Here is a 144179-nt window from a genome sequence, read left to right as displayed (position 1 = left end):
GGCCGAGCATTATCGTGAAACAGAAACCATTGGCAAGAATCACACAGGTCCTAACCCGCTCCGTTAAAATTTACCCTACAGCTTTTTTTGCTGATATGAAGCATGTCTGATAGTTGCTGCGTGGTTAAACGTCTATCACCTCTCACCAGTGCACGAACGTTCTCCACATTGTCATTCCTTGACGTTGAAGGGCGTCCTGATCTTGGTTCATCCTCGACACTTTCACGTCCACCTTTGAAACGATTGTACCACTCATACACCTGGGTTCTTCACAATGCTGCATCGCTGTACACTGCCCGTATCATCTGTAACATTTCGGTAAGGGATCTACCCAATTTATAACAAAACTTTATGATGTAATGTTGTTCCATATTGGTGCGCGTATTTTGTACGCCGCCTGCACACGAGCTGCATCTGACGCACGCTTTCTCCGATACCGACTGCCTGTAACAGGTTGAAACATGCACTGGCTGGAAGTTTAGATATAGCTCTTTGCAGTGTTGCCAGAATACGGTACCTTTTTATTTGGTTTGGTTCTTTTTTTTTTGACAGTTCGGTTTCTTTATGGGCGGACCTTGTATATAAAAAATATACTCTGATGTACGCGAAACAGAACTATATTTTCAGATGCTGGCCAACTACCGTCTCGTGCAGGTCCACTCTGAAAGTAGGTGAATGACTTACTTACACAGAAAAACCTTGATGTAAAAATAAAGGAAACTACATTAGCACTAACTTCCTCGTCCCCCTTTGCTTCAGTAGTTTAAAACACCAAACAACTATTCTGTTGTAATTTATGAAAAAAATCAAGCTTTCATTCTAAAAGAGAAAAAATATTTTTTATTATGTTTTAGGTCATCAACTCCCCAGTCCTAGTCATTACACAGTGGCTGATTCGGTGCTAAAGGTATTTTCTACTGTTACGGCGGGCGCGCTACATGCTGGCAAGAGAAGTGGGGAACGGGGAATAGCAGCAGACCAACCAGACAACAGCGGTGGCGCCGAGAGCTACGACGTCGAGTGAAGGAAGTTCTGCCCACGCCTCGTTCTACAGGCTGCTGCGTTTCTTGTCGCACTGGATTGGTCGCTTCCCGGCTCTAAACTTCCCCTGGCAGCATGTAGAGCGCCCGCCGTAAGACTGGAAAAGAACTGCACAGTTTAGGGCTAGAGTTTTATACGTCCTGGTGCCATAGCGTGTTACTATCATAAAAAATAGCTTAGCTAACAGAAACATTGTTTGTTATAATATATGTAAGATTAGAATTACAGGACACATCCTATTTATGTTCTTTGTTGGATATCAAGTTCTGGATCAGTTCTAAATATGTATTAGATATCCAGAATTGGATGTATTTTGGATATCAAGTTTTGGACAAGATCTGGATATCTTTTGGATATCCAGAATTGGATGTGTTTTGGATATCCCGTTTTGGAAAGGATGTGGATATGTTTTGGATATGCAGAATTGGATGTGTTTTGGATATCCAGTTTTGGACAAGATCTGGCGACGTATTGGATATTCGGAATTGGACAATGTTTCTGACAGCCAGTTCTACAAATGTTTAGGCTGTGTATTAGATATCAAGAATTGGTCAAGTTTCAGATGTCCTGTTCTCTATATCCTATAGACGTCCAATGGTTATCCAGAAGAATTGGATATCCAGAAATGGATATCTAATAGACATCCAGTGGATATCCATGGATATGATCTGGATATTGTGGATATCCAATGGATATCCCTGGGAGATTGGTGCTGTATGGGATATTATATTTGTATTTTTTATATAAAAATGAAAAAGCCTCCCCGATGGCGCAGTGGTAACTTAAGGGGAACCGGGTTCGATACCCGGTGAAGGCACATTGTAGGTGCAGTCCCGATTAGCTTACCTGTGCATAATTTGGACTTAAAACAACAACTAAAGAAAACGGAATGGTAACAATTGAGTAAAGATTACTTGTAAACAATTTTTATATAAAAAAATTGGAACATTAATCCTTCATACTATAGTGTTATTTTGAACGCTACTTTATAATCTGTATTGTTTAAGGCAGTATATTCTTTAAAATAAAATATTCCTACTCACACATGAGGGGTAGAATTATACATATTGTTAACTGAGCCTGCACATGTAATCAACTCACGCCATATACGTGGTGAATTTACAATATTGACACACTTCCGGAAAACAAGCAATAACTTTAAAAATTTTAGGAGCATGGTGAAATAAAAATTCATGCTGGTGTAGGAGACTACTGGTTTTGCCCGTAGCATTTAGTCAATGATAGATCTTAATTTTTAAGAGCTGCAAAAATGTAAACGTAAAAATATGATCATCTCACACCAGTTTCCCTACGCCATTTGTGGATGGTTCAGTAACATTTTGTTGCATAACATGAAAGCAAGACCCTAGCAACAAAAAATACTGTCATTATCGAATTCAGCACTACAAATTTAAAAAAGAACAGTTATGTTCGAATTTTGAAGAAAAAAATATTGGGTAAAATTTCAGGAGGGGTCCGTACCTGGTGAGACAACGCCTTGCTCCACCATTGCTTATAATATTAATACTAGTTGTTATTATTAATATTGCAGTCTTGCAGGACAACAATGCTCTGGCGTGTGGACCTACAGCCAGTATAATCCTCTGTAGGGCTGTGTGTGTGTTGTCCTGCGTTTTGTCCAGATACAGGGTGGGCACAAAGTCGCTTTCCCCAATAAATACAATCATACTAATTTTTGGGAAAACGACTATGTGCCCACCCTGTATGTGCTGAGTGCCTCTTTACAGCCTCTGCTTTTAACTAGGTATGGATAATTTTGTTCTCAAAAGACAGGCGTTGATTTTAGCTACGGTAAGGGGCTGGACTCTGTGTAGTTTGAGGAGGCAAATAGCCTAAGCGTTGACGCGCCACAATTTTAATCTCAAACAATCAATCATTATTATTATTATTTTTGAATTTTTGAATTTATGTTTAAAATTTTGGGTGCGTCAGCACTAAGTATATTTTGCACCCGTCACACTATACATCATTTCCTTAATAGATGGCTCTGTTTAGATGTTGGTAAAATATTGGTTTTCTACAATCCAAATCATCCAATTTTGAAATATAAATGCACAAAAATAGTAGGTATTTATTCCATCTTTTAACTTTACAAGACACTTTGGATTAAAGTTGTAAACTTTGATTACGTAAGTTCCATTTTCAAAATCCCTCGTAAAAATTTATTTTACAAAATGTTTAAAATTCCATGTTATACTAATTTGGTGGGTTTAATGAACTCAATGACGTGGAGAAAAGTCTTGATCTAGGGGAAAATGAATGTCGTGATCAGAATTCAAAATACTTCCAGAATCACCTATTGGTTTGTAAACAACCGAAATTTTCCTTGTTTAAATATATTTTGTTGCGTTCTGTAATAGGTGTACTGGAATGACGCACATGAGAATTTTGATTGTGAAATTGTGAAAAATTCTGACGATATGGGGAAAAAATGGATGTCATTTCAGTGATCAGCACTCAAAATAGAATCACTTATTGATTTGGAAACAACCTAATTTTCCCTTGCTTAAATTTCATTTGTTGTGTTAGGTAATAGATGTAATGTAATAGCGAATATGATAATTTTGATTGTGAAATTGTGAAAATTCCTGACGTAATTGGAAAAAATGGATGTCATGTGCGTGATGAGCCATCAAATTATTTCCAGAATGACCTATTGATTTGAAATTATCCGAATTATTTTCCCAAAATGCAGAGCTGTGAATCAATCCGTATGGAGAGCGTTCAGCCTGGGTTTCATTCACCTCGCTTGTCGGGAGATCAATAAAGAAGTTTCCGGGTTGTCAACAACTTAGAGAACACGCTTTAGGGACAACTTCATCACTTCGCATCCCATATACATCATGGGCTGATTCACTGCAACGTGTGGGCCGCTTCATTTTACCTGCCTTTGTCCCCATAGTGCGGCCTGCCTTTATGGGGAACTCCTGCTGGCAGCAGTTTACCAGAGTCGACACCCCATAGAGCAAGGGACATGAATGATGCCAGCTTCTGGTGCCCTGTCCCTCGGAAGGCAGTCACAGCACCTGCCAACAACTTTAACCTCCTGCTGTTGCTACTGGAGCCAAAGATATTTTGCCCTTTCCCCCCTAGAGTGTTGGCTGTAATGAAGTGTCTTCAGCATACATATGCATGCATGTTCGTTGGGATTACCGTCGATTAACTGGTCATTAGATGCAAAGGCACATTCACTAATTAGTCAACTTACTTTTCGAACACTTTTACTAGAACCGCTCGTCGACTACATTTTCAGTTACACTCTGTTCCACATATATCTGGAGCAGGCGAACGAAAACTAGTCTCTGCGCAACTATAGAGGAACCACAAGGAAAGAAACCTCATCGTGCTGGCGGGTGGGGGAAAGGACAGGGGGGAGGAGCTTTTCAGCGCGGCCACGTCAGTGTTGCCAGACCTATTGATTTCTCGGTAGAATTCCTTAATAAACTATTGATATGGAACCTCCGACGGCCTGCTCAAAAACACGTTTCCTGCTCATCTTACTTGAACATGGAGGGGAGAGGTAGAGTGGATTAGGGGGGCAAAAGCTTTGTTAAATGTTCAGTCGGTAAAGAAAAACCTCATTCCATCTCACTGTTTTATTGTATTTATTGTATATATATATATATATATATATATATATATATATATATATATATATATATACGCCTAAAATTAGACTAAGGGATTTTTCGATTGTTCCTGACTCTATTTACGCCCCTGTTTTGTACCCGCCAATACAATAAAACAGTATATATATATATATATATATATATGTGTGTATATATTAAATGCAGCAAGATAGAAACAGCATAACTGACGCATAAAGCATGTGAGTGTTAATAACTAGAAATTTGCTAGAGAACGAAGCGGCATAGTTCAATTACAAAGGAAATAATGCACCCCCTCCCCCGTAGTTGCTTGCAACTTTTATGGGCTTGAAAATACTTAGTTTTCTATCCTTAATATACTATTCTATACTTAAATATATAATTTTCTAAAGAATTATATAGCGGCATGGACGTCCAGAACGAAGTGCTAGGATGGTCGCCACCCTACTCCCCTTCTGGAAAATGAATTTTGACATGAAAGTACTTATAATTTCAGACGTATGAGTTGATTTCAGTCACAGTAATTTACATCCATTTTTATAATAGGGATGTAGGTACGTGATAATTTCAAACTCAAGTGGTGTTTTCTGAGAGGGCAACATTATTACGGGGTAATATGCCTCGTTTACCCGCCTGATAAAAATACATTGTTTCCCCCTCGCTGGAAGAAATCTGCGGACGTCCCCTTGCCCCCCCCCCCCCCCCAGTGTGCACGCCTATGCGCCCCTCCGCCCCCGAGAACGTAGTTCACCCGCTACTATTAGATCATCGGATTTTGTAGCAGATCCTCTGGTTTCCCAAGGAACAATCTCCCGATTTTTTCAAGTCTGACCTGGCAACACTGCTCCGAGCACTGAGAACTGCAGGGAAGGTGCGTGAACGCTTTGGACTGAAGGTTTTTTTTCCTTGTGGTCGAACTATAGTGAAAGTAGTGACGCCAGACGGCTCCACCATTGAACACGTGAGAGCAACGGGATTGCGTGGAGGGGGAAAGCGCTTGCAGTCACCAGCCGTCGCAGCAGCGTGTACTGCTTCGATCTGCACCCCTTTTCTTCCGCTATGCGCGGCCTTGCTCCAGAGATACTTGGGACAGGGTATAATATCAGCCTATTGAGTCTACGGCTAATAGTCCCATTGAACGATTATTAATTGCTTCATTCTTCTATTAATATTAGTGGAAATTTAATTGTTTGATTCAATGACTCACATTAACCCTAGGTTACCCGTGTACTAGTGTTAATAAAAATTACTCTACTATTTGTTTTAAAATGGATTTCACTCGAGGAGTTTTCTTCCAATATAGATGTGAAAATATTCGACTTAACCTTGTACAAATATTAGTTCAAATGTGCTCGAATGATAAATGTCGAAGTAAGGAACCAATAGTTTTTACACGCCTTAATTAAAATGCTGTTCTTGAAGCAAATCGTGAAGTACCCCTTGGCACTGTGTAACTGGATGCCTGGTTGAGAAGGAAGCTGTATAGATACAAAAAAAAAATAGTGTTATGCACGCACGAGGTAGCACTGAGCATTGCATGCATAATTATTATCTTCCAGCACGCACACAAAATAAACTTGGATAATCAAAACAACTTTTTTTGTGGCGTTCGAAAAGAAAGCTTCGTTTTGACAACAAGCACATTATTTATCCACTATATAAGAACAGTGTAGTTACTACGAGACCTGACAACTAAAGTAGCAAACTATTTTCACTGTTCTTCTAGAAAGTACGTGCACGCTAGTCACTATTAAACGAGGTAACCATTCAGTTCTAAATCACGCAGAAACAAATGAAAGCATTAACAGTGAGGTAACCATTCAGTTCTAAATCACACAGAAGCAAATGAAAGCATTAACACTGAGGTAACGATTCAGTTCTAAATCACACAGAAGCAAATGAAAGCATTAACACTGAGGTAACGATTCAGTTCTAAATCACACAGAAGCAAATGAAAGCATTAACACTGAGGTAACGATTCAGTTCTAAATCAAACAGAAGCAAATGAAAGCATTAACACTAAGATAACGATTCAGTTCTAAATCACGCAGAAACAAATGAAAGCATTAACACTGAGGTAACGATTCAGTTGTAAATCATACAGAAGCAAATGAAAACATTAACACTGAGGTAACGATTCAGTTCTAAATCACACAGAAGCAAATGAAAGCATTAACACTGAGATAACGATTCAGTTCTAAATCAAACAGAAGCAAATGAAAGCATTAACACTAAGATAACGATTCAGTTCTAAATCACGCAGAAACAAATGAAAGCATTAACACTGAGGTAACGATTCAGTTCTAAATCACACAGAAGCAAATGAAAGCATTAACACTGAGGTAACGATTCAGTTCTAAATCACACAGAAGCAAATGAAAGCATTAACACTGAGGTAACGATTCAGTTCTAAATCAAACAGAAGCAAACGAAAGCATTAACACTAAGATAACGATTCAGTTCTAAATCACGCAGAAACAAATGAAAGCATTAACACTGAGGTAAGGATTCAGTTCTAAATCACACAGAAGCAAATGAAAGCATTAACACTGAGGTAACGATTCAGTTCTAAATCACACAGAAGCAAATGAAAGCATTAACACTGAGGTAACGATTCAGTTCTAAATCACACAGAAGCAAATGAAAACATTAACACTGAGATGAAGATTCAGTTCTAAATTACGCAGAAGCAAATGAAAGCATTAACACTGAGGTAACGATTCAGTTCTAAATAACACAGAAGCAAATGAAAGCATTAACACTGGGATAACGATTCAGTTCTAAATCTCGCAGAAGCAAATGAAAGCATTAACACTGAGGTAACGATTCAGTTCTAAATCAAACAGAAGAAAATGAAAGCATTAACACTGAGATAACGATTCAGTTCTAAATCTCGCAGAAGCAAATTAAAGCATTAGCACTGAGGTAACGATTCAGTTCTAAATCACACACTAGCAAATGAAAGCATTAACACTGAGGTAACGATTCAGTTCTAAATCACACAGAAGCAAATGAAAGCATTAACTCTGAGAAAACGATTCAGTTCTAAATTACGCAGAAGCAAATGAAAGCATTAACATTGAGGTAACTATTCAGTTCTAAATCTCGCAGAAGCAAATGAAAAAATTAACACTGAGGTAACGATTCAGTTTTAAATAACACAGAAGCAAATGAAAGCATTAACACTGGGATAAAGATTCATTTCTAAACCTCGCAGAAGCAAATGAAAGCATTAACATTGAGGTAACGATTCAGTTCTAAATCAAACAGAAGAAAATGAAAGCATTAACACTGAGATAACGATTCAGTTCTAAATCACACAGAAGCAAATGAAAGCATTGACACTGAGATAACGATTCAGTTCTAAATCTCGCAGAAGCAAATTAAAGCATTAACACTGAGATAACGATTCAGTTCTAAATCTCGCAGAAGCAAATGAAAGCATTAACACTGAGGTAACGATTCAGTTCTAAATAACACAGAAGCAAATGAAAGCATTAACACTGAGATAACGATTCAATTCTAAATCTCGCAGAAGAAAATGAAAGTTTTCACACTGAGATAACGATTCAGTTCTAAATCACACAGAAGCAAATGAAAGCATTAACACTGAGGTAACGATTCAGTTCTAAATCTCGCAGAAGCAAATGAAAGCATTAACACTGAGGTAAGGATTCAGTTCCAAATTACGCAGAAGCAAATGAAATCATTAACACTGAGGTAACGATTCAGTTCTAAATCACACAGACGAAAAGGAAAGCATTAACACTGAGGTAACGATTCAGTTCTAAATTACGCAGAAGCTAATAAAATCATTAACACTGAGATAACGATTCAGTTCTATATCACACACAAGCAAATGAAAGCATTAACACTGAGATAACGATTCAGTTCTAAATCACGGAGAAGCAAATGAAAGCATTAACACTGAGATAACAATTCAGTTCTAAATCACACACAAGAAAATGAAAGCATTGACACTGAGATAACGATTCAGTTCTAAATCACACAAAAGCAAATGAAAGCATTAACACTGAGATAACGATTAAGTTCTAAATCACACAAAAGCAAATGAAAGCATTAACACTGAGGTAACGATTCAGTTCTAAATCACACAGACGAAAAGGAAAGCATTAACACCGAGGTAACGATTCAGTTCTAAATTACACACAAGCAAATGCAAGCATTAACACTGAGATAACGATTCAGTTCTAAATCACAAAGAAGCAAATGAAAGCATTAACAGTGAGGTAACGATTCAGTCTAAATCACTCAGAAGAAAATGAAAGCATTAACACTGAGATAACGATTCACTTCTAAATCACACAGAAGCAAATGAAAGCATTAACACTGAGATAACGATTCAGTTCTAAATCACCCAGAAGGAAATGAAAGCATTAACAGTCAGGTAACGATTCAGTTCTAAATCACGCAGAAACAAATGAAAGCATTAACAGTGAGGTAACGATTCAGTTCTAAATCACTCATAAGAAAATGAAAGCATTAACACTGAGATAACGATTCACTTCTAAATCACACAGAAGCAAATGAAAGCATTAACACTGAGATAACGATTCAGTTCTAAATCACCCAGAAGGAAATGAAAGCATTAACAGTGAGGTAAACGATTCAGTTCTAAATCACCCAGAAGCAAATTAAAGCATTGACAGTGAGGTAACAATTTAGTTCTAAATTAGACACAAGCAAATGAAAGCATTAACAGTGAGGTAACGATTCAGTTCTACATCACTCATAAGAAAATGAAAGCATTAACACTCAGATAACGATTCACTTCTAAATCACACAGAAGCAAATGAAAGCATTAACAGTGAGGTAACGATTCACTTCTAAATCACACAGAAGCAAATGAAAGCATTAACACTGAGGTAACGATTCAGTTCTAAATCACACAGAAGCAAATGAAAGCATTGACACTGCTATTCATTTTTAAAACTGGCAGAATGAAATGATAACATTCACACTGAAGTAGAGTGTACATCCTAGATGTAAGTAGCGCATAGCTGTTTCTGTACGTGAGTTTTTTAAAAAATCTTAAGTGCTGGAAGCATTGGAATTTTATAATTTGTTAATGAAGAAAAGTCCTCTTTTTAAATGTACAAATGTAGTTAGACACTATTTTAACATGAAAAAATAGCTGGACGTAATCTCTGTGACAGCACCACTCGTAGGATGCTGGAATTGACGGTTGGTCCTATTGTATCATATAACTTTTGTGAGGATTCTGTAAACGGTAATGTTGAATCAACACAACTGGCTTCACTTTCGTGTTGAATGGAATATATTAGTGACGTCATTGAGCAAGATTGAGTCCAACCATTGTAGTCACGTGTTTTTGGCCTATTCTATAACATTGACGGGGTAGCTTTAACGATTGTGACAACAGTTATGAAATAAAATCGTGATGTGTATCTTACATCTGTGTAAAGATGAAACTGGAGTAAGAAATCGAATATAGGGAATGCTCCTACTGGATTCCTATCTGGAACCGCAGCACTCCCATCGTTCCTATCAGCAGCGTCACTCTTGTTGGCTACGAGTTGAGTTCGGTTAAGCTTCGGCTGCATTCGGAAGCAAGCTGAATTTTTTTTAAAAAATGCTTGGTTTCCTTATCCCAGTTATTCATTACCTTTTATTCTTTAAGGTATGTGTAATATATCGATGTATTCTCCGAAATCTCATCATTACAAGGATGTACGATAACACTGGTCAACAAATTTTAACTTTTTTTTTTTGGGACATAAATGAAAATTCACTTTTCCTTATCAATCCATGATGCTGAACACGAAACTGACAATGAAAATGCCACTCGACTTCCGGTTTAAGAATTATACGAGGTATTGTCGAAAAGTCGTGTTTCCCAATGTTGTAACGTAGTGGAATGACGTATGCTTGCTGTGCATGTGACTTTTACTCTATAACTGTATTATATGAACAGTACAAAACATGGGTACATTTCCATTTGCCTTTTCCAAGTAAATTCATGAATCAAAGTTTTTACATTAATCACAAAATAAATATTTTCTACTATGCTACTGTATGGTTTGTTCTTTACTACTTACGTGGCATTAAATCCGCTTCCTCTTTGCTTCCCTCTTGTAGTGAAGTTCAGGATCATCCCCGGTTACTGTCCAGCAATAGTCGGCAAGCATTCCTGTACTCCATTTCCCTTGGTATCTTTTCTCCATTACAGATATTTGTTGGTGGAAACGCTCACCGTGTTCATCGCTTACCTCCCCACAACTTTTCGGGAAGAAATTGAGATGAGAGTAGAAAATGCAATTTAAGGGACATATTGCAATCCATTTTTTGATAGGATGAAACCAAATTATTTACAAGTTTTTCATAGTCTTCAGCACGTTTGTTTCCCAAGAAATTGTTTGAGACTACTCCGAAAGAACTCCATGCACCTTTCTCAACATCACTTAGCAGGTGTTCGAAGATCTCGTCCTGGTGAAGTTGACGAATTTGAGGGCCCACAAAAATTCCTTCCTTGATCTTCTGTTCACTGATTTTTGGAAATTTGTTAAGTAGATATTTGAATGCCAAAGAGTTTCGATCCAACTTTTTGCAAAGTTTTTGATCAGTCCAAGCTTTATATGAAGTGCAGGAAGTATAATATTTTCAGATTCAACGATAGGTTCATTTTGTACATTCATATTTCCAGTTTCCATACTTTGACGTAATGGCCAATCCTTTTTAATGAAATGAGAAGCTCTGTCTCTGCTATTCCATTCGCAGAGGAAACAGCAATATTTGGTATAGCCTTGTTGGAGTCCAGTTAAAATATCAATGACTTTCAAATCTGCACATATTTTCCATTTGTAGTTGTTGTATTTAATTGATTGAAGGAGGAATTTTAGGCTATCATACGATTATTTCTTTTGCACAGAGTAACCAATAGGGATTGACGGCAATTGATTGCTGTTATGAAGCAGTACAGCATTTAGACTTAATACCGATGCATCTATGAACAACCGCCACTCCTCCCAGATGTGCTTAATGCCCATAGCTCCCGATAAACCATTAATATCACTGCAGTATATCTGATCTCCTTCGGTAGAAAAGTATTCTTCCAACTTTTTCTGACGGCTACAATAAAATGACACCTTCACATTACTAGCCAGAAAATTCCATTGTTGAAGTCTGGAGGCTAATAGCTCTGCCTTGGCTTTTGAAAGTTCAAGATCTCTCACTAAATCATTCATTTCACTCTGGCTAACCTTGTGCTGTTCTGTAAGTTTAACATCACCTGCAAAGTTTGGATTTGTAGATGTGGAAGGTTGTGGATCGTACGGTTCGTCTTGTGAGTCTACGGAATAGGATTCAGGGGGTGTTGGAACAAGTAGTTCAGTACTATGTGCCACAGGACGAGTAGCAGAACAAATCTTTGGAAATACAATTGTCTTCTTTTTAGTATTGGACATACGTTGTATTGGTGGGACCATACAAAAATAACAATCGTCTGTATGATTAGTGGGCTCCAACCAAATCATGGGAATAGCAAATGGCATCGATGGTCTTCTGTGATTCAACCAGTCCAGCAGATTCGTGTAGCAGGTCTTACAGCAGAAATGTGGAGCCCAAGTCTTATCTTCATCTCCGAATTTGCAGTATTTACCGAAATACAAATTGTAGGCTGTTCTTGCAGCAGGGGTAATATTTCTCCGCTGTCCAGAAAACACAATTTGACCACAAACATAACAAAAATTGTTAGCATTGTTAATGCATTTACGTGGCATTTTTTACCAATCACTCAGAAATATTTAAATTATAAAATAATTAAATGCCAACCTTGCCATAAACGAACCACGTAATACGCAAATACGATCTTCGATAAATGCACACACACAACCTAGTTTTATAAAGCCACAATCATGTCTGCACAAATGGACACCTCACAAAACAATGAATAAAGATATTTTGTGGCTGTTCTTGAACATTTTCCCCTTTCCTTACTTATTTATTTATTTATTTATTTGAGAAAATTTCAGATACAGCACAGGTGGCCATTTTACACTGAAATTGTCAACAATGAGAAAGCAATAATTATAATAAGCATAAAAATAAAAAATAAAATAAAATAAATAAATAAAAATAAATAAGAAATAATTAAGAGTAACAAAACAACATAAAAGTGAATAGCAAATGAACAAAAAAATAAGTAAGAGATGGCACTATGTGATATTAATTACAAGTATTTCTTCTGATAGAAGACCGAAAGGCAAACTCGGAGGAAAATATATCAATACTTGAGGGGAGATCATTGTATTGTGCTGCAAGTCTATAAAAGAGAGATCTTTTTTGAATTTCTAGTCTAGGTTTTTTAGTATAAAATAACCTTGTATTGCGAGTTGTGCGCATAGGTACTCTAAAGTGGAATTCCTCAAGGAGTGTGTTGCAGCGGATTTTGCCATTCACAATTTTGTATAAGTAACTGAAATCATTCTGCAAACGTCGCTGATAAGCAGTTTGTAAGTTTAGAAAAGACAAGAGATGCGGAGATGAAAAATTGCGTAATGACTAATGAGGGAACCCTGTGACGGACTATAGCTAGGAAGAAGTGAAAGACTGAATCGAATCTGGAGAGGTGAGTGGGACATGCCATGGACCAGACGGGAGAGCAGTATTCTATTATTGGGGAGATGAATGATTTGAAGTACAAAGTGAGGGCTGAGATGTCACTAATTTCAGTGAAACGGTAGAGTAAACCTAAGAGACGCATGGCCTTTTTTGTGGTGCATAAAATATGTTCCTCAAATGTGAGCTTTTGGTCGAAAACAATGCCTAGGTCCTTGTGAGAGGATACTGCTTTGATGTTATTGCCAGAGATGGAGTAAGATGACTTTAACAGATTCTTCTTGAGAGAGATAGTGAGAGTAGTACACTTGTCAGGATGTAATGTAAGGCCCCATGTCAGGCACCAGGAAGTAAAAGTTGCTATGTCATTCTGAAGAAGATGAGTATCGTCGGAAGTGGAGATTTCCCTGAAAATTTTACAGTCATCTGCGAAAAGAAGGTAATTGCTAGAGGGAGCTGTGAGATGGTCGGCAAGGTCATCGACGAATAATATAAACAAGAGAGGTCCTAGAACACTACCCTGTGGAACTCCAGAGAGGACAGGAAGAAAGTTAGAAACAGTTCCAGGAAGAACAACACGTTGTTGGCTGTAGTCTGTGAGAAGGGTGAGAAATTTGCCATGAATGTTGAATCTATTGCATAATTTGTGAATCAGAAGACGATGACTAACAGTATCAAAGGCTTTGGCCAGATCAAAGTATATTACATCTAATTGTGAATTATTTGAAATGCATTCCATAGCATGTGAGAGTAAAACAGACAGGTTTGTAAGACAGGAGCTACCAGGAAGAAAACCATGTTGCTTAGAGCTTAAGTACGGAGAAACAAATTTGTACAGTCTGTCTTTGATTACTTTTTCACAGATGATGGACAGAGGAGAGAGTAAGGAGATTGGTCTGTAAGATGAAACAAAATTTTTGTTACCACTTTTGTGAATCGGTGTGATGTTAGCTTGTTTCCAAGCGTGAGGAAAGATGCCTTCCGAAAAAGAATTCAAGAGAATGGAGAGGGGATAGCACAGGGATTGCACAAATAAACAAAGATAAGATAAGAAAAACTCAACATTTAACAGCTATGGAATACCATATAATAGGAAATTCTTCAAATCAACAATGCCCTGTAACTCAATTATAATTAGTCAATTACAATTTTTAACGACAGTTTCGCATTTAGGGGACCAATGTGGACTAGAAATTGTATATATCACTCATGTCGCATTTTGGCTGTTGACCAGTGTAATCATCATAATTTTGTTTCATTATAGCAGTCACAACCAATAAAACTACTACTTGAGATAAAGAAGCCAATGATATAGAATAGGCCAAAACCACGTGATATCTTTTTTGGACTCAGTTGTCTTCTGTTGACGTCACGTATTGTGGTCCATTGCATAGGTGTAACTTGGCGGGGGCAAGGGGGGCACTTGCCTCCAAAAAGTTTTAGTTTGATTGAATGTGTTAAGTTAATAGTACCTTTGTTAACCTCCTGGGACCTGTGGAACAAAATAATTAGGAGTAATATTTGTGATTTTGCAAATATCACAGTTACATCATATTATTTATTTATTTAGTTTGGAAAACTTCGAGCCTGCCCCCCCCCCCCCCCCCAAATGTTGAGCTCCAAATTCGATTCTGCCACCTCAAAATTACTACCCGTTACGTCCATGGTCCATTGTTTATATTGTGTATCGTCATGTGACTATCCCTACTCGTGGTGGGAAGGATGCTTCTTACGGACTTCTTCCTTCCTGAGCAGTTATGGGATTAATATGTAGATTGGTTTATATTAGTACCATTATGTTGTAAGATATATGAATTGTGAGTCGTAGTTAATCCAATGTTATATTATTATACATATATACTTGGTTATTCATTGAAGATTAGTACCTATGATTGATTTTGTAATAATCAATGGTAATTTATTGTGAATGTTAAAATAATTAATGGAAATAATATGACATGTTGTCCGAACATCCATATTGTACCCTATTCTGATCATTATAAATGAATTACGAGTTCCTCAATATTAATTATTTGACCATTTTGAATGTAATAAATAGTAATACTGCGACTAGTTTGGCTATTATGCTTAAGTATTGAAACAAAAAGGGCCTGTTAGTCTAAACTACGCATGGGCCTTCTGTTATATCCAGTAGCTATCTGTGTTTTAAAGATGGTTACGTGTTCCGAGTTAACACTTGCACATGTAACTCAACTATCTCTGTGCCAATCACAAACCAGAAGGTTCATTACTGAATCAGCACAAGCCTTCCTTTTTGTCTCTAACATGTCCCTGCGAACTTTCTTCACGATCGGAACAGTCTCCTTCCACATTGACAGATCAAGTCTAACAGGAGCGTATAATCCAGGCTATCTGCGAAGCCTGAAGCCTAGAAAGTAAAACAGTGAAGAAAAATCTATTAGAAACTGTGTGAATTAACCTGACTTCAAGAAGAAGATAATGGCGACTCTGAAGTTTACAACCTGAATTCTTAGGAGTTGGCAACCTGAATTCTCAGGAGTTGGCAACCTGAATTCTTAGGAGTTGGCAACCTGAATTCTTAGGAATTGGAAACCTGAATTCTTAGGAGTTGGCAACCGGAATTCTTAGAAGTTGGCAACCTGAATTCTTAGAAGTTGACAACCTGAATTCTTAGAAGTTGGCAACCTGAATTCTTGGAGTTGACAACCTGGATTATTAGGAGTTGGTAACCTGAATTATTAGGAATTGGAAACCTGAATTATTAGAAGTTGAAAAACTGAATTCTTAAGATTTGGCAACCTGAATTCTTAGAAGTTGGCAACCTGAATTCTTAGGAGTTGGCAACCTGAATTCTTAGAAGTTGGCAACCTGAATTCTTAGGAGTTGGCAACCGGAATTCTTAGAAGTTGGCAACCGGAATTCTTAGAAGTTGGCAACCTGAATTCTTAGAAGTTGGCAACCTGAATTCTTAGAAGTTGGCAACCTGGATTATTAGGAGTTGGTAACCTGAATTATTAGGAATTGGAAACCTGAATTATTAGAAGTTGAAAAACTGAATTCTTAAGATTTGGCAACCTGAATTCTTAAGATTTGGCAACCTGAATTCTTAGGAGTTGGCAACCTGAATTCTTAGGAGTTGGCAACCTGAAATCTTAGGAGTTGGCAACCTGAATTACTAGGAGTTGACAACCTGAATTATTAGGAGTTGACAACCTGAATTATTAGGAGTTAACAACCTGAATTCTTAGGAGTTGGCAACCTGAATTCTTAGGAGTTGACAACCTGAATTCTTAGGAGTTGGCAACCTGAAGTCTTAGGAATTGGAAACCTGAATTCTTAGAAGTTGGCAACCTGAATTCTTAGAAGTTGGCAACCTGAATTCTTAGAAGTTGGCAACCTGAATTCTCAGGAGTTGGCAACCTGAATGCTTAGGAGTTGGCAACCTGAAATCTTAGGAGTTGGCAACCTGAATTACTAGGAGTTGACAACCTGAATTATTAGGAGTTGACAACCTGAATTCTTAGGAGTTGACAACCTGAATTCTTAGGAGTTGGCAACCTGAATTCTTAGGAATTGGAAACCTGAATTCTTAGAAGTTGGCAACCTGAATTCTTAGAAGTTGGCAACCTGAATTCTTAGAAGTTGGCAACCTGAATTCTCAGGAGTTGGCAACCTGAATTCTTAGGAATTGGAAACCTGAAATCTTAGAAGTTGGCAACTTGAATTTTTAGAAGTTGGCAACCTGAATTTCTAGAAGTTGGCAACCTACTACCGTTGAGATGGCAACGTGGCTTCCTTGAAGACGTCAAGAATGAGCCTAATCGTCTCCCCTCCTCCATTGTCAAGGACCAGGTGTCATAGTGAGGTAGTCCAGATCTTAGACCCATCATCCGCCACTGAGGTGTAATTGTGTAGTGGTACCACAAATATACTATAATACTAATACGTTTGTCTGTGGTGGTACTTTCGTTGAAAACCAGGGAAGTGTATTTTCATTTATTTACCCCCTTCGTTCTGTTACTTCGCCCCCGTCCCTGCTGAAGGGAACAAGGAACAGTTTCCCTTTCCAGTCGGACGCAAGGATCTGAAACTCCTCCACTCCCACTGATCTTTCCCTGCGGCGAGGTGGGGAAAGAGAGGTCTGTGTCCTGGATAGTCGTAGAAGGAGGAGAAAACTTAGCATTACGCTTATGGGAGCATTACTTTACTTGTTCTCTTGGGAATATCAAACTTCCGATGGTGTAGAAAAACACATGAACGGGAACAGGACAGGTTGAAGATTGTGTTTATGTTATAAAAAAAAAAAGTCGAAACCTCCATTGATTAGTTGTAACTTGAAGTTGTTTGTCCGTAAGGAATACATGAGAGTCTTCATCATATTTTTTGCAGATAGTATCTAGTATAATAACCAACTTTAAAAATCCGCTTCCACTTGCACCATGTAAAGTCTCTAAAATCTAGTGAAGGGAGAGAGAGATTTGAAAATTTCATCGCATTTTGAATGCGTAACATAGGGAAGGTCTACTTTTCGTCAGCCATTCTGAAATGAGGGACTCCTCTTCAAACGAAGAATAGAAGACCAATAATCCTAAACACCTCAGTTGTTGTCAAAATATATAGCTCCCCTGTTCCATCCCTTTCTCTCCCCTCCTGAAGACAAAAATTATATTAGGGAAGATACCTAAAATGTAGAAATCTGTCTCGACTGAACCGAGGTGCATTTTCTAAAAATCCAGACGAGGACGAGACAGATCGAGAATTAGTGCTCGAGACTCTTGGTCTCGTTTGAGACTTTAATGTTTGGAAAAAAATCTGAACCAAATGTATTTTACTATGCGACTTCTTCAGATATATCGAGTTTTTTTTTTTTTTGGTTCGAGTCCACTTTTTTCACATATAGGTTAATCGGGACTAGACCTACAGTTTAAAGTGGGATCGGAATCACTATGCGCCTCCACCGGTCATCGAACCCGGGATCCCTTGATTACAAAGAATCAGATATAGTACTGTATATAGCTAATATCTACAAACCCATGCATTGTTTAGAATAATTGCAAAGTCAATACATTTGTGTCAAGCAGTGGCGTAGCAACATATCGCGAGGCCTGGGCGAGATTAAAATGCGAGGCCCCCGTCCGTTCTTTAAATTTGAAATCCTCAGGTGAATCAATACAAAATCTTCAGAAATACGTCAGCAAATTAAATTACTGATGAAGCTGATATTTAATAATTTCACTCACCCTAAAAATGTATTTCCCTGTTTTCTGGGAGCTGAAATCTGAAGCTGTGGGAAGGAGGGAAGAACTGCTTATATTTTTCACCACACTTGCTTTCTGGCAGTTAGAGGTGCCTTATTGTTATCATATTAAAATCGGGAGTGAAAGGTCGAGTGAAGTAAGGAAGGACAAGACAAATTGTTTTTTATTCGAGAAAAGAATAAACGGGTAAAAATGTCCAAGCAAGTTATGGTGAAATTTTGCATAAATGTTTCACATGAGAAATATGACAATTTTTACTTTTTTCGGGCCCCTTTAGGCTTAGGTCCCGTCCGTCTGTATATTACGCCCCTGATTTGACATATTATGACGTTTTTAAGTAGAATTTAAAGCCAGATAAAAACAGAACATTTTAATTTCATTTCCTACAAAAATTAACCCTTCACTTCTATTTAATACATTTTTGTATCAACCCCATGGGAGGCCCCTTTTGGCGCCAGGCCCCGGGCGGTCGCCCACTTCGCCCACCCCTTGCTACGCTAGTGGTGTCAAATGTAACCTTTCTGGAATGGTTGCATATAATCATGATGAAAATCCGTTTTTGGAAAGTTTCAAACGGGGTTAGAAAAGTTATTTGCAACAATGACTTCTTTACACTTCCAAAACTTGTGCAGTGACAACGTTGTGTAACACTACATATTTCAGAACTGGCTAAATTGGTTTACTACGCCTTTCTGTCACTTTTGGATAATCGCGGCGAGAATGAGTGATGGTATGATGAAATTGGTGGACACTCACAAATAATACCCACGCCTGGATTCGAACCCGGGACCACTAGTGACGTACTAACCACTCCGCCACGGAGGTCGGCTTCAAGGCTCTAGACGAGACTTGCCCTTCAAGACCGAGACGAGCACAAGACGGATATTTATAAATCGAGACGAGACCAAAGCAATTACAGGCTTCAGTGATGTTTCCGCAATGTGTGTAACCTGTCCAGCAGCTGTTCTTCAGAAAAAGGTTTCCGCTTTCGTGATACACCCCCTTTCCTCTTTCTCTTCTGCAGGGCCTAAACCGCTCATACCTTTCTTTCTCACTTTTCGAAACACTTGCGTAAGCCTCACGTCCAGTCATCCTTGATGCCGACCTCTGACCTCAAACAAAATCCCTGAAACATGGCTCCACCCTCTCGCACCGTGTCTGGCTACAAATAAGCCAGAGAGCCACATTCCTTCGAACATTGCTGTGTGATGTCAAAACAGTCGACAACAACTGGAGGCATGTTTTCTACCCTGATTTCTTATCTAGTTTCCCCCTCTCAATCTGAATGCAAAAAAAAATCTTGCTTTTGAAGACTCTTTCATAAACGAGCAATCGTTGCTATTCTTACAAAACTCATTTTGCTGACGCTTTGAAATTTTGAAGTGGTCTCCTGTGATGGAGTGTCCTCCTAGAAAGAGGGATAAGTATTGACAAGCTTTGATTTCCGAGGAAGAAGTGAAAACTTGGGCGACATCATGTGAGCTAAAATTTGAAGCATGAAAAGAGAATTTGCACACCGATGTGAATACAAAGTGCTTTTACCTATTTTAATATAAAGCTGAATAGCATGCACAGCTAACTCAGAATTAATGCCTTCATTTGCGTGATTTAGAACTGAATCGTTTTCTCAGTGTTAATGCTTTAATTTGCTTATCCGTGATTTAGAACTGAATCGTTATCTCAGTGTTAATGCTTTCATTATCTTCTGCGTGATTTAGAACTGAATCGTTATCTCAGTGTTAATGCTTTCATTTGCTTCTGCGTGATTTAGAACTGAATCGTTATCTCAGTGTTAATGCTTTCATTTGTTTCTGCGTGATTTAGAACTGAATCGTTATCTCAGTGTTAATGCTTTCATTTTCTTCTGCATGATTTAGAACTGAATCTTTACCCCAGTGTTAATGCTTTCATTTGCCTCTGCGTGATTTAGAACTGAATCGTTATCTAAGTGTTAATGCTTTCATTTGCTTGTGTGTGATTTAGAACTGAATCTTTACCTCAATGTCAATTCTTTCATTTGCTTCTGCGTGATTTAGAACTGAATCGTTACCTCAGTGTTAATTCTTTCATTTGCTTCTGCGTATTTAGAAATGAATTGATATCTCGTTGTTAATGATTTTATTTGTTCAAACTATTCCTAAGCGTAACATTTAGCAATCAGTGGCGGCTATTTGGGGGGACCGAGTGGGACTCTTGAACCCCCCTTCCCAGTTTTTGCCACTTTTGTGCCCACATTATGCTAGATATTACCTTCAACAGAAAGTAAACTGCTCTCCTCACCACCCCACCCACTTTGTAACCCAGTCGCCGTCACTGATTAAAATCGTTCAATCGTTTTGGATTTGCTCAGGTGTTCCGTGTTCGAATCCTAGCCTGGGCATGTATGTTGATGAGTGTCCATTCATCAATTTCATCATATCATCAATCATCCCCGTGTTCGCAAATTATCCAAAAGTGGCACAAAAAGCGAAGTAAAATAAAGGAAATGAATCAATCAATAGATTAGCTCTGTATAACTAGGGCCACCAGGTTGGCTGTTCATAGATTGGCGCACGGTGAACGTATTGAGTTCCATCGTCACTTCTGTGCATATAGTGGACAAGACAATACTTCTATAAATTAATCAATAGTCGCTTCTTAATGTTTCAGCTTCGTGCGCTAAGTCTCACTACCACGTCGTATTCAAATAGCTGTTATTGTCTTCTGGCTATTTCGGCAAAATACCGTCGTCTTTCCTAACTCTTGGGTTAATAGTAACGATGAGAATATATTATGAACTGTTATTTAACGGCGCTTTTGAGAATGATTGATAATATGATGAAATGTATGGGGTACTCACAAGGAACACCCATACTCAAGTCAGGATTTCAACCCGTGACCCCTGGTGTTGTAGTGCGCTGTGCTAACCACTTCGCCAATGATGTCTGCAAATGAACGATACAGAGACAATGATACATCTACGCCTCAACAGGATTCGAACTTGGGATTTCTGGATTCTCGACATATTACGCTAACCACTCCGCCACGTAAGTCTGCCATATCCGTAGGTCCGGTTACACACATACACTTTAAAAATAATTAGAACCGGTAAAAATAACGTTACCACAGAAACAAAATCGTAAATATGCTACTGCATCATAACTATATGGAATTGAGATAGTAAGAATTGCAGTGAAACCCTGAAGCATATATGCAGATTTACAAGAGCTTCACATGCTACCGAATCCATTGTTTTCACCATTCGAAACTGCTATAAATATTCCGCCTCCGCAGTAACACTGGAGCAAAAAAGTATGCCTTTCTTCAGTGCTTGAAACTCCGTGAGGCACCACCTACCAGTGTTGCCACAATCCGAGAGCTCAATTTTCCCTTCGATGGTGCGAAATTTCCCTTTATTGTCTAATTTTTCCCTCAGTAACCATACCATCAATACGCGCACTCAGGGAATTTGCTAAGGCGGCAACAGGGGGCTGTGCATCAAACACTCTGGAACAGCAGGAGTCAAGCACCAGAAGACTATGCATCAAGCAAGGGAGTGTGCAGCAATATATTTATTTATTGTATTTATTTATTTATTGAACACAAGAGGCGAATACCTAATTACAGTGTTCTTCATAATTGAGTATTAACTACGACAGAAATATAGATTTACAAAAATTGCGGTCATGCTTACATTATTCACATTTATTCTTCCATACTTTGAACAGCTTTTTTGAAAGTCTCAATAGGCATGTGAAATATATCTAATTTTGGTTCCCTTTCGGAACATCTGTTGTACAGTTCACACATCCTCCTGATAGGTGATTTATTTATAATGTTTGATCTTCTGTTACTATACACTGTCCCAGCTAACTGTGGAGCAGGGCCGAGCAAAGCGACAGAGGAGGAGGGAAATCGAGTGGTGAAAGCGCAGCGTTGCCATCCGTACGGTCCTGACTGTACATGTACGGACGTAGGTCCAGACCTTAGTCCGGACGCTAAATTTACTGCTTGTAAAAATTTACACTTGCTATTTTATCCCTAATATTTACCTAAGAAATTCTTAAACCAAGCGAACGGACCTGGAGACAAAAATACGGTGAGTTTGCGGTATTGCTTTTAAAAGTTTGCAACACTTCCAGAGCGAAGCAGAGAAATCGGGTAACTCCCGTCTCGCATTACACAATCCCGTTTCTCTCACTGTTCATTGGTGGAGCCGTCTCGCGTCACTACTTGCGCAGAAACTTGTTCTCGTTCGCCTGGTCTACAGTTAGCTGGTACAGGGTATATACAGTAAAAGAGGACCCCTTTGAATCGTCTCTTGGAGATAGGACCACGTATGTGTATTTGTTCTAGTACATGTTGCACTTGAATATTATTGTTAATGCTTTTGTATAAGAAACAGAGCAATTGCATCTTCCTTCTTTTGCTGAGAGAAGGCAGGTTGTGGTGTTTACAGAGGGAAGTGTATGATTCATATTGGGGATATATGCCTTGCAACATCCTCTGTCGTCGACGTAGGCACGCACCTTTGCTCGGCGAACGACAACATTTCGTAATGTGCATAAATTTACCCATAATGCTAACTGTATCTTCAGTGGAGAGATGAGACTCCATAGTTCTCAGGGATCGGGTGTTAAAAGATCTTCTCCAAAGATTTCGGATGAAATGGGACCAATAGCTTTTACCTCAACAGAACAACAGGTGATGAAAGTTTATAGTTCCAGTTTATTTCCTTAACAAAATAATAATATATATACACGTTTTAAAAACAAAACTACCCAGGGTTAACAATAATAAGTACCTTGAGAAGCTTACTCATTAATCTTACTAAAATTATCCTATACATATTTACAAATAGGGATACGGAAAAAACACATTTCTTACTTCAACCGGTTTCTTACAAAGCAACCTATATACTTTCCCATTATTAGGTGAGATCAAGCCGAAACTAAATATTATAAGGGCCTTTTATCTCTTTCGCCAGACGGTGGAGTTTAACTTCTCTATGGTGCTTGGACGAGAGTGGGATTCCTCTATGGTGCTTGGACCATAGCCTTAGCGGAGGGCACCTTCTCTCCTTTAGGTGTTTGGTCTCTCGCAGTAGCGGAGCACACCTTCTCTCGCCCGCAGGCGGAGTCTAACTAACTTGCCAGCCAAGCTTTCGCCCTTATATACGGTCGGCGATGCTAGCGTAAGCGAAAATATTGAACTACCTATATTAACATTAAATAGTTACAAAAGTTGATTAAACGTAGAGGTGGATCCGTCTTTACTTGTGACGATCCGAGTTCGTTACAATCTTGAACTAATAATATTTACATTCAACAATTACAAAAGTTGATCATAGAAGCTAACAAACTTAGAGGTGGATCCGTCTTTACTTGTGACGATCCGGGGTCGTTACAGCCTGTTTCTTTATAAGTGGCGTAAAGGTAAAGGTAAAAAGGTAAAGTGTTCCCCTGTGCTTAGCACCACGCCATGAAGGCGTATAGGGGGTGTGGGGGTAACGCCCCACACTTTCTTGATCCGGTCGTAAGTGGGGGTGATGTGATCAGCACCACGCCCCTGACCGCCTTTACCCCCCAGGGTTTCCCCCAGGTACCCATGTTATTCGACGCTGGGTGGGCGCCGGGGTCGCTTCCATCGTTAGAAAAGTTCCCGGATTTGAACCGGCCGGGGATCGAACCCAGGACCTTTAGCATGGTAGTCAGACGCGTTACCGACTGAGTCACCGCGGCCAAGTACCAAGTGGCGTACCTTACGAATTTAGACTGTAGCATTTCTATTTTATGCGTGTACCTCATGTCCTGAGAAGCCAATATTTCGCTGCATATTCTACTTTGTTTCGGACTAAGGCGTTTAATATTATTTTCATGATATCTTTGTTCATAAACTCTTTACTTATTCTAATTGCGTACCCTAGGTTTCTGAATGAAACATCAGACAGCAGAATGTGTAGCAATCGAAGATTGTGCAACAATACAGTAGTAGACAGCGAGACTAAAGAGGTCAACAGGAGACTTGTTGCAACACAAACGTAAGCAGCAACTAGAGACATTTCAACAACATGAGACTGCTGGATCCAATATTGACTCTTATCAATTTGGAATTGAGTGTGGGCTATCAAGTTATACGCCCGAATATTAAGTCTTGTTTTAGAGACACCCAAATACCAACCTATTCCACGTAGTACACCATGGACAGCATTGTTGAACACTAACGAGGCTCTGGCGACTGTAGTGGGACCTGTGTTTTATGTTGTTCATTTTTGTTCGTGATTGTCTTCTCATCAATTTCATTGCATCACCATCATCATCCTCAGTAGCGTAACTAACATACCTTGAGCACCCGCAACTTTCAGTTGTGCGCCCCTACTCGTTAAAAAAACAAAGAAACTTTATCTTCTAAAATATTAATTCACGCATATATTTATATTTGAATATATATAAGATTGACACATTGCATTATCAATATATGCGAACAAGCATAAAGCTAGAAACAAGTCATTACATTTGAAATGTGGTATAAATATGGGAGGTTAATAATCTTTACATTACATGCTGAAAGTATCCTCCCCCTTCCTGAAGGCACAGCTGGACACATCGTTACATGTTTCTGGTCATTCGTTCGAGTAAGCTGTTGTCACTGCTGGTTATATCCTCGAGGACGTGTAGCGTACACTTTTCCATTAATTTAAGATGCCTCCACAGGAAGAGGTCGGGGGTGTTAAGTCAGGTAATATCGGTGGCCATAAGTTTCGGAAATTTAGGAAATTATCCGGTCCTCAAGGACACTTTGGATCAGCACCAAGGACTCATTTGGTGCATGGCACGTCGAGCCATCCTGTTGAAAATGCCTTGACATAGCTCTATGTCATTCTATTGCTCAAGAAACACCATGAAAATTCGTAGCGTGTGTACTGAATTTTCACAGCAACTGAGACAATATGGTTACGAAAGCTACCAAATTCTTCACAGCTGCATACTCTGTTGAGAATGTATGAATCTCCCAAGTGTGCCGCGTGATATGAGACTAACACGGTGCATTACGGTGTGTTCCTATTGAAATAAAACGTGAATGACATGTGATAATTTTGTATGAATCACCCTGTATAATATGAAAATACATACATGTAATTTGAATAAATGTAAAAACTGGTACGAGGGTCACTATTTATATTTTGAGCCTAACAATGAAAAAACAGGAATTTGGCATTGAAAACTGCTTTATTGTTTTTCGAAGTATTCTCCTTTATGGTTAATACACTTTTGCATTCGTTCGAACCATTTGTCAAAGCAGTTTTTCCAATCTTCTTGAGACACCTCCATAATATGGGTTTTGAACACATCAACGGCGTCTTCCGCCGACGAAAATCGTTGTCCACGCAATTTATTCTTCACATTCGGGAACAAGAAGAAGTCATTGGGTGCCAAATCAGGACTGTACGGCGGATGATCCATCAATTCGATTTTTTGACTGTTCATAAAGTCGGTTGTTAGACGAGATGTGTGACAGCTGGCATTGTCTTGATGAAGAATGGTCTGACGGCGTTTGTTTGTTTTCCGTATTTGACCGAAGACCTCTGGCAAACAAATTGTTGTGTACCATTCAGAGTTGACCGTTCTACTTTCCTCTAAAGGCACAGTTGCCACATGACCAGCTTTCCCGAAAAAACAGGCGACCATTTGTTTCGATGTGCTTCGAGTGCGAACAGCTTTTGTTGGATTGGGTTCATCTTGAAACACCCATACAGTCGACTGCTGTTTACGTTCCGGCTCATATGCATATATCCATGATTCGTCACCTGTTAGAATCTTATATACGTCTTTTGAAGCACCACGATTGTATTTATTGAGCATTTGTTTGCACCAATTGACGCGAGCGTCTTTTTGAGTTTTTGTCAAATTGTGTGGGATCCAACGAGAACATACCTTTCTCACAGCTAAATGATCATGTAATATTTTATATATGCTGGTGGAACTAATGCCTATGGTTGCCTCAATCTCACAGTATGTCACGTGACGATCTTGCAGTATTAGGTTTTGCACAGCATCAATGTTTTCTTGAACAACAACTGATTTTGGACGACCTTCGCGAATCTCGTCGGTGAGCGAATGGCGGCCACGATTAAATTCGTTATACCAGCGTTTCACAGTGGCAAAGGATGGGGCTTCATCGCCAAATGTGGAAGTAAGTTGATCGATGCACTCTTGTCTTGATAATCCACGTCGAAAATCGTAAAAAATCATCGCACGAAAATGTTCGAGTTAATTCCATTTTATTGTTGTCACGCAATCTCCAAGGCAACATAAACAACACAAATCAAGCTATTGACAAAACATTTGAAGTACGTTATGGTCAATAATGCCAGACGATTCCGTGCAAACGTCAAATCGCGCCTAACTTCAATCACTGTTGCCAAGGCTCAAAATATAAATAGTGACCCTCGTACGACAGGTTAAGACAACCATGCATCATTAAAGTGTTTATCGAACCTATGGGCAAGCAACCAGCACGGTCACACACTAAACAGCGTCTAAAATAAGATGAGTCACAAAACATTTTTTTTTCTGTCCGGTTATAGTGCTAGCGTAATAATAATAATCGTAAGTGAAAGATCTGTAACTCACCGGGTCTTTCGGAAAAGGTATTTCTGGTGTACTTGGCTTGGATGATAAAATTGAAGCTGTATAAACTCTTCTGCTAGTATACCTCATTCTGTAAATACAAACCAATATCGGTCTTCACAAGCATTTCTCTCTCTCTGCCTCGGTTTTTAAGTAGGGATGGCCAGATCCGAATCCTGGCGGATCCGAAATCCGGACCCGGTTGGTTTCCGATCATTGGGATCCGGATCCTAAAATTTTTTGGATCTGGATCCGTTCTTTCATCCTACATGAGCGCTTCTTTGGAAAGTAAGAATGTGTTTATAACATATTGTTACCTGCATATATACATATACCTATATATAATATACATACATAGATACATACATACATATATATATATATATATATATATATATATATATATATATATATATATATATATAGATAGATAGATAGATAGATAGATAGATATATATATAGTGTGTGTGTGCCCGCATGCGCGATTTGTAATTAATACACTTACGTCTTACACTTTGTAATTATATAACAGTGCATATATTATAATATTTTACTTTAATTTATAAAACTGTAACTGTAGAACAATTGTATAATTTTCGTATAACATTTCTATCTTGTTAAATGTGTTAAAGGTTTCATCCTGGAATGGAATGTTTCACATTTATGTGTGTTTTCATTTCCAATACATTCGAATGAATACATATTCGTTTCAATGGCATTTACAAAATCACCTCTGACATTTTATGTTAAACAAGTAAGATTATTTTTGTGCACGAGTGTGTTAGTCGATGCGTAGCAAAGTATTTTAGGAACAACACTTGAAAAACAAATCTTGTAGGACTAACTAATGAAAAATTTCTTTGTAATCGAAGATCGTAATACCTTTTAAGGTGTGGTAATATTATAATGTGATTGAGATACGAAACTCTCGGATCGGAATCCGGATCCGGATTTTCGGATCCTGGTCCAGATCTGGAACTTTCGGATCCGGATCCGTTTGGCTATCCCTATTTTTAAGTCGGCTTGGGTGCTAAGGGGTGAGGAGAGAGAAAAGTACAGTAAGAGTTGCCAGCGCATTTCTTCACTGTCGTCTACCCTTCCAATGAAGGTTTTCTTCTAATCTGATAATTTACTTTCTGCTTTTCTACTGATTAACATTTTCTGTTTGAAGTTGTAGGGGCATAAAAATACCCCCCACCCCGCACTGCGGGGGTTCTATTTACGCCACTGATCACCCTCATCTTCGAAATTAGCCAAAAGTGACAGAAATGCGAAGTAAAACAAATCATATATATCAATCAATCCCTTTGGTTAACTTATGCTGGCTAGAATTGAAAGGGCGAGGGGATTCACGTTTCAATAAGCTTGAACCTATTTTGTGAATTCTATATCTTAAATTCCCTAAATTCCCTAAAATGTATCTTCTTAGTCTAAAATTTTACTTGAATTGCGCTACCCCGTGAAAAAATTCCCTGCAAGTGGAAACACTGTTTCTTGCCATTCCCTCCCAATCCACCTTTTCTAAGGAGCGCGGGAAGTGGTCTCATTGGATATGCATGCCTTCAGCTTAATCTCCAACCAGTCGCAAGCTCGTCTGCGCCTCTTCATCAGCCCGCAGTGTTACCAACCATGGCATTATTGTGCTAAATTTGGTATAATTTTAAGTGACAAACTTTCCCTAGATCTTCACTTAATTGTTCTACATTCTCCTCTTCTTTCTTGCTTCCCTTTGGTTGGTTGACTTTAATTGACGTCATCATTTGGTTAACCGCGAAAAGACAAGGAAGTGGGAGGATGACCATGCAACTTTCATTCAAGGTAACATCGCATCGACTGAAGTTACTAGCTGTTTGCAGCAGCGCGCACTGATTTGTTACTACCAGTCGCTTCCTTCCCTTCTCTACAGTCATGCGCAGCGCTGCTCCACAGTCACTGGTCGCAGTATAGGGCTCCAGTCCTTCACAATTCCGGACATTTGTGAAGATGATGTAAGCAGCACCACACTCCTGCCGCCTGTACCCCATCTGTACTCCCTAAACGCCTTACCGACTTAGCCACCGCGTCTCTATTAACAACAAGGAAGGGGTCCCGGGTTCGAATCCCGGCCTCGGCATGGATGTTTGTGAGTGTCCATTCATCAATTTCATCATTTCATTACTCATCCCCATCTTCGTAAATTAGCCAAAAGTGGCATTAAAAGCGAAGTAAAATAAAGCAAATATAGCAATCAACAAGAGCAGTGTATTTAATTCCTCTCAAAAAGAGATTGTTTATTGACTTGGTTTATTTTACTTCACTTTTCTGAACTTTTGGCTAATCGCGAAGATGAGGATGAGTGATGATATGATGCCGAGGCCGGGATTCGAACTCGGGATCCCTGGCGTCGGTAGTATAAAAAGAAGGTGAATTCCTTTGTAAATACTCGTATACATCTGAATCCGGCAATGTTTGGCATCTCCCCCTCCCCCAAAAGAAGAGTTTATTTAATTCACAAGCAATTTAGTAACCTTATAGTAATTTCGTTTCGAAAGTAGCAATATTTCTTCTTGGAGGGTTGGCAACTCTGTCAGTCCGGTGCAGGAAAGGCTTCGCGTGCTCAGGTTAACTTTGGTGGCAGCCACGGAAGGGGGGGAGGGGGAGATGCTGCGAAGGGGTTACACAAGAAAGAAGAAGAAGTCGTTCCAAGGAAATAGAAGCGAGGAAGGAATGGAACACGACTGCCCCGCGGAACACACAATCTTCAGACAGCGGGTCGGACAGTCGGCTGCCGTCTTCGAAACACGCAAAGCGGAGAACACACGAATTCTAGAAGAGGAGGGGGGAGTCAAGTGCATAACACGCACGCCGGCACACGCCCCAGGGGTGTGCTGTTGAGTGGGTGGGATAAGATTCTTCGGGAGGTCATTGTTAGCTCTGGAAGTTTTTTAAAGGGGAGGAGGAGAATGTGTTAACCCCGTGCGCTTTTTTCTTCCATGGCACGACGTGTGGTTAAACGTGGCACCGCGGAAGGAACTGGCATGGTACTATTTAATTTCATGTCCAGGATTCAGTGGCGTATGTTGAGCCTAAGACCTAGACTAGCTCACTATGACAACTGGTCCTAGGCTATGGAGCAAGGGAGAAGACTAGGCTCATTCTTGACGTCTTCAAGGAAGCCACGTTGCCATCCCAATGGTAGTCAGGTTGCAAACTTATAAAAATTCAGGTTGCCAACTCTTAAGAATTCAGGTTGCCAACTCTTAAAAATTCAGGTTGCCAACTCTTAAGAATTCAGGTTGCCAACTCTTAAGAATTGAGGTTGCCAACTCTTAAGAATTCGTGTTGCCATCTCTGAAGAATTCAGGTTGCCAACTCTTAAGAATTCAGGTTGCCAACTCCTAAGAATTCAGGTTGCCAACATCAGAATCGCCATTATCTTCTTATTGGAAATTAGGTTTATTCAGAGTTTCTAATCAATTTTTCTTCTCTGTTTTACTTTCTAGACTTCAGGCTTCGCAGATAGCCAAGCTAGCCTACAATATACGCTCCTAGTGCGGACACCAAACTACCGAAGTAGACAATTCGGTGTTGCACCGTGTAACCAACTAGACGTGTGAGTGCAGAGTCAAAAAGTGCAGCGAACAAGGGAGGCTACAGTATTATGGAACATACACTAAATCTAAAAAAATTAAAATGGAGTACCGTGTCACTGTTTCGATAATTGACTTGTACAGATTATATAAGCAATTGTAAAGATAAGGAGTTACTATATAACGACAATATACTTTGTTACTAGACTTCCGATATCCTTCTGTATTTATTCATTTCAACAAAATTGCACGGTTGTTGTTCACGCATGCGCACTCAGAGAACTAAATGCATCATATTGATTGTTGCACCATAATTTATCGATTCATGCACTAAAGTGTGTTTTGTAGCTTCTTCGAAGAATCAGATTCACATTTGATGCATTTTGGTGAAAGAAACACCAAAGTGCATAATTTGATTCAAGTGAGGATTTATTTCAGTCGAGATGCACTTCAATGCATCAGCTGAGGCGTTTTGATGCACCAGCATGCATCTTTTTTGATGATACACTTAAACGTTTAGTTTGAGCTACAGACTTTATGTAGCTCAGACCAAACCTTTAAGTGCATCATCCAAGAAGATGTAGGAAGATACATCAAGGAGCATCACTGATGCATTAAAGTGCATCTAGACTGAAAGAAATCCTCACTTGAATCAAATTATGCACTTTGGTATTTCTCTCACGACATACAAAAATGCACCCAAATGCATCAAATGTGAATCTTATTATTTGAAGAAGCCATAAAACACACTTTAGTGCATCAATGGATGCATTATGGTGCATCAATCGATATGATGCATTTAGTTCTCTGTGTGGGCGCTGTGAATGCTTGTTTGTATAGACTGAAGGGGAATGTTTAGCTTCCGCCTGAAATCTAGCTAAGGGAAATGTCAGACTTATGCAACACGCGACACATTCCGCTTGGGATGAGCCAATCAGCAGCAACGCTTCACACTGTCGCGGCATGACGTTCCGCACAAGCCTGTTGCTGAAATTCTCAAGCGATACGTGTCGCCTGTCGCTTCGGTGTGAAATCTCTCTCAGACGTTCACACACAGAAGAGCTAGTTCTTGTGTAACACTTCTATATAGCTTGAATCAACAGATTATACACAGTATCTCAATCTGAGAATTTGTGTTGAAAACTGTATAAAATAGTCCAGTGCAAGCAAATGCCATGGGGAATTGTGTGAATACAGTGGCTGCGAATGAAGAGTCAAGGATATCTTATATATAAGGTTTAGTATAGTGCGGGCAAATGTGGCAAAAATGTGGGGGCAACTGCTCCCCTTCATCGCCGCCACTGTGTGGATAGTTCCCCTCCATTCAATCGTAAATTCCATGGGAATCATCTGACAGACTAAATATTCTTTCATTCTTCTCTGCATTAAACATTTTCCATCCATTGACGATAGATGTCTCTTGAGGAGTTTATATTTTGTGATTCGGAACCTTTCCCGCTGTTCAAATATTGAAATAAACTGAAGTACTTGAAAATATTGAAGAAAATATTATCTTTTGTTTTTATAAAGGAGTATCAAAACATCAATTATTTACTTTCAGAGAAATGTCGAATGTTTTGTATGTTTCAACATAACATATGGCTATATGTTCAATTTTAGGAGCGAATGTGCTCGTAATACTTAGGGATATGAACATTCATCGTAGTTTGCATCTGCGCATAAAATATAGGTAATGGTCATTTAACGTTTTTCTACCTATCTAGGCAAATTGTGACAATGAGGCAGGCCCGTAGCCAGGATTTTATTTCGGGAGGGGCTCATCACATGATCAGCACAGGCGTCATAGAAATATTTGTAGAGGGAGCAGGCCACTGATAAGACTTGATTAGTAGAAATAATAATAGTAACTATTATTATTATAAATCATTAATAATAAACCAATTTTAATCCAAATTTATTATAATTTTACAAATTGAGAGAATTTTCTACTCAATCCACCGTATGAGTGAACATCCAACACAATTGTTATTGATTTGGTGTCTTGAGTCCACTTTATACACAGTAAGGCTAATCGGGACTGGACCTACAGTTTAAAGTGGGATCCGAACCACCGGGTATCGAACACGAGACCCCTTCATTACAAGGTGACGACGCTACCACCGCGCCATCGGGGAGGCCTAATATCTAACACAAGTGTTGTCCATTATTTTTCTTACATTTTGTACCGTTACTGTACTGACATTCATAGTTGTTGTATTTGTTCTTACCTTGTACACGTTATGTTAAAAAAAAGGCTTTAAAAGTTAAGAGTAAATTTTACTCATAAAGTGTATATTCTGCGACCTCTCACAAAAGAAAATTATACATTTCTTGGATCCATTTATTCTTTGGATTAAATGGTAGATATAACCTGGTTTCTCTATTATTCACTAAACGTTTTTTTGATCTATTGTTTAAGCCTGCTAAGGAAGTAAAATTAATTACCACTATACACTATTTAAATTAGATATTTGTAGGATTTCGTTGGGGGCTTCGGTATCTCTTAGCCCCTGGCTACGTGCCTGCAATGAGGATAAATGTGAAACTAAGAAATTAGGTAATGGGACAGAGTGAAACAGTGACGAGGAGTCGAACCTAAGACCATCATGCTCATACTAAATTTTAAGGCTCTAAGGTGGTACTAGCACATAGTAAGCTACTGTTCCCCCATTAAATTCTTCAGTATGTTTGCCTATAATGATGCAGTTTCCAGATGCTGTGGCCAGTGATGTTCGTCTACGCGTAAACAACGATAGTCTACATTCTACACGTAGACTACGTAATCTATGTAAACAACATGGCGAAAGGTGATTACTTAGCAAAGGGCGCCGTGGAATTAAAAGAAAATTATACTGCGTATCAGTTGCTGATGTGTAAGAATAACTTTTCATACTCTTTCTTCCAAATTCGAACAATTTCTCACGTAGGAAGAAACCTAATATAGGAAATATTCTAGTGTTTTATGGGAAAAAGACCACTCTTGGGTCACGACTGCCATCTGTTGTCATTTTTGCATACTATTTATCTTCTTCCATAGTTGATGATGGAAGAGAAGAGAAATCTTGTTGTAGATAGGATTCTTTTTAGTTCGTTAGGAACCAATATAGTTGAAAATATCACTTTCCTTTCATGAAAGCCTTGAAAATTAATTTTAATGCAATTTATATTGTCTACGTAGTCTATGTAAACTACAGCCCAATATAATCTACGCGTAGATTAAGTGTAAACAACGCATGTAGACGTAAACTTATAGTCTACGGCACGTGACTGGCTGTGGCATACATGCATGCACACTAAAACCTCGATCACTATACACAGGATGATCCGTTTATATATTAAGTAAACCACTGTATACAAGAACGTAATGAACATATCTCTGAGTAACATGAGGGAGAAGGATAGTAATGTGGATACGTTCTGCAAATTTTCGCCCATATTGTGACATCCCAAAAGGGTTCACCCTGTTATTATTATGTGTATAATTGAAATAAAATTTTACCGACAAAGGGGCTGCTGATCCTGTGTCAGAAATTTTAAAATAGTGCATATTAATACTTATAAAACAATCCGATGTTACCATAGATAACATTTAATTCAGACTAAGCCATCTTATATAACAATATTATCTCCTTTCGTAAGCTAATAATATAACAGAAATTTAGCTTGAACATTTTTATTCCTTCTTAAACGTTTAAAAGAAAGAATATAATTCTAAAATGCAAGTGATTGTTAAAAAAGTAACATTTTTTTATTGAAAAGCAAAAGTTGTTTAAAGCATGCTTTCTTTGTTTTATGTTTAATTTGACATCTATACTTACATTTCGCGGACTGACTGTCATGAGCAGGTACAGGCAACTAGAGTAACTTCGACTATAGCTCTTTTCAGTTCTTACGGCGGGCGCTCTAGAAGCTGGCAGGGGAAGTGGGGAGCGGGGAGCGGGGAAGCGACCAATCCAGCACGATAAGAAACGCAGCAGCCAGTAGAACGAGGTTCAAGTAGTACTTTTTTCTGCCGCATCGTGTCACTTGGCGCCACTCTTGTTGTCTGGTTGGTCTGCGGCGTAATCCCCGCTCCCCACTTCCCCTGCCAGCTTCTAGAGCGCCCGCCGTAAGAACTGAAAAGAGCTATAATAGGCTAGGAGCACCAAATCTTTCCTCACGTGCGCATATAAGAGCAAGAATTATCATGTTAGGCAGGTTAGGATTGGTGTTCTTATCGTTGTGAGTGCAACAGATGATAAATATGTAACATTCTACTCGTCTAACTAACTGGGATGTGCTGTTTAAAAGGGAGGCTATAGGTCTTTTCAGTTCTAACGGCGGGCGCTCTACAAGCTGGCAAGGGAAGTGGGGAGCGGGGATAGGACCAATCCAGCGCGATAAGAAACGCAGCAGCCTGTAGAACGAGGTGCACGTCATAACTCTTGGCGCCACAGCTGTTGTCTGGTTGGTCTTCTGCGTATTCCCCGCTCCCTTGCCAGCTTGTAGACCGCCCGCCGTAAGAACTGAAAATACCAATACGAAAGAACGCCAGTAGATAATACCAGTATCAACCTGGACATTTTGCTATTTTTTAATCTTCATAAACAAATGTATGAGTTTATGAAGTGGAGTTTACTCGGATATTACTAGGATGTTTAATTTGTTGTTTTTTTTTAAAGTTTTATTGTGCTAAATGTCTCATTTTTCTGCAATTCTCAGAATCTTCTCTCAAAGTCTTGTAGCGCATGCGTCCTTGCGTCTATGGTCTCGACTAAAGCAGACAATGTGTGGGTACTCAGTACCTTCGCTGACTTCTCATTTAAAGGGGAGAAATTGACATATATTTTATCATATATTGTGTAACAAAATACAACACTGGGAATTCTAAAGTATTCAGTATTCATCTACGCTTAGTGTAACTCAGTTCGGTAAGTTGACAGAATCCTTGTCGGATAAACTGATGGTAACAGACCTGTTGGAGTGCCAAGACGAAAATGGAATTACAATATTAAAGGAGATTTCACACCGATACGATGTCACAGTCAGTTAAGAATTTCAACAATCGATTGCGGGTTTGTGCGGTATGAAACATTGATGTTGATTGATTCATTCCCTAATGACATATGTCGAGTGTCGCTTCAGCATGAAGTTCTCTAACATGAACGCAGGGAAATGAGGAAAGATGATCAAGCGAATGATTTTGCCCAGGGTGTCAATAGATGGAAGCACTGTGTAACTGCAGTTATAAGCCATTGGATGTAGGAATGCCAGAGAATTTATTGTTTCAGTGATAGAAATAAATGCAACGAAAAATGCTACATTAAAAAAATAAATTCTGCGTAAAAATATTTCTTCGTTTACCAATTTCTTAAGATTAAATACTCATTTTTCTGTGGTATTTTAACCAACCAAAAATCTCAAAATTACCTTCCATAGTTAAACAAGAATAAAAAAATATATACCGGTATTATGTGAAAATTGTACAAGATACCAAAATTGTAACCTTAATAGTCATGCTAAACGAATAATGCTACCTTCCAGACTAAAACAATTACTAACTTTTGAGAGCATATTTTTACTGGAAGTAATAATACGAAATATTCTCTCAAACGAAGCGTTTAACAAAGAAATGTTCCCGATAAAAGTTAATTGCCTTTATGGAGGAAAGTGAATGTCATTAAGTATGTTTTAGTAAGGGATGTTTTCAATGTCATTTGAACGTCACTCAAAATTTTTAAATTAAAAATAAAAATTTCAATGTGAAATTTATGTTACCAATTTTTACTTGTCAAATATCTGTTAAACTATGCGCTTAATATAACATGGTTTCTGCAAAACTTGTTTATTTCTGTGCGCGGAATAGTAATAATAAAAAATATTATATTTAAAGAAAAATGAGCGTGGTCTTAAAATGACCTTGAAAATATTCTCCTTACTAGAAACCTACATAAGACATTCGCGTTTCTTCAGTTCTTACGGCGGGCGCTCTAGAAGCTGGCAGGGGAAGTGGGGAGCGGGGAAGCGACCAATCCAGCACGATAAAAAACGCATCGGACAGTAGAACGAGATTCACGTAGTACTTTTCCCGGCCGCGTCGTGTCTCTCGGCGCCACTGCTGTTGTCTGGTTGGTCTGTTGCGTAATCCCCGCTCCCCACTTTCCCTGACAGCTTCTAGAGCGCCCGCCGTAAGAACTGAAAAGAGCTATAACTTTAGGCTATTTGAAATACGAGGGTTATTTTAAGTAAGGTCCGTTTTGCAATAAAATCGAAGTATTTATTTTCTCAATTTTTCTACATAATTTCCTTGTCGGTTTCAACATTTAGTGCAACGAAGTACTAGTTTTTGGATACCCTCCTCATAAAACTTTGCCGCCTGTGATGATAGGCAGTTACTCACGGTTATTTTCACTTCTTCATCAGTGTGTAAACGCTTGCCGCCGAGGAAGGTCTTCAGATGGCGAAAGAGGTGGTAGTCGCTAGGCGCAAGGTCTGGACTGTATGGCGGATGATCGAATACTTCCAATACACTTTCAAAGCTCAAGATCATGGCAACTGTGTTTTGGGACAGGCAGGGTGTTTTGTTAGTGGACGTTTTGCCGCAAGGAACAACAATTAACTCAGCTTCCTACGGTGATACCCTAAGAAAACGTCGTCGAGGAATCTCTGGAGGAAGCGATCGAAAACAAGTCTCTGCGCAAGTAGTGACGCGAGACGGCTCCATGAATGAACACGCGAGAGTGAATGGGATTGTATGGAGGGGGAAAGCGACTGCAGTTAGCAGCCTTTGCAGCAGAGTGTAGCTACTGCTTTGGTCTGCCCACTCCATTTCTCCCCTTCTCTGCCGCTATGCACGGCCTTGCTCCAGAGATAACCGGGACGGAGTATAAATACATGCTTATACATCCCAGATGGAAAATTCTTGCTAAACACCGGACTTTATCTTTTCGTGGAATATTGGCGGAACATCGCTTCTGAAGGTACTAGAAAGTTACTTGTACAGTCGCCATGCAGTTTTCCGAAAAGGGTGTAAGAACTGCCTCCCAGAGATCTTACTGTCTTTTATATCTGTCGCAGTTGTACAGGGTGAGTCAAAAGTCCCTGACTACCTCTTATAAAATGAAAGGGAGTGTAGATTCCAGCAATTTTAATAAATCTGACTTCACCACTGAATTCCTGGTGAAATTCTAGCCCAAAACCATACCCCACATGCCCTGCTTCCCATTTAAAGAAATTAAGTTGGATCCAAGTTGGCGAACGTTGTCATGACATGCACCAAAAAGTTTGCCCTTAGGCCTAACATATTACTATCATGACCAATGGCTGGAATCTACACTCCCTTTCATTTTATGAGGGGTGGTCAGGTACATTTGACTCACCCTGTATTTACGTAGTAGCAAATGAACACTAAAGATGGAACATTCTATTCCAGGATCCATCTTCACTCTCTGACTTTGTCCACAACTTCTTCAGCAAGGTACCGGCGAGATCTCCGATTTTATCAGTAGTTGTGTAAAATCACTATAGATGTCAGTGCCATTACTGATGACTTCTACAAAATATCTTGACACGCACCTATCGGTCTGTGTAAAGTTGCTATAAGCATTTAATACGTAATATTATTTTCCGCCAATCGGACTTCTCAAATTCTGGGCTGAGGAGTAAACAGGTAACACTATTTCACTTTACATCCCTATTAATGCGTGTAAATATACCAAAATATGGCAATATAAGTTCCAAATAACAAACCCGATCATTTTTTTTAATACTAATATTAATGTACACTTCACTCCATCAACAATACTTTTTTGTCAATTACAGTAAAATCTCGTAAATTCGGACCCCGATAAGCCGGACTTCGGATAATCCGGACAGGCAAGAGGCAAAAAAGAGCAAGGTTTTAAATATGGCTAGAAGTTAATAATCGCATTCGCCATATTGCTCCATAACATTTTACTATAGTGTATTTAGACCTATGCCCTATAAATATTCCATAATAAACGTGTTTTGTTGCTACTAACGGAGTTTTAATGCACTTTCTACTGTTCTTTTAGGTTATTTCAGTTAATTCGGACTTTCGTTGAACCGGTCAACTTATCCCCCGCATTAGTCCGGATTAACGAGGTTTTACTGTAGTTTAAAACATAGCAAAAAGAATGATCAACAAACGTACATTTTTTTGCAAAGTCTACCAAGTCGAACATTCTAGATTTTTATCTCTTCCTCTTTCCTTAAGAGTTCTACATAAAGGTTGGTAGTTAACCATGTTCTCTTATAATTGCGGGGCAATCAGTACAGTGGGATCCACTACAATTGCTCGGCAAATTGTCCATGTCTACTTTCATTAATTATTCTCTTACAGCCTATGTGTTTTTAAGGGATGTATTTTTATGTACGCTGATGCAGAATACGTCTACCGTTTGTTTTGAGTTTTCTTAAAATTCTTGATGCTCTGATAGGGTCAAATAAAGCGCACGAACATGGTGATGGACAATTTGCACGGTAACACTCATGGATCCCACCGTACGTGTGCAAGTGCGCTTATGGTTGAGTTGAGGCGGCACAGCCTCGTTAGTTTGCAACCGTGGAATTTTCTGTGGGGAAGTAAGGCTGTTATCAGGCTGTGGAGTTCTTGATGATTTTCTGAATGTAGACTCTTTAAGAAGACCAGACATTGTAAATGAGGTTTGTATGAGCCGTAAATCCCATGAACTGTAATCATCCGGTCTTTGGCATTCCATTTTTTCTTTGTAGTTTCTGGATCTCGGAGAGAAATACACATTCAGTTGTTTGGATTTCCTTGGGGACATAGACGTGACATGGTTGATAGCCCAACGTGACTTGGTCTCCGCTTGTACATGATCGTGTGTTCACAGACCGCCGGCAGGACATTTCCAAGGCATAGAAAAATATTGCTCTTGCAAACGTTGTATCTATTCTTTAATGTTAGCTCGGAGCAAGAGATGAAAATTGAAAAATTCAATAGGACTAATAATGTCATGACATACTAAAAATACCAGATGATTAGGGTCCAGATGTTTGTGTTAGCATATATACGACGGTAAGTAAAAAAGAATGAAACAAATTTACACAGTTATTACGACATTACTATTTATGATAGAAAATCAGACAAGGCATCAATATAAAGAAGAACTCTGGAAGTTTTATTCCCACTTAGCGGGCTCATTCTGCTTAGCTGATGCTCCACCAGGATCGCCAGTGTCGCAAAATGGCTAATGACCAGTTGAAGGCGTATTGCGTGTTGGAGCTATCAAGAACTGATTCAATGACAATGATGCAAAGACATTACATGCGTTTCGGTAGTAATGCATATGTGTCACCCTACCGAAAGATTTGCCAAAGCTACAACTGCGAAAGTGAGTGCCTTCGAAACTGTGGACAACGACTTTCTGTCTCGTGCATAGCAAGTACTTGATTATCAAAAACTCAATATGCTGACCAAGCAGAAATTTATTATATTATAAAACATAAACTAAACGAAACGCTTCAATCTTCTAGCAAGGTCTTCTTCAGCCCAAGTACAAATGTAACAAGATACAAAACAGGGCATTATATATATACAGAAAAATTACTCCCTTCCAGACTATTAGAAAGTTGTTGTGGAACATTCTAGCAGGTGGCTTTCCCTTGTCAACTGTACTATCACCTGATAGTTAATGTGGTTGGACTCTTTATATCACGCTCTTTTTTCTTCATTCTTCTTCCTTCATCTCTCCTCTTTCTCTCTTGTCCTTCCCACTCTTTCTAACACCTTCTTCCATTCTTTGTTTATCTTGAGTCCCCCATTCCAGTTCATTGTGTCTTCTTCACCTTTCTTCTCTATTTCCTTGGCCTCCTTCCATTTTCTCACTAGTATTCTCTTCTCCCTTCCTATCTGCTTAGCCTCATCCCACTCTATGTCATGTCCTGTTTCTTTCGTGTGTTTAAATATCTCATTTCTCTCTCTCTTAAGTCGTACATCACCCCTATGTTGTTTCAACCTGTCATTCAGACACTTTTTCGTTTCTCCTATGTACACACTCTGACATTCTTTACATTTCACTTCGTAGATAATCCCTTCCTCTTCTCTGTTTTCCTTTTTCTTGTTTGTGTTGTATAATAAGATAAATTTCTGCCTTGGTCAGCATATTGAGTTTTTCATGTCATGGAAAAAAGGCTTAATGGTGTTATACTTCATTATCATTAGGACGTTTTCTGCGTTACACGTGATTCCCATGTTCAATCTTTGTAATGGGAGTAATGTGAGTAAAACGTTTAGAGATAAAACATTAAAAAATATCAATTTTTAGACTGTATGATTATCCACTTGGGACTTCTGTGGTCCACTTTAACGTAAGTCGTTAAAACAAATCGTTGTCTAATTAACTCGACACAGGATCTTCTCATAATTACTATTTGCTGTCCACTATTGTTATCACCATATAAATTGTACGTAGCTCCTCCATAAATGGTTTAAATTTCTTTTTCTTCTGCTTGCGGTTTTGATTGCTAATGCAATCTTCCTGTTATGTATACAGGTAAATAAATAAATAAGGTTTGTTAGCTGAAAAAGATTGCATTGACAATCGAGGCTACGCTTGGGACAGGGATAACTGCAGGCCGATATGTGGAAGAGTTCTGTGTGACATCAGGGATGCCCACAGGGAGGTCTCATGACGCGCCTGCGTCATGGGAATTTTTGGTGGGGGCATAATTTTATACCAATTCTATATATCTTAACACAAAAATGGGGGAGTAAAAGTCCATCTTTCTGAAAATGGTAAATATCCATACCCCTCATGATAGACACATACTTGTAGACCATATTTTCCTCGACAAAATAACCAATGGGAACATATGAAGTGGTCGCCTTCTTCAAGAAATTCACTTTCGAGTACCGTTCCGCACCACAAGGAGCACTCAGTTTTTCACATATCAGAAACCCAGATTAAGCCTAATACAGCGTTCTCTCTTCCACACACTACCCGGCCAATACAACACTCTACCAAACCAAGTTGATATTGGGGTGTAAGGGGTACCTTCCACGTAGGCGCCCAAAAGTCAACCTCACTTCCACGTAGTGCACCCTGGACTAAAGACTAACGAGGCTCTGGCGACTGGCACTATTTCCAGTATAATTTTGTATGTGTTGTCCTGTTTTTTTTTGTCCTTGTGTGTGCTGAGTGCCCATTTACAGCCTCAGCTTTTAACAGAAGTCAGAACATTTTAAGATTTTTAGTTATTCAACGTTAGAGTTGTTATTTGTAATGATAAGGGGCTGGCCCCCGTATAATGTGCCGGGAGCAAAATAGCCTACGTGCTGACGCTCCCAAAATTTTAACTTCAAATTCAATTCAAATTCAATTCAAGTTGATATTTTTGAAAACCAGTCATGTTTTAAAAAGCTACTGTGTAACAACATGTAATCCACTTTATCTCATATGTATGTATGCACAAACGTGAAGTATGAAGGGAAAAAGGTATGTATTTTAGTTTATGTTATTATTATTTATTGTTACTTCCATTGTTATTTTTTCGTTATTTCCATTGTTATTACATTCCAATGTAAAATGGCCAAAGCTGTATTTAGAATTCTCTGGTAAATAAATAAATAACTTGTTATTAATTTTTAGTTTCGGTTATTGTGTGTAGTTTTTCTACCTACCTGTGAGTGATCGCGGTGAAATGAAACACCACCTCTTATGCCTTTAGAATCGGTTTAGATGGAAGGGGGGGGGCGTGGTACTTGCATTAATACAAGGTTAGGGGAGCAGACAAATTGTGCAGCATAAGGTTGACTAACAATGGCAGTGAGCCTAAAGTATCTAAAGTAAACACATATTGCTTAAATATGTCTGTATTATACAGTGACGCAACCACAGGGGGGAGCAGGGGGTCTTTGCCTTCCCCAACCTTCGACGGAAGTCAATTGTAGGGTAGCGAGGTTGACAAATATTGATGGCCAGAGGCACCTGAAAGGGGGGGGGTCACAGACGAGCAATTACCCCCTCGATTTCAAATTTTATGCAAATAAAAATACATTCTGTAAAATTTGCTTGCTTTCTTCGCTCGCATTATCTGCTTTTCTCGTTATCATCAAGTTCAGAGCTGTAGCTAGGGGCGGCGGGAGTCGGCCATGGGCGCCGAATGATCTAAAAATTGTAAAAGAGAGAATGCCATGGCGTCCACTGGAATTATTTGCGCCTTATTAAATCAATATTGTTTTCAATTGCAAAAATTGGATCTAAAAATTTTCTCGGTTCGCTCACATTCTACTTGTTTTCTGCAATGTAATGTATTTAGATAATATGTGTTGTATATTTGTATTGAATAAGCTTTTGAATACGTACACAATTTAGTGTTAGCTTGTTGCATATGTATTTTCTATTTTATGTCGCTCCATGTTGCATAAGTGTAAAACATATGTTGTACATGAAAGTTACGCATGCATGTTCGGAATGCATTTATCATTCATTTTCTGCCATTCAAAAATAGTTTGTGTGCTTGATTTCCATTATTAGCTAATGTGAAATTGACGGTGTTGAAAAAACATCTCAAAAAATGTTCCAAACAAATGCTTTACTATAGACTTCTACCCCCTTTTTCGTAATTTATGAGGATAAGAACGTCTTTGATGCTACTACTATTACTACTGGTAGTAGTAGAAGTAGCAATAATAATAATAAAGCCATTATTAATGTTATTATCATTATTATTATTGGTACGTTTATCCTGGTACTTGCCCCCCCCCCTCCCAGACTAAAATTCGTGATTGCACCTCTGGTATTATATTTTTCCGAAAATTTTGTCTGATGAAAATAATTTGAGTCATTAATTCGGCATAAACGGGGGGGGGATGTTCTACCGTTTTGGGGGGAGTGCGTCATGGGCCTTGGGGGGGATGGGCACCCCGTGACTTATAAAGTGAAATCATCTTTGCAGTATCTATACAGTATACACTGTTTTGGGGAAAGAGAGAGAGGAAAGAGGTTGGAGGGCTTATCTAAAGCGAAACGAAATTCCTATCTTTTAAAAACACGGATTGAACATTAAAATCTCTGAGTTTTCGTTATCACTTTAGCACAGGTTCTCCTGTGACAATATGCATATTATTTACATTATGAGAGTAAACAATTGAAAAATCAATAATCGTACAAAATAACCAACACGTAGATTACATTGGGTTGTAGTTTACATAGACTACGTAAAAAATTTAAAGTGCATTAACATTAATTTTCAAGGGTTTCATGATAGGAAAGTGACATTTTCAACTATATTGTTTCCTAACGAAATGAAAAGAATCCTACTTACAACAAAATTTATCTTCTCTTTTATCAACTATGGAAGAAGATAAATAGTATCCAAATTGATAACAGATGGCAGTCGTGAGGCAAGAGTGGTCTTTTCCCCATAAAACACTAGAATATTTCCTATATTAGGTTTCTTCCTAGGTGGGAAATTGTTCGAATTTGGAAGAAAGAATATGAAAAGTTCTCCTTATACATCAGCAACTGATATGCAGTATAATTTTCTTTTAATTCACGGCGCCCTTGGCTAAGTTATCAACTTTCGCCATGTTGTTTACATAAATTACGTAATCTACGTGTATAAAATAGTCTACGAGTAGAATGTAGACTATCGTTGTTTACGCGTAGACGCACATCACTGGGTCCAGCCTTTTATCGTTGCAAATAACAACTCTAGCCTTGCATAAATAAAATTCTAAAATATTCTGACTTCCGTTAAAAGCTGAGGCTGTAAACTGGCACTCGACACACATAAGATCAAAAAGCAGGACAACACACACAGAATTATACTGGCCAGAGCCTCGTTCGTATGCAAAATGCAGTCCAGGGTGTACTATGTGGAAGTGAGATTGACAATTGGGTGTACTACGTGGAAGTGACATTGACAATTGGGTGTACTACGTAGAAGTGACATTGACAGTTGGGTGTACTACGTGGAAATGACATTGACAATTGGGTGTACTAAGTGGAAGTGACATTGACAATTGGGTGTATTACGTGCGAGGTTGACAATTGGGTGTACTACGTAGAAGTGAGATTGACAATTGGGTGTACTACATGGAAGTGAGATTGACAATTGGGTGTACTACGTGGAACTGAGATTGACAATTGGGTGTACTACGTGGAAGTGAGATTGACAATTTGGTATACTAAGTGGAAGGTCACCCCTACACCCCAATAACCAACTTGTGAGTTGCCACGTAAAGTGGTGGTAACAGGACACCTCTTTTGGTGTGCGAAATTGGTGCTGTTTAACACCATTTTTTGTGTCCTGTCACACCATTTGACGTCACACCACACCACACCTTTAACACTCGATTATAATGTTGTACTACACCAATTATGTTGTTGCACCATTTTTGGTGGCAACTCAGTAGTATATTCTTTACTGTGTAGTTCCTACATTTTCCACTACTTTTTTAGGACACATTAGGGGATGCCCAGACACCCCTGAACCCCCTCCCCCCGTGCTAACGCCTATGTGCTTAGTACAGTATTAACAACGAGGTTAGGAAAAAACAGTTAAATAATATTAAACTTACACTTTAAAGAAATGGTCATGTGGTTTGTGTTCCAAGGCGTTCACAGATCCACTTATCAGAAGAAAACAGGGATTCTTTTTTCACCTCGGATTAGCCTATATGGGATATCAAATTTTCGAGACTCTACTGTATGTGATCAAGCAAAAATAAAAATTATTATCAGCGAATGAAGTTGTTAGGAACGATATAGCATATCGATTTATTAAATGAAGATATATATTTATAATAAACATTCAAAAAAGTAGTTTATCCAAAAATTAGGTAATTTTTATCTGATGATGATATACTTTTACTCGCGTTTAAGGCATGAAATGAAGGCTTATATGTTCATACTTGAAATATGATATTTCTCAAACAACCTCCCCGATGGCGCACTGGTAGCGTTGTCGCCTTGTAATGAAGGGGTCCGGGTTCGATACCCGGTGGAAGCACATAGTGGTTTGGATCCCACTTTAAACTGTAGGTCCAGTCCCGATTAGCATTACTGTGCATAAAGTGGATTTAAAATACCAAATCGCCGGACCCTGTGGCCGAGTGGTTAGCACATCGCGCTGCAACGCCAAGGGTCCCGGGTTCGAATCCCGCTCGGGCTTGGTTGTTTGTGAATGTCCATTCATCAATTTCATCATTTCATCACTCATCCCCATCTTCGCAAATTAGCCAATAGGCACAAAACGCGAAGTAAAATAACCTAATCAATAAATAAATAAAATTAAAATACCAAATCAATTACCAATCAAGAACCTACGCTCATTCTCAAAATAGTCACTAGATGTCAGGAGTTCAGATGATATGTCTAACGGAATTTACGAACAGTCGCACCTAATAATGTAATCTAAGACTGCAGAAATATTGCTACATATTTTAACATAATTACATATATTTCACATACCTATTTCAGTTATTTATTCTACATATTGTAATTACATAAAATCCTTGACCTACAGATGATACAGTATTTTTTCTGATCATCATCTGAAATGTTCATGAGCTTAACTAAGACATTAAGAGCATAAATACAAAATGAAAAAAACTAATTAGGTTTGCAAGTTCCCTGTCAATAAATAACTAAATACTGCCCACACAGGCACACAAGTTCAACAGTGAAATGGAAGTACGTTTATAGACTTGATGAACGTGTAAGCCGACAATTTTGTCGTTCTCCAGCTATTCATTACATTTTTATTGTTAACCCAGCTCAAATTTGAGAAGATTGCAAGCACAGTATGTGGAACAAACGTTGAACGAGGCATGTGAGCAAACGATGTCACGGTATACGAATGATGTCAACAATTAGACGAAGAATGATAGGTGCTGACGGTTGAACCGCATGGACATGTTCGTCCGACTGAGGCATGTGAATTGTTTGGAGAAAGGGTCCGAATTAATACCCAGTATTACCGCAAATTGATGAAGAGTGCCATACGTAATGCCATTCCAAGCAAGGACCGGGAGTATTGTCTGAAAATGTCATTCTTCACCATGACCCCACACGGTCAATTTGCCAGTAATCACTCTCACCGAAATGCACTGGGAGGTTTTGCTTACACTCAGTCATTGTCAGATTTGTTTGAGCTCCTTAAAGAGCATATGAGAGGAAAGAAATTGAAGAATGGTCAAACACTGACAAAAATTATGTCCTGCAGTGGCTACAACCAGGGTTGTTAAAGGTCCAGGTATTATAAATGAATTCAATTCCGGTCCAGGAGAGAAAATCAACAAGCGTAAATGGGTTCTGGACCGTAAAGAACCTTTTTATATTTGAGTAATTTTAATTCGGTCCAGGAACCTTTTTACAGGAATTTAAATACGGCCCAGGAACATTTTTTCCGGTAGAAATTAAATTCGGTCCAGGAAACTTTTTCCCCGGATCAATTTAAATACTGTCCAGGAACTTTTTCGTATCATTTTAAATACGGTCCAGGAACCTTTTTTTCATTGAAACAATACGCAACTTGGACCGAATTTAAATTGTGCGAGAAAAATTGTTCCGGTCCTGCAGCGAAACCAAATAGAACCCATCAGAATTTACGGGTTACAACAGCAAGCCACTTCTTCCTACGCCAAAGGAATCAGGAAACTGACACAATGATGGCAGCTGTGCATGGATGCACAGGGAGAACACTTTGAAAAACAGATCTAGTTTGGTGCTTATAGAAGTTTCAATTTTTTGGCTAGAAATTAGTGTCTCGGCCAAAGTTGAACGACCCTTGTAAATCACATCATATCAAAACTCGATCTCAAAGGTTTTGCTCAGATAGGCTATGCGGAACTGGCCCTACAGTTTAAAGTTTGATCCTTCTATGATTACAAGGCGACGACGTTACCACTACGCCATCTGGGAGGCAGTTTGAGAACTCGACACGAGTCTCGGAGAACGAGACTGTCACGAAAACGAGAAATTCTCGTCTCGTCTCAATACAACAGCCATCCAATTTTTCGTTTCTGCTTTATTTCGCGTTCTCTCCATCTGAACGTCCCTTTTTCGGCCTTGTTTCAGCTTTTCCCTCATATTTCCCCATCACTATCGTCCTTTCATATTTTTCGTTCCCTCTTTTCGTTCCTCCCATACCGGAGATAGCATGTCGTGGCCGGCCAGATTCATCACTTTCCCTAATTATCCGTTGGCGGCGCTAGTTGCGCTGTAGTCATGGGCCGCTGCGCGTCGCATTACCAGCTAATTGACAGTCACAGATGGATCCGACGTCAGGTGCAATGTGGTGGAAGATGTCGAGGTAAAAGGGGGGCGGTGGGGTAGGAAAATGGAAGGGGGGTTGCAGAAACTCCCCCTCGGGCCATTTCGAGCTCACACATACACACACATCGCTTCGGAGATGGGGTACGTGGAGGCGCCATCAAAGTTCATGCTTCTTGGGAGGAAGTCGCATTGGCTCCAACAAAAGCGCCCCCTCCCTCCTTGCTTGCTAAATTAATTTTCAACTAACTTTGCTCGTTTGGTGGTCGTGCGACTTCTGGTTGCCTATTCCAGGGCTTTCCATGCCTTCATTACAGAGACTTAACTTGTCGTCTTCCAGTTCAGCCTGCCCCCGTGGCGGAGTGGTTAGCACATCGCGCTTCGACGCCAGGGGTCCCGGGTTCGAATCCCGGCCTGGGAATGGGTGTTTGTGGGTGTCCTTTCATCAATATCATCACTCATTCCCAAGCAATCAATCGTTTTCCCGTTCCCTCTCAACCACCAGGCATGCTTAGGAATGTCGCTCGGAAGTTGAACTGAAGCCCTGATCTTTAGGTGCAAGAATATGTGCCCCCCCCCCCCCCCCCGAAATAGTTGAAGGGTTTAAATCCAAAAATATCACGAAAACTTTAAGCACATTAATGTGTATCATATAATCTTTCATTTTAAACATTACAAAGAAAATATTCTAAGAAATGAACATATACTTTGATTATATAAGACACATTTCTTAGAATTTTCGAAACTGCTAAAGAGATAGGTTTAGAAGTTAACAAACAGAAAACTAAATATATGCTTACAGGTCGAAACCAAGTGTTAGGTAATAATAAAAATATAATTATTGATAACAACTCGTTTGAACCATTTTCCAAATTCAAATACTTAGGAGTAATATTATCAAATTAAAATTATATTAAAGAGGAAATAAAAAGTAGGCTTAATTCAGGAAATGCATGTTACTTCTCTCTTCATAAACTTTTGTCTTCTCGTTTAATATCTAAGAAACTAAAAGTTAAAATATACAAAACAGTAATTTTGCCTGTAGTATTATACGGGCATGAAACTTGGTCCCTTACATTGAAAGAGGAACATAAATTGAGAGTATTTGAAAATAAGATCCTTAGGAAAATCATTGGACCTAAAAGGGATGAGGAGACAGGTGAGTGGAGAAGGTTACATAATTTAGAACTACATAATTTGTATTGATGTCCAGATATTATTAGAATACTTAAATCAAGAAGACTTAGGTGGGCAGGCCATGTGGCACGAATGGGAGAGGAAAGGGAGTTTACAGGATTCTTGTTGGGAAACCTGATGGTAAGAGACCTGTAGAAAGGCCAAGATGAAGATGGATGGATAACGTTGAGATGGACCTAAAGGAAATCGGTAGGGATGGAAAAGAGTATATATATCTTGCTCAGGATAGGGACAGATGGAAGGCCTGTGTTGCTGCATCCATGAACCTTCGGGTTTAAGAAGGCTAGAGAGGTATAGTTAGTTATTTATATAAGACACATCAGATATGCAGTGAATGCAAACATAAAATTGGTCATCTCCGCCACAGCGTAGGCGTGCCCATTTCTTACAATGTAACAACATGTCTCATACACGATGTAACAAATAGCCCCGCAGGACGTCATTACTTTCAATGTAGTCCTGTCCTTGCCGAAGAAAATAAATTGATTGGTAACTGCGTGAAATCAACGTTAATAATTAGTGATTCAAACATAAACAAACATGTATCATACATGGTAAACAATGCATTTAGATCATTAGGTTTTCTTATAAGAAATACGACGAATCTAACTAATGTAGACAGTATTTCTCTCTTGTATAATGCATTAGTTAGAAGTAAGCATGAATATAGTTCTAATGTTTGGTTTACATATTATAAATCCCAGGAGTTGGTTATTGAAAGAATTTAAAAACGATTTTTAAGATATTTGTATTACAAAAAGTATAATGTACCATCATACTATAATAACTTATCATACAATGGCCTACTTAATGAGTTTAATTATGAAAGTCTTATTAATAGAAGGGAAATAGCACAACAAATATTTCTGTGCAAAACAATAATAACTGGCATCATAGATAACCCTACTTTTCTCCAAAAGATATGTTTCAAAGCAAAGAAATGTGGCTTGAGGCTGCGGCAATTGATGTCTTATGATATTCATAAAACAGAAAGATTCAATAATTCACCATTATTTAGAATGTCCTTTGCGTACAACAAAATATCTATATTGCACTCTAATCTTGATTTTAGTATCTTAATCAATGAGTACAAAGAATATTAAGACAAGTGTTTACAACATAAATTATAAGATTTAGTGTTATACTTAGCAATATATCATTGCGTATGAATAAAAATTACATTTGTTTGTTTTTTGGTCTTGTTTTGTATTGTTTTGGGTGAAGCGCTTCCAAATTGCTATACGGCGTACGCTTTTAGAAGGAACACGGGTTCAGCCAATACGCAGCCAGTTCTGTCGCGCTGCTGCCAAACCAATTGCTAGCGGAAAGGAAACGCAGAGATTTCGCCGTGTCTAATATTCAGCTTTTTATATATAATGCATGCACGTGATATTTGAGTACAATGAAATATATAGTAAATAATTCTACACAGGATTATCATATCACTGCAGCATATAAGATAAACTCGTACCCGAAAGAAGTTTGAAGGTGTTTATTATAGAGGAACTGCAAGACCATCATCATTGCTCTCGTTTCTGTTTTCTGGCATGTTTCCCAGAAGATTTGAGTAGGGGTTCACCGATTTCTGTGCTAGATACGTTACCCTGTTTTATAATACGCAACACAGTATGCACACAGACACCACACGCTTTAGCCGTAAGTTCTCGGACTCTGAGAAAACACTGTTTCAGCACGCACTTCTTCCGACGCCAATTCCTTGAAGCAAGAATGCACTAGATTTCTGTCTTGTGAACGTAATATTTTACACTTGGTGCCTGTACTACTTGTAATAGGATTCGACATTATTCATTTGATTTGATTTAATTTATTTTATTTAACCTTTCTGTCACTTTTGGCTAATTGCGAAGATGGGAATGAGTGATGATGATATGATGAAATTGATGGATGGACATTCACAAAATCCATGTCTAGGCCGGGATTTAAACCCGGGATCCCTGGCGTCGTAGCGCGATAAGCTAACCACTCCACCATGAGGGCCGGCGCGAAATTATTAAGTAACACTCGCGGAACACACACTATTGCATAACTATCGAACATAAGGGCTGGACTTCACAGCGTGCTACGACGCCAGGGGTCCCGAGTTCGAATCCCAGGCCGAGCATAGGTGTTCGTAAGTGTCCCTTCATCAGTTTCATCATATCATCCATCCTCATCTTTGCGATTAGCCAAAGTAGCAGAAAAGCGAAGTAAAATAAACCAACATTTAATCAATCAATAAGGGCCATATTGAATCGTCTCACAACTGTTCTTCGTGGCGTACGAGTACAATTATCTTACACCGCCCTTGTTACAAAAACGCTGAACTGAAAGTGACTCAGACTCACAATGTTCGTAAACGCCAACGACAATGAAGGGCCATTGTTCATATTCAGCCGAATTTGACACCCATATCTTTACCAAGATACAACTCAGCGGGGTTAACAAGGTGACAAATAAAAAAAACAAAACAGACGGAACACTGAAGGAAAACGAAGGGTCATTGTGTGTGTGTGTAGAGACGTGCTGTTTCCCTCGTTTCTTCCAGAAACGATATCTCCGGCTGTAGGCGACGGAAATGCATGGGACTTGGACAGTCAGGTTCATAATGTCGTGTCCCATGCAATGATGAACCTTAAAGTGGCGAGTTTTATAAAGAACTTCTTGCGCGCAAAAAAAAAAAAAAAAAATACAGAACACGGCACTCAACTTGCTCGCCGCAGTTTCCTAACTGTACAACGTTGCACTCCTGCTATTGGCTGGTCGCCGATGACACGCTCTCCGTAACTCCGCCCGATATCGCTTCTAAAACCGTGCGTCGTATAATTGGGTGTTATATTATTCTATAGTATAGTTTAGTAATTTATATTACATTCGTATATTTGTGTATGTGTTCTACCTGTGTTATGTCTCACTGTACTATATTATGTGTTTCTTTTGTTTTTTTATTGGCAACCTTCTGTAAAAGAAGATAATTTCTCTGTTGAAGGAAATAAATAAATAAATAAATAAAAATAACGGAAACTTACCTTCACTTCTTCATGTAAAAGTCACAACTGGAACTCAACCCTCAATAATTACATTCAAACTAAAAAAAGTGAAAAAACACTCGCAACGTCCACTCACTTGCCACCACTGGCACCAAACTACAACCGGGACGTCTTTGTCCAATAAGTCACGTGCTCTATGAGTAAGGAAGTGCTACCCCTAGCGGAAGTCACCAAAAACTCTATGTAACAACTTGCCCCTTGTAAAAACTAGCCCCGGTCTCCCCTACACTCACTAGTAGAGAATCCTTGAGTCTTTACCTTCACTCATCCCTGGTACTGGTTTCTGAAAACAAAAGGAATGAATTGTACTGAATTATGTTAACACTGTTAAGCCTTGTTTCCATGTTAACAAAACATTAAAATTCTGACCAAGGCAAAATTTATTGTCTGAAGAAGACCCTGTTAGAAGATGAAAACGTTCTTAGTAAATATTATTTATACAATAAATTTTGCTTTGGTCAGCATTTTAATAATTTTTTTTTATATATAATCTGATGGCTGACTATTGTATCGTGGAAGTTTCACTCTGAAAGAAGATGAATAAATTATTCGAAAAAACCTTGCGGTTTGTTTTATGTAAGCTTGAAGTAAAAATAAAGAAAACTATAGCTATTAGCACTTAATTGCTTGTATACCTTTGCTTCAGTAGTTACTGGTTTTATAGAATTATTCAAGTACACTCTTGTAATTTATGAAAAAATCGAACTTTCATTTTCAGGGATAAAATTATTTTTAGCTCATTTTTTAACATTTTTATGCCATTTTTAAAGGATTTTAAGGTCATTTCTGTTGGTCACTGTTGACATTTTTAAATAATTTTAAGGTCATTCTATTGGTAATTTTTTTGACATTTTTAAAGAATTTTAACGTCATTATATTGGTCATTTTTTTGACATTTTATGCCATTTTTAATTAATTTTAAGGTAATTCTATCGGTCATTTTTGACATTTTTAAAGAATTTTAAGGTCATTCTATTGGTCATTCTTTGACATTCTTGTCATTTTAAAAGAATTTTAAGGTCATTCTATCGGTCATTTTTGACATTTTCTAGGTCATCAACTTCCGAGCAATAGTCGTAAGTATTGGTATAACCGCAAACGGGTGTTCTGTATGTTTTTCTTCGACAAGAAGTTCAATTTCGTGTATCTGTTGTTCTTTTCTTTTTAACAAAAGTTGGTGAAGAAGAGGGGCAAAATACTACCTATAATACACCGAGACCGGTATTCATAAATCTCTACGAGAACGAGAAGAGACTTGCCAAGACTAGAACGATACTTACTTGCTCTCGATTGATTGATTGACTTATTTTACTTCGCTTTTCTGCCACTTTTGGTTAATCGCGAAGATGAGGATGAGTGGTTATATGAAATTGATGAAGGAAGACTCGCAAAGAACACCATTATCCTGGCCGGGATTTGAAACCGAGACTCCTGGCGTCGTAGCATGCCAGGATAACCACTACGCCGCGGAGGTCAACTTGATCTCGTTTGAGACTTTCGTAAACTGCAGTGCATGATATTTATAAATCAAAGTAATTTTACTATGTGTCCTGTTCAGACATACAGTCATATATTTTGTTTATAGTAGTTGCCAAAGTTATTAGTAGCAACCATAGGCGGAGTTCTGGAGGAGCTATGGAGGGCCTGCTTCCCAACTTAAAGAAGACTAAAAAAATAACACATGATTAAGTTCAGTTACTACATTTTTGATATGAAGCCATACCGCAAATCTTGACGTTTGGCGTGATGGCATGTGCGGTAATTGCGCCGCAATAGCGGGTCTTAGACGATTTGATTGATGTGTACAGTTTGAAGAAAGAAAAACGTAAAATGACTTTGTGTTGAGTCAACAGTTACTGCTGAGGCATCAAAAGAACTTTTCAATTTAATTTTTCTAAAATTTCTGAAGCTTACTATTGTACCGTAACTTTTTCAAAGTAATACGAGTATTGTATCAATAAAAAATTAATGAAATGCAAAATGCAATAATCGTACTGTTTTGCTTCTTTTAGAACTGACAACCAATATACTAATTAATATTTGTTTACTTAAGCGAGGAAATTTAACATTTTCAAATCTAAAAGGCCTAAAACTTAGTGTTTTTAAGTTGTTGTTTTTTTTTAATTTTCGGGGGAAGGCTTCCGACCCCTTATAAACTGGGGGATATTCAATAACCCTCAGGTACATCATATGCTTCCAGAGTCTGGCCCCCTCAAAGCAAAACCTCAAACTCCGTCCATGGTAGCAACCTGTGGAACATGATTGCTTAGGCCTACGAGGGTTGTACCAATAGTTTGTGGCCTCATCGTGATGCAAACGAGGTGTGCCAAAATATCAGGTGACAGTATCTTAACATTATCATCTGTCTTGAAACTGGTGGCAGTCGGGTACCTTTTAAGATTGGGAAATAGACGGAAGTCTCAGGGGGCAAGCCTCCCCGATGGCGTACTGATAACGTCGTCGCCTCTTAATCAAGTGGTCCCGGGTTCCATACCAGGGGGGACACATTGAAATCAAGTCGCCTTTTGATTTGAAATGCTACAGCAGCATCGGAAAGCCTTAAACATTAGCAATTGTAGCCTGTAAAATCGAACCAGGACCCCGGCTGTCGTAGCACTCTACACTCATAGGCGTGCGCAGGGGGGGCAATTGCCCCCCCCCCTAATCACAGATTTTTTTCCACGAAGGGACAAGCAAGGTATTTTTTCCATGGGCATATTACCCCGATGAGAGTGCTGCCCCCTCAAAAAACACCACTTGAATTTGAAATTATCGCATTCCCTCGCCCCCCCCCCCTCTGCCGCCCCCATTACATAATATTTTATATAAATTGCTATGACTGAAATCAAATTATACGTGTCAAATATATGCTTTTAGGTTTACATTAGTTTTCGAAGTGGGAGGTGTGGCCATCCTTGCCCCCCTCCTTCCAGACGTTCCTTGCCTGTACATTATTATTTTTTCACCTAGAAATTTAGTGTAGAGGAATCATATCACTGTTATTAAACGATATTACAGGAGAAAATGAAGTCTTTTCACGCCGATGAAAGTTAAAAGCAACTACTACGAAGGAAGGGGGTGAAGTGGAGTAACCACAAGGGGGCAGAGGGCCATTGCCTTTTTCCAATCTTGGACGGAAATCAATTCTAGGAGGACGAACATTGAAGTAAATAAAAGCAAGACTAGCAGAATCTAAGAGTAGCAGGACAAAAGGATGAAATTAGCTTTCACGTCTATCTTGCGTTATTTTTTTCAGACGACCAGGAACACCTGCAGGAAGACACAGAGGTGCAATTTCCCCCTCGACTTCAAGTTTTATACAAATAAAAATACATTTCCTAAAATTTTCATGCTCGCTTCGGTCGTAATTTCTGCTTTTCTCAGTCTTGTCAATTTCATAGCCGTAGCTAGGGGGCGGCGGGAGTTGTCCCAGGGCGCCGAACAGTCTGAATGAGAAAAATTGTAAAAGAGAATGCCATGGCATCCCATGATTTCTTTCGTCGTATTAAATCATTACTGTTATCGATTTGCAAAGATTTGGATCGAAAATTTTCTTGGTTGCTTCGCTCGCAGTTTCTTTTCTCTAATGCATTCTAATTTACCAGAGAGAAGTAATAACAACTAAGCACTTCAGACAGTTGCTGCTATAACAGTTTGTTTTGGAGGGAAAGGAGCGCGCACATTTCAGAGACAATTTATATATGGGGCGGATGAATTGATTATGTAATGTATTTAAATAATATGTTTATATATATATATATACACACACACACCAGTGGCGTAGCGTTATAGTACGCCCGGCGTTCCCCGAATTAATATTTAAAATATGCATAAATGTTGTAAATAAAGTAAAACTTGAATAATTTCATACTCCCTCTGTCCCATAATTATTGTCCGGTACACCTTTGTTTGTTGTCCCATAATAATTGTCCGATATTCAAACTGTGACATTGGTGTATACAGAAGAAGAAAATGAAACACGGGAATGAGTCATACAACTTTACGAGGGCGATTCAATAATTATTGTCCCCGGCATACTTAAAGTATATGAATTGCAATGAATAATGGGGATATTGTAGCCTAATGTCTTAGATGCCTATATGCAAAATTTCAGAACCGTAGGTGCTATAGTAAATTTGTTTTTCTCGCTTAAGGTGTGAGAGGTGGCACTAAGTTTGAAAAATGGAGAAAACCGAACAACGAGCTGTCATCAAGTACCTCCAGAAAAAGGGGCTAAGCACAAAGGGGATTCATGAGGACATGGTCAGTGTGTTGGGTGATGGGGCTCCTACCTACCAGGTGGTAAAAAACTGGTGCCGCGATTTCCGTTGCGGCAGGGAAAGCTGTCAACAGGCCCCTGGTGCTGGTCCTCCAACAACAGCATCCACCCCAGAAAACATTGATGCTGTGCATGACATGATTATGGCTGACATAAGAATCACGGTGCAACAGTTAGCAGACATCATGCACATCTCTGTAGGCTCAGTGGAAACCATTGTGCATGAACACTTGGGATTCAGAAAGGTGTCAGCGCGATGGGTCCCCAAAATGTTATCCCGTGAACAACAGAAAGACGGAGTTCAATGTTCAAGGGCTGGTTTGGAGCTGATGGGGGCAGACCTGAAGCAGTTCTGTGATAGATTTGTGACAGTGGATGAGACATGGCTCCACCACTATGATCCCGAGTCCAAACGACAGAGTATGGAGTGGTGGCACAGCAATTCACCTCCCCCCCGCAAATTCAGGGTGCAAGCATCAGCACGCAAGGTTATGGCCACAATTTTTTGGGATGCGAAAGGTGTGCTCCTTATTGACTACCTGGTGGGACACACTGTTACTGGGGACTATTATGCAGCCCTGATCCCTAAGTTACGCGAAGCAATCAAGGAGAAACGGCGTGGGATGTTGCGGCGAAAAGTGCTGTTTCACCACGATAATGCTCCAGCACACAGAAGCCATGTTACTGGTGCCGCAATCCATGCTGCGGGTTTCCATGTGTTGGAACACCCTCCCTACTCACCCGACCTCGCCCCTAGTGACTTTCATTTGGTCCCGAAGTTGAAGGAGCACCTCAAGGGGACGCATTTTGCCTCAAATGCTGCTGTTATGGACTCTGCGGAAGAATGGCTCACGGCTCAGCCACAGACATTCTTTGAAGCTGGCATAGTGGCTTTACAGCATAGGTGGAAGAAGTGCATTACTGTGAAGGGGGACTTTGTGGAAAAATAATACTGCTTATATGTCAGGGACAATAATTATTGAACCACCCTTGTATTACTCAAGGATCAGTACAAATTGGCCGATCAAGTATCCAAAAGAACCTAAATAAAAAGTAATCAATACAAAGTGACCAAGAAGTTCGACAAAATAAAACATCAAGACGAAAGAGATTGTTGGTCCAGGAAGGTTGTCATCCCATCAACGAGCTAGATCTAGTGCTGCAGTGCTGCTGTAGCCTCGTCGTAAATGTTTCGAGGACACTCCAAGCGAGATGGCAGGACGTTTCGGAGGTTCAAGTGTGCTTTTTGCATATGGGGAATTCTGTAGTTGTTCCCACCTTTGGAGGCGCATAATTTCAATGAGACAGGACTGCAAAGTGAAAAAGATGTTGTTGAGCTTGTCGGGTTTCAGATCAGAGAAAGATGTTTCAACGGCGGCGATCAACTCATCAATAGTGTGTGGAGCTGCCTGATGCTGGAGAGACTGAATTACCCGGAAGTACTTCAGATCTAAAACGTTCATGTCCGGACTGTTTGGCGGTTGGCATAGGAGATCCAAAGTGATTCCACTAGCCGCTGCAGCATCCATCCAGGCGCGGTCATTGGGAACGATATGCGGACGCGCATTGTCCTGCTGAACGGACACCTGGATTCTCCCACGAGGCGCCATTGTGCATCTATTGCTGGGATTAACTTGTTGATGAGCATGTCCCGGTAAACATCTATGGTAACAGTTAATGGTTTGGTGACCATTGTACCAGCAGGACGATTCCTGCTGTTCCTCTTGGCAGGTTCCTTGCTGACGAACGGCCAATTGCCTAACTTACCATTAAACCATTGCTTGCGACCAGGATCTCAACGAGGCCGGGCGACGGCAGCCAGAAACATGATGTTGGGATTAAAAGATTAGCTTTTACATGTTCACTGCTGGTCTGGTTCGTTGGGCAGCAAGTACAATTTCTGACCATCCTTCATCAGGTAGAACGATTTTTCATCCACATGAACTGTCTCCAGCATCATGTTGAACTTCGGATTTCCGCTTTCAGAACAAGTGACTGTGGTAGGATCCAGCATTGACAAGGCAAATTGTAGACGTTCCGTCTTGTTGCTATCGGTCAATAATGGCTTCAGCGCATTCGTATGAACTCTGATCTCTCCTGCCTTCGCACCTCTGTGTAGGGTACTCTTAGCAACATTTAGCGCCACTGCCATTGAACGAATATTCTGCCGCTTTCGCAGCGGTAGGTGCTGTAGTCATTGTAGGGCGAGATCCTTCTTCTTTGGTCCGACTTTGCCTTTCATCCGAGATGCAACCGCAGCACAAATCTTTCAACGACTGCCGCCCCTGTTGCCAAATGTGACGTACTGTTCTCGTACTTACATGAAATTTCTCAGCCGCACTTGTCATGGCACCTTTCTTCACTACGCCAGCCGTACTGTTTTCAAAGAGAAACTCGTACGCTGCCTGTCGTTTACTGTCCGTGAGGTTCTTGCTACCCCTGTCGCTTCCTGTCATGGGTTGTGTGTTCCTGGCTGTTCTTCTCACACGTACTCACTGAAGGAGTGCTCTACTAACGATTTGCAGCGTGCCTTGCTAGACCGGTTGGCATACAGTGCCACACCGGTGTGTTGCAACCCAACGCCTCCTTTTGGTAATCGTCGGGGCGGTATTTGTTGCTCGTTGCGATAAGGTCACGTTGTTCCTCTTCACAATCTTGAAGACTGATCTACTGCGCCTCTCCTCATCCGTGTGCTTTCCATCTGTCTCTTCATCCGTAATTCCTGTACTACCATTTTGGCATACCGGACAATAATTATGGGACAGAGGGAGTATATGTTTGACCTTCATGCCGTTATAATAGCTATTTTTCGCGATCCGCTTCCAACGCTCCACTAACAACACTCGTTCTAGCATTTTTTTTCAATGCCTTTCCTGGCCGGACGCCGGGCAGGTTCGGCGTAAAGGACTCTATATTCCTTGCTGCCTTTCTGGAGGGAAAGCTTGGATCTCTACAGCACGCGCGCAAATGCTCTCTCTTACGCTAGCGTACGGAGCAGAGGGCGGTGATTGATTCATGTGACCCTTCCTGCCTTCTGAAGCAGACGACAGCGGTAAAATTCCTACCCGGTTATTCGCGCTCGTGTTACTCGTGCTATGTGATGCTACAATACGCAATATTGACTAACGTAACTTTACCAAACTCAAATGTACCACTTCTTAATGGCCACTGCATTGTATAATTTATCGCACGAACAGCGATGTGCATTAAAAACTAAAAGATCAACACAGATTTTGTCAAATAAGTTGGTGAAGTCCTCGTGGTAGAAGTTCAGCCTGTGGCTGCTCTACCACTTAAACCGCAAACCTATTATTTTTTTATGATTATTTTTTTCGTTATTATCTAACTGCTTAATATTGGGTAAATGGAAATGTTTAGCATTCATTTGAAAACTCTTAACATCGAATGGTCTCTGGACCAAATTATTTTAAAATGTTTATCAGCATTCTGAAGATGTAATAAACAGTGGTCTGAATTACTAATCGGCACTGTTACGTCAGTAGAGTGTACGATAGTTGGATCATCCGCCCACCTCCGTGTCAGAGATTTTTTGCACAGCGCGCCAAGAGGACAGAGGCCTCTGATTTGAATCCCGGCGTGAGCACGGGTGTTCTTTGTGAGTATTCTTCATCAATATCATCACTCATATTCATATTCGAAATTAACCAAAAGTGGTAGAAAAGCGAAGTAAAATAAAACAAATCAATTAGTGGTTGGATCATCCACAACAATGACGTCTACTGTTGTTCAGAGGCGCTTGTGATTGAGGTAGGTTTTCTAATGACTTGCGTCATACCGAAAAGTACACCAGAGTTCAAAACATTTGTTGCATAGTGAGGCATCTCATTTTCTAGCTAAAACATGCATGGATGATGTTTTATTGAAAACCCAGCCGACTTCAGGCAAATAAAAAATACCTGTGGCGAGTAATACCATAAGTAAATTATTAAGCAAAAAAGGGCCGACCCTTCATTCGGACTTGGCGTTCCCACCCCAAATGCCCATGCTACGCCACTGATACACACACACACACATATATACCCACCAATGTGATAAAACTAAGACAGTGAGATAAAATGAGGTTTATCTTTTCTGACTGAACTTTCAAGGCTTTTGCCCCCACCCCCAATCAGAGGGTCTGCGCACGCCTATGCTAACCACTCCGCCACGAATGTCTGCAATGTGTGTGTGTACGCACGTGTGTGTTGTGTTTCTTACACTCCCTCTTATCTCTTAATCACGACTCTCTTTCGGGCTCCTCTCCAGAATAATTACATCTTCGGGGTGTACTTCATTAATCTGTTACGTGTATAACTTCAATAAAATTTGGCGGGAAACATTTGCAGACCGTTTATTGAAAAATTATTGAAGTGACGCAGCCTTTGTTACGTAAACTTTAGTTTTGAAAAAAAAAATTGCACACGCGTTCATACGCACATATGCATGCGTTAGTTATTGGCATTGTTCGACAAGGGGAGGGGGGTTGGAAAAAAAATCAGTCGAGAACTGCCGGGGGCAGGGCATATAGCGGTAATGCGTCTCGATGGAAGCGGAATTTCATATTCACATGCGAAACAAGTCACCTTCCATGGAGCAATTAATTGGATGAATTAATGAACAGTCGACACGTCGTTACTAATTTCCTGTTCCCGTGGTTCACTTCGTCTCACGGGATGCTAATTTTCCTCCATGCTTTACTTTCATTTTCCATTTTTTTATTTTTCTCTCTTTTTCGGTTATCTCTCTCTCTTCTCCCCCTTCTGCCTTCTCTCCGATTTATCCCCTTCCTTCTTTCGTCTACCCTCTCTCTTTTCTTCTTTTTTATTTTGTTTTCTTTCTTCTGTTCTCCGTCTCACTGTCTCTGTTCTCTTCTCTCCTCTTCCATCTTTTCGCATCTCTCACTTTCCATCTCAATCCCTCTTTATTTTGCTTCTCTCTCTCTCTCTCTCTCTCTCTCTCTCTCTCTCTCTCTCTCTCTCTCTCTCTCTCTCACACACACACTTTCTCTTCTCTCGCCTGCTCCTTATCTCGTTCCTTCTATTTTAATCCGTTTTAGGTTGTTCCTTTCACGTTTATTCCTGTGTTCAATTTTGGTCTCGCGTTTAATCCGTTTCAGGTTGTTCCTTTCACGTTTATTCCTGTGTTTGATTTTGGTTTCGCGTTTAATCCGTTTCAGGTTGTTCCTTTCGCATTTATTCCTGTGTTCAATTTTGGTTTCGCGTTTAATCCGTTTCAGGTTGTTCCTTTCACGTTTATTCCTGTGTTCAATTTTGGTCTCGCGTTTAATCCGTTTCAGGTTGTTCCTTTCACGTTTATTCATGTGTTCAATTTTGGTCTCGCGTTTAATCCGTTTCAGCTTGTTCCTTTCACGTTTATTCCTGTGTTCAATTTTGGTCTCGTGTTTAATCCGTTTCAGGTTGTTCCTTTCACGTTTATTCCTGTGTTCAATTTTGATCTCGCGTTTAATCCGTTTCAGCTTGTTCCTTTCACGTTTATTCCTGTGTTCAATTTTGGTTTCGCGTTTAATCCGTTTCAGGTTGTTCCTGTCACGTTTATTCCTGTGTTCAATTTTGGTCTCGCATTTAATCCGTTTCAGGTTGTTCCTTTCACGTTTATTCCTGTGTTCAATTTTGGTTTCGCGTTTAATCCGTTTCGGATTAAATTGGCGTTTATTCTGTTCCCGTTTCGCTCTAGTTCCATTCGCGCTTAATCCTGTTTCGCGGTTATTTCACCACACCACCACGATTCTGAGGGTATTTCTGGGAATTTCAACACACAACTCAACTCTACACGCCCCTGACTCCTGGTACAGACAACTTCAACATACGAAAACCTCGCCTGGGTCTGTTGTTAAAAACGCGAGCATATGACATCCTTCAACGAGCCTTTCCTGATCAATACTAAACGATTTCCACGCACTTGAGACGAAATTTGCATACAAAAGCAGAAATACTCTCTCCCCTCCTTATGCTGTCTCCTCTCCACGATTCCCCATCCGTTATTTTTCTTTGTTTTTTTTCCTCCCTCAATTTCTATCTTTTCCGTATTCAAATTAAGCACAACAGCGAAAAGAAAGGTAACATTGAGATCGAGAGAGGGGGTAGTTTCAATCGTAAGCGAGATTTCGAGGCGGAGGGACGGGTTGAAGAGAACAGAGCGAGAAAGAGAAACGCGATTTATCTCAAATCTTGATCGTGAATTTGCATCTAATTTTCGCGTAAATCTGTCATTCTCTCGCTGCGCTCTTGTGCGACAAGAAGAAAAAACCCAAACGAGATTGTGCATTGTTCTCTAGACGTAGATATGGAGTAAGCGTTTCGATAGGGAGGGAGGAAGAACTGAAGAATCCTTTTCCGCGTATCTTCAATCGGGTATTCTTTTGGAGGAGGAAATGGAAGAAATCGAAATGATGAAATAGGAAAATGGCAGTGTTGCCACTTTCTGTGGGCAAAATTTCCCTTTGAATTGAGAAAAATTCCCTTTTCACCCAGATTTTCCCTTCCTGTTAGGAAATCGTCATAATAATAACATTAATAATATTATTATTAAGTAGAAGTAGTATATAGCTTCTAATAACCTTTTTTCTTAATGAACTCAGAAATCACCAAAATGTCACTAGTGTTGCCCACGGGACGAGACGGGACAGGCTTTTAAAAATTCGAGACGAGACGAGATTGATCATGTGTCCCTTTGACAAACGAATATTTTCGAGACGAGACGGGCCAAAGTCTCGTCTCGTGGGAAACACTAAATGTCACCATGTTTTACACCTTCGTTTATCATTTTTTACAATATGAATTTTTCATATTGTAAAAAATGCTAAACGAAACATATCGTTTTCTTCAGTGCTCCATGTCTTACTACATGTTCAATTAATATTGCGTAACATATACATTGAAATACAAAGTGTGTGTTCAATATACTTTGTTTTTCTTTGTAAATATTGCAAACTTCATATGTTGTTCCATCTTCCCTCAGGTTTGACGCATTCAGTTTATTTAACCTTTTTATACCTTTTCATATTTAATGCAATAATTTTTCCTGATTCAGTTAACAATTAACCGAATAAACAATACATTGAGATAAATTTTGCATGTTTTCTATTTTACCTTTTCATGTAAAACATAACTGTTAACTATGACATCTTCCCCCGAGTTACCTTATGTGTGTAGGTATGCAATATCTATGTGTGTATGGGGGGGGGGTGTATGTAGAAGCATAAACATTTGTACATTTGGCGCCATTAACTCAACTCCAACTCAAAATTTTGAATCTGTTTGCTGCTTCAATGAGATACTCAAACCATAGAAACGGGTAACAACGAAAAACAATTTTAATCCCAGACAAGCAACATCCATTGAATTTCGTTCAAATAAACGAAAGAAAAAGGAAATCAAGGGTTTCTTTTTCTCCCGATTCCGCCGCACAAACTTTCTATTTATTCGGTCGACCCCACCCGGATCCTTGTCCTTCCAGTTGCAGGATGGGAAAAGTACGGAACTCAATATATTAAAATGGAAATACAAGCTTTTGTGGGGCCCACAACTTCATTAGTGGAGTCAGAAGTTAGAAAATTAACCCAGGAAAGGGCTGCCATAAGCTTGATAGTAAGAGAAACGGGAGATGTGAAATGGGGGGGGCTTTTGGGGGGGAGAGCGGTTGATGATAGAATAACGCGAGACGAGAAGTTAGGGGGGACGTCCCTTGTTGGGAATGGAAGAGAAAAAACGTAAACTAATCAGGGAAAATTTTCATTCAGGTATGGGGAGGGGGTAGAAAGGGAAGGAGCTGAGTTGTTAAGAGGATTTTGCCCCCCCCCCCTCCCGCCCTTCCGTCTTTGCCTTCTGTTTCTTTTTTTACCTGTGGTACTGTTCTCTCCCCCCCTCCCCCATCTTTCTCTCTCGGAGTGATTCCGAGCTGGTACATTTAAGTAATTGCTTTGAGTGGTTTCCTCATCTGACACTTCGTTTGTCGTGGCCACTTTGGGCTAATGGACTAAAGTCAATTAACGGACCAAGACGTGTGTCTGTTTGTTTGATAAGAGATGGCGTTGTATTTATTGTGAAGACTTTTGTGTGGATATCATTTTCCTGATCGAATACTCATACGACACTTAACAATTACTTGTATGCAAATCCAATGTAATATCACTGCGATATTGTAGAATTCTAGAAATATAGAAGGGACAGTAGTTTAGTGAAACGCAGCGAGCTAAACGGAAAGAGAGAAAGAGAGAGAAGAGAGAGAGAGAGAGAGAGAGAGAGAGAGAGAGAGAGAGAGAGAGAGAGAGTGAAACAGGGCAAGGCGAAAAAAGAAGGAAAGAAACAAACAAGAGAACAGAGGAAGATAACTATTGAGCCTTACCCAGAAAAAATTGAGCTAGGAAGCTTAAATTTGCAGGGTGTACTGGTCAATTCTTCTATATGTAATGATACAAAAATACACTTTCTATGATTTTAACTTCTCTTTGTTCTTTAGGTCCAATGCGAAATTGGCAGCACCTCCAGAAAAGTTTGGGAAACCTCTCCAAAGGCGTCAACCTGTTGCATGACAATGCCTCGCCACATACTGCAGGTGAAACAATGACCTCTTTAGGCTTTCAAGTGTTGCCCCATCCACCCTATTCGCTTGACCTGGCTCCATCTAACCATCATCTGTTCCCCCAGCTGAAAAAGACCTAAAGGGACAACTATTTTGAGTGTTCAGGAGGCAACTAAATATAACACCATTAAGCCTTGTTTACATGATATGAAAAACTCGATATGCTGACCAAGGAAGACATTTATTTTATTATAAAATGTAAACTAAACGTAACGTTTCAACCTTCTGGCAAGGTCTTCTTCAGATTCTGTACCAAGTACAAATGTAACAAGGTACGAAACAAGACGATATATATACACAAACATTACTCCCCTCCAGACTATTAGAAAGTTGTTCTGGAACATTCTAGCAGGTGGCTTTCCCTTGTCAACTGTACTTTCACCTAAAAGGCTAAACATATTTACTTCCTTCTACAATGTGGTTCGACTCTTTTTATCTCACGCTCTTTTTCCTTCATTCTTCTTCCTTCTTCTCTCCTCTTTCTCTCTTGTTCTTTCCACTCTTTCTAACACTTTCTTCCATTCTTTGTGGTTCGGATCCCACTTCAAACTGTAGGTCCAGTCCCGATTAGCCTTACTGTGCAACTAATGCTGCAAATGAGTGGTTACTTTTGGACCTGAAAAACAAAGAGAAGTTAAAATCATCGAACGTCGATTTTTGCATGTGACTCCAAGAATATAAGTATATTGAAATTTACATACTGTATCGGAAGAAACAGAGGGAGGAAGAAATAGAATTACAGAAAAAGAACATAACAAAATAGACAGAGAAAAAGAGAATGGGGCAAGAAGATAAACAATAGGCTAACTAGAGAGAGAGAAAAGAAGAAAAATATAAATAAGTCGAGGCAGAGAGAGCGATAATGAGAGAGAGAGAGATAGAAGAAAAACTGGCCAGGAGAAAGAGAGGGAGGGAGGTAGAAAGAAACGAGAAGAAACTAGAGAAACACTGACAGTTGAATCAGAGGAAAAGGGAGAGAGAAAGACAGAGAGATAGAGAGATAGAGTGTGAGAGAGACGCATGGATACAGAAGCATATGGAAGAGCAAAATGAATAGAAACAAATAGAAAAACAGAGAAAGAAGTAAGAAATTAACAGAGCGTAAGAAGGATGGCTCAAATAGATGGAGAGAGGAATAAATATTCTGGCCAAAGTACGGAGAGAAGTGAACGGAACGAGAAGTAACTGCAGAGATAAACACTGACAGGTGTATCAGAGGATGAAGGGAAGAGAGAGAGAAGCATGGATAGAGAAGGAGAGGAAGAGAGAAAAATTAGGGAAACAAATAGCAAAACGAAGAAAGAAATAATAGAGACATGTAACTGCAGGATGAGAGGCTGAAAGAGGAAAATCGAGAGAGAGAGAGAGAGAGAGAGAGAGAGATACAGAAAAGGGACACCCTTTCCCACTCCACCACAGAGCTTGGCGAAAGAAGGAAAAGGAAACTGATCCAGTGAGAGGAAGAAGAACGCAAAGAGAAGCAAATGAATAGAAGAGAGAAACACTGACACATAAACAAGGAGAAAGTGATAGGGAGAGAGAGAGAGGAATGAATCAGAGAAGAGAAGATCCATACAGATAAATAAATTCATCATTTGAAACAAACAAATACATCAATTCTGCAGCTCAGACCAAACGTTAAGTGCATAGTCTAAAAAGATTCAGGAAGGTGCATGAAAACGCATCATCTGATGCATTAAAGTTCATCTCGAATGGACTTTGGTGTTTCTTTTACGATGTACAAAAATGCACTAAAAATGCATCAAATGTGATCTGATTCTTTGCAGATGACATGAAACACACTTTAATGCATCACTCAATGCATTCTGGTTCATCAATCGATATGATGCATTCAGTTTTCTGTGTGCCAAAGAAGCATAAACCCATATAGTCTAAATTGGGTTCATCACAATTAAGTGTATGTGCTGGAATGAAATGGTTCAAAGGTGAGAGACATTTGTGCGTCTCTCTGATCGTCTTCTGCCAATTTATCCTCATAAGCCCACTGGTGAACGACAGCGACACTACAGTCTTTGGATTCGTATGAACTTTATGACTGTATTTCCAAGGAATGTGCAATGCATTTTTTTAGTTTCACTTGCTTTTATTACTAATAGAACATAATGCTAGAAGATACTGTGACCTTAGATAAGGTACAGTGTGCGCGTTGTTGCGTGAGGAGCAGTGCGTTGAGCATAGAAGTGTTGTGTCGTGATTTCAGCTGTTGCTTCTCTATAATTGTAATTGCCACACCCACATGGTCAATCTTAGGCGAGAAGAGCCAAATAACAAAATACTTTCTAAAAATGCACAGCAGAGAATACAAGGTCTGTCCCAAAAGCAAGGAGACTAGTTTTTGTGGACCTGTCAGAAGGGTCGCGGTATGGATCTATTGGGTAGGTCGTTTGGTGGGGGACGTCAGGTATACAATCTGATGTAACTCGGTTGAATCCGAGCCGTTGCATAATTGAGATCGCCAGCAAAGTGAGAAGCTATTTTAGTGTCGCGTCACGGTTCAGCGCACTTCGGAGCAGCTGTACGCGAGGAAATTTTGCATCGAACTCGGTAAATCCACTACCGACACACTTCGAATGTTAAGACAAACCTATGGGGTGAGACTTTGTCGAAAGCACAAGTGTGCAGGTGGTACAAGGCGTTCAAAGAACGAAGAGAAGACAACGAGAATGAACAACGCTCAGGACGCCCACCGAACTGCCAACCATATGACTCAAGTGAAGTCTGTTTTGGACTCTGACTTACGTTTGAGTGTGTGGTTAATCGGAGATAAGGTGGGACTGCAAAAGTTTACACGAAGTTGCTCGATCGTTTGAGAAAAATAGTCGCGCGCGTTCGCCCAGAGATCGCAGACACCCATTGCTGCAAGTAGGGAATTTCAGGCTAGGAAAAATATGGCAACGCTTCCCGAACCACCGTACATCCAGTACCTGGCCCCGAACGACTTCTTTTTGTTCCCGAGGCTCAAATTCGGCCTTAAAGGACACCTTTTTGGGACGATTGAAAAGGTTCAAGCAGCCGCGGCGAGTGCTCTGCAAGGCATCTCAGGTCAAGACTACCTGCGCTGCTACGAAGAGTGGCAGCAACGCTGGAACCGCTGTATGGACGCTCAAGGATCTTACCTGGAAGAATATTAAGTGTAGGTTGAACCTGGTTTCAATAAAACTATTTTTCCAGAATTAGTCTCATTACTTCAATTGATTGATTGAATTATGTAATTTTACGTGGCTTTTCTGCCATTTCTGTTTGGGGATGAGAGATGATACATCCCCAGGCCTGGATTTAGTGTTGCCCACGAGACGAGACTTTGGCCTGTCTCGTCTCGTGGAGTCTCTTGGAAATGCTGTCTCGTCTCGAAAATATTCGTTTGTCTTATGGCACATGGTCAATCTCGTCTCGTCTCGAATTTTTAAAAGCCTGTCCCGTCTCGTCCCGTGGGCAACACTACCTGGATTGGAACCAGGAACCCCTGGCATCGTAGATGGCTACGCAAGTTGACATATTCACAATGACCAAACTGAATATTGATCACAATTCCAAACTCGTTTACAAAAACAACCAATCTTACACAAGGGTGCCCGAAAGTAGGTGTCGCCAGAGTTTGCGATGTTGCCAAATCCACATTGTTGATTTCCGCACAACTGGATGTGATTGATGGTTTACATATGTTCTTGCTTTTCAGACCATCTACGTAAAAAGCTTGAGGCAGACTGAGACGTTGGAAGCGCAGCAACAGAACGGAACAGTTTCGCTTCCGGCGTCCCAGTGGGCCATAACCCTCAAGATAACCTGCAGACTTCTAGCCGGGAATTCCGTGCTTCGGTTCCGCACGTTCCACTGAAGTAAGCGTTACACCATTTGATTTCAATAGAAGAAGACGACAGAAGTTCTGGTGCCTGCGTATCATTCTAATGAATTATGGGATCGAACCTACCATCCCAATGGGTGATGTAGCTAATCATCATTCATCCTCATAAATGATGAGAGCACTTGTCATAACGACAAGTTAAATTGCTTGGCAGCAAAAGGTACAACTGAAATAAAATACCTTAAACAACTAGAAATGGCAAATAGTCACTCGTTGGATTTTAGAACCTTGAACTCGAATCATACATGGTAAGGGTTAGGATAAATACCTGTCTAGATTTAGAAGAATGATGATGAATTTAGTAATGTAGAGTAAAATATAACTCAGCTCTCTCTCTAGGCTTCGTCACTTCTTGACCTAAGTCAGGATAACTCCTCCTTCCAATCTCTCCCCAAAGGTGCTCTTCTCAGTTTCCAATCTAATCGCAAGGTGAGTCCCTTGCCGGTCTGTCAGCTCCTCTAAAAACCTCTCACTCAAGACTTCCTATAGGCTGATGAGTGTGTTTTTACCTTCCTATTATTGTCAGCTGCTTACTCCTTCTTTACCTGTTGTAAACCTTGCAGCCTCAATTTATCAGGAAGTGGAAGTCTGCTTAACACTCGACTGTGCACAATTCAAATACCTGAGAGGAGTGGACAGTTGGTGCAAACAAGTGAATGAACTTAGGTGAAATGAAGCTTAGATAAAGTCAAAATAAAAAATAAAGAATAATTCTATGGATTGATACGCCTGTGCGCGAGGTCCTTAAGTGATACAAAAATGGCAACAATGTTTGTTGGAAAGATCAGGAATGACAACGGTCTTTTCCCGTTCCGAGGTAGAGCTCATGGATAGACAACATTGAGTGTTGAACGTTGCCGTATCGCTTGCGGGAACCAGCATTTTTTGGCTTTCATTCTCATTACTGAAAAGGTGTGGAATCAACACACTTTTCCTCAGATAACTTTTAATCTTCACAACTGTGCGATGCTGACTGTGTTTTAGCAAATATATTTTTAAGTTTTTTTTTTTATAAGAGCTGCTGTCTAACATTGTTTCTGAAAAAAGTTTTTACATCCTTACGGTCCTGTGCAGGTACCTTTAAAACTTTGCACCTTTAATCTTTCTCAATTGGCTTTTTCATCCCTCTTTTAACAATAAGGCAAGGTTTTTAGAAAAGAGGGTTTTCCTCGTATGCTTTCAAGGGTACAAAATGGCCGGACACGCAACCAAAAAAATTCATTAATTCATTCATAGCTAGTCTCTAAGCAGCTGTCCAAGGGTCCCGGGTTCGAATCCCGCTCGGGCTTGGTTGTTTATGAATGTCCATTCATCAATTTCATCACTCATCCGCATCTTCGCAAATTAGCCAAGAGGCACAAATCGCGAAGTAAAATAAACTAAATCAATCAATCAATCGATCTAAGCAGCTGTCCCTGAAATAGTCTTAACTAGAATAAAATTACTTGTGCGTTCAAATAAGAAAAACAATTTCCAGTCCTATGCGTAGATATGCATACAGATTCCCAGTTTGTAAAGGTAGGCATGCACACATCCTTTGATTAGAGATGGGGAGGGGAAAAGCCTTGATGAAGAATGTGTGTGTGTGTGTGTTAACGGGAATTTACATAAATAATGTCCCCCCTTCGATGCTTGGAACTCCCATTAGCGTGAAAATGCTTTTTTTTAAGAGTGTAATATATAAAGTACAACATGTGTTATGAATAGACCTCGAATTCAGGGTTTTTAACCTATTTTTTTCCTTTTCAGATAAATAAGAAATAACAAGTTATATCAGCGTTTCATTAAAAAACGAAACAACTGACTAAGTTTTAGAGTGCCTAAAATAACCTATTTTGCTTGTTAGAACCTATTTTAGGTTTATGTGCCTAAATTAAACCTTTTTTTAGGTTTTTTATATTTTTTTAGGTTTTACTGGATTATTTTATCTCACAGAAATATTTACTATACTGGATGTCAGTGTAGGAACAGAGCACTTTGAGGTTTCTCGGAATTTTGAGGGAGCGGCCTTTCCACCCCTCGCAAGTCATCAACAGACAGGGTTGGGTGTTGCCGTTGCGATTAAACAATGTTTCCAGCTCAGGAACTACGATTTCTTGAAGCGCACATTATTTTTCTCCATTTCGTGAAGACCGATTTTGAGAATTCTCCTTAGCAAACGATGGCTCAGTGATAGCGTCGTTGCCTTGTAATCAAGGGGTCCCGGGTTCGATACCCGGTGAAGGTACATAGTGGTTCGGATCCCACTTTAACCGTTCCGATTAGCCATATTGTGTATAAAGTGGACTTAAATAATGACTCAGCTCCTTAACAAACCTTTCGAAGAATAAAAAAATTAAACAAGTAAATATTTTTTTGTCATTTTGGGCTATTTTTGGTTCATATGAATCTGCCTCGTCCTCCTCCGTTCCCGTGCTTTGGGCTCCAATTGCGGGACGGCATGGGTTTTAATTCAAGTATACAAGCAGATGTTTTCTCTATTCCAACCGTACGTATTACAGACTCTCACCCTCCCTTCCACACACAAAAATATTGACAATATATGATTCCAATGTACCAAAAAATTACCTAATCAACTTCAAGAAAATATTATTTTGTAATAATCTTCCGTCTGTCAGATAGATTGCCTCAGGGCATTTATAAACATGTATAAATTTAATGGGATTTGGAATAATAAAAGTTGCAATTTTTCACGTCAACGGACTAAGAATTGGAATAGAGAAAACATCCGCTTGTACCTTATTTCATAAAAAAAGGTAAAGTGCTCCCCTGTGCTTAGCACCACGCCATGAAGGCGTATAGGGGTTGTGGGAATAACGCCCCACACTTTCTTGATCCGGTCATGAAGGGGGTTGATGTGATCAGCATCACGCCCCTGACCGCCTTTACCCCCCAGGGTTTCCCCCAGGTACCCATGCCATTCGACGCTGGGTGGGCGCCGGAGCCGCTTCCAACGTTAGAAAAGTTCCCGTATTTGAACCGGCCGGGGATCGAACCCGGGACCTTGAGCATGGTAGCGCGCTCTGCTAACCACTCCGCCACGGAGGTCGACAGACTGAGCCACCGCGGCCGTTATTTCATGTTTTCCGAAAATTCATGAATAATTTCCAGAGCCAATAATTCACGCATAATTTCCGGAGCCAATAATTCAAGGAATTCCAAGTAGTGTTGCCCACGAGACGAGACGAGACGAGACGAGACTTTGGTCTGTCTCGTCTCGTCTCGTGAAAATGCTGTCTCGTCTCGAAAATATTCGTTTGTCCCGTCTCGACTCGAAGGGTTCTGTCTCGTTTCGTCTCGTCCCGTCTCGTTTGGTATCGTCTCGTCTCGTGAAAGTAATCGAGGATATTATGCCAACAAGAGTTATAACTGGGAGACATCACAAATATTATTCTCGAAAATGGGTTAAACCTTAAATCACTTTGCTCACTGTATAGTGAAAATAAATATGATTCTTTAATCATAAGAACATGAGTATTTCAAATAAAGTTTGTTGATTATCAATAGCTAGATAGTGTATAGAATCTGCCTTTCTTTTCTAGCTCCCATCCACTCTTTATCCATCGTACACGCAGGGAGCTTTCAGACAGAAGGAACACGCGACAGGCGACAAGCCACACGGGGTTTACACTGAAGTGACAAGCGACAGGATCCCCTTCCGTTCCGTCTATGATAAAAGTATTCACCGCACGGGCAGTACCAACAGATCGAGGCGATTCTACGCTCGATATTAAGAAAACGACCCAATTTGAGCGACACGCAAGCGACAAGAGACATGTGGTGCTTCGGTTCGGAAGGTTACGTTTACTGAGGATTCGTATCCAAGCGAAACATGTTGCTTGTCGCTTCTCTCCTGTGACTTGTTCAATGTGACAAGCGACACGGAAGTATCACATTGAAGCAACGAACGACAAGGACACTTCGATTTATAAGCAAGCATTCATCGTGCATGCGCGGATAACAACCCTCGCGACTATACAGTCTATACGGTATCCAGAAAACAGCCTAAGGAGAACAACAAGCAAGCGACAAGCGAGACGTGCAGCTTCGGTTCGAAGAGTTTGCTGTGAGCAAAATTTCTTCACACCAAAGTTACAGGCGACAAGCGACACGAGTCGCTTGGAAGTTAACTTTCAGTAGTCAATACAACCTTTCGAACAGATGTCTTGTGGCCTCGGTCCGTTCTTCATGGATGCGGGGTGAATGTTTTCCTTCAGACTGAAGGGGATTGTGTCGCTTGTCGCTTGGGTGTGAATTATACGTGTCGCTTGTCGCTTCGGTGTGAAATTTCCACAAGATAGCTTTCAGGTTGAAATGACAGGCGACAAGCGACACAGGGTTTTCACACAAAAGCAACGAGCGACACGCTCCTTTAGGGAGATTTCAGACCGGAGCGACAAGCGACACGCGACACATGTTGCTTTGGAACGAGCCAATCAACAGCAACGTTTCACAGCGAAGGACCATGGCAGGCAGCACAAACCTGCGTTCGATTGGTGAAATCCTGGAGCGACACGTGTTACGGGTCGCGTGTCTCTTCGATGTGAAATCTCCTTTAGTCTATAAGCAAGCTTTCACTGTGAATTCACTACCAACAGACAGAGGGGACACAATGCAGGCTATTAAAAAACGGCCCAGTCCTAACGACACGCAAGCGACAAAGCAACACGTGCCGCTTGCCGGTCTAGTCGCTTCCGTTCGGAAGGTTGCATTTATTACTGTGGGTTCATTTCCAAGCGACACTTGTTGCTGTCGTATGTCGCTTATTACTCCTATGACTTCAGGCAATTTTATGTTCGTTACGTCAAAGCAGAGTATCTAATTGCACTAGCTTTTTAGATACGCGGTGGTGTAGTTGTTAGGGCGTCTGACTGCCAGGCGGGAGACCCGGGTTCGAATCCCGGAGTGGGCGAATAAAGGTCGGAATTATTCCGCATTGTCCCCGCATAAAGTAGCTCCGGGGCTCAACAGCCTCATATCAATGGGTGCATGGGGGCAATCCTGGAGGGCAAAAGCGGCCGGAGTGTCCAAAATGACATTTCCCCCACATCCCGTAAATGTGCCTTCATGGCACTGTGTTATATGCACTTGAAACTTTACCTTTACCTAAGTTTTTAGTGCGAAATCTTTGAAGTTTGCAACCAGCATTCGAGGCTGCTATGGATTTTGAGAAGAGGGTCGCAAATGAAAGAAGGGTCTGTTTGGGCGAGAAATTTTATGATGATTGTCGCCAGTATGGCTGGAACAGGGCCGTAGAAAACAATGGCAGTGACTACCTCCGGATCGTTTTGCGCAAGGATGAATGGAAGAGAGCTCTTGGGGTAGCAGGGAAATTTCAGTAGGAAGATACAGGGACACAAGGCTAAAGTCTGGGCAAATTCGTTACGGACAACGTGTGACGAATTAGGTTTTTTCGAGGGGGAATCTTACAGATCTCTCTCTATTCCTGTAATAGAAGCTGTTTTGGGTTTCCAAAGAAAATGCTTTATTCCGAATAAATAAATATTTGCAATTGATTAGTTATTTTGTTTATATTTTTTCGAGACTTTCGAGACGAGACGAGACTTTTCAAGAGCCGTCTCGTCCCGTCTCGCTTTCGAGACGAGACAGGTGGTCAGTCTCTTCCCGTTTCGAATTTTAAAAAGCCTGTCCCGTCTCGTGTCTCGTCTAGTTTTCGAGGGACATGTCTCGTCTCGTGGGCAACACTAATTCCAAGTGAGTAGTCACCGTGATATTGTGCAGCAAATTATACATACGTAATTCATTTTTCATATCAACAAGTAACTTTTTATAACAGCACAAGTGCAGTATTATAAAAATTGGTAGATATTTTTGATAATGATATAAAGAAATTAAATTTGTTTAGAAAATTATTATTTGGTTATTACAGTTCTTGTGAAATTTTGTTTTTAGCAATTGTATATATAATCAGAATTTTTCAGGAATTTTGTACCAAATTAATTGTTTTTGCAGCTTTTCTCAGAATTTTTAGAGCCTAATTTAAGGTTTTGAAAACCTATTTTAGGATTTTTAGAACCTATTTTTCGATTTTTAGAGCCTATTTTATGAACCTAGATTTAGAACCTAAAAATCCGAGATCTAGTTATGAATTACATGATGCACAATATTAACAGGTTTTACAGCCTGACATTACAGTTACAGTGCATCAATGTGATCGCTGTGTGACGCGATAAGCATGGATGTGATAGTCCATCCTTTGACAGACACTGGCGATACTTCTGTGGGTACAAACAAACTGAGGTGATAAATTGATTCTACCATTTCGCAATCGACTTCCTGGTGGGTGCCTCTTCTCCGTATTTAGTCCGCAAAGAGCGTAGCACTTATGCAGCACAACCATTTTTGTCTTCTTGAGGGACAACACCTATCGCGGCCAACACAAGTAACTACATCGGAGAAGGTTAGATGGCGCTGTCTTATATATGACACACGACTCATTCGGAATTAGACATGAAATGAATTTTTAGTAATTTAGATTGGAATTTAGTTTGTAGACACGCTGTAGTGTTTAATAACGGTAATAAGATTATTCAATATGAAATACTTCAAGTGAAAATATTAGCCGGGTAACTACCTCTTGTAGGGAGCGCAATAGGTAAAAATTGGTAACTAAGGAAGAATTGACAACACTCAGGGTCTTCTAGAAGCACATGATCAGTGATCGGTTAGTTCGAATGAACTTTCCAGCCTGATCTTTCCAGTGCGTAGTTAAAGATCGATTAGTTCATTGAACTCTAAAGCCTACTTATTGCCTATTTTTGTGGGAGCAGGAAAAGGTTTATTATCCATTTTGCCTTGACTCATCTCACAACAGGTCGCTAGGTGACGTGGCTTGCCGCGAGTTGATAGATTCCTGGAGATGAGGCCTTGCTCCAAAAGGTTTATTATCCATAAAACATTCAGGTTATGTTACTGGAAAAAAAAACATTGTAGTAATGTAATTTATAAAATAAAACTCCCTGCTTCTTTCAGTTGATTAATAAATAACAGTTGCTCAAAATGTCAACAAAGCATTTACGAGAAATGTGTAAACATCATATGCCAGTAAAAATAGCAATATAGATTTTGTTTTCAACAATAGTTCCGTTCATCAACGTTCCATACTATGTTATCATAACAATGGAAATACAACCGAGCAATTGAATAAGGAAGAGTAAATTACAAATGGAAAGAATTGCGTAAGGGGGGTTGGGGGAGCATTGACTTCAGCACCCTTACAGCCCAACAATAGACAGGAAAAATTTTACCCCTAAATATGCATTGTAGCCTCGATGAGGAATTATAGTTATACAAAGTATGTAATTTGATACTTCGGTCTGTTTATAGGGGCAGAAGGATTGAAAGTCAACAACCCATATATATTTTACGTAGCGTATTCTTTGAAACTTTTTCACGTGAAATTTGGCAAACTGAAGGGTTGTTAGAGGTCCAGTAATCCATAATTTCTAATGGGTTCTATTAGGATCCCAACAGGACCGGAACATGTTTTCTCGCACATTGTAAATTCGGTCCAAGTTGCGTTTTGTTTCATTGAAAAAAGGTTCCTGCACCGTATTTAAATTCATCCGAAAAAAAGGTTCCTGGACCGTATTTAAATTCATCCAGAATAAAGGTTCCTGAACCGAATTGAAACACTTTATATATAAAAACGGTCCAGAACCCATTTACAGTTGCTGATTTTCTCTTCCGAACGGAAATTGAATTTATTTACAATTCCTGGAATTTTAACAACCCTGGGATTGTGTATTCCATTGAGTTCAGAACAGAACCGGAACTCGTCGTCGCCTTGTAATCAAGGGGTCCCGGGTAATATTCCCAGTGAAGGCAAATAGTGGTTCGGATCGCACTTTAAACTGTAGGTCCAGTCCCAATTAGCCTTACTGTGCATAATGTGGACTCAAAACACGAAATCAATTAATCAATCCAATTACATAAGTATTGTCCCCTCGATGTTCGGAACTTTCATGAGCTTGAAAATGCTTATTTTTAAAAAAAAAAGTGATATAGGGTGTCCATGAAGTAAGTTCCACTTTCTACAGTTTATTGTTCAAATACCACTCTGCAGAAGGTGATGTGTTATGACTTACATGATGCAAAAGATTAACAGGTTTTACAGCCCTGACATTACAGTTATATGCATTAATGTGATCGCCGTGTGTGACGCGACAAGCATATATGTGATAGTCCATCTCTTATCAGACACTGACAGTACTTCTGTGAGTACAAACAAACTGAGGTGATAAATTGATTTTACCATTTCGCAATCGACTTCCTGGTGAGTGCCTCTCTTCCGTATATAGTCCATAAGGAGCGTAGCACTTATGCAGCACAACCATTTTTGTCGAATTGAAGGACATAAAAAGCTATATCAGTACCAGAAATAAACATATTGACATCAGCACATATCGCGACCAACACAAGTAACTAACTACACCAAAGAAGGTTAGATGGCGCTGTCTTGCATTGGCACAAGATGCATTCGGAATCGGACATGAAATGAATTTAAAGTAACTTAAAATTGGATTTTGTTTGTAGAATTGCTGCAGTGTTTAATAACAGCAATAAGATTATTCAATATAAAATATTTCAAGTGAAAATATTAGCAGGGAAACTTTCCTTCGCGTAAACACCATTGGTAGAAGCTAGTAACTATGGACGAATTCACAAAAAACATGAAGTATATATGTAGTATTTTAAAACACAACACTACAGTAATTTAATTTATTAAAAAAAAACTCGCTGCTCTTTTTCAGTTGATTAATAAATAACAGTTGTTCAAAATGTCAACATTTAGTACATATATTCGTACATGACAAACGTATAAACATCACATGCGAGTAAAAATAGCAATACAGATTTTGTTTACAACAATACTTCGGTTCATCAACGTACATGTTTTTCCTTTACTCTGTTATCATAACAATGGAAATACAAACGTATGATTGAATAACAAAAGTCAATTACAATGGAAAGAATTGCGTAAAGGGGGTGGAGGAGCATTGACAGAACCTTCCTGCCCAATCATTTCAGCACCCTTACAGCCCAACAATAGACAGGAAAAAACTTTTCACCTCTAAATATGTATTGTAGCCTCGATGAGGAATTATAGTTATACAAATTATATAATTTGATCCTTCGGTATGTTTATGGGAGCAGGAGGATTGAAAGTCAACAACCCATATATATTTTACGTACCGAATTCTTCGAAACTTTTCACCTACATATGTGGAATTTGGCAAACTGAAGGGTTGTTAATGGTCCCGGAATCCATAATTTCTAATGGGTTCTATTGTGATCCCCAACAGGACCGGAACATGTTTTCTCGCACATTGTAAATTCGGTCCAAGTTGCGTTTTGTTTAATTGAAAAAAGGTTCCTGGACCGTATTTAAATTCATCCAGAAGAAAGCTTCCTGAACCGTAATTAAATTAACCCCGAAAAACGGTTCTGGACTGTATTAAAATACTTAACAGAACACATTTATGCTTGCTTTCTCCTGGAATTGAATGTATTTAAAATTCCTCGACCTATAACAACCCTGAATGAAGTACTTACAGAATACGAATTAATTAATTTCTTGATTTACTTCTCGATTTAGTCTTCCATTAGTGCTCGTCTGGCGAACAATCGAACTCGATCGATACATATGAATTACTCAAAAACTACTTGAGATGGAAACATTAAACTTGGCACACTGAAAGACATGTCTAATATCAGCATAACCCAATATAAGGCATCGTGATCAGAGTGCCCGTCTGTCTGTGGAAGTCAAAAATCGACATGTCGAATCTTCGATATCTCGGAAACTAATAAAGCAACAGACATTAAGTTGGTTTAGCTACATAAAAAACATACACACTGCTTATTTCTTTCGACAAAATATTCGTAACTCGTCCGTCAGTTCGTCTGTTCATGTCAACCATTGATACCTGTTGATTGCTCTGAAACTACAAAATATAATAAATATTGGATTGATCCATAAGTTCGTAGAGTTTATGTTTGGTATGGCAACACTGCGGTGTTAGGAGTTTGTTTATCGTTTAATGTTCATCAATTGGAGTGGCATTGTTGTGCTTGTGAATCAGGCCCGTAGCCAGGCAAGCTGCCAGGGTGGGCTGAGCCCCCCTGGAACTGCCGATAGCCCCCCTGGCTCTGAGGTCAGCCCCCTTAACATTAGTAAAACTTTTTTATGTAATTTGTTTCAGTGAAGAGTGGAAATGTAGACAGCAGATATTATTTTGCTCACAACTTTGGTGAAGGATAAATTCAGAGAGCATGAACAGAAGCTATTACATTCGTTCATCTTATTTATATGGAGGAGTCTAAGTAGCGGCAAGTATTTAGAAGATTCTTTAGGCTTTAGAAAATTCTTCCATAAGGGAGCATCTTTATTTGTACCTTCGTTGCTCCTGTTGCGACCTCCTATTTATACAGAAATATGTAACTGACGTCATTATGCAAAATACCTCTGCATCTGCGTCAAAGGTCAACATCTCCCAAGTTTTGGGAACGAAGGGGAGTTTTATTGTTTCGGCCGGGGAGTGGAATATTGTCCATTTTTCCTTGTGCAATATAAATATCTGTATCATCAAACGTAGTATGGAGTGTGTAGTAATAGATGATTTCAGTAGCAGCCAATTAACACTTAAGCGATATTTTAAAATGTATATAGAAAAATGTAGTACTTGTGTGATATTTATAAACTTTATGTAACTTAATGACCTCCCTCCCCCCTCCCACACACACATAATTTACCTTCATTTAACACTTTTAAACTTTTGAAAATAGACTTGGTTTACGAAGTCCCCCTGATAACCCATGAGCCCCCCTGGAGATCAATTCTAGCTACGGGCCTGTTTTGAATACGCATTAAATTTTACGGATTTCAAGAAAGACGGTGTTGTTTATGGGCTAAAGAACAATAAGTGTCCAGTGGAAAAACAAAAACATTTCCGACATATTATTCTGTTTGAGTTTAACATAGGGGCAAAAGCAGATCGAAACATTTGTCCCACGAGGATCCACATCAGTCCACTCGACAATTAGCAAATGTGATGAACTGTGACCATTCAACCATGGTGCGACATTTGCATTCCATGGGTAAGGTTCAGGATATCGCACTCTTTAAATGAAAACAACAAAATCAGCGAGTAGGCCAGGAAGACAGCATCAAGTGCTGCGACACGATAATGCACACCCACACTCCGCTAATATTACAAAAGATGCTATCCAGGAGCTTGGTTGGGTAGTTATTCCACATCCTCCTTACTTCCCCGATCTTGCGACCTCGGATTGCTACCTTTTCAGCTCTCAATCCATCAATCTTCAAGGAAGCTCCTTTGGTGACGAGAATGCTCTTCAAACTTGGCTTGACGACGCATTTAACCCCGAATCAGCTGATTTCTTCAGGTTTTGAATAGAAAAACTGCCCCAGCGTTGGTAGACAGTTGTAGACAATGAAGAGAAATATATTATGATTAATTTATGTCTTTTGTTCATCTCACATTAGTATCAAATAAAAATACTTTTACCACCGTGAATAAATACAACGAACTTATGCATCAACCCAATATATATTGTATAATAAAAGAAATATCAAATTTTAGTGTTATGAATCACCTTATCTGCTAGAGAGAGTATAAATTTGACAGTATCAATCGATATTTTGCAAGTCTACTCCTACCTCCGAAACAAATAAAAATACTATTGAAACACAGCAGATATTTTGGGATATAATAATTACATAAAACATTTTCAAAATTACTAATACGAGATCGGCATCTTAAACTTGCTCAGATTCTTAAGAAATGTCCATATTATAGTTCTTTATTAATTTTAACGGTACTTTCATAAGATATATAAATAAAAGTATATAATTAACCATGAGAAGATTCCTAATTGGCAAGTCAAATTCGTAGTTGATCAAAATACAGTTTTTTCACATCATATTACTGAAAAAGCAATGGCAATTTCTAATTTCAAGAATAATTAGACCCAGAAAATGTCACGCAGCATTTTCTGCGGACCCGGCGAACGCCTGAAAGTATCGGCCGATAAATATAATCCAATCTATATTTTCGGATATCGATACAACTGGTGTCGGCCGATACCGATCATCGGCTCAGCCCTATATGTAGGAAACCACAGGAATCAAAAATATATTTTCTTTCAAATCTACGTCATATCCAATTTGTGAAACTATAAATTTTCCTCATTACTTTGTTCTTAAAGAAATATAATCGGTACATAAATGTAACCACAAATAAGAAAATGAAGAAGAAAAACATGAAGAAACAGAAGAAGTAGATACGTTAGAAGAGACAAAAAGGCAGGAAGGTAAATACTAGAAGAGAGTATAAAAGAAAAAATGGAGATTACATAATGAGAGAGAGATGGATATATGAACGCGAAATTTGTCAAATAATATTGGCACCTTACTAATTTTGTCATTATCTTTACTAATTTGTTCGTCTTTGTATCTTTTCTTGTCTTCCTTACATTGTATTTTATTATTGTTCATCTTTCTAATTTACATTTACGCCTAAATATACTATCATTTGTCAATAATACAGCGATCTTCCTTTTTACTCGTTTAGTGCTGCCATCTCTGTTTCAACATAGTAACTATTTCAAGTATTAGGCCTATTGGGTGCGTAACAAGAAGAGCAAAGAGAAAAAAGAATGAGTAAAGAAATCAATAAGAAGTTAAGAAAATCTGAGAAGGGATGAAATAAAGAAAATTTAAGGGGGAATGGAAGAAAGCCAAAAAAGAAAACAATGTAAATTATGTAATATTTGTGTATTTGTCGTTTTACTTTTTACGTTATGTTCAGATAGAGTAATCGAGAATGGACAACAGGGTATCGAACCCGATACCCCTTGATTACAAGGTGACGACATTCACTACACTATCTAGGAGGCCCTGTAAGATTTGTGTAGAATAGAAAGTATACCCTGTCCCGGTATCAACGAAATCAAGTCTCTGCGCAAGTAGTGACACGAGACGGTTCCAGCAATGAACACGTGAGAGGGAATGAGATTGTGTGGAGGGGGAAGCGACAGCAGTTATCAGCCTTTGCGTGTACTGCTTCACTCTGCCCTCTTGATTCCGCCCTTTCTCTGCTTGGTCTTGCTCCAGATATAGGAGGGACAGAGTGTAGTACGATCTTTACTTTACCCAACGGGGTCTTTTGGCACTCGGTGTAGTGCAGGTGCATCCCGGTGTCAGGCTGGTGCAAGGAAATGACGTTCAACCAAGGTAATAGAGTTCAAAAAGTAAGGTGAATTTGTCTGTAAAACCCAGAGTTTTTTGTGTAGCTAATTAAATTTTTTGTATGCGTCAGATACCAAGGTGATGCAAGTCTGACGTCAATTACAGCCTTCTACGTCAACCAGTCTGGTACCTAGAGCAATTCAAAGATGGCGCAACGACTTGAACATTACTCCAAGGAGGAGGTGCGCGGTGTTATTCGTTTCTTATGGGCCAAGGGAAAGAAACCATCTGAAATGCATCGAGAATTGTTGGAGGTCTATGGAGAGAGTGTTAAGTCGCAGAAAGAAGTGTATGTGTGGTGTAACTCATTTGCAAGTGGTAGGAGCAGTGTGACAGATGATGACAGAAGTGGCAGACCAGCAACGTCCATCACCGACAGCAATGTGTGAGACGTGGATGCGATGATTCGTGAAGACAGAAGAGTCAGGTTGCATGACATTGCTGATGCATTGAACATCTCATATGGTTCATTGAGGAGTATCGTCCATGACCAACTTGGCTTCGGGAAAGTGTGTGCCCAAAAATCTGAGTGAGGACCAAAAACACCGCTGAATGGGCATTTCCCTGACCCACCTCACACGATATGCCCACGAAAGCAGTGGTTCTTATATCGAATTTTAGTGTAATACCATGTGTCAAACATACTACAGTTTCATATTTTTTCCTATGCACGTTTTTCAATAAATCGAAAATTCACCTTACTTTTTGATACACCTAGTAGATAGCGGTGTTCAAGTTCAGAAGATTCAACAAATACCTGTCTGTTGCATTGAACGTTCATTGGATTAGTTAGCACGCACCACGTGACCACACGCTACACCGCTCCAGAACGTAGTACAAACAGTGTAGACACCAAATACACTACTTAACACCAAGTCAATGAAGGAGACTAGCCGGTGTTGCACTGTGTAACCAACTATATCCTGTCCCAGCTAACTGTAGAGCAGAGCCGCACATATCGGCAGAGGAGGAGGAGGAAAATCAAGTGGTGAAAGCGCAGTGTTGCCAACCGTACGGTCCAAACCTTAGTCCGTACGCTAAATGCACGGCTTGTCAAAATTTGCTCTTGCAGTTCTATCCCTAATATTTCCCTAAGAAATTCTTAAACCAATCGTACGGACCTGGAGACTAAAATACGGTCCGTTTGTGATGTGCATTCGGTATTATCCTTTTCAAAAGTTTGCAACGCTGCATAGCGAAGGGAGAAATCGGGTAACTCCCGTCGCCCATTACGCAATCCCGTTTCTCTGCCTGTTCATTGGTGGAGCCGTCTCGCGTCACTACTTGCGCAGAGACTTGTTCCCGTTCCCCTGGTCTACAGTTAGCTGGTACGGATTTTAGGTGCGTGAGTGCAGCGACAATAAAAGAAAGTGCAGCGAATTATACGGGGCTTAATGATACAGCATAGTTTCACATGATACACGTCAAATATCATTACGTCATAAATAAATGAGCACACACTACATCCACGTCACTCCAAATTTTAAAAACCCATCACTCAGCTTCTGGTAAAAGCACATTTTTTGCTTAAGTTAAAAACTCTTGCACACACAAGAAAAAAGGAAGAAAAAATCAACACTAATTCGCTATGGTTCTCAATGACGCTCCTCAAATTCTTCCTTTTCCCTTTGAAATTTATCTACTGAAAATTTTCTCAGCGGGAGACGGGGCCACAAAAGAGCGTGCAAATAGCCCGAAGTGGAGCCCAGAAGAAGAAAAGACGCGGTACAAAGGCCTGTTTCGCAGATACCGGGAAAGATGGCTGTTCTTACTGACCACGGAAATCAAATATTTTCCTTCCTCTTTATTCAGTCTTTCTTCCATTTCTTCTTTCTCGCGGGTTCTGGAAGAAGAAATAGAAAACATTTAAAAGAAAGGATAATGCTGTGTATTTTTGGAGAATTCTTTCCTCGGATCTCCAGGAGAACCGAAAGAAAAGCGAAAAAATGAAGGGAATTTTTTTGAGGGATGTTTCGAAGATGCCCGCTAAGGCTAACCAAGCTCTTCGCGAGGGTATAAAGGAAGCTACACGTCAAATTCTATGATGCGCATGCCTGTTCGGGCCTGAAAAGTATAGCGGTTTGGTAAACACAAGAGGTTGGTATGTTCCACATTTGAGACCACCACCGAGTTGTTTACTGATCGATTTACGGCTGATGGAGATGATGGTAAATTCTTTCGCAGCTTATCTACCACAGGTGCCACTGTAGATGAGCAAAACGTGGGTAAATTTTATAAGCTTATTCCAAATCTTCTTATTTTTGAGTTGTACACGCTGGAAACGTGAGTAGACAGGCATACCAAATGTTAAAAGTCTGTTTATTAGAGGGACCCCGAGTTGACGAATGGTTAACACTCTTGCCTTTGGAGCAGCTGTCTCAGGTTCGATCCCAGAATGAAAGGGTCAGAAAACAGTGACATGTTTTTATCCATTTAGGAAAATCATCATGGAAATTCTCCTTGGGAAACAGGTGATCCCAATATCATCTTATCCAAGAGAAGTTGCAAAGGATAAGGAAGATATATTTTTAGTCTGTTATTGTTGGATAACCCAGTGTTCATGGTAATGAACATATTATGATGCTGCAAGGCAAAACAGTGAGAAGCACTTGTGATTAGTTCCGTGGAAAAAACTAAGATATTACACAAATTACATAATTGTCTTATCTAAGTGCGGGACCCTGTGACCGAGTGGTTAGCACATCGCGCTGCAACACCAAGGGTTCCGGGTTCGAATCCCGCTCGGGCTTCGTTGTTTGTGAATGTCCATTAATCAATTTCATCTATGGTTACCAGATCGCTATAAGGAAAAAGTAGACATACTGTCCCAAAAAGTAGGACTTTAAGTCAAAATGTAGAACACAAAACATTAACAATAAATAATACACATTTCTAGAACACGTTAGAAATTAATGTAAAATTTACACTTCTCACCCTCAAAAAAAAAAAAAAAAAGATTTCTTAATGAATTCTTAAATGCAAATTTTCCAAATGTGTAAACAATACTAAACAATGCACTTCTCACTACACATACTTTCAGAGGAGGTAATTTTTATCAAAATGTCAGTTTTAGTCAAAATATATTTATGAGAAACTGAACAATCAAACTCTCTGAAATTATACCGAGCGCCCCAGTACCAAACTTTTTGCAGAAGTTTTGAAAAAAAAAAAATTCTCACATGACTCCGTTGTGCTGATGGTAATGAAAGTACTCTCTCACTATGACCTGGAAAGGCAAACAAATATTCAGCAATTACCGTAATTTGAAATGGTTCCAGAACTTTCATTTCATCTTGAGTATATTTTAGTTCAACATCTTTGTTCTCTATAACCCCTGCACGGGCCCTGCGTTACAATCAAAATATTGAATGAGAATGGGAAACACCTTGTTCCATCAGTATAAACCCCAAGGCAAGAAATTTTCTCAGGCATTGAACAGTGACATCATCAGAATGGGACCCAAAAAGCTTGTTCATTAATTCCTTCCGTTTTTGTTCTAGCAGAAACTTTTATTTTCTCGTTGGGCAATAGCTGAAACAAAATAAATTCCACTATTGAATTTGGGAGTGCAGTCCATAGACTTGTAACTTGCATGATTTATCTTTGTTCAACTGAAACACGTATTTTCACAATATTATGTTACACTCAAAATGTAGGACATTCATGATAATTTTCAAATTCCTCCAGGACGCCGGACATAAGGCTAAAATGTAGGACATGTCTGGGAAAAACCAGACGTCTGGTAACCCTAATTTCATCATTTCATCACTCACCCCCATCTTCGCAAATTAGCCAAGAGGCACAAAACGTGAAGTAAAATAAACTAAATCAATCAATCTTATCTAAGTGCTCTTTCCCCTTCTATATTCAATGTTTCTCTTCCCTTAATTATTTTGTGTATGCCGCATACGTTTGGGGGGGGGGGCTAATGCCAGGCTGAGTGGGGCTCGATGCGCTGAGCACGCACATCTATTAAAAACACATTGATTCATTGATTGAATTATCTAACGTTGCCTTTCTGTCACTTTTGGCTACTCGCGACGAGTGGGAATGAATAATGATAACATGAGAGGGGATGGACATTTGGGTGCTTTATTATTATTATTATTATTACTGCTATTATTATTATTCAATGGTGTGCCATAAACGGTATGCAAATTAATTTAGCTAAATGCAAACTATTGAGATGTTCGAGAAAAACAAATTGTATTGTTTCTCAATATGTTATTTAATCTAATAGCATTTCTATTTGTTCTAGACATAAGGATCTTGGCATAATTATAGATTCTAAATTGCTATGATGAACATATAATTGAAGACTGTAAAAAAGCTAAAAGTGTTAGGGTTTTATATTTTTTATTTGGACTTCCCTTAATAAAATGGAAATTTTTAGATTTCTATTAATAGTTTTCGTTCGCCCAATAGTGGAATATGGAAGTGAATTGTGAAAACTTAGCAGCAAATAGTCACACTGAGAAAATTGAATCAATTCAGAAATTATTTATTAGATTACTTTGTATGAAAATGAACAAAATTTACATATCACTAAAATATATGGAGTGGTTAAAAATATTTTATTTAACAACCTTGAGCTTAAGAAGGAAAGATAAAATTATAGTATTTATACAAAATATTTTGTCAAATAGGATTGAAACTGAATACTTTAGAAATACAATAGTTTATAACGTTCCAAAATATAAAACAAGAAAAAAATCATTATTATCAGTAAAATTTAAAAATGGTGGTGAATTTTAAAAAATATTAATTGATGATTTCAATCATGACTTCCCCTAAATATTATATTTAGGTATAGGATGTGATTTGCTGGAAAAGCCATTATGTGTTAATCCTTTGATATTACTCTTTGTGACATAGTGCTGTATGAGGCTTTTCTTGTAACTGTTCTCAGTACTTTAAATAAAGTATTATTATTATTGTTAGTCAATTGAACACTCGTATCCATCATATGTTTTGTTTGATTGCATAAGTTTTGCGAGTTAAGGCGTAGAGAAGCCACAGGCTAAACTTCATCCATGAATAAAGATTGATTGATTTGCTTTATTTTACTTCGCTTTTCGTGCCACTTTTCGCTAATTTGGGGATGAGTATGGCGATGTGTTGAAATTGATGAATTGACACTCGCAAACATTCATGCCCAAGCGAGGATTCGAACACGGGACGCCTGGTGTGGTAACGCGATGTGTTAACCACTCCGCTTCTTAGGCCTTGCTTTAGATTGAGTTAAGACCACAGTTTATGTAGGTCCAGTCCCGATTGGCCTATGTGAGCATAAAATAGACTTGAAGAAAACTTTGGCCTTGGTATTCTTATTAGAGATAGTTTCCATATCTCTTTCGGTTACTTTATGTCACTTTTCTATCTCCTGGGTTAATCACAACGAAGAAGATGAATGATGATGAACTGGTGACAGGCCAAATACTACGCTAAGGAAACCCCCGTTCATTATATCCCCAGCGGTTAACAAAGGGAGCGGAACTCTTTGTTAAAAGAAACACCGAAACGGGCGGTTTTCTCTTGAAGTAGAAGCAAATAAACAGGAGTAGGAAAGCGATGTTGCCAAATTGAAGAAGAGATAAAGAGGAAAAGCAGAAGGAAATGGTAAAGAAAAAAGAAAAAGAAAGAGAAACAAAATTAAAGAATATGGAAAGAGAAAAGAAATACAGCTAAAGATTAAAAAGGAAGTGTTTAAGGGTGTTATCGAAGGGGGGAGAGAAATATCCAACTCTTACATATTAGGCCTTAATTGACACGAGGGTTCTGGGGGGATTCTGAATTAAACGTGGGGGGGACAGTATCCAACTCTAGGTCTTACATTGTGGCTGGTATTTTAGTTAGAGAGGGATTGAACATTAAATTGAGGGGTATCTAATTCTTGTGTATTACTATTGTCTTAGACTGTTGCGGAAATTCTGGTGTGGAGACTGAAAATATTTTCTTTTTGGAGGAGGCAATGCTGTATCTACACGTTTTCGACCCCAAACGTGCCAAAAGAGAAGCTGGAAAGAGTAAATATCTCTGTATCCTAAGAAAGTATTGACACCCCATTAAATTAATATTCTTGAAAGCCTGCAAAGAAATGGATGTAAACATTTTCTTGCTCGCTTCACTCGCAATCATGTGTTGCGAGAATGCGTGTTTGGCGCTTTACTGAGCTGAATGTGAAGTTTCATACTATAGCTGCATTACAAGACACAAGCGATATTCTCGATATTCATTATTAACATAACTTCTTAAAATATAATGCTTAGTGTTGGTAGTCTGCTTAATTTAAAGCAGGTACATCATTTGGGACAAAAATATATCGAATCCGCATTTCTAACTTGTCACAGGAAAATTTTAAATTTGCGCCGAAGATAAAATCCCAGTAATTATTGTTATGAATTATGATTTGTTACTAAAATAATTATATTTACCCCAGGAAAACGGGGGGTGGGGGTGAGTTCTTTGAAAGAGAAACCCTGTTATATTATCGCCCTGAGGTTAAGAATTTCTAGCTAGGGTTCTGTAATGTCTCGTAAAACAAATTGAATCTGCCATACGGGTGGAGCATATTATGTGGTTTGCCAAGGTTGAATAATTCTATCTTTATCTTAAGTTGTGCAACAATTTGTGTTAAATACTTAAATTGAGTTTTATAAACCCACTCAAAAATACTATTTATATGCATATTTACATATTTTAATTTACTACATTTAACCAATCAATGTGCTAGTTTCAAGTTTTTTCGAAAATCGAACAATCAAAAAATATGGACAATGTAACATGGTATATCATTCAAATAGACATCAACTATTACACATTCATCCAAAACTATTTTCGGGGGATTATGATGAACGATTTTAGGGGTGGTCTTGAGTGATGGGCACCCCTGTTTAGGGAGGAGGGACAGATCAAGTATAGTGTTCTGTAAAGCTAAGAAAATAGTTACTTTTCGTAGACACGCTGTCGTAATTAAATACTTTGTGGGGATTACGATATGGTTTGAGGGCGCGAATTATTTTTTTGGGGGGAACACATGATATGATTTGGGGGGTGGGGAATGCGCCATTGGCTTTGAGGGGAATGGGCACCTCTGCTCTCCATGAAGGAAATAATATCCTGCAGTTTTGTCTTCATACTTGGGATTTTCACTAGCAGCCGTGAGTGATAAGTTGATAACTTGCATTATGCAAAGTCTAAGAAAAAAAAACTAAAAGCATAACACTATAACAAAGCAACAAAACAGCACCATAACACAACAAACAGCACCATAACACAACACAACTAGTTAAAAAAAAATCAATCCCGCACGTGGTTATGGCGCAAAAATAACAAGAGGCACCTTGCAATTACAATAAATGTAAAGAAAATGTGGCAACAACGTCTAAGTGCACGCGCTTATCGGGAGCGGTTTGGCTATTGTTTGCTATTGTTGCCAGTGTTAAGTTTCATGAAAGGGTTGCCGATGGGGATATAATAAATCCGCGGACTTTACGGCATGGTTAAGATAACCTTCACTATTTACCAAGGTTTCAAATTCTTAATCATATGGTAAATGTTCCCGCAATGTTCTGCGAGTGGTCCGTTATTTATTCTTTGTGTTACTTCTGTTTTTCCTTTTCTTACATTGTCGTTGTTTCTTGTATATTTTCCTATTTATACACCATCTTTCTATTAGAAATTTATTCCCATTTTGATGGATTTGTATTTATAACAACTTGAAGAATTTTTCCATCGCTGTGCTGCCATCTATCGCATGTATTTAAAGTTGCTCCTCTTGTGTTTCGTGTCCACAATGGACAAAAGACACAACCATACCAATGAATTTTAGAAGGGTTGGGGGCAGAAGAGAAGATCCGAGATGCTATGGGGTTGATTAAATTAGGTTATTTATGTCGCTTTTGTGCCACATTTGTCTAATCGCGACGATGAGTATGAGTGATGATATGATGCAGTAGCGGCTTCTGCCTATTCGCACGTGCACACCCAAATAAATCTGCAATGCAATATTTTTTTTATTAAACTTATCCACTGAACACTATATCCTTCAAAACATCAAACATTCCGAAGCCCAATCGCCCCATCGGCCTCGCATTATCAGTGCCTGCCGCTGAGATATGTTCGCTCGGAACACAAGTCGCCTGGTGCTCGTTGGCCGCTGTTTGCAGCACGCAAGAAAAGAGAAGGGATTTGCTCTTCTAGATCGCGGTATTATGGGCTAAACTCGCACTGCTAGTTCTGTGTTCACGATTCAGCAGTGTTGCAATCCCATTCCATTCGAGATCGTGTGGCGGAGTACAGGCAGCACACACATCACCGTAAATGTCGAGGGATTTTTTTTTTTTAAAAGGAACATTTCTATGGTATTTTCGCCTACCCTGTTCCGAGCATGACAGGGGCAAGGAAGAAGACAGGAGGGAGGGGAGGACAACTGAAAGCGAAACGCGTGCTTTAAACAATGTCTTGTCTTGCATTGCCTTTGCTTGGCCAAAATAAAGTATCCTTGTGGCACTGTAGTAGAATTATATCCACCCGCTCATTCAGGGAGGAGACGTGGATCAGTCAGCTCTTTCCATTGTGTGGCAATATTGTTACGCTATCAAAAGCTCGTTCTTCTTTCATTGCAAAGTGAGCATGATGCAAGGGGGAACTGTACATAGTGAAAGCAGATACGTAATATTTAACATTGTTGAATATTTGGAGGGAAGTTAGCTACGCGTACAAATCGCACCAGGTATGCAGTAATATAAGACAGATAAGGCGGAAGGGAAAGACAAATTATGAAATACGAAGAAGGGTTGTGTGGACTGAGTGAATACTGTCATTTTCTTTAATATTTTTTATTTACTATTTATCATATTATCATGATATTCATGAAGGAACACACAAACAACACCCATCCTACAGTCTCAGATTCAAACCCGGGACCTCTGGCGTCGTAGCACGTTGTGACAACCACTTCGCCACGGTGGTCGGTGAATTGCTGTTGGGATATTAGATGTGACCACCAATGCTGTGGTACAGTGGCGGCGATTGGGTTCCAAACTTGGGGGGCAAGGTACCAAAACTGGGACTGTTTACTTTCCCTTGGTAGATAAGGTTTAGCATAGTGCGGGGCAAAAGTGGGGGGGGGGCCAACTGCCCCCTAATCGCCGCCACTGCTATGGTAATATTACAACTAGAGCTGCTTGTAGAGTTGCAATATTATGGTCCAAAGTAACGGAAAACATACACCTTGCTCCTTATCCCAGACCCAACAATCAGCAACACAGTTGCTTACAGACAAATGCTGTCTGTCACACGACGTACAGCTTAGTGCTTCTTGTTTACATTCAATTCTCAGAAGTATTCGAATAGCATCGTGTTCCGCAAATTAACAGTGTTTTCAAATTTTATTTAATTTTATTATACCAGCACAATTGAACAGCCATGGCAATTCTCTGTTTAGGAAATAGGATATTTATAAATTAAATGATACGTATTGGCAATTATTATAATAATATTGAAAATATTGTAATAATATTGAAAATATTTTAACAATATTGAACAGGACAGGGATTAAAATCAATGGACTGTCCCGACTAAATTGGGACAATGGATATAAAAATAAAACTACCCGAAATATTGCAGACTGAAAACTTCTGGAGTCTGCCTCTCTCCGCAATAAACCCATTCATTTATGCAAGGACAAAATCAAAATTTTAACAAAAAATGAGAATTTGTTGTAGCTTTTTGTAGGTTCACCTTTAAATACTTCATAGTTCGATGGGGGCCATGGCCCCTCCTCTGTGTACGAGCCTGCACAAAACGCACAACCCCTGCGTATTATATTGGAGGCGCCCATGCCTCAGTTGCCTGCAAGAATGGACTATTCAAGGTGGAAGAGAAGTTTTCTAACACTCCAAGCAATACTTGAGAAGGAAGAGACTAACCGATTTCCCTTACTTCAGATAACTGTCAGGAGTACAGAATATGATTTGAAATAAGCAAAAATCATGGAAATAAGGCACCCTCAAAAATCATTAAAAATCGCGCAAGCCTTTACGGAGAGTGGGAGCAGCTAGGAATGCGGGGTTGCAAGGAGCTCCCGAGTTCCAAGGGGTGCCCCGGGGGTGAGGATAGAAGCAGATCACTGTGAAATTGTCGGCGCATCCCGCGGTAATACGCCCAATTACCCTCCTCCTGCTATCGCTGTCTTTGTACACGCAGGTCCATCGACAAGGTGGTTAACATGCAAATTGCCGAAATAAAGTTAGTGTTGCCGCGGTCTCATCAGAGGGGCCGGATCCTAATAGCGGCGGAATTAGCCAGGGTCCCTGGGGACGGCGCTTGGAAGAGGATCCTGAGCGTGACGCACGAGGTTTGGGGTGGGAGGAGGTGGGAGGGGGTGGAGGAAAGTCCTCTGCCTCCATGATCGTTCGCTTCTCCTTCTGTTCGCTCCTTCAGGATCGACCGTATCTGCTGGGTTTGGGAGTCGAAATGGCACAACCGGTCTCACAGTATGTCTCCTTACGGTCACGAAGGAGAAAAAACGCAAGAAACCGGTACGGTATCCCAAATTATGAAAAGTTACAGGATATCTAAGTGTGGGCCTCCCCGATGGCGCAGTGGTAGCGTCGTTGCTTTGTTATCAAGGGGTTCCGGGTTCAATACCAGGTGGAGACACATACAGCCCACCCCTCAGGAGAAGATCCCTGACTGAAGTCAAGTGGCGTAGGGGCAGGCGACTCCACTATTAGGGTTGGGGGAGTGCACCCTGGGTCAGAAACAAGCGCTGTGGTCTCGCTGTAAGCTTTAAGGCTTGATTCACATCTACGCTCAAATCACTGTCCGCGCACGATCAGGAAATATCCACATTAACGGTAAAGGTATGATCATCGTCAATCTGGTGTTGATTTCTTGACAGAGTACACAGATTTTTTTGATTTTTTTAAATGAAGAGCCTGCCGATTGTACTAACTACAATGTTTAAGATATTTTCAAGGACGGAATTGGCTGTTTCAGTACTGGCGTTCGAAGCAAATGGCAAAGAAAAGAAGATAAAAAGAATTGCGAAAGCAGAGAAGGTTTATTTGCAGTTACAATGTGCAAAGCTACAAATGTCAACAATGTCGGTCTAGGTTTGGCATGAAAATTCTCGGGATGATTGTTTCATATCAACACTGTTGATCATTTCTTTTATTTCAACGTTTCTGACACAACACGCCTAAATAATGTACAACTACCATAACTCTTACAACACCACAAAAACCACGACAAATCCCAAAGAAATCACAATTAAACACCCACGCAGAAGCACTTCCACAACGACAATGACCGCAGCTCAAGACTTCCTGCTACCCCTAAAATCTGCAAATGGACCGGTCTTCCCCTGTCCCTCTGCACGCCCTCTCCCCTCATTCGGGGATCTTCTCGTGAGCGGTGAGCTGTAGTCGTTCGGATTCCTTTAAACTTTAAACTGTAGGTCCAGTCCCGATTAACCTTACTGTACATGAAGTGGACTTAAAACACCAACTCAATCAATCAAGGATATCCAAGTGAATCTTCTTGTGATTTATCTCGCTGTTGTTTAAATTTTGGTGATGGATTTGCGACACAATTAGCCTATTTATACCACACGAAGATTCACTTGAATGTTTTAAGGTGGGAGGTTTATATATATATATATATATATATATATATATATATATATATATATATATATATATTATATTAACGTTAGTATAAATTATATAATTTATAATCCTAAGCAGATGTAATTCCTCAGAATTTGGATAGGATTTTTGAAATGAGAGGAATTTTTGAAAACTACTTCACTGGCTCAGATCCAATACCTTGGAGAGGGAGAGCACAAGTGATTTACAAGCCTGGAAAATCAGATGGCTCCTGACGTTGTCAACCTCCCGATAAGAAAAAGCGCTGTTTAATCTGTGAAATTATGCTAAATGCTGATAAATTGTGCTAGAATCTATATAGTAGTAATAATGATAATTGATAATAATAAAAAATTGTTTTATTGTGTTTTATTTGTGCCCCACAACTGATATCTCTATTTGGTGCAAGGTGCATGAATCTTAATCTTAAACCTCAGCTAGAATATCTACAGGGTAGGGTACTTTGTAGACAACGAAACCAGATAGAATGCCTTCCAATGGGGACGTTTAAACGAATATATTATTTAAACACAGGATACATGGAATACGAATATTTACATGATAAGCTACTTTCTTCTATAATTCTCGTTTACAGTCAATTTTCATCTCAATATGATTTTGTTCTTTCTTTTCTCTATTTGAATATTCTTCTATCTGGACTTCCTTCGTAATGGGAAGATCTGGACTTCCTTCTTAATGGACGTTCTGGATCTGGACTTCCTTCTTGTCTTCTTTGTGAACTTCCCTCTGGATTTCAATTTTTTTATGTCTTGACGATTTATTGAATTCCTTTATCCTTTTCCAGCTTTTTCCTTTAAGCTTTGGGAATAATACTAATATCCTCCTTTGCGGCTGCGATTGGAACGCGCCAACACTAACTGGGTACAACAGAGTGTATACTTGGTGCAAACGACTAACACGTGCATCCAAGTAGGTGCTACGGTTGAAACGCGCAACCAAAGAAAGTGCTGTGGGTCGTCGATTGGAACGCGCCGCCACTGATGTAAACAAAGTTTCCACCATGGGAATAATAAATCAATCAGACAGATGCAATATCTGCTCAGAAACAAAATTGTATCAGTGCTTTAACTTCTATAATTTTCATATTAACTTAGGTATGATCACTGATTTGATTTATCAAATATATATATTGATTTATTTCTTTTATGTTTTTCTTTATCTTCTTATAGTAGATTCTATTGTTTTACATCTTTCCAATTTGCTTTGTTCTTATTTATAAGGTTATTGACATATATTATGCCAATTCTTAATCTTGCACGCCTGGTGCTGCCATCTCTACTCCTCTTTGGCAAAGTATTTACCTACTTGGTCCTATTGGTACGTAACACAACTTTCTACCGATTTCTTTGCATGCGGTTGGGAAAGCATGTCCCTGGACCAGAAATAAGATCTGGGTATAATTTTATTTCTAATTTATGAAATTATCATCCTTTGAAATGAATTTCTCCCTCCCGGAAAAACAAGTTTGCTGGATTTTTCCATTATGCCAAACACAGGGTGTTAGGAGGCAACGAAGCTCAAATTGTGCTAGGTTTAGCATCATTATGCTAGGGTTGGCAACACTCAAAACAACTTCTTCCTTGACACGGCAAAAATGTATTGCTTGGGTCTGTGTTCCCCACATGAGGCGCAGGGGCGGGGGGAGTCAGATTGTCGATTTGTCGAGTTGAGCTCCGGCCGCATACCGACTCCTCGATTGTCTTTCCGGGAAATTTGTCTTTTAGGACCACACGTGTAGCTGTGCCGTTAACCACCGTTGGTTTCTGGTGCTGACGATATCGAGTTAGGGAGACGCCACCGATATTATCGGCGCGTGTGTAAACGCGCTAAGATGGACCTATCAGCTTCATGCTAAGAAAAAAAGCTGGTTCAGAAGTGCATGGACTGTAATAAACGCGATCCATTTTAACGGGTTATGACAGTGAAGTCCTTATTTGCATTTTTTCATAAGTTTGCAAAAATGTTCCCGAACTACTCCCAAAACTATCGAGTTGATAAATGAATGTCTTGATATCATCAGAACGCAACTTCCTCCCTTAAATTAAATTATTTTCCGTGTCAACTTATAGCACGTGAGAGCTGAGGAGGGTTTTTGACTTTCGATCGACAGACCCAGGTTGGATTCGAAGGATTGTATTTAGTGTTGCCCACGAGACGAGACTTTGGCCTGTCTCGTCTCGTGGAAATGCTGTGAAATGCTGTCTCGTCTCGAAAATATTCGTTTGTCTCGGGACACATGATCAATCTCGTCTCGTCTCGAATTTTTAAAAGCCTGTCCCGTCTCGTCCCGTGGGCAACACTAATTGTATTATTGAAAAAATATATCCCTGCATGGAGCAGCTCTGGCTGGGATTTAGCCAGCTGCTAATACGCATATTCTCGTTTCGTAGAATGGCTTACCAGAACATGATAATGCGATTTATGACCTTCCGCCATTTTAGGCGAAATGGGAAATTCCTGTTTCGCCTACTTCTCATTTCGCCCGAAGGGAAATATTTCAAAAGACAAATTACAGTTACAATCTTGATAGGTGAATCAGGTCTATACACACAAAACGTTTATCTAGGGAAGCAGACACATAGCAAGGGGGAGGGCTCGGGGGGCTGAACCCCCTAAATCTTACAAATACTTAATTTACATAGTGTATAGTGGTAATTAATTTTATTTCCTCAGCAGGATTAAACATTTTTATAGGCGAACGAAAACAAAGCCTCTGCGAGACGGCTCCACCAATGAACACGCGAGAGGGAACGGGATTCCGTTGGAGGGAGAGCGACAGCATTTACCAACCTTTACAGCAGCGTGTACTGCCCTGCTCTGCCCACTCGATTTCCTCCCCTTCTCTGCCACTATGCGCGGCCGTGCTCCAGAGATAACTGAGACAGAGTATAATGAATGGATTGATTGATTGATTTTGTATTTTAAGTCCACTTTGTGACCGATTACTTTGGGTCACGTAAAATAACGCACACGTAGGACGAAAGGGTGATTACGAGGAACAGGAATAGTGCGTTGGATTTCAGTGAGCGTGTTTTGCATAGTGTCACAATAGAAGTTGTAGCTAGGCGGGTAAGAGCTTGAATGCTATTGGTTAACATTACATGGTGTGATTATTCTAAGACCAATCACAGCCTTAGAGTTGTAATGGGGTGAGTGATGCAAAACGGACAAGAATAGTGCAGTTGGGAACAGAAAAGGCGTAACATCAACTTTCTCGGTGCGCAAAGATTTCTTCGGTTGGCAGTAGTGCCATCGGACGTCGCGTTGCGAACCCCCGCGATTGATCAAACTTTATCCGGGCGTCGAGAAAATACTTTTATGATCCCACATCACATTCTCCGGCATAAGAAGAACAGCATAAGAAGAAAAGTTGATTTTGATTATTGGAAATACCACTGTTTGTAGTGTAAAATGTAGTGAATATTGAATTTGAAGCTTTATTTCCAAATACAAGGTAAAAATTAGATATTATTAGTAGTTTATTTCCTTTTGTGTTAATCTTATTTACAGTTCACTAATTAGCTAACTTAAGACTTGCGAGTGACTGGTCGGTCAGGTGCCATAAACACAGAGCTCGCAAGCCGAATCAGGTTACTACAATCAAAGCAAGAGTAAAATTAGGAAGCAAGTAAACAACCACAAAATAAAAACGGTCGAAACTTTATGCACAGTAAGGCTAATAGGGACTGGACATACAATTTAAAGTGGAATTTATTTATTTATTTAGCGAAAGATCCTTAACAGAACCAATAGTTCCAATTACAAAGGATCATATTAAAAATATTTATAATAAAGATTAAATGTACATTTTAAAAATTACAAAAATACAAAACTACAAAACAACAGAATTACAGTATTACAAAATACAAAGCAAAAGATAAAAAAAAAGATAAAAATGGCAGTAGGTAAGTTACACAAAGTAACAGAACAAAATACACACACAATATAGTACAATCACAACAGAGTACTGCTAAATACTTTCAGATACAAACATATTATACATCGCACTATAGACGATGAACACTAAGATTTGATTTGATTTGATTTGTTGTTTTAAGTCCACTTTATGCACAGTAAGGCTAATCGGGACTGGACCTACAGTTTAAAGTGGGTTCCGAACCACTTGTGCCTCCACGAACACTAAGATTAATTACACAATTTGTACAAATATCAAATCCATATGAGAGTAAATAAGGTATGACTTTAAATACATAGTATCGATAAAAATAATATAATACAAACACAGCTTGAATCAAATTTACTGTGAATTTAAATGATTATACAATGACAATATATGTCTTTTTATTATTGAACTATATGTTATAAAGGGAAGCGCGAAGTCTACTTTAATTCCCTTTTGAACAAGGTTGTTATAATTTGTGCATAGTCTGATAACAACTGAAGATTTATGTATATTGTTTCTCGATTTATCAATAAAAAAAGGAAGCAAACACCTAAAATTTATTGGCTTAACATTAAGTTTAAAATATTGCAACACTTCAGGACCACTATGTGCCTCCACCGGGTATCGAACCCTGGACACCTTGATTACAAGGCCACAACGTTACCTCTGTGTCATCGGGGAGGCCCTATAATATAATGAAAGGAAAAATAGAGGCAACCTTAGGAAGGGGCTAAAGGTGACCTGAGCTTCGTGTTGATCATATTTTAATGTCTGGGGGTATATTTACCTTGTAATTTATACTGATGGAATATATTTTGAAAATATAATAACTAGAAAGAAGGAGAAGGCAACAAATGGAGTGCCAAAGACAAGTTACCAGGTATTGGTGCCCAATGTTACCAGATCCTCTTGATATTATCGTACAAATACCACTATCTAACATTTCCCATTCATATTTCCGTATGTTCTCGGTTTTTGTAAATGGTTTGTCGAGGTTCCTGGCCACACGAAGAACAAAAGCAGCAATAAAAAATATAGAGGTGTTGAAGGGGGGGGGGGGGTTGAAAGTTTAAAGTTGCTAATTAATTCAATGTGTACGCATCCAGCACCTTTAAATAAATGATCATACCTCGGAAGCGTTCAACCGATTTCACCGCATGCTTTGCTTTAATGGAACCAAGTAAATAAAACAAGCCGTCAGCGCCGACTCCGAAGAGTGGAAGAAGCGGTGACGTTTTAAATTAAACCAGTGAGGAAAGGGGGGCGTCAATTTCAGGGAATCGCGTGGGGGTAACTTCGCTGAAATTCAACACGGAGACGATTCTTCTTCAGTTTGTTTGTGGATCTCGGTCTCCTTTCATCTCCATCTGGTTCCAAGGGACAGATGCCTCCACTGACTGTACCAGGAAACCAAGAGGAAGCCGGTGCAGGGAGGAAGTACGAAAAAGGAAATACAAACAGACGAAAGGTCACCCACTTTTGGCTTCAACCTTTATGACCATTGTGTCATCCGATGGTAAATATTTAAAATATTAGTGGTCTTCAACGTCGCTCACTGTTGCTTTGTGGGGGAGACCCTTTGGAACCTGATCCTGCTGTATATCCCTCGTTTCCTCCCGATAGCAATGTCCGTCCTGTGTGGAACCGCATGTTTGCCGAGGTTTGGTGATGTCACCAGCTTGGCTGCAATAAAGAAGATGCTGTCAATAACAAAATGATACTTATTTAATCATAAAGGCCAAAAGATACACTTGCCGTTTCAAAGTCCAGAGAGTTGAAGAGTTATGGTCTAAAATTATCATCTGCTGCGGATTTGATATCCTGTTAGTGAAGAAGTTATAAACAGTTTTTCTTTTTCAGAGAATCCGACCGACCTCAGTGGCAGAGTGGTTAGCACAGCGGGGTTTGAATCCCGGTCTTGGAATTGGTCATGAATGTCATCATATCATCACTCATCCTCATCTTCTCGATTAGCCAAGAGTGACAAAAAGAGCGAAGTAAACTAGGCCAAATCAATAAACAACAAGCAGTGGCGGTGAAGGGGGGCAGTTGTCACCCACTTTTTGCTTATTTTGCCCCCCACACTATACTCAACCTTATGTATAAAGGGTAAGTAAACTGACCTTGCCCCCCTGTTTTGGTACCTTCCCCCCCAGATTTGGAACCCAATCGCCGCCACTGACAACAAGCAAGATGAGTATTCAATATGTGGTTCGGGAATTGCTAATACTCTGTCTAATTAGTGGAAGCGTTATGTTTGGATTGATGACTAGTTTATAATGGTGCTTCAACTAATTGCATGCTTGTATTAAACTTTAAAATATAGGCACATCTGATTAAAAATTATTCATCAACTTCGTTAAAACAATACACTTAGATTTAATAAGAAAACACCGCGAACTGAGAAACAAGGATGTTGATTTCGTAACGATCCGTAGGATCTATTAATTATAATGTACAGTGTCTCTCAAACGTTTTAGGAGAACGACATTTGAAACTAGGCAACCCAAATTACGCAAGGCGCTGATGGGTTGCGTGAAGAGTTAGGCTCAATTTCAGGGTTGTCATATGCACAATAGTTATTTATGAAATACGCGAAAGGAATAAAACCAAGTATTATTCTATAAAACTCTAAAAAAATATCAGTATTACCTTTGTCGCAAATAAGAAATACTTTCTGAAAGAAAGAAAATCGATTTTCTAGTATTTCATCGCTGATTCGACTTTTCATTCGATATTTGCGGAGGTGTCCTTGCATTGAACTGGAGTGGGTAAAGGGATAAAATTAGTATTTCCTAAATTACCACTAATATAAATAGTTATTTCATTAATATTTGTCAATGTCTTTGAAGCAGTACACAATTATCGTTAGAGTATCATAATTCACGATCTTATACGTAAAAATATCCCTTTGAACATGTGTCAATTCATTTATTTGTTTAATTTGTTTTTAGTAAATTCCAGATGCAGAACGATGTAGCCACTCTACACTTTGTAAGCCCATAGTGTAATATTGCTCATGAATGACGGATGGAGACTCAAGACAGGTGACTCTGGAAGGTTCTGCCATTGGGTGGGCTTCTGCGCTGGTTGAGCGAGAAGTTTAGCGTGGCAGATCCTTGCCGACTACGAGAGATTTCTGACGTACTGGACACTGGCTGGACAGGCTGAGTATATTGCATTACAGTCTATCGCCCTTAATAGGCCCTCATGGCCGGGTGTAATTTACCTAAAGTCCATTGATTTATTTTGAGTTCTTAAAAGTGCAAGGAAAGGAAATTGTTTTAGTTTAGATTTTTTTTAGGTGGATTGCTCCGGGTCATGTTGGCTGTGGGGGGTTTTGGGCTGTGTTGCGATTTGCTCTGACTCGTGTAGCCTTTACTTACTGACTGCTGACTATCAAATGGGACAAATTAAACTAGGTTAACTGGGAGATAATCCATAGACATTTCTGTTGAATTAATTGTATTTGGAAAGTATAAGTACTAATATGTTTTGTAATAAATATTGGGTTAACGAATATTAAGTTCCAATTGTATACTTTAAGTACCTAATATATGATCATCCACTGCGCCGATAAGACAATCCTCGTCTCACTTCTTTGGTATTAAAGGGGAAACAAGAGACGTAGAGGATTATAAGAGCAGAGCATGGTTCCATGCTGGTTCTGTCTCTGGTACTTATGTACAATTGGCTATCAATATATCTATATTTCTAGTTTGGTTAGACTGTAAATGGTGCGGTAATATGGCTACCTCTCGGAATTATTATACTGTAGATATTACGGGAACAGTGGATGGGAGGAATTTTGTTCCGCCTTTTCCCCCACTTTCATCAACTCGTAGAGAACATTCTGCTTCGCAGTTGCTAAATGAATTTGTTAGACCCTTTCAACACACCCCAGAAAATGCCCAAGGACGACAAAGGGAGGGGGAAGATGTAGAAACGTACGTAAAGGTACCTTGTAAACCCCGGTGGGTGAATAAACGCCCAAGTAAGCCTTTGGAAAGTTCGTCGTCGTCTGATGAAGACGAACGAGTATTATATAATAGGTCCGATTTGAGAAAGTTAAATATGGAAATGGCCAAAGAAAATTTGACTCAATTAATAGCCACTGTACCTATAGTTAAGGAAATTAATGCTGAAAGCCTGTATAGATTTCTGTATGTATTGCAGGGTATTAAAGACAGAAAAATGTTTTCTTCTCACGAGATTATGCTCGCAGTTTTACCAAAATTAAATACTGAAATGGGTAAATTATGGATGAAATGTATAATTGAAAATATCCCTTGGAGTGATGTAGTTCAAATGATCTTAAATAAGTATGCTACTTCTATTGGGAGGCATTATTTATGTAATAAGTATATAATGGGTAATCAAAGAGACAATGAAACTCCCTTAGAGTATTTAGAAAGTAGAGTTCGATCTGCTAAGATTTTGCAGTATGATATTGATGAAAGTACATTTGTAAGTTATCTTGTGGATAGACTTAAACCTCAGTATTCCCAAAAATTGTATCTAAAGGGGATACCTAATACTTTAAATGATTTGCAGAACGAGTTGAAAGTTTTAGAAAAACTTTCTTATTTGTCCCAGGATTTTTGGGGATTGCATAATATGGAACGACAATTCAAGGCTAAAGGTCATGCATTCAAAGAATATACGCCCAAATATTGTCGTAAATGTTCAGCAAGTTATCATTTTGAGCGATGGTGTCCGATGCATGTGAGAGGTGCTCAATTTGCTTTGCAAGGATCGCGTAGTGACATAGGACCCAGACAAAGTGGTGAAACTAAAGTGACTGCTGTGTTTGTTGACTGTAAAATCAATAATCTGAATTTTTTGGCCTGTTTAGATTCTGCGTCAACATATAGTTTAATTAGTGAAAGTCTCTTAGATCGAATAAAAACTAGGGGAACTGTTCGAGAATGGGATTTGGATATGCAAGTGATAGTTGGTAACAACAACCTTATGAATATTAATAAAGGAGTTACGTTAAATGTTGGTCTTGGAAATTTATCGTGGACCACAACTTTTCATGTTTGCAAAAACATGCCTCTAGACTTAGTGCTTGGTGTGAGATTTCAGAAACAGTGCCACATGGTGATTAACTATTTAGAACAAATTGTTGGTTTTTCCGGAAGTGATGAGAAAATCCCTATTAAATGGACATCTGAAAGCTTATGCAAAAATTTTCGTGTTTTACAGAATATAGGTCAAAGACAAAGACAAGATCGTCCTTCATTTCCTGTACGTTCTCCTGCCCAGGGTTCAGCCAGCACAGGCCGAGGTGTCGGAGCTCGGTCTTATCAGCGCACGAGAACTGACCAAGGTCAACATGTAGCTTTCCAGCAGGCAGCAGGTGCGAACCAGGAAAACTTCGTCAGAAATGTAAACAATGGTGAGAACTCCTTTCGGAGCCAGTCCAGGACTTCGTGGAGGCCACGAGAGAGAAGGCGTGGACTCGAATCCAGAGCTTCTGATGTTTCTGGCGCATCTTTTGGACAGTTTGCATTAGAGGATACTGAACAACAGTTATGCGAATGAGTTGGAGGGATGACATGCGCAAACCCCTATAACTATTACGAAACCTCGCTCTAAAGCTTGGAACTTGGTTATGTAAGAAGAGTATGTTTGTAATGTGAATTCTAAAAAGATATGTGTAACTAGTAGTACACTATGTGCTAGAAAATTGTAATTTTTGGGGGAGAGGTTGTTTTGTAAGCCCATAGTGTAATATTGCTCATGAATGACGGATGGAGACTCAAGACAGGTGACTCTGGAAGGTTCTGCCATTGGCTGGGCTTCTGCGCTGGTTGAGCGAGAAGTTTAGCGTGGCAGATCCTTGCCGACTACGAGAGACTTCTGACGTACTGGACACTGGCTGGACAGGCTGAGTATATTGCATTACAGTCTATCGCCCTTAATAGGCCCTCATGGCCGGGTGTAATTTACCTAAAGTCCATTGATTTATTTTGAGTTCTTAAAAGTGCAAGGAAAGGAAATTGTTTTAGTTTAGATTTTTTTTAGGTGGATTGCTCCGGGTCATGTTGGCTGTGGGGGGTTTTGGGCTGTGTTGCGATTTGCTCTGACTCGTGTAGCCTTTACTTACTGACTGCTGACTATCAAATGGGACAAATTAAACTAGGTTAACTGGGAGATAATCCATAGACATTTCTGTTGAATTAATTGTATTTGGAAAGTATAAGTACTAATATGTTTTGTAATAAATATTGGGTTAACGAATATTAAGTTCCAATTGTATACTTTAAGTACCTAATATATGATCATCCACTGCGCCGATAAGACAATCCTCGTCTCACTTCTTTGGTATTAAAGGGGAAACAAGAGACGTAGAGGATTATAACTTTTATTACAAATAATATTACAATGCTCTTGTTTAATAAAAGAAGAAATAAAAAAAGAACACGTCTTAATGAGACTCGAACCTCGGACCACTCCAATTCAATGCAAGGAAACCTCCTGTAAATATCGAATGAAAAGTTCTCATCATGTGGAACTCTCCATTAAATATTTGCGCTGATTCGTACTACCTTCGTTTTCTTTGTTAAAAACAAGTACTCTTTGCACATTACATGTAGAAGAGGACTTGAATCTACATTTAACACTGGCCAGCTCCTCCTGGCTATTCTCAAGAACGAAAGTTTGTAGGGTAGTGGTTACCGTTGTAGATTGTCAACCCGATGGTCGTAGGTTCAAACCCCTCAGGTGGCAGAATATTTTCGTAAGTTTTAGACGTATCCCATTGTGTTCATTATCCACACAGTGTGAAACTGAATGATTCTCTTTGGAATTAACGATGGGGGAGGAGAAATGTTAAATAACAAAACCTTCATTTCAACGAACTGAGAAGTGGAGAAAAATTGGATAATTCTTATAAATATGAAAATTACGTTCATGTTTTTAGTGGTATAATCGCAGGTAAAATCAAAGATCTTACGTGGCAGATTTTATCTCGCTCTGAACTCAGCCAAAAGGCATTTCGCACCGATCTAATATTTCCTACAAATACCTCATCTCTCCTCTCGTCTCCTTTCTCTTCTCTCCTTCTCCTTCTTCTCTCCCCTTCTCCTCTGCTTATATGTCATATCGCCGTCCCTCCTGTTCTCGCCTCTTGTCTCCATCCCATTCTTCTCCACTCCTCTTATCTCCTCTCCTGTCTTAGATTTCCGACTCCACTGCACTCTTCTCCTCTTCTTTTCGTTCTTTTCATGTTCTCTCTTTTACTCTACTTTTAACTCCCCTCTTCTCGTCTCCTCCTCTTCTCTCAAACCTCCTCTTCTCCTCTGCTCTCCTCTCTTTCGCTCCTCTCTTCTCCTCCTTGCTCCATTTTCCTCGTCTCTCCTCGCATCTTTTCCCTTTCTCCTCATTACTTCTCCTATCCACATCTATCCTATCTTATCTTCCCTCCTTTACTTTTCCTCTTCCCCTTTCGCTCTCTCTTTTCTCCTCTCATTTGTTGTCCTTTCGTTTCCTCTCTCCTCTTTTCCTTTGTGTAGACTCATCAGCATGAAATACTAGAAAATCGATTTTCTTTCTTTCAGAAAGTATTTCTTATTTGCGACAAATGTAATACTGATATTCTTCTTAGAGTTTTATACAATAATACTTGCTTTATTCCTTTCGCGTATTTCATAAATATATATTTTGCACATGGCAACCCTGAAATTGAGCCTAACTCTACACGCAACCCACCAACGCCTTATGTAATTTGGGTTGCCTAGTTTAAAATGTCGTTCTCCTAAAATTTTGAGAGACACTGTAAAACGAACTCTAACCCCCAGTCATTCAACCATTGCTTTCCAATCAGAAAATATTCAGAATCATCAGAGGAATGCAGTGTCAAACAGCACTTAAGATCTTCTTGGTCATCAGCGGTATAAACATGTAAACAGGCGAAATCCGGGAAGAGGCTACAGGTCTGACTCTGCATTCGTTGAGTAAATTCCATTGGAATAAATATCTGGGAGCAGGGAGGTCAGAGATCAATTCTAAGCTATCGATTGAGGTGTCAGGAGAGAGAAAACTTGGAGAGAGAAAGAGAGAGTTGGAGGAGATTGGGAAAAGAGGCGTTGACACTAGTCGCAAGTCAGACTCTTCGTACAGTCGCGAGCATAACTAACCACTCACCGCAGATCTTCAGCTGCAGAGACAGGTATACCTATTCCTATAGCCATGCTGATCCAATCTGTAGGTGTTTAAAATTCAAGAATTGTGTATTGCCATTCAGTTAAGTGCTTACCTTTACCTCTCTCACCTTACCACCAAGCTCACCAACAACAGAGAGTGCTCTACCATCAAGGATGAATGATTGTGCGAGCTACGTCAACCCAGTTCGATCCCACGTTCTTGCGGAACGTTAGGATTTCAACCGCCAATATCCCTCCACAGCTAGTTGGCATTCAAAACAGGGGCGCCAACTTTTGAAAAACGTTGAGTAGGCTCGAGGACTTGAGTTTAAAAAATCACCAAAAATATTCATGAATCCTCTTCTCGATGTCTCGTGATATTAATGCACACATCCTTACTTTCCTAAATCTGTTATTTGCTAATTTCCATAAGCAATCCATCACGAATCACTATAACAAATATAATAATAATATAATGAGAACAACACGACAAATTATTGGGTGAGTTCGGGTACCACTGGTCCATATAAGTTGACACCACTGATTCAAAATGTTTACATTAGTTTCTTCGAGTAACAATTATTTATATTTGAGCATTGTTACGTGACTTAGCGCGACTTTCTTTGCAGTCTTCCACACAGACTTGCACTACGGTTATAATTAGGGAAAGGATTTTAAGGTGCAGCACCTTTCCAAAAATACAGCTGTTTTCATACAGATCGTTTGAGATAGCTATGTATTTTAGGACACAAAACCAAGTAAAATGAACACACTTTGTTGCACTTTTACGTGAAATAAGCACATTTATCACCCTTTCTACCCCCTCTTTGATGCTTCAGCACCTTTTCCCTTCCTTTTCTTTCTTGTTTTGTTAAAAAATTGGACAGAAAAATAAATTATTTTCACTCTTCTTGAGCAGCTATATAAAATATTATAGTCTCATTTTGTAGAGCAGAACGAGAGCTATAAAACGTTTTAATATAATCACTGCAGCCCCCCAATAGTTCCCAAGATAATGTAGTTTCTCCACATATAAGGACCTCCTGAACTCAAAAGCGTCAGCGACAGCGTAATCCAGTATAGCAAGTTGATTGAAACCCAGTAAATACCACGTTTACTTCCTAGATACTGGTTACTTTATTAGTAATTATTACTAATTATGTTATTTCTACAGTTTTGAATAAAAAAATGTTAATGTAAGTGATTTAGACGTGAATAAAATACGCGTACTTTTATCAGCACCTTTTCTTTCTTGCGCCTTTCTGAAAACATTTTCAGAACCTTTTCTTCTCTCTTTCCCGTGGAGTAAGTAAGTATTGTGTGTATATGTATAATGTAGATATAGTCCATTATGTCAGGAGCGTATATTCTACGCTAGCTAGGCTGTCTACGAAGCCTGAAGCATCGAGACTAAAATACAGGAGAAAAATCGATCAGAAATTACAAATAAAATTATTCATATCAGTGAGATGATGATGGTGATTCTGGACTTGGTAATCTGATTTCTTATGAGTTGGCAACCAGATTTCCTATGAGTTGGCAACCTGATTACTTATGAGTTGGCAACCAGATTTCCTATATATAGTGTAATAGCCCAGATCTTGTACTCAGTATACGCCACTGGTGTATGTATTTATTTCATTGTAACTTGGTCCTATTATGGTCATATTTATTCTGGACAAATCTTATTTACGTATTTACTCTGTAGTCTCTGTATTGGATGTGGATTAATGTGTAGTTTATGTACATATCATATGAGCACGTCAGTACTCTGTGTAAATAAATTTATCTTATAGTTATATATCCATGTAATATGTAAGCATGGTATTTAATTCCATTTATATTCATATTTACATTATTTATGTTGTTTCATTGCTCTGTAATTGCAGTTATCTCTGTAGATGGCAAACAAATAAATAAATGTACAATGTAATTTGAATACTTCAAATCAATATCGACACAATAATTTTTCCCCTCTAATCATGCGTTGCTTATTATCTCAGTATATCAACTTTGATAACCGGGCTATTCTTTCCGACAAATTATTCAGGAACAATCTGGTGAAACCTTCATCGTTTACCAAGGGTATACCTTCATGACACAATATTATCCTCTACCCTCTATATAAAATAAACATAGCTGTATTTTCATAGTTGTTCTGCTACACATGTTGTATTGTTTCTTGCAAATTCGCGCAAATAGTGTGCAAATTAACAAGCTCTGAAAGTAACATGTGTTTCACGTGCTTGGTCACTTGTTTGCATTAAGTGTGAGGGACAGGTGGATTCACCGCTCTGGGTTTTGAAGAAAGATAAAATCGTCAAATTGTGTTTCCAGAAACACAAAGTTTGTTTTCGTTATTTCGATAATCTGTTTATTCAGCTAGTAGAAACAACACGTTCTTAGCAGCCAAATGCCACGGGATCGAAAATATGGAATGTTACAACAGTTTGTGTGCTTATATGCGAACTAATATTTTTTACTAAAAAATGTGCAATAATGGGAACTCATCACGTGAATGCAGTGAAACTGTTTTGGTTGCAATCACATGCCTTCAAGGTTTGTGTTTATGGAAATGGATTCTGTTGTCTAGCGGCTAGAATTAGTCAGTGCAAAAACAGGAGTTTCCTTGGCAAAGAAGGTGTTATTAAGTAATTTCCCCAGCAATGACGGAGCTAGAAAAATATGAGTGGGTAGGGAGAGGGAGGTAGAAATATTTGGGGGATCAGTCTCATTTAATATATCACTAAATATCATATAAAAATGCATGTTTTGGCTAAAATTGCACTTATTTATCAAGATTTTCTTGCTTGCTGGGAGGCAGGGCGGGTTGGTTGACGGTGAAGGGCATTCACCCCCTTCTTCCCCATGGTGCCGTCACTAGTTGCCAGCAGGGTGCGAGTTTGTAGGAGCCCTAAACATCATTTTGGCCTAACTATCCTAAAAGATTGATTGATTAGTTTTAAATTGTTGAGAGCGTCGGCACGTATGGTCAATCTGTACCCTTCAATGGATACGGGGAAATATCTCCTTACGTAAAATTCTTACTTAAAAGTTTAGAACAAGAGGTGTAAGAAGCTCCTTGCACAGAGAAAAATGTAATAAATCTAACAAAATGTAGCCCATTTGTTTAGGAAAACCAAATAATTTAGTCAAAATTACCGAACTTGCCTTCTTACTAAATGTTTATATTTAAGGTTACCAAACAATTTGTTAAATAATTTATTCGAACTTACTTATTCTGGCTAATTTTAGCTAGTTTGTACAAACCAACCGATCTCAAAATACACATTGAGAATGCTCAGAATAGAAAGTTTACATGATCTAACAGTTTTTGGAGCGTGCTTGTTTCTCTTCGCCACACATAGCTCCTAATTATATAGTCTGTAATCAAAAAGGTTAGTCATGGGACATTCATTTTTATTTACTGCACTACATTTTCTTCTGTATTATGTAGCTTCATTGTTCACACATCTTTCGAATAGTGTTAAAGCACAATTTCTCACTATAATTACAATCAAAAGTATCGTTATTTCTTGTACAAAAACTTATGTTTCTTCTACACATTTTTGACAGTTCCATCTAGCGTCCATTCAAGGAATCATCAGCATAAAGTATGTGTATCCTGAGCTTTTTCTTCAGCATATTAGTCTACACGGGGCTACAAAACATCATGAAGACTCGCTTCCAGTAATCATGTATCTACATGAGTTTCAATTTTCGACAAGGGACTTTCATACTACACTCGACGAAACTAGACAATCGTTATTTCAAATGCGAGAGCACGCTCACGCACATTTAGTAAATTTAACCAAACGTTTTGTTTCATTCACTTACATATGTATGATTTTGATTACGAGTACCATATTTCGTCTGAACAAATTTTTTGGTATTCTTAAACAAAATGCCTTAGTAATTACAAGGAACATTTGGTTATCGGAAACAAAAAGCATAACCAAACAGCTCAACCAAACTTTTTTGGTAATTCCAAACAAATCAGTTTTCTCTGTGTGAAGAAGTTTACGAGGGACGTTCATAAAGTAATAATTATGGCCAAGAAAGAGTACAGTAACGCACACGAGTTTTTGTGAATCAATCATTCTTCACATAAACTTCTTCCATCGATGTACCAACTTGCAGATGCCGTCCTGTGTCTGGCTATCCAGGAAGTCAACCACCGCAGAAATGACGTCATCATCGTCAACGAAATGCCTCCAACGCAGGGGCTTATTCAGTTCTGGAAGGAGGAAGAAGTCACTGGGTGAGAGGTCTGGGAAATACGGAGGGTGAAGGAGAATTTCTAAACCCAAAGTGGCTGTTGAGTCACGGTCTCCTGAGCAGAATGGCGGAGGCGTTATCGTTGCTGTCCTCCTTTCATCATCATTATGTTATGTATTATGACGTATGTTAATTGCCGACCCCTAACTAATGTTCACCTTACTTACAGTGGCTGCAATGGTAATACGAAGGTCTGCAAGCACTCCATTTTCTTCATAACTCCTGGTTTTCGAGAGAAGCCCACCCTCTGCATTCTTCATCTTACAGACTTGTTGCATCACACTGAAACCTTCTACGCACCTTAACACTGTGTCATATGATGGAGCATTCCCTCCGAACACCGCCACAAGTTCATCGTGTATTTATTTTGCAATATTTCCTTTCAAGAACAAAAAGCCAATCACACCTCGAAAGTCAGCTGTCTCCAAGCGCTGCGCCATCTTGGTTTTCTGGCCCTCCAGCTGTGTTCCGCAGAACTACTGCGGGCGGAATGTGTACCAATCCAAAGGCTTCAGCACAGTGCAAATTCTTGAAACAAGCTTGGAAATATAGGCAAAAACTATTGCTTTCTGAACGCCCCTCGTAAAAGGTTGTAAAGAGGTCTGCACAAAGCAAACACAACACATTAAAAAACAGGAATCGACTAAATACTTCCTCACAGACGGTGGAAGATACCAGCTCCATTGAAAAACCTACAGTAAGAACATTTGGTCATAGTTGAATATATAGAAAAAATACCGAGCTTGGACTGGGTTGGTAAAAGTGATGGCAAAACAAGACTTGATTTGTTTTATTCACTTCCCTATATTTGGCATTTTTGGCCAATCGCGAAAATTAGGATGGATGATGTTAACATGGAGTTTGGTGATTGAGAAGTAGTTACTCTATTGCAATCCTCTGTACTGGAAATTTTTCAAATACCACATTGATAATATGTAATATGCCCCTAAATAAATAATACCGTACAAGAATGCACTCGTATATTTGAATTTGCTGAAGGGGAGGGCAGTAACTGTGAGTCGCCGCCCTCCCTCTCCTCTAGCTAGCCCCGTCACTGTATTCGAACCTGCACGATGTCCCCCACGTGAAATCCTATCCAGGATCGGGAACTGGAATCAAGGAATATATATATTTTGATTTTGATTTATTTGTTGTTTTAAGTCCACTTTGTGCACTGTAAGGCTAATCGGGACTGGGCCTACAGTTTAAAGTGGGATCCCAACCACTATGTGCCTCCACCGGGTATCGAACCCGGGACCCTTTGATTGCAAGGCGACGATGCTACCAGGAATGTATAGATGTATATAGCTACATATATGTATATACAGGGTGTTTCCATGACCATATTACAAACTTTCACGGATGATGGAGGGAAACAAAAGTATCAATATGAGATGAGGAACCCCTGTCCGGAAACGCCTTGTTCAGAAGTTATAAGGGTTCCAAAACCATTGTGACAAGAAGGGTACGCAACCCTCAAACTTGTAGGAGACCACATAAAAGGGTAAGGGACCTGACCTTGAGGAACTAGAAGATATGGTGCTTGTTCATGGGCATAAGGGATAAGGAACTTTCCATGCTTACAAGAATGTTAGACTTCTGAGTTCAATATTTGCAATCGAGGATCTTGTTAAATATGACGTTGGTAATCATTAAAAGCATGACTATTTCATGCAATGAGCAGACCTTTTGGCGTAGTGGTTGCACAGCATGCTGCGACGCCAGAGGTCCAGGGTTCGAATCCCGGCCTTGGTATATGTGTTTTTCGTCAGCGTCCCTTCATCAATTAAATGTCATCACTCATCCTTATGTTCGCGATTAGCCAGAAGTGGCAGAAAAGCAAAATAAAAAGAACTAAATCAATCAATCCATCAAAAAAAATCAATCAATTTCATGCGATGGTGAAGATATTGAACGTGAGGTGCGACTGTGGCCGGGACAGCAGCCCAAAGACTTTAATGCAGCAGGTTTTGGGGGCTGATGAAGCGATGGAATAAGTGTATCAATGTTAGTGGACATTATGTTGGAAATTAAAAACAGTTTTCAAGTCAGTATCTCACTTCGTAGTTTTTAAATAAAAGTTTGTGACGTACTTACCTATGTAATATCTTCGAAATATACTGACGTGCGTATCGTACCTTCAGTTACCTAAAAACTGTAAAGACTGGCTCGCCTCCTGGGTAGCATACTCTCGGTGCGGGAATCGATTTCCTGGGGGTGCGTAAGCTCGATCCTATTTACACGATAATCTTTCTATCTATCTTCTGTGTGTTTGTTCCGACATAACTCTCGAACGCCTGTAGCGATTTCAACCAAACATTTTACACGTACCGCTTACAATCTGGAAATAAATTGTGTGGGGGTAAGACACCCCTGGCACCCCTAGGGGTGTAGGTGGGAAAGGGGTGACATGTAAAAATAATCGAAAACGACCGATATTAGTGTCGAATCCATAGTTTTCGGGGTCGCTAAGATGAATAGTGACACTCCTAATGCCGTTCAACTCCAAGTGCATCACCTATCGGGAGGGGGGGTGAGAGGGGGTGAATCATAAAATGTCAAGAATGATCTACATTAGTGTAGAATCCATAGTTTTCGGAGTCGCTAATCTAATTGGTGACATTCACGATGATCAAACTTGGTACACATATGACTTACAATCTGGGAAGAAATACTGGGGTAAGATACCCCTGGCACTCCTAGGGTGGGAGTGGGAATGGGGTGACATGTAAAAATAATCGAAAAGTACCGATATTAGTGTGGAATCCATAGTTTTGGGGGTCGCTAAGATGAATGGAATAGTGACACTCCCAATGCCGTTCAACTCCAAGACACCCCTGGCACCCCTGGAGGTGGAGTGGGAAGGGGTGACATGTCAAACGACCGATATTAGTGTGGAATCCATAGTTTTCGGGGTCGCTAAGATGAATAGTGACATTCCCAATGCCGTTCAACTCCAAGTTCATTTTACGCTATAGTTAGAATTCATTATTTTCCTGTCTAATAGAAGACTGGTATAAACAAATACCCGGGCAACGCTGGCCAATCAGCTTGTTATAAATAATGGTAAGCCTCCAAGACCTCAGCTGCGAGAGGTGAAAACACAACCTTAAAAGAACTTTAAAGGACTCGCACACTCAAATGCATTTTACATCGTTATAGTTGCACCTATTTGCATATGAAAGTAAGGATTCTTACCAGTCTCAGCGATAGACATGAATTTCCTCGAAACTGCGGAGATATCCCCATTTCCTGCTTCACCAACGACTCCCGATTCAATCCCCAGTTATTCAGGTGTCATCCTTCCTACTAGCACACTTCCTGCTTATGCTCCTCAGTAAATCCAACTCGGTAATAACAGACATAAGCATTCCATTAATATTTCCTGGCTGGGCTCATTGCTGGTTGTCTGGGAGTAATGACATCTTTTATATTACTAAATTTCCTCTTCTTGATTTTCAATGATTATCCTTCCTTCCTTTTTATACATACCGTAAAACCTCGTTATCACGAGTCCCAAGGGACCAAAAATTCAAGAGTTCGTGTTAAAAAAAATCACTCAAATGCATTTTACATCGTTATAGTTGCACCTATTTGCATATGAAAGTAAGGATTCTTACCAGTCTCAGCGATAGACATGAATCTCCTCGAAACTGCGGAGATATCCCCATTTCCTGCTTCACCAACGACTCCCGATTCAATCCCCAGTTATTCAGGTGTCATCCTTCCTACTAGCACACTTCCTGCTTATGCTCCTCAGTAAATCCAACTCGGTAATAACAGACATAAGCATTCCATTAATATTTCCTGGCTGGGCTCATTGCTGGTTGTCTGGGAGTAATGACATCTTTTATATTACTAAATTTCCTCTTCTTGATTTTCAATGATTATCCTTCCTTCCTTTTTATACATACCGTAAAACCTCGTTATCACGAGTCCCAAGGGACCAAAAATTCAAGAGTTCGTGTTAAAAAAAATCGTGCCAACTGGGTACTCAAATTTTATTGTTGCAATACAGTTCTTTCTACACATTAACCATTTACAATACGTATTATGTATGTCGTAATAGAAAACACTGGTACAGTACTACAGTAATTAACTTTTAAATAAGTACTCACATGTCATTTTCTGGTGAAAAAATCCTTTATACGATAAGACGTCTTCATAAGAGCAAAAATACCTTGGTCCAAAGGCACTTGATGTTACTCGTACTGGATACGTCTTAAAGAATAGAAAAACACATCTGAACACACAACTGAATTTGTTGTTTAAATACGTATAAGCTCATTATTGACGCGATGATCGCGATTGTCGAGCAATTGCACCCAAGTTTTAATCTTGATGTTACTCTTACTGGCTATGTTTTAAGGAATAGAAAAACACATTTGAACACATTGTTGATCTGAATCTGTTGGTTACAATACTGTATAAGTTGATTGTTTACAAGATGATAGAGATTGTTGAGCGATTTCTTACATACCTAGCAGAGTTATGAAGTTATGAAAATAATACATCCCTGCCGGGACCAACATTTTGTTCATGTTAACCGAGTGTTCGTCTTAAGCGAGTTTGTGTTAACGAGGGTTTACTGTAATTGCCATTTTACGCGTGGTCCTATTATAGTAGTTACATAATGGAACTACTGTGTATTTTCATGTCCACTTCTTGCAGAAACGCTGTCGGACGCTCGAGGTTACAATATACATACCACTACATACGGTATTGCATTTCTAAATTATGTACAAGAAAGTAGGCGTATTTAATTTTCATTCTTTCTCGTACAGGTGTCGGCATTTAATATGCGTAAAGTGCAACAAGTGGAAGAGTAATTTATTAAATAGACTACGAGGACATCTGTCGAGGAAACGAGAAAGTACGTGTCTAAATAAGTTTCAATTTTTATTTTGAGATACATGTGAGTCATTCCATGCGAAATCAACACAGCCTCCAACCTGACCATCTCCGATTTTCATGAAATTTTGGGAATTGAAACTATGCATGGAACTTAGTAACTATGAAAATTTTTAGCCTCGTGCGTCTTGTAATTGTTAAATTATTCAAGGTCAAAGTTAGCAGAAATTGCCCTTTTTGAGCCCGCTTAGCTATACTAAATGTGCTGTATCTCCGCCACTATTTCGCCTAGAAAGCTCAAATAAAGCTTATTGTACAGGGAATTGAACAAGCTTTCCAGTGATATATAACAAGCACACCTTTCGATAAAAATATAATTTTGTCGCGTGACCTTGACTTTCGACCTTGAATATCTCAAAACATGTTATCACCAAAAATCGTGAAAAAAATATATTTGGTCCCTCATGCCATACTCTAAAACATATCAAAAAATCATTCTGGGACTGCATTGGGATCAGGAGATACAAAATAATATGTTTAACTATGTGACTGATAAAAGCCTCATTACATGAGCTATGACGAGTCAAAAGTCCTTTAACACCCCCTACAAAATGTAAAGGAGTTATCCTGGTCATGAAAGAAATATGTTAGGCACGGGGAGATCTCTAGCTCTGTGCGTCAAGCGCAGGACCGGCATATTGTTGACAGCCATATTGAATTCAACGCAAAAATTCGAAGGAAAGGGGGTGATGTGAAATATCAAATCAGGCTAGAATTTCACGAGAAATGAAGCAGCGAAGGTTTTTCCAACTTATTTTTAGTTAGCAAAACGTTATACGCATATCTTTCACTTACGATATATGCACATTATAGTGTTGTCAATATTCCTGTGAGCACACTCGTTGACGTCTTTCACACTCACATAGAACATTTTGGCAATGTAGCAGGTGCAACATCATCGCAAGCAGCAACAAAAAAAGAAAGAAAAAAAAAGAAAAATATGCCTTCTCTCAGATGGTCAATATCAGGGACTTTTAGTGCATGTACCATTCTCTTCAAATGTTTCTGAAGGTAAAAGTTCTCCTACCAGCTTACCAGCAACAACCATTCGGCTGGGATCTGTCTACTGTAGATTATCAAATCACAAGTATTGCGTATAATTTTTATTAACTTTACCGGGAACATAAAAAATTAGCATCGTCACTGAAGAATTTTTCATTCCAAAGGAAGTGTCACGTAATTGTTTGAGATACTTTTGCCAATATTCTCCACTATTCAAGTATTTGGCGAATGTTGCTGATTAAAATCATATGCAATGGTGCGTATACTTCTTTCTGTCCCAAATTGTCAGCATGATCTCGACGAGTTCCTAACACGTTAGGAGCATTCTTAATACTTTGTTTTTAACACCTTGAAAAGGAGAAAATGATTACAAGCATGCAGTAATAATTTTTTGATGGTTAAATATACTGTGGAAAAACCTTCGTCGCTTCATTTGTCGTGGAATTCTAACCTGATTTGATATTTCACATCACCCACTTCCCTTTGAAATGTTTGCGTTGAATTCAATATGGCTGTCAACAATATGCCGGTCCTGCGCTTGACGCACACAGCTAGAGATCTCCCCGTGCCTAACATATTTCTTTCATGACCAGGATAACTCCTTTACATTTTGTAGGGGGTGTTAAAGGACTTTTGACTCGTCGTACTTCATGTAATGAGGCTTTTATCAGTCACATAGTTAAACATATTATTTTGTATCTCCTGATCCCATGGCAGTCCCAGAATGATTTTTTGATATGTTTTAGAGTATGGCATGAGGGACCAAATATATTTTTTTCACGATTTTTAGTGATGACATGTTTTGATATATTCAAGGTCGAAAGTCAAGGTCACGCGACAAAATTATATTTTTTTCGAAAGGTGTGCTTGTTATATATCACTGGAAAGCTTGTTCAATACCCTGTACAATAAGCTTTATTTGAGCTTTCTAGGCGAAATAGTGGCGGAGTTACAGCACATTTAGTATAGCTAAGCGGGCTCAAAAAGGGCAATTTCTACTAACTTTGACCTTGAATAATTTAACAATTACAAGACGCACGAGACTAAAAAATTTCATAGTTACTAAGTTCCATGCATAGTTTCAACTCCCCAAATTTAATGGAAATCGGAGATGGTCAGTTTGGAAATTGCACATATCTGTGTTGATTTGGCATGGAATGACTCATGTATGATGCAAATGTAATCCTTAATTAGGCTTTATCGAATCGTTTTGCTGTTGAATCGTCCACGACATCTGACTACGACTCACAACAATGCTCTTTACAGATATTTTTTTTTAAAACTAAATGCAGAGGGGAGAAACTTCAGAAATTCGTGATTGCTGAAATCACTAATATCAATATATTGATGCTATTCCTGCGAATTGTAACATGCAATGAAGGCATACGATGGGACATGCAGGTGTACAGTGGGATGCATATGTATTCCCAAGCAAATTGTCCACCACCATGTTTATTCTCTGTGGTTTGCGAGTAATGAGAGCTTGAAGAATTAAAACAAACTGTCATGCAAGTTGCTAACAACCTTTGCAACATCATAAACAAAAAAAACACTCAGGAAGTAAGTTAAAATGAATTAAAATAGTTACATGTAACTTGCCGGGCAATACTTGTACATCCCACTATACACATTCCCAATATCTGCAATTTGTGGAAATGATGTGATGAGCACCACGCTCCTGCCACCATTACCTGTAGTGTTTTCCCCAGGTATCAATTTGTTAGAGGATGGGTGAACGCCAGAGTACATCCATTCACGGAGGTTGTTGTAGAAATCACCCAGCTCAGAATTCGAACCCGACTCTCCGGCGTGGCAATCCCAAGCTCTGACGACTGGACCACCGCTGTTCTTCATGAGGTTTATATACAAATGATGCTGAAAATATACCTCAAAGAAAATGAGGAGGCAGAAGATAGAAAAGTGTGTATTAAATTATATGCCCTAGAAAATATAGATGAAATAACAAATCTGTTATATTATTTTTATAGCAAGATACGAGAGTACGTCTCAAAAAACTACTACGTGAGATATTGACTTGAAAACCGGTTTTAATTTCAATATAATCTCTACCGAAATTTATATACCAAAACGTGTTGCATAAAAGTATTTGGGCTGTTGTTTCAGCCACAATAGCACCTCACGTTCAACATCTTCATCATCCGCAAAACGTTGGCGGCCAAAGGGATTTTCTTGCGGCCCAAACAGATCAATGTCGTTTGGGGCTAAGTCGGGGCTATAAGGCGGGCCTTCGTCGTCAACGTTTGACCGTCCCTACGAGAATTTATCGTCCCAGTTGTGCACCGCTTTACGCGAAAAACACTTCTCACCGTAAACTGGAAACATTTACTTGTGAATATCCTTTGCAGAATGTCATTTTGCCCATAAAAAAACGCACAACCGCACGCCGCTCTTCTAATGTACATTCCTCGAGCACGGTAGCCATTTTATAACTGAGCTGCCAATGCGTGCGCCTGCTATCTAGCGACTGATAACTGAATATCATCATCCTGGATTGTGCTGCCACCTAATGACACCTTTAGAAACTACGTACTACTAATTTCATCTATCCGACATGAGCTTGTATCCTACTTATTGACTTCCCCTCGTACATAAACAAAATAAAACTTCCTCAAAGTTTTGATTATTTGATTTAAATGATGCATGTCTTCTATCGTCGCATCTGTGACAAAATGCATTCAGTGATCGAATCACGACAGAATCCAGTCCCTAGTGGGTGTTGCTTCATCAATTTCATCAATTTCATGTAATTAGGCCAGGATTGAGGGTCTTTGGCGTAGCTACAGCCTGTAACAAAATAACTGCACCACTTAACACAATGGAACGCAAACTGTGTTTTAGTTGATATGTAGACAATTATACCGCTCATATTTTATTTTAGATTAATCCTGGGCCTTATATTATATGTTTTATATGTATGTTAATAATTAAAACCTGGATATTGACCTTTTGTCATTTTTTTTCAGTAACATAATCATTACATGTTGATTTTGAATAAACGGACATTATTAATAAATCGCATTTCAACCACAATTTTTGCTAGCAAAACTCAATGTATCTGCTCAAACTGTGAGTGAAAACTATAGAGTGAAATCCATTTCACAGAATTTCCACCCACTATTCACATGATTTCCACCAGTAAACGCGGCTGCACGTCAGGAACAGGAGGCAGCCATTTGCACACAGACGTCAGAGACACCTGTTGGCAGAGGGTGGAATGAAAGACAGCAGTGCAAAATAACAAAAAAGAATCAAGAAACAGTCCAAGGTGCAATTTGCCATTGTTTTGCACATTATTACAATGACAATTTCAACATATTTCATTATTTCCCTCATTTTTAGCTGTGGTACAGTTATTTTGTTACAGACTGTACAATCCTGGGACACTATTGGTAAAGGGGCTTCTTTCACTGCGAGGGAGAGGAAGTGGGGGTTGAATAGGTCTGCAAATTGGAATGTGGTAAAAAAAACACTAACCATCTGACATAACTTGGTCTGAAGATTTTAACTCAAATGGTAGATAGAGGAAGTTGTCTTCCCGATGGCGTAGTGGTAAGGTGCGCATTGAAGCATGGCTGTAGGTCAGGTCCCGATTAGCCTATCTGTTCAAAAAGCGCATTAAAACGCGCTTTGGCTTTTGCCTTTGTACATAGAAGGGCCTGCAGTGTCCGAAAGGCCGTGTCCGAAAGGTGCGAGACAGTACTTGAAGCGAATAGTCCCCCAATTCAGTCTTGGACTGGAAGCAAAAATCCTTGGAATTGTATTTCGACTGCAGCGCCAAATACGATCGGTAGATAAAACTAAGAATAGATTGTTCCCCCCCGTTTTAAACCCTTAATTTTCTCCATAGAAACCACATAGCCTTTGAAAAGCTCTCACACATTAAAAGAACTACATCCAGCATCTGGTTGACTTTCGACTTCCACGATTTCAAACAAGTGAACGAGTGCAGAAGTCTAGTGAAGAAGACTGCAATCTCGCGTGCTGGTCGCTATGGCCTCGATTGCTCGTGTACTTGGTGCTTTCGAACTGCACTAGGTGACGTCACTTCCAACAATAGCATATTTCCAGACTGATTTTTGGACTTTTCGGATAGAGCCATAAATCCGTGCCTTCATTTAATCATCCTTCATAGTCTAGATTAGCCTGAAGACACAGAATAGCAACTTAAAAGAAGGGAAAATAGAATACGAAGCAAAATTCGTGATCACCACACAATGAACATTTAATATGGCTTACCCTGTTCAAGTGCTTAAAACGAAAGAGAAACGAATCGCGAGGTAGGGTAGAAAAAGCGTCAATTATTTCTCTAACTCAATTCTGGAGTTGGGCACGTTACGGACATCTCATCCAGAGTATGGGCGTGTCCAAAGAGGGGGGCAGGATGAATAAAGAATACATTTCCCCCACTTCATCCCACAGAGGTCCTTTTTCATGCTTAAAAAGTCAAATGAGCGTAACAATGGGAGCTTTTGCAGATTTCTTTATGGAACACATGTGGACACGCCCACACTTCCCTTTGATCAGGTGGCCCCGCGCCGCTCTTTCTGTGTAATGATGCGTTTGAGTGGTCGTTGGTGTGATTCAGAAGCAGGGGTGGTAGAACGAGACGAGAATGAGATCGTTCTCTTCGACGTTTGTCTAGACGAGACCGAGACAAGCCTCTGTAAAATCTAGAAGCAAACGAGACTACCCGTTCGAGACATGTCTAGACGGAAAGAAGACAAACCTCTGAAAAACTTTGCTGAGAGAGATACCATCCTCCATAGAGACTAGTCTAGACAAGAACGAGAAAAGCCCCTGTAAAATCTAGACAAGAACGAGACCACCCGTTCGAGACTTGTCTATACGAGACCAAAACAGACATCCGTCAAATCTAGACGAGAACGAGAAAGGTCCCTGTAAAATCTAGACAAGAACGAAACCACGTCCTGCGAGACTTGCCTAGACGAGACCAAAACAGACATCTGTAAAATCTAGACGAGAACGAGAAAGGCCCCTGTAAAATTTAGACAAGATCAAGACCACCCCTGTGAGACTTCTCTAGACGAGACCAAAACAGACATCTATAAAATCTAGACGAGAACGAGAAAAGGCCCTGTAAAATCTAGACGAGAACGAGAAAGGCCCCTGTAAAATCTAGACTAGAACGAGACCAACCTCTTCGAAACTCGCTTTGACGAGACCAAAACAGACATCTGTAAAATCTGGACGAGAACGAGAAAAGCCCCTGTAAAATCTAGACAAGAACGAGACCACCCATTCGAGACTTGCCTAGACGAGACCAAAACAGACATCTGTAAAATCTAGACGAGTACGAGAAAGGCTCCTGTAAAATCTTGACAAGATCGAGACCACCCCTGTGAGACTTCTCTAGACGAGACCAAAACAGACATCTATAAAATTTAGACGAAAACGTGAAAAGCCCCTGTAAAATCTAGACAACAACGAGAAACGCCCCTGTAAAATCTAGACAAGAACGAGACCACCCCTGCGAGACTTGTCTAGACGAGACCAAAATAGACATCCGTAAAATCTAGACGAAAACGAGAAAGGCCTCTGTAAATTCTAGACAAGAACGAGAAAAGCCCCTATAAAATGTAGACAAGAACGAGACCACCCGTTCGAGACTTCTCTAGACGTAGTGTTGCTCACGGGACGGGACATGTCCCGTCTCGTCTCGTTTTCGAGACGAGACACGAGACGAGACAAGCCTTTTGAAATTCGAGACGGGACGAGACGGAATGCCTTTCTCGTCTCGTTTTCGAGACGAGACACGAGACGAGACGGGACGAGACGGCTTTTGAAAAGTCTCGTCTCGTCTCGAATGTCTCGAAAAAAATAAAAGCAAAGTATTTAATCAGTTGCAAATACTTGTTTGCTTGGAATAAAGTATTTCAATTAGAAACGTTCATAAGCGTGTATTAAGTCAAAATAAGACTATTTTAGAGAGAGTAATGAATGAATTGAATACCTAAACTTATTTTCAATACTCTTTCGAAACGCAGCTTTACTCCCCATTGTTTTCCAATTTATTCCAGGTTAATAACTTTATGTTACGATAGTACTCCAGATACTAATACAATTCTGAATAGCATCAAGTAAAAGGGCAGGTAGAGAAGGTGGAAGAAGAGTCCAAAACATCGTGGAGTGTCTGAGTCATAGATTTATCTTGTAAAAATAGTCTCAGCTCTATAGGTTGGAAAGATAAACGGACCGAAGGATAGGGTTTATTATTATTATTATTTAATTTTTACATCAAAGGTTGTACAGAAGTGAATGTTATTAGGATGTAGGAAAAACATTGTAGGAAGCATGCCAGTACAAATTGATAAGGAGTTGTTGCGAAAGTTATTAAGGAGTTCAAGATATTAGCATGACTAAGAGAAGGAGATAATTAGGGACAAATAATCTTGCATTATCCCACTCCGAACAGCTGAGAGCTAAAGAGGAGGAGAAAATACGGGAAATTTGGAAATAACTAATTTGGTGATTTTAGTGTTTACAGGGAACCATGACAAGATTTTACCACATAATTATTTGCACGGGTTGCGATATTATTAGAATGTTATGGAAATTTCGGAAATGTCTTTGTTCAGAAAATTCTTGTTGTTTCCCTCAGGCAATCTACAGGTGGTTGGATTCGATTTCTTTACGTCCGTTTGAAGATTATTTCCAATGCTTTTTTTTATTTATTTATTTCTTATTTGAGGAGAATACTATTCCTTGCATTGTAATAACGAAATACCAAGGCTGATATAGAATAGATTTCAAATGAAGAAGGGCACAAAGTTCTGTATAATCGTCGTAGAAGGAAACCTTGTTCTACGAGGGGACTCCCCGATAGTACAGTGCTAGCGTCGTCGCCTTGTAATCAAGGGGTCCCGGGTTTGATACCCGGTGAAGACACATAGTGATTTGAATCCCACTTTAAACTGTGGGTCCAGTCCCGATTAGCCTTTCTGTAAATCAGATGAAGGAATGTTGTAGCTGTTATTTTTATTCTATGAATTTAGCCTTCAAAACAAATTTCACAAAGTAGTTTTATCAAATTTCAGAGGGAAGCTGACGGCAATGTCAGGGTGACTGGAGCCTGTTTATGGCCAGGGTGTATTCCGAGACTATTTTTCGCCGTTCCCCACTGACAGAGGTTTCGCTTAGAACAATGGACACCGTTGCTTCAAGGGCAATCACCAAACATAGGGGTAAGGTTGACCTGCAGAAGCGGGTAAGTGCCATAAATCCAGGCCTGAAGTAGGAATGAAGGTTGATGCAAGGGAGGGGCAATTAAAATTCTGTAATTTGGTTTGCTTGCTGACGAAATTTTGCAGGAAAAACTGAAAAGGAAAACGGCAGACTTTGAATGAAAGAGGGACAGTGAACACAAGTTCTTTGTATTATTCGCCGACACACAAGCTTCCATTTCCAAGGTGAGGCTATCAGCAGCGAAGTTATTAGAGGGTTGGAAGCAGTGACGACGCCAGAGGGGGGCAGGGGGGACGCCCCATGTCAGACACTTCGCCCCCCCCTGGGGGCCCCCAACTGAAGTTAATTATATATCGAATAATAAGAGAGTTCATTTATAAGAGTATGACAATTTTCAGGTAAAAGAACGCTTGCCACTCTTCAATCATTAAATGCAGGTTCGTTCTTTCTCGTACATATCAAAATCGAAGAACTTCTTCCCACAAACTCCATAGGTGCCTGTAATTGTGTAGCACAGACATACGTTGGAATGGTAGAGTATGAGTAAGTAATGCCAGGGTCAGAATATTTCTTGAATTATGAGATAACTGAAACCTTTGTCTGATTGTTTATCCTGTGATAACATTTCCCTGAAAGGTGAAACACAAATTTTGCCCAAAACTCTTCAGCGTTACGAAGATGGTTGTCCTTAAAATCTTTGAAAAGGCTTGCTCGAAACAGGATGCTGGATGCAAACTGCCTCATTTGGCTGTTCTTGCCATTGAGAAGAAATGTCAAGTCCTGGACGTACCAAAGGTGGGCAATGTGTTCTCCAAAGCACATAGAGCAGAATTCTCCTGCAGGAGAATTGCACTTCACTAAGTGCCTCACATTGTTTCTAATACTTAAGAAGACTAATTTCTTCCAACGTAACGTTTATTTTGCAAGAAAATTAAACTCTTCGAAGCATTTCTTTCGTCATTTATATTATTATCTTATAACTTAAATATTTATATCAGTAGTTTCATCTCAAGAAAGACGATGAATTATAAAATTATGAATGTCTTCCAATACTGAAATAGGCCACTAGAGACAACGCAACTTATCAATAAAAAAGAATTAATGTCTTTATTAAAACGAATCATGTGGAGATAAACTCGTAATCAAGAAGTGAATTTAAGCAGTAAACGTCCACTCTAAATAAAAGACAAACACAAAACACCATACATGAATATAATAATAATTATTATTATAAGTATCATTATATATGTATATATATATATGTGTAGTGTTTTCGGGCGTGTTAATGTGACTGCCCCCTTACAATATTTTGTTGCCAGCCTTCCGCCCCCCCCCCCCCCCCCAGTCACTTTTCCCTGGCGCCGTCACTGGTTGGAAGTAAATTGATTAGGACGAGGAAAGTAACATTAGCTGTTGAGAGTGTTGCACCAAAGGACGTGATATGTGCTACTGTTTGTATAAATGATAGGAAATGTAAGCAAAAAATTATAATTGTTGAGACTTGACAGTTGTTCCTTCATTTCATCGTGGGAAGAGGTTTTCTGAGACAGAGTGGGATTATTTTACAGATACATGAGAAATGGTGGTTGTTTAAAGATAGAGACGTATTTTGCATATTTTTTAAAAGTTCAGATAAAACGAGAATTTAGCCTTACTGTTATGAAAAGAAATAACGCAGTACAGGGAAAGAATAATTCTGCACATTTCTCGCACCTGGTAGGATACAACACACATTCACAAGGTATTGCAGGAAGTCTATGAACGAGGATGAAGACGGATATGTGAAATTTGACTTACGTGCAGGTGAATTACTGGATTCTAATATTCTTAAGGTTGATAATTTATTTTTTTTCAGTCCACTTGATTCACAAATAGGCTAAATCAATAACCGACCTACAGTTTAATGTGCGATCCGATTCACTTTTTGACTCCATTGGGTATCGAACGCAAGGACCGTTCATTACAAGACCTCGACTTTATTACTACGCCATCGGGGAGGCACCCAATTTACACAAATATGTTGATTCCAATAACACGTTATATGCATAATCTCATAATGATGCACTTTGGTGCATCTAAAGATATTTTTTTCAACTATAGCATGTCTAAAGGAATCATTCAAGTTGGGATTTTTATAACTTCAGGAGGCACGGCTCTGTAAATATGCGATATGAACTAAATGCAGGTTTGCCTTCCATACGTGGTGGTTTTGTCACGTTTCTTCGCTTCGTAAAACATACACTTTTGCAGGAACGGCTTCTTGCATCCTCCTGGGCCTTGCTCTAGTTAAACAAGAAAATATATTTGTTTAGCATAATCGAGGGTTACTTATTCTTGCCGAACTTACTAGAAAACAAGGACTCTATTGGAATCATACGGCTTTGAATGACAGTATCAATGAAGATTTATGATGTACACTACTACTTATAATAATGAGCATAAAATATTAATCAGGAACTTTATTTTTCGTCAACTGGATGTAACATCCTTTTTTGTTATTCAGCAAATATTCAATTTATCACCTTTGTTGACATTAATTTTCTTGCCACTACAGCTGTTTTTTATGCAGATTTTGATGATCTTAACTACACGTAAGCTAGATATTAGCTAATATTTGTGCTGTTATATTACTATTCTTCTACCATCTTTGTAACATGTCATGCAATAACAATAATAGAATTGATTAATTTACATATTCAAGTGAATAGACCTATGAATTATATTAATGCATTAATTTAAGCATTTGCTTAATTGTTGTCGTTAATGTTATTATTATCATTTTTTCTGAAACACTTGGCTCAGACACCCTCCCCCGACATATATTTCTAGATGCGTGCCTGCCGAAGGATAAATTAGATCAAGCGGTGGTGGTACCGGACTTAGAGGCTAAAGGGAAAACAAAGATGTATGTGCGTCATAAGTTGAGCATAAGAAACAGCACAATATCACAAAGAAACACTTTTTGAAACATATGTCATAGAAGATGTTTAACAATATTAAGAACAATAAATGCTTTCTATTTGTAATATACTAAGTATTGAAAATTTAAATAGTCTTTTGTGTTCGTACTACACATTTAAAAACTTTCTTGTTGCTCCCAGCGCCAAGCTTAGAATTTAAAGAAAAAATGTGCATTTTCATAGTGCATGGAAGTTCGACATTCAGAAAGAAAGAAGATCTAGTGGAAAACATTTGAAGACTTCCAAAAGGTATAGCAGTAATGAAAAACAGCACTCACTTATGTACGATGGATAGACAGTTGTATGAAAGCGAGAAAAAACACAAGGTAGATTTCATAAGATACCTAGCAATTAGTAACCAAGAAACTGCATTTTTAACATTAATGTCCTCATGATTAACGAACCTTATTTATTCTCACCACGCAATGTGTAAAATATTTGGAGGTTTATCCCACTTTCCGGAAAAATATTGTGTTTCTGCTACTTTTGACTTTTGTTGGCATGATATCCCGGATCACTTTTACGAGACGAGACGAGACAAAACGAGACGGGACGAGACGAGACGGGACACGAGACGGGACAAACTAATATTTTCGAGACGAGACAGCATTTTCACGAGACGGGACGGGACAGACCAAAGTCTCGTCTCGTCTCGTCTCGTGAGCAACACTATCTAGACGAGACCATAACAGACATCTATCAAATCTAGACGAAAACGAGAAAGACCGCTGTAAAAGCTAGACGAGAACGAGACCACTCACTCTCTTTGAGAATTCTCTAGACGACAACGAGAGAGGTCTCTGTAAAAACTAGACGAGAACGAGACCACTATTTTCGCGAGATTTTGAGACGAGAAAGAGAGAGCCCTTTGTAATATCTAGTAGAGAATGAGACAACTCTCTTCGAGACTTGTCTAGACGAGAACGAGAGAGACCTCTGTAAAATCTAGAAGATAACGAAACTTCTTTAATTGTCTAGACGAGATGGAGACCAGGCCTTGTGATTTATCGACACTAGACATATAAGCAGACAACCCTAAGTAAAATCTGGGCGAGAATGAGACACCCAGACGTCCGTAAAATCTAGAAAATCGTTCGAGACACGTGGAAGCAAGGGACAAATCCATTCGAAAAATTGAATTACATCAGCGTTTTACAATATTTTGGTAATACGTAACTTTCGCTTATAACTGATTATAATTATTAGTGTTGTCGAGAAGGGGTTGCAAAGTTTTAAAGAAAGGGGCTAAGCACCCTATCACAACGCAAACATTATTATCGTAATGTAAAATATGTAAATGTATGTCAATATTTCTTGTCCGGAGGCATTTCTACAGGGTTAAAACCTGAAGTTCCCCCCTCACAGGTACTTAGATACGCCAGTGGAATTACGATACAACGAATGCTGCATGTGATCTGGAGGTAGGGCCCCAGACATTCACGAATTCGGTCAATTTTTTTAGGTAATGTGATCAGCACCACGTTCCAGCTGCCTATATCCCCGATCCAGGGTTGCCCCTCGCCAGGTACCCATTAATAAGAGACTGGGTGATCCTCACATCCGTATTATGCAGTGATAAGGTCCGAAAAATTCCCACCTTGGACCACCCACTCCAGGAATCGAACCCGGGATCTCCCACGTGGCAACCAGACACTATCACCCTGGCTCCTCTTGAGGAAGTGTAGGCAATTTACAGCCAGACATTGGATATGCGTTTCGACAATGTTTGCTGGATTTCTAAAGATCACAAGTTGCGGATATCGTTGCCGACAACTTTGTCACTGAATGTCGGCGAGAGATTAAATCTTCTGTCTAGACAGGGCAGTTCCGATTCGCAGATTGTGACATAATCAATGCACGATTACCATTGTTTAACTACTGTTGAGATCTGTCCTGAAGTTTGAGCGAAAACACAGAAATCTATATGAGTTTCATGCTCGAGAGAGGTCATATATACAGGGTGATTCAAATGGTTGAGCACAAAGAGAAGGAGATGAATGTGTAACAGATTTGTAAGGGCCAATGCTACGTTCGAAACCACCACAAACGGAGGTTTGCGGTGAAAGTATTGGCAGCTATTCTCTTTGGTCGGATCTAATTTTCACCCATTATTTGGTTTCTGGCCTCCGCAAGACTGTACTGACTAAGGATTACTTCTAGACCACAGCTTCCTATTGCAAAATTGTTATAATTTGACCACCCTATCTCTTTTTTTGCCCTATATTTTTAATTACCCCATGTGTCTATGTGTGCGTCTGTGGTAAATCAACATGATTGGTTGATTGAGTTTGTGTTTTAGGTCAATAGCATGCACAGTATGGCTAATCGGGACTGGACCTACAGTTTAAAGTGGGATCCGAATCACTTGTGTCTTCACCGGGACCCCTTGATTGTAAGGCCATCGGGGAGGCGGTAAATCAACATAACATGCAGTGAAGACGTATGACCTTCACTGAATCTGAAGATTTAAGTATCCATCGGCAAGTTTTATTCAACCATTTATGGAGGTGGTGTGATCAGCACCATGATTCAACCGATTTTACCCCCAGGATTGGCCCCATTTATTAGAAGGGTGGATGAATACTTGTGTTGGGCAATATATGGCGATATTGAAAAAATATCGAAACGGCGATATCAACTAGACGATATATCGTCACAATATTTGGCGATATATATCATGTCGGCGATATATCATCACGATATTTTGTAGACGTATATCTTGGCCATGATATATATTGAATTTAGGTAAAAATGGCAAAGGAAAAAATGGCAACGGAAAAAATGGCAAAGTGAAAATGGCAAGCGGAAAAAATGGCAAAGGGAAAAAATGGCAAAAGGAAAAAATGGCAATGGAAAAAATGGTAACGGTAGAAATGGCAAGAATAGAAATGGGAAATGCAATATATTCTGATTTTATGTGAAAATTGAGAAATTATGTCTAGCGTTGAATCATTTGTAATTAAATATAATATAATTTTTATGTCTTTGAAGAGATAAATTGTATTTGATGTTCCCAAAAATTATTATTATGCCGATTAAATTCTTCATTCTTTAATGTGGTAAAACTTGCGGCTCCTATAAAATTACTATAAAATCACATGTTAATGAAAGGTGACCTTTGTGAATAATTTCAAGCATGTGAAATGAAACTTGGAGGGTAGCATAGCAGGTGTTTTAATTTTGACTGAAAACAAGTTTACATCTTGCGCGCACCTGCTGACCAATCACACGTGTTTAATACAAGTATAACTTCACCCCAACCCTTATCTACCCCCAGCACTAATTTGTGTCACTCATTCCGCTCAGGGAGGCGAACTTGTTTACTTCTTCGAAATGGAAATTGTTAGATCGCAGAAAGGTGGTGAGAAGCTCTTCTTCCTAGGATACGCGTATACAAAACAGTTTGATCTGAAGAATGTTATAAGGTGGAGGTGTGCTGACAGGAACAAATTCAAGTGTCGAGGAATTTTAAAAACAAATTCATGTAAACAAAATCCTGTGTGTTCCTATGACCATACGCATCCACCTGATTACGATGCTGTAAAGATAGCGAAGTGTCGTAATGATATGAAGAATCGAGCTAAACTCACGACCGGTGTACCATCGCAAATATATGCAGAGATTCTTCAAGGGCAAGAAGATTGTGTTCGTGCACGACTACCTCGGGAAGATACCTGTAAACGTACTATGAGAAATCAACGTCCGTGCAATCCAAGTGATCCAAGAACACTAGAAGATTTGATTTTGGACGGTAAGAGAACATTTCATTTATTTATTTATTGTAATTTCCAAGTTTCCTTGCTCCGTGTTTTATGTCTAGGCACTCTAAGGGACAGTTCGTGGAGTGGTATGCTGCATCTTACGTTTCCATTTATGACCTTATGTAGCAATTTCATATCTGCAGCGTATCTACTTGATTTTGGACACTTTCAATATACTTCAAGCTTGCCTGTTTTCGGATTATATTTCTTTATGCATTGTTTGTCTGTTAGAATATAAAGTCAGAGGTTTAACGTATTTTCTTCTGTTCTTTCAGAGGAGTGGAAATTGACGAGCGGAGGAAGCAATGAACAATTTCTCATCTACGATAATGGTGCTGACTCTGAAAGTCGGATCCTAATATTTGGTACGAGGGAATGTCTGGAGTTTCTTTCAAAATCCGACACTTGGTTCATGGATGGAAATTTCGCCGTTGCACCACGAATGTTCAGCCAACTGTATGTTATACTGGTTCCATTGGGAGAGAGTTCTGTTTCTGTTGTCTACGCACTACTGCAAAATAAAACACAGGCAACTTACGAGGAGCTATTTGAGGTAAACATTCATTCCATTTTAATGTAGTCAGGTCAACATAAATAGGTATTTTCAGAAGTTAGTCAAGAGTTTACTTTATGACTAGGAACACAGTCCTTTCTTAGATGATTAACAGATTCCTTATTAATCATTTTTCTATCGAAAATATGACTTCTTGGCATTATGTTCAAAAAGTTTATTAATTTGCTCTTTTTGTTTAAAATATGTTCTTGATTATAACATAAAATCTCTGTTATGTTTCGTTTAAAAAAAATCGCAAATGTGTTTTCTTGATTTTATTAATTTAATAGCAAATACAATATTGAAAGGGAATTTACAGCACAACTATTTTCTCTTTGCAGGCTTTACTGAGCAAGTGTCAGAGCTTCGGTTGCCATCTCTCCCCAGTGAGCGTTGTCTGTGATTTCGAAATTGCAGTTCACAATGCAGTGCACAACAAGTTTGGACATAGTGTTGCCATAAATGGGTGTTTCTTTCATTTGCGACAGAGTACTTGGCGAAAAATACAAGAACTTGGGCTCTCGACCATGTATAAAGAGAAGGAGCAGTTTTCTTTATTTTGTTGTCAAATTGATTCTCTGGCTTTTTTGCCATGTCCAGATGTGATCTCCGACTTGAAGTACCTTAAAGAAATTGCTCCTTCTGAGGCCGAAGAACTGGTAGACTACTTTGACGCGACTTATGTATCGGGAAGTTTCAGAAGAGTTGGAACACATGTTGACAACTCGTTGAGGCTCAGAAGCGTCCCTCCACGCTTCCCTCCTCATACTTGGAACACTCACGAGGCAACGCTAACAAACAACCCTCGTACAAATAACATCTGCGAGGGATGGAACAATAAGTTTTCGCATTTGGTGGGCTACAAGCATCCTACAGTGTGGAAGTTAATCAGGTGCATCCAACATGCAACACAGACTGCGAAATTTGTGCATTGATTACAGTGCTAACAAAAGAACATTGGAAGATTTCTTACGAGGAGTTTCACATAACCTAAAGTTGCAATGCATGTAAAATGACGAAATGAATGGTGATACATATTGTTAGTTAAATAATTGTAAAGTGACGAAACCTATGGTGAATATATACTATCTTTGTTACATCCTGCATCAATGTTTTTCTTCCTTCCGAATTACATATGATTTGCTTATAACAATTATTTATATTTCCCTAGTTTTGGAACCCAAACGCAACCACTGGATATGTACAATAAATAAGAATTGTTGCTGTAAACCAAGTGAAAGTTTCAGAATACGTGCCTATGACTTTTGCCTTTGTGGGTACATGCAGCCGTTTGCATTCTAAAAAGGAAGAAGAATAAGTCTGTAGTAGTCGTATTCTGATACTTTGTTACGTTCATGCAATCATGTAAGATTGATTTCGAACTGTACCACGAACATTTTATTAGGATTGGTACCCTTATTCGGTAATATAGTGTATAAATTATCATAAATTAATTTCACACGTATCAGGTATTGCATTCTTAAGAACCTGATGAATACTCTTTACAATTTACATGTGAATTAATTATATCAATTATTTATCATTTGCTTTTTGTTTCTTCTTGTCGGCATTTTTACTTTCGCCATTCTCACTTTTGCCATTTTTTCCGTTTGCCATTTTTTCCGTTGCCATTTTTTCCTTTTGCCATTTTTACCTTTTGCCATTTTTTCCGTTTGCCATATTTACTTGGCCATTTTTTCCGTTGCCATTTTTTCCTTTGCCATTTTTACCGGACACCTATATATTGTGTCGACGATATATTGTTATGATATTTTGACGATATATATCGTCTTTGCGATATATATTGTGTCGACGATATATCGTTATGTTATTTTGGAGATATATCGTCACGATCCGAACCCGGTGTTAACCACTCCGCCACGGAGGTCGGTGCCACGGGATGGCGTAGTGGTAACGTCATCCCCTTGTAATCAATATGTTACGTGTGGAGGCACATAGTTGTTCGGATCCCACTTTACGCTGTAGGTCCAGTCCCGATTAGCCTCTCTGTGCATAAAGTGAACTTAAAAACTATAGGGATGAATAGCAACGACTTCGTTTAGTAAGAATTATGCCAGCATTAAACATATTTGCAAATATCTGGAGGCTTGAGGGATCCTTGTGGAATTAATTCTAAACGGCAAGCCTTGTTAATGCCTCGTGGGTTTTCTGCGCATCTTCTCTCGTTAGTTTGGATGCTGGTTCGAGACACCACCACCACACACCGTGAGAGATGCTCGCAAAAGCTAAGACTCAAACAGGTTGCTTTGCATTGCGGTGATAACAATAGCACTCATCTCAATTTGCTCCAGCCTGTGCCCTTTTTACGCTGCCGCGAGTGTGTGAGTGCACGTGTGTGTGCGTGGAGGACGGAATCTTCTGCTGTCGTGAACATATGTATATGTACACTGCGCCTCCTCCCCCCTTTGAAATCCCCCTTCCGCACCTTTTGGTCGATGCTTCATTGATCGTGGTACGGGAGGCGGGAACCAGCGCCGTGGTGGGGGGCTCTCGTCCCCCCGCGCCCCTCCTTCGCATCACCCCGCGTGCGCTTAGATCGGGATCCGTCTCCTCCAATCAACAGCGGAGACTCGGGACCACAGCTGTGACAAGTCGGACTCGATACGTTTTCCCCGTCGGCCTGCCGGGGTAATGGCGGGAACTCCACGTTTATGGATGCTGGGAAGGCCCGAGAGGGGAGCAGGGGGAGAGTAGAACCCGAGAGAGAGAGAGAGAGAGAGGAAAAAGAGAGAGACGGATATAGTGGGAGAGGTAACGGAAGATACAGAAGCGACATCCGTTTTTATCTTCTGAAAACCACCACGGCACGATTTTGTCGTTGGTCGGATTCTCTCTGAAATTTGCGGTATAAACAGAACCACCTCCTTCCCTGCCAAGAGATCATTCTGACAGTTTTTTTCCCTTCCTCCCGAGCTGTGCGACCCATCCCCCCTGCCGATTCCTCCTCCCCCTTCCACTTTCTTCGCCATACCGGTATTGATTTGAAAAACGTGTATCTAGGCGGTTAACTGGAGGAGGGATTTGCGGAGTCCCCATTCAGCCTGCAGCATCGCTCCTGGCAGGCTCTCCTTTATCTCGAGAGACCACTGGAAAATCTTCAGCCGTGGACCTCAACGGGGATCTAACCAGCGCCTCTAGGAACGCCTGCGACGTTGCGAGTTCGGCCTGGGGCGTCAGCCACTGCCTCAGGATTCGCAGGACATTGGGATCAAGTCATCACTGCTGTCAAGATACGAGACAGTCCAGAATGTCATTCCTGGCTCTGGATTCCAACTCGTGGCAGGTAAGATTCAATTATCTTGCTTACTTCTTTGAGTGCCTTCTTTGTTTGTGTGTCTGTTGAACAATTGTTGCCTCAAATTTCAATCGGACGGACGAACTTTCATTGTTGATCACGTAAGTTTTATCAATGATGAGTACTTCATTGTTCATTCACTGCCTTCTTTGTTTGTCTGTTTTGAACAATTGTCTCAAATTCGACGGACAATATTTCGCGGTTGATCACGTAAGTCCTATCAAGATCGAACTGATAAGTACTTCCCTAACTTAAGTGCCTTTTATGTGATGTGTCTGTGTTGAACAATTGTTGGCTCAAATTTCAATCCTACGTACGATAATTCACGGTTCATCACGTAAGCCTTATCAACATCGAACTGATCAGTAATTCCTTTAGTTCCTTTCTTTCAGTCTGTGTTGCACAATTTATGTCTCAAATTTCAATCGAATAAACGATCCTTCGCGATTGATAACGTCTTATTATCAAGATCGAGCTTCTAAGTACTTCATTGGGTGCCTTCTTTGTTTGTTGCACAATTTATCCTCAAGTTTCAATCGGACGAACAATCTTTAGCTGTTCATCACGTAAGTCTCATTATCAAGAACGAACTGACAAGTATTTCAAAGATCACTATGGGACATCTATGTTCGAGCTGAAGTTTAACGCACTTACTTATCTTAATGTTTCACATGTGGAACCTCTTCAGAAGTTGCACTCATTTGAAGTGGGTTTAAAAATGCTGATATCATCTAAGGAACATTTCTGTTCTAGCTGGTGATGATTAGCGAATCTAGAAGTTTAGACGCTTGTGTTGTTTAGCGACAAACGAGAGCGAATATCTATGAAAAACTACATTTCAAAAGCTGCTCTCAAGAAAGACAGTATGGAAATACTATGGTGTACCCCGCTTTCTTGTGATCCACCAACTGATCTAAGGATATAGATAGTGTAGAATAGTGTAGAGATGTTACTACTGAAGCAGTACCGCACGAGAAGGTCAAGAACGTCTCCAGTGGCGCAAAACAAGAAAATGACGCAGGCTGGGTCTTTCAGAAGAGTACAGTGGGGAGAGTGGACCATCTTGATTCTTCCACTCCGCCTCGGGATGTTCATCTTATGACCTTGCCCTCCCGACTCTCTCGAAGCATCTTTCCATTGAGGAAAAGCCTCTCTCGTGTGTTTTGAATTCGCCAAAAGGTCCAACCTTCCTGGAAATGAAAACAAGCAGCGGAACTGCGGAATGTTTAAACACGAAGCCAGTAATGCTCCCTCCGTTCTGGCATCGGGCTGTAGTTTCTCGGAGAGCAAAAAACGCTTTCCCGTCGAACTTTCCGCCGCCAAATACACTCCTTTTACTATCTCATTCTCCTCTTGCATTATTTACATGACTTGCACTTCAGAAGTATAATTGTCAAAATCTTATGCAATTTTACACCTTCCTTATTTCACCACATATTCACTGTCAGCAATAAGACATTATTTACGCAAGGGCAACCAAGGTTCAAAGAACATAATTTCAAGCACAAGGCTATTAAATATTAATGTACAATCTATATAAATGTATTTCTCATCCACCATCAGCACTGGCGTAAGTACGATTTTTTATTCGGTAGGGGCGTTATAGTACAGGTGGATAGTACAGGGTCAACGAAGTTAGAAATAATGTGTGTTTCATACAGCGTATATTGATACACTTGTAGGTTGAATTGTATCTTCTGCAAATATGCTGTATAAAGAAACAAACTACCGGAGTACTAAGTGAGGCGAGTGTACATAGCTGCTTTCTAAGGAAGCGGTACACACAATATGATATTTCGAATTTTTAGAACTTTCCAGTCTCATAAATCAAGAGTTTGAAATTGTTGATTTTTCACAAAATTTCGGAGGGGGCTGAAACGCCATCAGAATAGATTACAACTTTTCCTGAATCAGTATTGAAAAATAAAAAAAAGTGTAGATACAGAATCGGATAATTGTGTATTGCTTGTCGCGCCTTAATATATGTTGCACCGATTATGTTAAGCCATTAACGGGATGATTGTTAAGGGAATAACGCGGGCAACAATGTAGGGAACAATCATTATTCAAAGCCAATATTTCTTGAACACGATGTTACTAAATTTTGGCGTAGATGTTTCTTTCCTATCCACCATAAGATATTTTTTCATTACACATTACGTTTCAATCAATACATTACATTATGTTTATCGTGTTATGTTGTATTGTTAGTTACAAGCAGATTGTAGCTTTTCTTGAATTAGTAATGAAAAATCACGAAAAGTATCGAATCGGATGATATTGTATTACTTGTCATACCATAACATATTTTCTGCTGCACCGATTATGATAAGATAGTATCAGCGTGGTTGTTAAGGGAATAAGCATAAGCATGATATTGTCAAACGTTACATGTTAATCGCATAATATTAAATTCCCAAGGGGACGTGCCCCCCCCCCCCCTTCCCCTCTGTCAGTGCCCACTCTTCATCTTATGTATCGAAATTAGCACGCATTACCCTTAAATATCGAAAAAAAGGTCTGATCCGAATCCGGAATTTCTAGTTTACGATCAAAAATATTACCCGAAATTAATCAAGCTTCTGAAAATATATAATTATTGAATTCAGATTAACAAGTAGGATGATATGAAGGTCTACTGGTTAGACGTCAAACATATGGTAATGAAAAATGTAGGTCTAGTCTACAAAGTAACATAATACAATATAGAATTTTAAACTTAAATCATTTTTTGGTACCAAACATACTATGGTCAGTGAGACTTCTTAAAAAGATTATGACAAAAGTTTCATTAGTAGTACTACATACATATCCTACATATACTTTTCATTATTCGAACGGCAAGGGTGGTTGTTAAGTGTTTTGAAATTTCTCCAGTTGCAGAGAACCGTCGCTTTTTCTATAAGCTGACGTTTCTCTTGTTTAAAATAAACCCTTTGAAAGGCAGGATCATCGTGTTTTCCTTGCGGTATCACGAAGATGTAGAGATTTTCTTCCAACAAACACGTTTACACGCCTATAATCAATAACCACCGTATATATCCAATACATGTCAGTATGTTTCCAGACACTTCATTTCTGAAACAATCCACGTGACAATGTCGTGTTTTGTGTTTTTTCATGTTTAGAATTAACAGAATTTTATCTTCACAAGTATCAACTGTGTTTGCTTGACGCACCTAAGTATTTTCTACAATTCCTTGCCTGCCCGAATACATGCATACATACATAGGCTACATATAACCACGCAGTCGTCATAACATTTAGATTTTAAACTTTGTTTACCTTTTCTGTCAGATAAATTTAGATGCGGAAAGTGAATTGTATACTATCATAGCATGGGTACTACAAATATGCCGCTGCCTTTTTGGAAATTATAACACCAATCACATAACATAGTAAATAGATTTTCAATTTTAAAACATTCCAACGTTTTCTATTTTCAATTCCATTATTTTAATATCTGTTTCCCGACATTTCAATACTGAAACAATCTACTTGACAGTTTTCTATTTTCAATTCAATTATTTTTATATCTCTTTCCCGACATTTCAATTCTGAAACAGTCTACGTACGTGACAGTTTTGTGTTTTCAATTCCATTATTTTTATATCTGATTCCCGACATTTCAATTCTGAAACAATCCACGTGATAGTTTTCTATTTTCAATTCCATTATTTTTATATCTGTTTCCTGACACTTCAATTCTGAAACAATCCACGTGTCGTGTTTTGTATTTTCTCATGTATAGAATTAACAGTTTTCATCTTCACAAGTATAAATCGGAGTAGCTATACGTAAAAATTTGAACACATGATCATATGGACAATAGGTGTTTTGTAGATGTGATTTTCCAACCACATTGAATGTGTTATGAAACGCAAGTTGGCGCGGGACCTTTAAACAATGCAATTGAACATAATCGAGTACTATGGTCTCTATTAAGATACATTTTTGCCACAGACCTTTCTGCATTGAATTTTATCTAATATAAAAAATAATGTAATTTAACGTAATTTGTCAGTTTTGCTACTTTGAGAAATGCCTGTGTCATAGGCAGCTTGTTACTCGAAGAACTTCATTCAATATATATATTTGCCTGGTCTATGTTTTGATATTTGTGTTTTTCCACGAATATGTCTTCAATGTAAATCTTTGAAGATTCGCTGAAGTTGAACGGTCTAACTGGAAACAAATCTGCAAGGCAAATGCATCAAATTTATTTTACAGTGCCTAACTTGACCGAATCTTCTGATCGGGTATGTTTGAATTCATCAAGAGAAAATGAAGTACTAAGATGAATTCCTATATTGCATTTTTATATCAGAATCAAAATTTATGTATTTCTTACATTTATGAGTTTCATTAGACCATTAGTTCATATGATTGGCTTACTTCCCATGTAGTTTTCTGTTAATGCTATTCTTATTAATTTGATTCTAAGAATCTGGATAAACAAAAAGAGTTCGCTAGAACGGTAAGTTGAAATTGACTAACATTGTTCAATTTCCTGCATCCAAAATACATGTATTATTATGGAAGATAAAGAGGGATTGATTATATATTAAGAATTAATTAACTTTGTTTGGAAGTAAATGTATAAAATACTTGAAACATTTTATTGAGTCGAGTAATATGATATAAATAATATTTATAAAAGCCTGGTGCATTTAGTGCATATTCAATATCTGATTCATTCAGACGTTTGACTGAAGCCATAGCTACAATGCATTTTTCGCGTTATATTAATATTTAATACGTTTGCTTTTCTGCGTGCATGCATACTTTACCTTCCATACATGTTTCAGTATCTAACTGTTAATGTCCATATTAGGTAAACTATGATACAGCTTAATCTTCATTCACAGACTCAGTTATTACCTTCAAATACCTGAAAATCCTTGTAGTAATGGGTTAGGTTATAAGAATTGAATGCATTTATAGTGTGGCAAAATTCATGCAAATGCATTGACCATGTACAAAACATACCGATTATATTTTTCTGTTATCCGCCTATGTATTTGTGAACAGTTTATGAATCGTAATTTGATTCCTTCATTGTTACACTTTTCAAACTTGATACATTGCATGTGAATGTAAGAATGAAAAAACTGCTGGCTGATACACAATGACAAACTGAAACAGTTACTACCAGCGAACACTGTTTAGCTTTCTTAATGATATAATTGGGATTAAGTCAATTTTCTAGTATTCTTTAACGTCTACATATGGGTCAAAGAGACTTCAAAGTAATTGCTACACTAAATCACTATTTTGTTCAATTCTGCTTGTTTATACACAAGGGTTCTTACTTATAGGCTAGCGTTTATTAGTAATAATAGCTCTTTACCGGCCCTTTTCCAGAACTGAAAGGGATAAAACAACCTCCAAAATGCATAATATATTAAATTATCACTAAAATGCTTATTTTTTTATGTTATTTTATCATATTGCTCCATTCGCTAAAATATATAAAATATTTTATAAATTAACTGCAAAACAAAGCCAATTTGTTTTGATTTTTTTAAAAATAATTAGTCAATCATTGTGTTAGAATAATGCTTGAATACATAACCAATTAAATGCTAGTCTTTCTGATTACCGGTAGCTGTTTGTGGGTGAACTTTTCTTAAAATCTTTAGTAACAAACTGACATGAATATCAAATATTTCTTAATAAGATTAACAGAAAATGCATGAAAAGTAAGCCATTCGTATGAACTAATAAACAGCAAACCAACAACTAGACACACCATTGTATGTATCATTTGTTATAAGTGATGTACATTGTAGTGGTGTATGAAAAATGTCTACTTTTTATCTTAACTAGCAAGACTATACGGGTGCTTCATGCATTCATTCTAAATAGGCCTACTTCAATTTTTAATCCACAGTAATAGTATTATATCATTCTTGTCAAACAGTTTTGCTGCAAAATTAGAATGAAAAGTTAGTTCCGTATATAATCGCGTGCATCGTCAATGGTAATAAAACTGCATTACCACACTTTGCCAATATGATCACCGGTAATAATAGTGTAAATATTTTAACAATCGGTATGAATAATAAATTAATTACAGCTAATTTAAATAGGAGAAAAAATAAAATATCAGCCAAGTTTTATGCTTAATCTGCATGTTACTGCAATCTGCAATGAATTTTCTCCTTTCAAAAACAAAATTCTTCTTGCAATTGCTCAGAGTATACAAATGTTATTGATTTTTATAATATGACCAAGCTGTTGGATCAAGGCAAGGAAATGGATCTTCGATTCATGACAGTAATCTATTTTCAACATTTATTCATGATTTTCATTAGAGACATTTCTTGTAAATATGTTTCTAATTTCAAAGGACTTTAGCTTGCACAGAACAATATTTCTTATCATAATTATAGAATGTTAAGTGAATTCTGTGAACTACATGGAGAGGCACAAAAGTTTTTATCGCAATAAATATCAGATTGTCGATTTGAATTTATTTTGTTCATGCATTTAGTATTTTTGGAATGTTTACCGTACGTTGTATTTCTTCTCTTTCCTAATTGTGCACGTTATATTTCCAAAGTTTCGTATTATATGCTTACGGCATATTCTGTATCCCTCCCAGGAAAAAAATTCAAGATCTGCCCATGGTTCCATCACATGCAAATGTAATTCACTAGGTTTAGTATTTCCGCCCTAATGCAATGTGTTGAGTGAAATAACTTTTTCTTTTTTGTTAAGTGAAGCAGAATACTTTAAAAAGAACATTCTCACCATAAAACCAGATATATTTTGACAAATAATGCGTAATAACGATAATATTCGATGGATCACACCACTGATCTGCGCAACCAAAGACGCGTGTTTTTTTCTGAGCGACCACTGCAGTTTTAATGCATTTTAGTGCATAACGTGAAACACAACACTGTAGAAAGTTGACTGTAAGTTAACAGTCAGTTACCGTGAAATAACAATGAGCATTTGTAAAGAACTAACTACCATTAAACGGTTACAGAAATGAATGTAATTTCAATGATTCAATTTTAAAATATGTATTTATGAAATTATTATTTATCGTTATCCACGAAGAAATATTCAAGTGTAAATTAAAAACTGTTGCGTCCCGTAAATGGTAGTGATTGGTGCTACAACCGTTTTAAACACTGCCATTGGCTGGTAGCTCACTTATCGCACACAACTTAAACACCCACGGTTGTTAGGTTAGGCTTGTTGGGTTTGGTTCTCTTAGAAGAAGCCGTCGACAAAACCTGTTAAATTCTGCCTGCTAAATTTTAAAGCAGAATAGAGGAGAGTCGTTCTAAATGGGGACGCTAACATATTTTGGCCTACCAAATGCAATTTTATCAATGAAACAATGTTTTAAACCTTCTCTTGTCTGAGTAGGTCCTAGACTATCAGGAAACAAGGTTGTTTGTGGTAAAGATTAGGGGAGGCAAAAGAAACATTTTTCTCGAAAATATCCAATGTCCCCGTTTTGGACAACCGGTTTGGTAAAATGGAGTACAATGTAACAATGTAAATTCGAGGTCTAATACAAAATTTTGTTACGGAAACATTTTTGAAAGAATAAAAGCCAAGTTATGAGAAATACAATAATTATAAGACAGGAAATATCTTGTCATTTTTGTTTTTTAAACATGTTCTTTCTTTATACCAGTGATGTGCGTCTACGCGTAAACAACGATAGTCTACATTCTACACGTAGACTATTTTATATTTTATACACGTAGATTAGGTAATCTATGTAAACAACATGGCGAAAGGTGATAACTTAACAAAGGGCGCCGTGGAATTAAAAGAAAATTATACTGCGTATCAGTTGCTGATGTGTGAGGAGAACTTTTCATACGCTCCCTTCCAATTTCGAACAATTTCTCATCTAGGAAGAAACCTAATATAGGAAATATTCTAGTGTTTTATGGGGAAAAGACCACTCTTGCCTCACGACTGCCATCTGTTGTTGTTTTTGCATACTATTTATCTTCTTCGAAAGTTGATAAGAGAAGAGAAGATAAATTTATTGTAAATAGGATTCTTTTCATTTCGTTAGGAACCAATATAGTTGAAGATGTCACTTTCCTTTCATGAAACCCTTGAAAAATAATTTTAATGCACTTTAGATTGTCTACGTAGTCTATGTAAACTACAACCCAATGTAATCTACGCGTAGATTACGTGTAGACAACGCATGTAGACGTAAACTTATAGTCTACGGCACATCACTGCTTTATACTCAATTTAAACGCTTAATGAACAACATAATATCACAAGTTTGTCTGAGAATTAAAGCATAGTCCTAGTAGGTGAAACATATTTCGGTATTGGTCGGTGTTCAAAATGGGAACGACCCCGTTTTCACTGCCTTCTACGTCCCCATTTTAGCAGACGGAAGCTAGAGAACATAGCATCTCTTCACACAGATGAACGATAACCCATCAAAATGTATGTCAAGATCTAATTTAAAACTGGAAGATACATGCAAAAATGCAATGTTCAAAGGTGACTTGATAAGACCCTACACAGTTTAGAGTCAAAATAGATTTTCTTTCACGAAAACTTGAAAACTTCGTAGAAAAATAGAAGATTGGTCTAGCGCGTCCACGACTCTATTCAATGTGATTTTCAGCATGTGTTTGTGTATGTGCAGTACTGATTATTTTATTTGTTGGACAGCAAGGATATCCTTTAAATACATTCTCTAGCTTCCGTCTGCTCTTCACACAGATGAATTTAAAACTGGAAGGTACATGCAATACAGAAAGAAAATGCATTAATTTATCAGTTCCTATTCCATGAGATTCCACCTGGAATTTTCTAATTGGATTGAATTGGTTTCAATTAGAATGAATCGGATTCTATCGGATGCCTAATATATCTATTGGAATGTATTGGTTTCAATCGGAATCTCAACTGAAACCAATTGGAGAATCAAGACAATTTCCAATTGTAAGTTTGTATATATTGGAGAATCGTATAAATTCATTCATTGACTCGAAGCATAGGTAATTTAATTCCTCACACCACATTTCCTGTAATTTAGAAGTTCTTTGGAAAATCAACGCACTTGATCTGAGTTTCTTCTGAATTCTAATGCATACTACTGAAGTCAGATTTATGTTGATAAATAGCTAAGAGGAAGTATTTCTTAAGAACCAAATCAACCTTAAAGCTCTAGTAGTTGGAATAAATGTTCACATTAGTTCTTGTTTTTTTTCAATATGGAATTTCCATGGTTAATCTTATGTGTAGGCTATGTAATGCAATTGCAAAAAATGAGCAATCTTTTGATCAACTAAGTTGATCTCGACATTGTTTTGTTTGTTCATCACCTTTTCAAGTGTTGTGGGTCAGATTCTTTGTTAAACCTAATATTTTGCTGTTTTTGCATGTATAAAGGAAGACCAAAATGTCAATTTATGACTGAAGCAGCATGTTTTTCGATTTTCTATAAGTGTGTTAAACACATTGAAGCTACAGAGTTAAAAACGTTCATATATTTGGAAAAAAATTGTATGTGAAAGTTTTTTCTAAGTTACAAATTCCACATGCTTTACCAGAGATTTATTTTAGCCGTTTTATACCATTTCTCAATTGCATTTACAGTTGTATAGATAAGAATTTTTCATAAGCAATATATTAAAAACAATAGAAACCAATTCATTACATTTGACCAATCGGTTCCGATAGAGTGTCTAAAACACTCACATTGGTTATCGGGATCAATTGGGAAAAATTCTAGCTGGGATGTACTAAAAATGGACCAATTTAGAAGATTAGGCACGATCATTTCAAATAAACCAAAATTACACGTTTGACTGTGTCTAGTGTTGCACCAAAAGTGCATTAGCTTTCATTGGATGAGTTCTGTGTGTAACAGTGCAGCTGTTAAAAGTAACCTTTCATGCATTTTGATGCATCATTAGCAGAGTATGCACATTAATGTATTACTGGAGTCAACATATTTTTGCTTGTGTCTGCTCAAGAGCTTACGCAGGGTTTAGGGCTGCTGGGGCTACAACCCCTCCCAAAATGTTGAGAAAATCTTTTTTTTTTAATGAAGGCAGTTTAGAACCCGGTAAGAACCGAAGTGGTAAAGGCATATTCCTCTTAAAGGCATATTAAAAAAAAAAAAAAGGGTGCATTTTTGTATGTCGTGAAAGAAACACCAAAGTGCATCATTTGATTGAAGTGAGGATTTCTTTCAGTCGAGAT

This window comes from Lepisma saccharinum, chromosome 27 (genome assembly GCF_977018435.1).
Source record: "Lepisma saccharinum chromosome 27, izLepSacc3.1, whole genome shotgun sequence".
Taxonomy (NCBI): domain Eukaryota; kingdom Metazoa; phylum Arthropoda; class Insecta; order Zygentoma; family Lepismatidae; genus Lepisma; species Lepisma saccharinum.
This window is presented reverse-complemented; position numbering follows the sequence as displayed.